This window comes from Gymnoscopelus microlampas (genome assembly GCF_963454915.1).
Source record: "Gymnoscopelus microlampas genome assembly, chromosome: 20".
Classification (NCBI taxonomy): domain Eukaryota; kingdom Metazoa; phylum Chordata; class Actinopteri; order Myctophiformes; family Myctophidae; genus Gymnoscopelus; species Gymnoscopelus microlampas.
Window position 1 is genome coordinate 13,351,081 of NC_139957.1, and position 144,179 is coordinate 13,495,259.

The window sequence follows — 144,179 nt, forward strand, 5'->3', positions numbered from 1 at the left end:
GTATATCTAGTCCCCGGATTAAATGAATAATAATACTGTATATTAAAGGTAGGGTATTATTACCCTACCTTTAATATAAATTAAAGTGATATTTTTTGTTTAAAAACATTTTTTTTTTGTTAAAGCAATATTGTGAGAGTAATCATTGCTAATTGATTCCAATCAGGAGAGAGTGCCCATATTTATCAGCTTCATCTTTATAGTGTTTCAGTTCCAATTTTGTCTGCTCATTTCTTTGTCATAACTTCCAATTACACTTGTTTATCCTGTATCCTGTGAGTTCTCTATCCTGATTGGATAAAATTGGTATCCCGGCCTGAAAATGTATGGAGACTCCTGTTATTGAACACACACTCTACAGCAATCTGTAGGCTACTATCAGGATATAGACCGTTTTAACACTTATATTAAACAACGAAAATCACTTACTCTACCTTTAATGGTTAACGATATCTTGACGTTACTTGCCTCTAATGCCCACTTTATAGGCTACTCCATTGTTTGCTGAAAATAGCCGATCGACCAGCTCACAATGCGTTATGAATGCAATGCATTGTGAGCTTGTAGATCAACTATTTTTTAAATAGACATTTAAAAAGATTTAATGTTAATTTAGCGAGATGTTTTTTGGTTGGCAAAAATGATTGTGTGTGTAGCGTACACACACACACACACACACACACACACACACACACACACACACACACACACACTGTTTGGACATTTTATTAAGCCATTATTTCATGAACTTCACATTACAAGGATAGGATAGAATACACTTTGTATATGTAGATTAGTCATATTATGCACTTTATGCCTGTCCTCTCTATGAGATGACTATCCTTTTAACTGCAATGATGAGCATGCACAATCAAGAATTTCATCCACCTTACGTAATGTGACAATAAAGACTGATTCTGGATTCTGACTTACATTATGCACTCAAATGACTGATTTCTTTGAGCGGAATAGGGTTGTATAAAATCTGTCATTGACTACATAGCCGTAACATTGACTAGGTGTTGAGATCTCTACTTACCTCTGGACCTGATGTTTTACTGTAACTATACAATACTGTAGCTAACTACTGAGCCACCCTGCTACAGTGTAGCATGATGGCACAGTAGTTTCACGATTGTTCTGTAATGCAAAGGTCTCCTTAATCACTATTACAGCGTCACTTTTAATTGCCTTTAAACAAGACACTGAACATCCTGCCTACTCACTCATTAGTGTAATGTATTCCTTAAGAGAATGACACCAGCAACAGAACATGTAACTTTATTTTAGTTTACAACATTCACTGTTGTGAACGTCCAAATAAACAAGTTGCTAGAGGTTGCAGCTCTGCACTGTTATATTATTTATGATATCAGGAAGCTTCAAACTAGTATTGAATATGATGAAACGTTGCATCATAACAAACCCACACTCCAATTTAGCAGTGCACACAAGTAACTTAAGAGAACAAGTCTCAGAATAGCAATGTCAGTTTCTTTTAGGGTTAGGCATCAACTCAATAAACAGACACAATATATAAATAGGCATAAACATGAGGTAACACAAGCAACATAAATAAAAGATAAGCATGAGTAAAATGCCGAAACCAAATCAATGAAGCACACACCCAACTTCCATTAAACATACCACACCGCAATAAAAAAATAAAAGAACAATCAAATAGAAACCCCTGCTCTATCACGTAACCAACTGTACTGTACCTGTTTTAGGTACCACCACATATCCTGCACCAAAACAGATACTGACTTGGTTTCACGTTTCGTCCCTCACTTGAAAACTACAGCTGGCGCTTTGCTCTTTCAAACTGTCCACTGGAAGGGAGCATTCGGAGTACAGCTTCTGTGCTGTGTGGGATTTCATGTGTCTCTTCAGCTGTCCACTCTCAACAAATCGTTGTCCACAATGCATGCAAACAAAAGGTCTCTCTGCTGAATGAATCGTCATGTGGTTCCTCAGAACGGACTCACGGACAAATCCTTTACCACAGACTGTACAGGTAAAGGGCTTTTCCCCAGTATGAGTTGCCATGTGTCTTTTCAGTGCTCCATTCTCAGTGAATTGTTTGCCACAAACACTGCACCCAAAGGGCTTCTCCCCTGTGTGATTTCTGATGTGTACATTTAGATTTGCCTTCTGGCCAAACCCTCTACCACAAAATGGACAAATAAAAGGTTTTTCCCCAGTATGACTTCTCATGTGTATTTTTAAAAGTCCTTTAGCATATATTCCCTTTCCACAAATTGTACAATTGAACGGCTTTTCGCCTGTATGTTTCCTCATATGTACTTTCATATATGCTTTCTCGCTAAATACTTTACCGCAAACTGTGCAGCTGAAGGGTTTTTCCCCAGTGTGACCCTTCATATGCCTTTGAAGACCAGAAACCCATGTAAATGTTTTACCACAAATATTACAGGTACTGTGAGCTTGAAGGTGAAGTTTCAAGTTCTCTGAAGCCTCTAAATGTTTTCCACACAAACCACAATCTCTTGAATGAATTCTAACATGTACCATTAAAGACAATTTACTTGGAAAAGATTTTTCACAGATTTTACAACAAAGAGGAGTTGGGATTTGGTTTGAAAATTCGACAGGTGTCTTGTTACTGACAGACAGATTTTGTCCTTTCATGAGCTGTGCATTCTTTGGTTTCAGCATGTGTAAACCTGACTTAAGTTCCCCAGTATCCTTCTGATCCTCATCCTCATCACTGTCTTCAGTATCAGTTTCAAAACAGTCTGAAGAGAGGAGCTTAATGTTGGTAGCTAGATTTCCATCAAATTTCCTCTGCGCAGTTGAGGTACCAACTGGTGATTCTGTCTCTCTGTTGTCCTCAGTTTTGCCTTGACTGACATGTGAAGACAAAGGTCTAACTTCATCAGTTTCACATTTCACTGACAGTAATGTCAACTCGGAGACGCCCGCCTCCTCTGGCCCTAGAAATACTTCCTCCCGTTCCTCTTTAATCAGCAGAGGCTCTGGTTGCTCCTGGCACAGACTGGGGCTCGTCTGCTGCTCAGGGGAAACCTCCTCTGGAAAGTACAAAACCTGGGTAGGATCTAGAGGGAAGAATGAAATACATTAATTTTGACATGCAGAAAAAAATAGTTCTCTTCTTTGGAGAGAACATTGAAACAAACACAACAGAGTAAAATGGATTTTTACATATATGAGGAACATATGGGTCTACCAATTAATTCAGCATAATGTCAAAAATCAACTAAGCAACTGCTCTATGAATAAAATGTAAACTTTATGACGATATTCTATTAAGTGAGTACTGGTGGACCAACTATTATTCACAGCACTAACCAGACCAGATGTTATTCACAGCACTAACCAGACCAGATGTTATTCACATCACTAATCAGACCAGATGTAATTCACATCACTAATCAGACCAGATGTTATTCACAGCACGAACCAGACCAGATGTTATTCACAGCACTAACCAGACCAGATGTTATTCACAGCACTAACCACAGCACTTAATATTCACAGTCACAGCACTAATCACATGTAAACTCCCTTCAATGAGCGCATACATTGAATACATTCAATATCAGCCATTCTAGGGCTAGGCTAGGGTTAACTAACTAGCCTTGGTTCAAGACTGCTAGGGTTAATTGATATCCAACTAAAAATGTGGAACTGGACACCATCCTTCGACTGTAAGTATGGAACAGGCTGAGGCACTTTAAAGTTAAAAACTGTAAAGTAACTAAGTACATGTACTCAAGTACAATTTTGAGGTATATTTACTTTACTGGAGTATTTCCAATTTTCAGTACTTTTACTTCTACTCCACTACATCTCAGGGGCAACTATTGTACTTTTACTACACTACAATTACTTGAAAACTTTTACTAGTTACTGTACATTTTGATTATTACAAAACATACATTAACCCTAAATACATTTCGGCCATTTGAAAAAAAGCCGATCCCAACACAGTGTGAGCTTGTAGATCTGCTATTTTCAAAAGATTTTGATACATTTGAAAACTTGTGAAATGGGACATTCTGCATAATGAGTACCTTCTACTTTTCGTACTTAATTAAGTATATTTTGATACCAATACTTTTGTACTTTTATCCAAGTACATTTTTAATTCCGGACTTTTACTTGTAACAGGGTATTTCTATATTGCAGTATTGATACTTTTACTTACGTAAATCATGTTTAGTACTTTTTCCACCACTGCTTAAATATAAGTGACTGTTCCCATGCGTGTCTTACGGAGATCATTTTAACATACACATTGCAGTGTGATTGCACACTAATGTACTGTATTGTTTTAAACTACCTTGAGTCTTCAAAATGGTGTCCAGTCGGGTCTGTTGTTGAACGTTCTCCGCCTTTAAACGACTAACTTCATCCTCGTAGTCTGTTATCGTTCTCTCAAACTCCACAAATATCTCTTGGACTGCCACAGTTAATCTCTCGTTGACGAACGCTCTCAGCATTCCTACTTTGGACATTTTCAGAAGACAAATTGTAAACCAAAACAAAAAAAAAGAGAGCCGAGCAGAGCTCTACCAAACTGCAACATGCAGCAACTGAACCAGTGTTGCGGCGTTGCCATGTTTAGCGAGAGAAACAAGCAACCAGGTCTATGAAAACAACCCCAAAAGAAGCGACATGAGACCTTTAAACATCAGCTATTTGAAAATAGCAGATCTACAAGCTCACAACGCGTCGCGCTGTGAGCTTGTAGATCTGCTATTTTCAAAAAACATCTTGAAGACAATGTAAAACATTTGGAATATTTTTTGAAACATTTTAACAACACAAATCTTGTATGGGGGGGGGAATATTGTCAGATGGGGGGGGGGTCCGCAGACAAATACATATTAATTTGGCGGTCCTTATCGTGAACATTTTTGAGAAACACTGGTTTAAACAACATTAGGAAACAAGCCCAAATAAGCAACTACACTTTAGAAACAAGCCCAAAAAACTGCAACCACCAGTATTTACAGAAAACGAGGCTAAATTCGCTTATAATAAGTGGACATGGCAACACTGAACTGAACGATAGCTTCCGCGCAGTATTGTGACGTCATTATTTACTAACGCCCACTGCCGCATGCCGCCCAGAAGGAAACAAAGGTCAGCCAAGCGGTCCAAGAGGTCAGCAGAGAACTTTACATGGAAAAATTGTAATAACCAGTGGTGGAAAAAGTACTCAAATGTTTTCTTTTTTTAAAGTAAAAGTATCAATACGACATTGTAAAAATACTAAACTGAAAGTAAAATTCCGGTATTCAAAATGTACTTGAGTAAAAGTACAATATATTTCTAATTAAAAAGTACTGAAAGTAAAAGCACTCATTTTGCAGAATGTCCCATTTCACACAAGTTTTAAAATGTATAAAAAATCAATGAAAATAGCCTATCTACAAGCTCACAATGTGTTGAATCGCGACGCGTTGTGAGCTTGAGAAATCATGTCCAACCCAGATTTGGCTCAAACAAGGGGTTAGATTTGTTCTACTGCTGCCACCAAAATGTGGAATGCCCTACCAACAGTCATAACAAAAATTGACTCCCCCCCCCCCCCCCCCCCCCCGAACTGTTTACTGTACATATTTTTATTTTTGATTACTACTCGTTTATATGATGTTTTTGCATTGCATAGTATTGTATACTTGTCTGTCATTAAATGTTTCGATGAATTGAATACACAGGACCCCAATGGAAACAAGCCCTAGTGCTTTCTTGGGTTTAATCCTTTTAAAATCCTTTTGTATAGTGTACAACTGTACTTTCTGTGTTTTGTTTTTTCGGAAACTGTTAATACATCAATCAATCAATCAAGTACCGCAATCTTACTGAATCTATCAGCTCATTGTATAACTATTGACGGTCTGTCAAACAGTGCCACCCATCGGTGCAAAAGTTAAACAGAAAATAGCAGATCTACAAGCTCACAACATCGTGAGGTATTGTGAGCGTGTATACAGTCTATGGTGTAGATGGGCCTTTTCACAGCAGCCATTTTGACATGAATTAGTAGGGTAATGTTACATCCTTCACATGCGATACCAATGACACTAATACCAATGATAACTAAGAAGAGCCTTTCCAGTGAGCCAACATGCACAATAGCAGCATCATGAATCTGTTTGACCTGAATGGAACACAACCTTAATTAGTATCATTGAGGATGTAACATAACCCTACCATTTCATGGCAATAAAAAAAGGTCTATTATATTATATATAGTACACCTGAATGGAAGCATCTGCATTTATTTTTGTGTCTCGCTCATTTAAACAGGGCTTCCCTTAAATATGTCTGTGTATACAAATACACAAAAACACAAATAACACTTATATGGGGTTTTAAGGATGCAGAATTTTAATATAACCTTATTCATTACATAGGGTCCATTTCAAGGGACAATCCATAGGGTCAAGGTAAAATATGACCTACTGTAAGTTAAGTTAAGTTTTGTTTTTATCTCAGATATGGTGTCAATTTGAGTATACCAGTTAATACATTCATATTTTGGGTCAGAAAATATGGGTCAGCACTTGATATATTTATTATTATCTCCCCCGTCAAATACCCAAAGGTCAAAGTCACAGCGCAAGGTCAAAGGTTATTCCTATGCATATTGTGAATCAGGGACCACCGCCCTGACAAGAATCAACCTGGGGACCACTGACTGTGGTGTCAGGTGGGCATATGGGCTATGATTAGGTTTTATCTTGAGTTGCACAGTCTGTCTATTCTTGGCAATAGTGGTGGCAGGTGGACAAAGACAGAGACTCATGTCATTTTCTGGCTCCAATCTAGGCCTGTACTTATTCTTCAGGTATGCCAGTGTGGGGGAAAAACTCACGAAAATATGTAGTTGCAAAAGGTAAAAAACACTTTGTTTTTACTGTAAGCTCTAGGGATTCTGCCTGACAACTCATCCAGAACTTCACAAGGGACTGTGTTTCATATGTGCCTCTTGACAGAGTCTGTGGACATGTCAACGAACAGATCCTCATGTGTAGTAGTTAAGTTTTAAGTAGTTTTGGAATTGAATAACAAGCCTCTTAAAATGACCACTGATAATTATCATGTTTAATTCCACTGTCCTCACATCAACAGCTGTGGTCTAAGTTTATCAAACCTTCCTAGACCACCAGTGGTCCAAGGTCCACCAGTTGATAACCCCTGATTTAGACTGATCCTATTGTAGCACAGGTATAGCATTTCTGCGCTTTTTTTTAATGACGTGTGTCAACTGATTTAGGGTATTTTGATATGATTTTGTTGTTGTGATTTTGTTAACCACAATATCTTCTTTCTTTTTTTCAAAATTGACAGCTGTATGCTTTTATTTTGAAGGCACTACTTCCATGCACATAGACATGGACATAGATACCTGGCCAAGAACACACCTACAGGGCCCTCCTGTTATAAGGAGCCAGCATGACTTCTAAAGTAATCGACTGTCCAAGACAAGACAGCAGCCTTTCCTCCATTCTACAGTTACAGATTTGGACCTTCAGTGAATATGGACCACCTGTTCTTTTTTATTTAGATTTGACCTTTATTTATACAGGTGAGTCCCATTGAGATACAAGATCTGTTTTACAAGGGAGCCCTGTTCAGCCCTCTTTTTAAATCATATATTTTCTTGTAATGGGGAGTGAGCACTCTTCTCCTATTTGCATATTTTCTTTGTACAGAGAGACAGTGGTGTAAAGTAACAAGTACATTTACTCAAGTACTGTGTATTTTTACTTTACTAGAGTACTTCCAATTTTCTTTTACTACATCTCAAAGGCAAATATTGTACTTGTACTTGATTATTTTTCAAAGGATTTTTATACATTTTGAAAACTTGTGAAACGGGACATTGTGCATAACGAGTACTTTTACTTTTGGTACTTTAAGTACATTTTCATGCCAATACTTTAGTACTTTTACTCTCTGTTGTACTTGTAACTCTAATCTCTACAATGGGGTATTGATATTTTTACTTAACTAAACAATTAGAGTACTTCTTCCATCACTGCAGACAAATGAGATGGAAACATCATAGGGGAGGCACAGGAAAGAGGGCTTGATCCTAGACCAGCTGGCAAATGTGTGCGTCCAGGGTCAGTGGGCTCGACCACCTGCTCATTGCAACGTCACCTCCTCCTGTCATGAAAAAGCAGGTGACGTTTTCAGAAAATCAGAAAATGAACAGGGAGCATCCGGTTAGCGTTTTGCCCAGGTAAAGTGATACTGTACCAGCCTTTTCCATTGTGAATAATGAACTGCTAATTGTTTCTTTTCATTTTCTGCTTATAATTATTTTATTAAAACAATTACCTTTTAACCTAGGTTCCCTAAATGAAAAAGGGATATAGTATTGTTCAATATACAGTAAATTGTGATTATACTAACTGAAACTTGTTTAAATTGCAGGTTAACAGGGATACCTGATTCAAATAGTGGTAAGTTCAGATCATGCTCCTGCTCTACTAGTAATATCAGTCCTGAATAACTCATACAACATTCAAATTTAAAATACACCTCCCTGATGAAGTCATAAGCAGATATACATAGTTTTGTTTCATAACATGTTCTAGCCCGTTAGGGCTTTATTAAATTCAAATCCCTCACAAGTGCCTGGTCTGGGATATTTCCCCCCTGTTCTTTAATAAAATTACTTTGTTTTTTAATGAATTTAGAAGAGAGAGTAGAGGCAAGCAGAGAACATGAGTTTAACTTTTCTTCTATGTCATCAACACACTCTCAGTCAACCCAGTCAGCATTTCGGACACATAGACACCATCTCCTTGCTGAATCAACAAAATACGTTAGTGTCTTGTTTGGTTTGAAACCCGAGAGACAGATTTTTCTAGCCGAGACCAAGCAGTGCACATTATCTGTGGAAACTAGAGGAAATACTACACCTGAGGTTGAATTTGGGTCATGCCTGCCTGAGCTGTAACAGGAAGAACGCTGGCTTGTGTCCTAATTAGGAATGCTTTGGTTTGACACATTAACTACAGCATGAGGGTTTCAAGGACATACTGTAAATGCTGAGTAGGTTTTCAATCCATTGGTCATATGTCAGTTCAACTCAATGCAACCAAGATCAATTAAATTAAATTCAAAACATCTCACAAGAGGGAGACTGTAGCGGAGACAAGAAACACTTGGCAATGGTGGTGGTGCGAATTAAAATCCTCAGTGTTAAATGAATTTACCCATTTGTACAAATGTAACCAAGTGGTTACGTGTCCATTTGGTTACATTTGTAAGTGATGACTGAAGATTTTTTATTGTGTGATTTTCAAGAGCTGAATTAGACAATGTCTCATTTGGTTGTGTTCTTGGTTGTGTGTTAACAGTGTTGCTCGATGTCAGTGTGAACTCGGACAGTGGTTTGAGGGTCAGGAGACCCCTGGCTAGACATTCTCCACAGCATGGACCCATCATTCACATTCGCAGAGCTATGACTTCAGCCCCATTTTTGAAGGTGAACGTCCACGTTATGTCACGGTATTGTGTTGTATTCAGGTGCATCCCAGAACTCAACCACTTACGTCGTATATGACAAATAGTGAAAATAGCCAATCTTCCAACACACAACATGAGCTTGTAGATTTGCTATTTTAGGTATTTTTGAACGTTTTTGAAATTATCTGTACATTTTTTTTGAAAGAATTTGAAAATGTCTTGCCTATATGACATGCCCTAAAATAGTTATGCCAGGTTGAAAGTGGTTTAAAGTTCAATCTAATTGAATGCGACAGTATAGAATCACCCAAAGCCAGAAGACTTTATTTGGGGCAGTTTTCTAACATGTTTAGGAAACCACTGAATGGCATGGAATGAAAAACACTAGTGAGCCAGTGACCCTGTCTCTCTCCTCTAGAACTCAGAGCTGACCCCTGCTCAGAAGGAGTATCTGTATACTATAGCTGAATCCTACAGTGCACAGCACGTGCGCAACCTTATTACCCAACATTACATGAATGTGCTCCACAGGTGCATAAGAACAGGTGAGAGAGATGCAGTTTGTATTTGATTTGTTTGTATTTTGCGTGGGACAATGTGCTGCTGACTTAAGGGAACAGGAAAAGCTTGCACATCTAAACCTGATCGCTGCAGATCCATTGCATATAGGATGAAACTTGACGGAAATGCACACTGCCTTTGCAATTCAGCATCATTTGATAACTTAACATTGAACCTTATTGATCTCCAAAGGTGGTTATTTCACTAGCCATATATAGAAACAAGCAGTCCTGGAAAAGTATAAGGATTTAAGGGAAGATAGGAGAGAAAATGCAATGTCAGACTCTTAAAACAATTTAGTGTTGAATAGTAAGAATGGTGCAGATTTGTTCATCTCATTTCACTGTGTGATTATGTAAATTCAAGTTAGGATGTGTCCTTTGTTTGTTGTTGTTTTTCATAGGCAACAGTCCAGAGAGGGACAGTTTTGTTGTGAATCCAGAGCCGGAGGTACAGTGTGCACCAGAAAATAATACAAGTGAAACATGTCAGCCAGAAGTTCCCAGCAGTTCAAAGCAACAGACACACAATGGTGCAAGGCATGCTGGGAAATCCAAGCTCCCCAAAATCCATGCCAAAAGCAGACAAGGAAGGTAGGAAACAATGTTTATTGGTTTAATTTAATTATTGTTGTTTTTTAAACAACTTAGATATCTTAAGGCCAAATAACACCATACAGATAATCTAATTCATTACTTATTGAGAAGAAAATATGTCATTTATTTACCTAGCATTATTGTACATACTACAGAGACAGGAATGTTTATTTAGTATAGTTGCATCTGTTGTCTGGTAGCTTTTATCAATAGATTTTTTTCTAATACCATTTATATTAATATAGTTAATTCTAGTAGTATTACTTTCTTTACATTATTGGCACTATATAAGAATTTAAGCCTTTTATTCTGCAGTCACTTAAAATCACTAAATTCTTTAATTCTTAAAAACTTGTCTGTTAAAAACCACAGATCTCCTGGTACACCAACATCAAAACATAGAAAGACCAAAAAACACACCGCAAAGGTGCCTGCCTTAAAGAAAAAGACAAGGCTGAAACGTAAGTTGATCAAATGCACACTCACTGTCATTATTACTATCATCTTTTTAATCTGTTCCTGAAAGTCTGGGGACCCACATACAGGGGTCCTTGGGTGGGTTCCAGGGTGTCCCCAGCATAAAAGATTGATAGTTAGGAATCAAATGGACCCTTACAGTTCTGTAACTCTGAGGGTGTACAAATGGAACCATTTGTCTCAGAATTAAATTATGACTTCGGATTTTACAGTGTAGATTGGGTTCCCAGATATAAAAATGATATCAAATGGGGACCTTGAAATGAGGTTGAGAATCACTGCTCTACTGAATGGATAGGTTTATACCTTTTTTAAATGACATCTCATTGGATTTGACTGATATTTTAGTAACTTGAGGGTGCGAAGAACAGCACAAATAACACTTTTTGTCATTTGGCATGAATCTGATCAGGATCCAGGAGCAGCAGTCTGTGGGACGACCTGGATCTGGACATTGAGGAAGGACCTGATGATTCTCTCAGTGAATGTCTGAGTTTACTGTCTATAGGGGTGGACGGTGACAGTCTCTCCGATGTGTGACACTTGAAACATTTTAAAAGTTCTGCTTCTGTGTTGTTCAGCGGATAGAGTATAGAGCCCGACCTATGCCCGATTTTTGAATCCATGCCGATCCTGATTTTCTAGTCTTAGACCACCGATTAATGGATGTTAATAATATCCTTTAAACATTTTCACGTATATGCCCAAAATAGGGATGCCAGGTTTAAAGTTGGGACACATGGACTTCATAACTGCCGATACCAATGTTGTCAAAAGTCAAATAATGGCTCTAGTATGCTCTAGTAAAGCATTCTGATTCTGATCAATATCTATGACTGGGTTGGGGGTTCCATTCCCTGTGTAGCTCAAAGGGTTGAGAATGGCACTCCTATTGCCAGGGTTAGGGCTTCCACCACATGGTGTTCAGTAGGTAGAGCATGTAATTATCTCATTTTGCTGTGTGCACATTTGATCCTCATTGGAGCATGAATGGAAGCTAATGTTACATACAGTACAACTCTAGCTAGATGACCTACTACACAACTGCACACAGGTCTCCTGACCTTGGTGTCAAAACTCTTGTCTGTGTCAGAGGTAGACAGCATTGGTAGACCCTAGCCTTCCAGGGTCCAGTCCTACTGTAATTCAGCAAGGGTACATGCAGTTAGACACAGGGGATGGAACCACATTATCTCTGGGCACAGGTTTAGCCAAATGCCACACCCAGTCTGGATCAGCATCAGAAAAACAACAATTCTCTCTCACGCTACTGCCAATGTGTTGGCCCAGTGTTTTTTCTATTTTTTAGGGCGACCGTGTACAGGAAAAGATTCCGCTGGGACAACAGCAAGGGGGTACAGGGGGTGTTTGCAGAGGATTTTGTGTGAACTACAACTCCATCAAATAGCACACCCTTTGCTTTCTCTTACTGGGCATGTGCTGCTTGTTATGTTCTTTAACCACTTAAGCACTATATACTTTGTCGTATGACAAATAGTGAAAATGGGACCGATTATGAACTTGTAGATCTGCTATTGCCAGAAAAAAGGTTTTTGCCTTGAATTGCATTTTTGGTATGAAGGTTTTGTTATGAAAACGGAGTAGTCTACGATTTCCTCCCCTTCCACAATGTCCACTTCCATGTTACATCTATGTTTCACAGTAAACTGAAAGGTTTGGATAACTAATGCAACAACTACTACAGATTAAATGAGTGAAATTAGATATTTATTGTGGGGGTGAAATGACAGTAAGAACACTTTCCCAGGGGTTACATGTACTAACAGGAGATCTGGAACTGCTAAGAGGTAAAAATTAAAATAAAAAAAATGGCACCAAATGACCCCCCTCCCCTTGAATACAAATACATGTGACGTTATTGCATCCTCTACAGATACCAAACGATAGCTTGGACACAAGCAAACGTTGATGACATATATAAACCTATATAATCATACATATTCTTTTCTTTTAGAGTTTAAGTTAGCAAACAGTTTGGTACAGCATTAACATTGTGGTGTAGCGGCCCAGGAGGCCGCAGGTGGAAAGGAATGAAACGATAAACACGTAGCCAACAAGTGCGCCCACCCCAAGCCTCACCCTCCTCCTCCCTCTTCTCTGCTGCAATCTCTCCCTCCATACTCCTTCACACCGGCCTTACGACTTCTTGTACTCAATTCTCTCCACCTTGACGTCGTCTCCGATGAGCTGGTAGACGTACGTGACCACTGTAGATGCCTGGATGTCCATTAACACGAAGGAGGGGATGATGTTGCTGCCGGGGGAAAGTTTTAAATGACACCTGTGATTTGGACAATCAGCTCATTTCTGCAATACAGTAACCTAGAGTAGCTCTAGGTTAACCTTCTGTGGCACGATAATGTAATGACTACAACCTAAACAGTATTTTCAAAGATAGAGAGGATAGGTCTTGTGCTCAAACTGATCAGACAACTATGCAACTGTAAAACAGCCTCTTGTTCCCTTACCTTTCCAGTGCGTTGTAGGCCCCTGTGGCCGAGCCGGGGTTGATGTAGAACTTGTTTTCATTCTCGAAGGCCTCAAACTTGTGTGTGTGTCCCGAGATGAGGATGTCGACATCCAACTGCCTCTGCAGTAGCGCCAGACTTGCCATATCCCCCCAGGGGATCACCTGGTGTCCGTGGATCAGCCCAATCTTAAACTGGCCCACCGTCACAACCTTCTGCTCAGGGTAGTTCAGGTTCTGTTCAATGAGATGGGTGAGGGTGAGGTATAAAGCACAGTGAGATTTTTGTGCTGCTATTCTGTCATTTATTTTATGTACATTCTTTTTTTTTTCTTCTCAAGCAGAGCAGGCAGTCTTTACTGAGATGAAATCTGACAGGAAATCAACAAGTAGAAGTCTAATTACATTTACATTTGTAGGCTTTTAGGTGATGCTCTTATTTAGAGCGATGTCCTGGGAGTGGGCAGGTTGTGTGTTCATGCATCCTTGAAAACTGACATGACATACAGCTGCAGAAAGCACTGAACTATACATGCATGTACTGAATATTTATTGCACTTTAAGATTAAAGTACTTCTGATTGTGATCTGATTGAGATTTGATAGGTGTATGTGTATTTTTACAGCTGTGCAACGTATACATCCTGTGACTGTGCACACGTACACTACTACTACACCCACCTCGTCAAAGTCTCCTCTGACAATGTGGACGTCTCCAGCTAGGGTCTTCAGGTAGTCATAGCTCTCCTTGGTACAGAGGTTGCCTGTACAGAGAATGTGTTGGATCTTGCCTGGGACCAAGAGCTTCTTGAACTTGGCTGGCAGGGTGTTGCACCGGTGGGGGATGTGCAGGTCACCTAACACCAGGACCAACTACCAGCACAGGACAGAGATGATTTAATAACCCATTAAGACCTGAGGCCGATTCTACAAATGCCTTCTAAATGAGTAGTTCTCACACTTTCAAGATTTTTCAAAATTGTTGAAAAATAGCAGATGTACAAGCTTGCAGCGTGGCATGAAGCGACGGGCTGTGAGTTTGTATATCTGCTCATTTTAAATAGCCAACGCTAAAATGACACCTGCTTTCCCTGTTTTAATGGGATAAGCTAGGACTAAAACCAGTGAGATTGAATCTGTACTTACAGAGAATGGAGAGTGAAAATGATGGAGCCTAAAATAGAACCCAGGTAATTCATTTTTTGTGGAGGATTTAAGATTATAGGTACTGTATCTCTTCCTGCTTCATATGTAGTACTATTAGGCTGGTCTTGACCACAAGATTAGCTGGTTTAGTGTCATAGACACACAAGCAATAACATGGACCAGATAATAGCAGTTCAATTGGTAAGAAATTTGTAATCCAGAATGCACCAGAAGAAAAACCTGGGGAATAAGTAAGGGATCAGAGTGCATATTCAAGACATGTACATCAATATATTGTCAGGCTAGCTCTGACAAAGCAAGAACGGTAACCAAAATGTATAAAACTGAATAAGTGAATACATTTTAGACACAAAGTATAGTAATACGCACTCACACACTACAGAATCCTATGTTCACACAACACACAGGGGTCAATCAATGATAGAAACATCCACAAGTCATATTCAATATAAAACCCATAATTGACCACACTATTCCTATGCTCGCTTCAACTCTGTATATCAGTGATCATTAGTTGGGGACCAGAGTGGAGTGCTCGCTGCAATAGTTAAAAGCATCAAATGCCTGCCTGCCAAGCACAACAACAATCCACTACTGTCAGTGAACTGGCAGACCTGGCAGTGGCTGTGAAACTCCACAGCTGTGTCCCTTTTAAATCCCTAATTCCCCTGTTAGTGTGCGAGGCAGGCCCCTCCACCCAGCAGAGATGAGAGAGATAGAGAACAGGGATCCAACACGGAGCAAGGGGCACTTACCCGGTGACCAGCCTGGTTGATTGGAGACAAGCAAGGTTGGGGAGGTGGGAGGAGGGGAGCGGGTGAGATAGGTGGGAAGGCAGGATGTGTGTGGAGAAAACAACATGAGGCATGATCAAAGATTGGAAGAAGAAAATAAACAAAAAACAAAAGCAAAATAATGTTTAAAACAGGACAACTGGGGTTAAAACTGATATTAGAAATTAAAAAAGTGAATGGATTACATAGATTGACATTACTCAAAACATTAGTTTTGTTAGTGGTTGCTGGTTAGTGATTTCAATGGGGTGCAAAATTAATCACTGAAGTTCCATGCTTATGAAAGATGAATGAATTACAATGAAAAACAGAAACGTAGTTTTAGCAGTGGTCACATTGATAGTCGCTACAATGGTATCTCTCCAAGCTGCTGGTCCTCAAAGAAATGTGGGCTTGGTTGTGTGTGTCAGAGAATGGTAGATATAGTAGTAGGAAAGATGGAGAGAAGTAAAGAGATAGGAGGAGGAATGAATGAAAGTTCTGATGTACAGTACGCCCGCTGGCAATGATGACCAAGCCTACTTCAAAATCTTATTTAAAAATACATAATGGCTGGATTTGGAGTCCTACATCAGAAAGTGACTTATCATGAGAAGATGAGATAAGAGAACATTAGTTGTTAGCCTGCTAGCCTACTAGCTTCAGCTGAACGGCTGACATAAAAGCAACACAAATTCACGATCTAACCAGGATTTATCATCAATATGACAATGAAAATGCTAACTGTAGGTAAAAATAGTAGCTGGAAATAAAAGCCAAACTAAAATCACACCGTGCAAACTAAAGAGATTGAAGGGAAGCTTGAATGCATTTATAGTGAATAGTGAAGCTGTCATGTGATCCGCTCCTTCACGGGGATGGGACTTATAACTAAAAACATGAAGGCTCTTATATGCCCCCCTTGAACCCCACTGGGTCCCCCCTCTCTCTTTCAACGAAACACCATCCTCAGTATCGTCACGCAGGCAACGTGTTCCAAACGCCGAAGTTTAAAAAAGGGGAGAATGTAGGTTTTCTTCTTTTCATACTTACCATTTTATTTTTGCTGCTTCTGCTAGTCGAGTTCAGGAAGCGTCTGCGCACGTACAGCGTCACCGACAACCAATCAGAAGGGACTTTACGTCGGTTTGCATCAATAGTAGTCTCGCGTCACCAGACTGTTGCCTCCCACAATTTACAAATGTTTCCGACATACAGTCTGGGACTCGGAAGCTCTGATCATGTGTAAGGGGAAAGCGGATGCCCCTCCCCTACCCACGTCCGTTTCAGCATTGTGCAGTGGCGCAAATGAGTCCGACTGGAATCAACGAATCTCATAAATATCGTTTATGTCTACTAGTGTCTTCTTTCACAGTTTTTTCGGCGTTAATTCCATGATACCTTTCTCAGTTTTCTGTGATAAACAATCCTCGCACAAATAACATGAATCTACCGCTCCTATGACTATGCTTCCGCCTCGGTTCTGTTTCCACTAGGACTACAGGTCCGCGGGCACCGCGTCGTGATTGGTCGAATGTTTTTCCGGTCTGAACAACTTCCGTTACACAGCTTTCGGGAAGTGTAGTCCCAGACTCTATTTTAGCATTCAGAGATTGTGGAATAGTTGTCTGGTGACGCGAGACTACATCAATAGTGAATGGTTTGTGTAAAGTCAGCGGATGCTAGCTAGCATGAATAATGATTTCCGGTTTAGTCAATTGCCGTCATAATAAAAGCATACTATGGGTGCAATACGTTAAAGTATGGGTCTTCAACAGGGGGTCCGGGACCCCAAGGCGGTCCTCATGGTTACTACAGGGGGGCTGCCAAATCTTTGTGTCATAGGAACTTTAAAATAAAAATAAAATACTTTCCACCATTACCAAATAATGTATTTTGCATCATAGCTCCTGAACCAAACATGATATGACAGAATAGGTGATGTCTACACCTACACCGATGGTCAATGATCACAATTATATCATGTACAACATCATAAACTGTTCAGGTGAATAGGTAATGTCAATTCAATAATGTTGTTTATGTCCAGGTAACTCAGTTAGTAGAGCACTCGCCTTAGGACCACAAGGTTCTGGGTTTGATCCCAAGATTGGGCCCAGAGCTTGCAGGACACAACTGGCCCCTTATGTTTCAAGGCAGCCATCATTGTCAACACCAATTTGCTTACTGGCCCCAGGTTTAAGCTGTGTTTCCCAAGTCCATGACAAATATCTCTAAAACACTTAAATGTCCCAGTTTTCAACATTCACTACCAAATTGTCCCATTAAAATAATACTTGTTTTGTGTGCTTACTGCTTACATAGATGTTTATCTTGTTCTAATATATCCTGTTGAAAGGTGCAGTCACTAAGTGCTAAAATAATTGTCCCCCATCCCGATGAAACACCAGGTATAAAAAAGTCAAATCAATTGTCATTGTAGTGAAAACAGCCAATCTGCAAGCTCACTGTCACATCAAGATGCATTATGAACTTATCACTGTAGAATTATCCAGGGCCTTCCAGCGCCTGACGTTTGTGGTTATTATTGTGATTATTATTATGTGTGTATTTCCTGCTCATTTAGGATCTCATACCGGAGTGATAGGCCGAGTTATTTTTCTAGGAGTTGATACAGTACATGCTTATATGAAGGTTAATACTGCTTATTTGGAGTTATAAACTGAAGTTATAATCCGAAGGTACAAATATATACACATTCTAAAAGCCACAGCACAGCAGAGGACTTTACACATGTCACTTAAGTGTCACATGAGGGCATGTTGATTGATTAGGTCAGATGAGGAGCTGGGCGACAACAGTGCTAAAGCCTGTGTTTCCACATGACAATACACAAGTCACATGATTAATCAACAGAAGGTTACACCCACTTGGGTAGACCAAACCGATATAAATGGAGTGTATGCTCACTATAAGGACAAAGTGTTCTACGCATGCACCAGTGTTACTAGTTACCAGGGTGTTATTGCTGCGTTTGTAATTTTCCATTGCGAGCTCCGAGAGACTGACGTTAAAATTGAGTGCGTGTTTACACAGCGATAATATATTTCTGATATGGTTTATAGTTTTGTGTGTATATTTCATGTCAGTAATTTGTTGTTACGTTGTTGTTTGTGTTTACTTTTTTAGGTTTATAACCTGACTCTTTACTTGACTACTGGCCTACTGGCTTACTGGCCATACTGGCCTAAAAGTACTAGACTGTGTTTATATTGTGTGTCAGTATAATAAAACCATCAAAGACACAGGTCTGAGTTGTGTCTGCTAACTCGGTTGCTGAAATACCCTCTACAAGGGGAGATCTATTTATATTAGTTGCATTGCTTGTGTGACTGGCTAGATAATTGTACAATCACAATGTATTCATTTCTGTGTTTTTCCATTGTAATTTTGGTGTTGATAAATTATTCTATATACTGATTTTATGTTGTTTTATCTCATATTATTATAGTCTATAGTATATAGCCTATATCTGTTGCCAGAACCATTATAATAATTGTATGCTTTTCAAAAACAAAATAAAAACAGATCCCACATATCCCTCGTATTCACTTTTTCAAATATCTGCAACTAAGGAACTTTATTAGAGCTATCCAGGATCACTCCATGCTGGCCCCTCTCTTATCTGTGTTGGAGAGAGTTTTGGTTAAAAATCCATTCGGAAGGGGAATAAATATCAGAATTTTATGACCTGTTACTGTCATTTTCTCCGGAATCCTCTGAGCATATAGGCTCAATGCCTGGAGAGAGGATTAACAGGAGGACCTAACAGTGGAGCAGTGGAGTACAGCATGTAAATTGGCTCAGTCTCAGACTGGAAATACACGCCTAAAACTCCTTCAATACAATTGGCTTATGAGAGTGTACATCACACCTGTGAAGCTTAATAAGTTTAATAACAATATTCCTGACTCATGCACCAGATGTGGGGAAGATAGAGGCACACTGTTCCATTGTTTATGGTCATGCCCAAGATTGGTGGACTTTTGGAGGGAGATTGGACAGGAAATACAAAGGATACTTTTAATTAATATTGTACCAGAACCTAAGTTCTTTCTGCTAGGCCTCTATCCAGTTTGACACAGAATAAAGTGCAATGAGAAATTATCATAAATATTTGTCTTTTACAAGCAAAAAGAGTAATTGCACTGACCTGGAAGAAGCCGGATATAGACCAAGCATTGCACAATGGTTCAGAGAACTGTCTTTATGCCTACCTCTAGAAAAAATCACGTATATACTTAAGGACAAACAAGAAATGTTTCTAGAGGTGTGGGGTTGTTTTATACGGTATATGGAAAACAATAATCTGCCACATTTAATGGAGGAATCTGGAGAGGAGTAGTGCTGATGCCATTGTATTGTATGTTTTTCTTTTGTTTTTTCTCATTGATTGTTTTGTATGGTTTATTGTAAATGTCTTTTGTCTTTTTATTGTATTTGTAATTGAATGTTGAAATACTTTGTGAAAAAAAGAAAAATAAATAAACATATTGTTGAAAAAAAACAACAACAAACAGATCCCACAGTTTGAAAACCTCTGTTTTAAATGGTATCACTGTACCATCAAAACATAGATGTACACCTATTCTGTATTATCATGTTTTGTTTAGGCGATATGATGCAAAATACATTATTTGGTAATGGCGGAAAGTAAAATGGCCGCCATGGCCACCAGGGGGCGTTTTTGCGATGGCTCCATTTCTGAAAATGTTCAGGGCCCCAAACTGTAAGTGTACCAAGTTTCACGCTTTTATGAAAAAGTGAACGATTCACCTAAAATTTCGTACCAAACTACCAATCCACCGGACTATGTGTCTTTCCCATGACATGTTACGTTCACTCACCTGCTAGCATTAATACAATATTATAGATCATGCTCTGAAAATAATTTAGGAAAAACATTGTTTTTCTTTTTAACCCCAAAAACTAATTTAAAAAAAATGCAGGAACCAGTGGTGTAAGTACATTAACCCAAGTACTGCTCCCTATTGCGACGCATTGAGCATGTAAATCTGCTATTTTCAAAATGTTTTAATATATTTTTTAAACATTTGAAAACTTGTGAAACGAGACTTTTACTTTGTAACAGAGTATTTCTATATTGAAGTATTGATACTTTTACTTAAGCAAAAAGTATTGTGGAGTAACTTTTTCCACCAGTGGTTTTTAACCCCAAAAAACGAATAAAAAAATGCAGGAACATAGTTTGTCATATTACAACTATTATTTTGAAAGTGCATCAGTCGGAAGTCGTGTCTGAGTTAGCGCCGACATGACGGTGGTCGCTGGTCAGTAACATCTACGCAGCAGGCACGGTATCCCGCAGAACATTCGAGAGGTAAGCACAGAGACGCGCTTCTTCTATACTCGTCTCATTTTTTTTTATCTCACTAAGTAGGTTAACTAGCCGTTTTATCATGTCATAAAAGATAACAAGTTGAGCCAGCTGATTTCAATTATACGTGACTTTTTGGGCAATATCTTGGATAACCAGCAACGTCGACGTCGTCGATGCTGCCGGCTAACGTTAGCCTGTGTGAGCTAACGGGACCGTAATGGCACGTCGTCACCGGGCTTCTTCCTGAAGCATCTGTGTGTTCAGGCTCCGTCTAAATCCTGGAGCTCAGTGAGAAAAAAAACCTACTTTTCCACTTAAAACTTATATTATATAAACAATAATATTGTGGCTCTATTGTGACTTTTTGTCGTTATTTGGTAACGTTAAAGTAGCTAATAGCCGTTAGTTGAATTGTCGTTATGTCCGTCTATCACTGTGAAACACGTGTGATTTGATCCAGGTAATGGTTGGTTGACGATACCTTCAACGTTCATTACTAAATTTAGTAAATAGCAGATGTACGTGACGCGCTGCGAGTTTGTACATCTGTTATTTCCAAAATTAGCTCGTCACCGAAAACGCCGAGGAGATTTGTTTCAATGTATTAATTTATCAATCGACGGTTCATTTAACACCTCGTCACACGACCCTTTACGCTCGATAAAACAATGACGTAACTTAGGGGGTAAAAACAACGATGCGTCACTTTATTCGGCTGAAAGTACGTCATTTTGTCAAGGGGAATGAAAGGCCGTGAACAACTGACACACCTGATTACAATGATGTAGCAACAACCTGCTGGATAACAATCATTTTCTCCCACAAGGTTTTCCAAACCCCGAGGACGTTCCAGATATTCCTGTTTCTTTGAGACGACATCGCATCCATTGTTGGGACATTTTCGCTGAACAACTGTGCGTCTCTTTGAAGCAAATAAAGCACCTTTGCTTGTTTAAATCGATATCATACCTAAAAACCACCAAGCGACAAGACAACCCTTCACTGCGCCTCTTGGGACGATCAGCGTTGTGTTTATGTCTTTGTTTTGTGAAAACGGTAAGTGTTATGTGAATTGATGCATGATCATTTACTGTCTCGGATTGTGTTAAGATTATGGGTGGGGTATTTTACAGCAAAACATAATGAATTTACGTTCAATGTGTCGTACAAATATGCCGTGTTTGAGCAAGTGGAATCAAAATGGCGTCTCCCAGCTCGATCACTCGTGTGCGGTGACTGTACAACCCAGATATGGTGACGCACTATGCACCAAGTAGCAGCCTGATCTAGACTTGGTCGTACCACTGCGTCGCTCACCGAAAATGGCAGATCCACAAAGTTTTGAGCTTGTAGATCGGCTATTTTTGGCATGCGACATACTCGTAAAGGTAAATTATGCGCAACTCTTTTCTGGAAATAGATAACACAATCTCCGCCCCCTCCATAGCAGCTTTTGACCAGCTACCACAGTGTCATTGAGAAAGCAGTTGGTAGTGAGTCATTTTGTCAGGGTGAATTTAATTATTACCATGGCTGCGAAATACCCCATGAGCTAGAACTCAACATTGTGCAATGTTAGCCGACACTCAGTGGGGAGAGGGGAGCAAAAGGGAGAAAATGCTTTGGCAGCAACTAGGCCCCTGTTTGTGACCTATTAACAGTAGCAGCCTTTATTTCACTAAACCCAGAGGCCTTCATTTTAAATAAAGGGCTCTCACAAAGCCAATTTAAATAGATGACTGCTCTATTTTCTTTACTTAGCACTTCAACATCACATGATCATTCTAGGTATCAGGGATATTTTGTTACGTTATGTTCCCAAGGCACTCAACCGTTTATCCATGCAGTCTTGAATTTTGGCTGGTTTTAATTTGGTAGATCCTGGAATGTAGGCTTACTGCATTGTTCCTCTCCTAGGTTGCTCTGGATAGTTGCCCATTACTGGATAATGGTGTCTGACAAATTCCTAAAATGCAGGGGGCCTTTGAGGACACACTGCTGACGTTTCTTTCCTTTTTACTTGACAGTTTATTGTGGACATTTGTTGAATGTACCGCTATAGAACATCCCACACAGATGCTATTATTGTCTGATCATTTTATAGATAATGGTTTAGAATCTGGTTAACAATCTGAATTCATTTATCTAACCAGCTCAGTGACTTTGTGGTTAGTTTGTCCACTCTGAGACTTGGAGGTTGGGGTTCAATCCCCAGCCGAGTCATACCAAAGTCTATAAAATGGTACCCAATGCCTCTTTGCTTGGCACTCTGCATCAAAGGTTGGATTGAGGATACGTCCCTGCTCCATAGCGTCATGTCCAGGCATGGTCTGTACATCAAGCTCTCATGCTACAGAAACGGGAGATAGGCTCCTGAACTATGAGCCATATGGCTCGGGAACCGTTGGTTCCCAAGCCTACTAAACAGGAATTTGTTTCAACTACATTGGTACAGAGATGGATCACTGAACCTAATGACACATACTGGCATACAGTAGACCAGTCGTACTCAAATCCTTTAATGTCAAAGACCCCCAAATGAATATGCATTTGTCTCCGGACCCCCATCTGAAAATCTTGTATCAGAGGGCCCCCATACAAGATTTGTGCACTATTTGAAAATATTTAAAAAATAAAAATCTTTTGAAAATGGCATCAACGCATCATGATCATGTGTTGTAGGCATGTATTGCCTATTTTCAAATGGCCAATGTGTATAGGGACAAAATTGCTAAACTGATTTTGATGCTATATTCACAAATTTAGATGGTGACCCCCTGAAACTGGTACTCTTACCATTTTGTAAATGTCAAATTTAAATTTTATTTACTCATGTCAAAAATATTGACTAGGGGTAGCCTCAGATGTATGTATTAATGGGGTCCGGAGTTTCCACTTTTTATTTGTATTTTATACCTCGGGGCATTGAGAACGGGTGATGTCGTGCCGAGCTAGACTTGTATTACATAACGTGGGCTGTGGACGTAGGTATTAGGTCTGATGGAGCAATCTAGGAACCCATGTGGTAAAAAAAAAAGCGAATGTTTGCCTCTGGGAATGCAATCTCCTTTTACGTGTTAAACAGGAACTCAGGTTTGGCTCTAGGCCTAGGGCAGTAAGGATTTTTCGGAACCGTGGTAAAGTCAGTTTACCGGCAGGTAACCACACCCCCAATAACCCTTGACTCCAGAGATAATGTGTAACGATTTGTGAGTTTTGGACAAAATGTGTAGGATTCGGGACAGTGTTTTGAAGAAAATCTGACAGATGGGCGTGGCCTACATGGGAAGTTTGCCATGTAATTGTTGTACGGTCTACAATTAAAAGAGTTCTAGGCCATAGGCCATACAATGTGGCCACCCGAGGCCAATTTGGAGTGGAGTTTCTTCCTGGTCCTGCTGGCAGTTTGCATGAAAAGATTAACTGATGTGTCCAGTGGTTCCTGAGATTAGCTGCTCACACACAAACCGATGAAAACATGATCTCCACCTCCTGGCTGTCCAGCCTGTGGAGATGGTGTAACTAATACTAATTGACGATAACTAACAAGTGAGTACATCCTAATATGAGTAATAAAAAAAAATATCTAAAATGTAAGGCTAGGCAGGTTTTGTGGGCTACTGTTGGTATCAGTGTGTGGATTTGATATAGACTTCACTGAGGTGTCTATTTGATAAAACATCTTTGAAAAACTCCCTCATCCTCAAGTTCAAAACATAGGTTTTTACATACTGTAGGTGCTCATGCAAAATGGCGCAATAAGCACAGTATGTACTGATAAATACAAGGTAGCCAATTGTGTTCAGAAGTGTTTTTTTTTTAATGCTATTGATAACTAGTCACGGCTTGCTATGCTAACGAGTGTCCACTTATCTCCTCCCTCTTGTCTTGCAGAGCTGTTGCGCAGCCGTTGGAACCTGTGTGGTGGAAACCTAGCCTTCAAGCGAGGAGCTTGCGGCCACAGCGGCACGACATTTTTCATGTCAGAGACCGAGCACGCTTGCAGTCGTTTATGTCATCCCCTCTTTTCCAGACAGAAGATCCCCAAAAATCGCCATTCAAGATCTGTTTATCTTACTGATAGTGCTCATAACATCCAGCCAACATGTCTGTCAACGTCAACCGCAGCGTGTTGGACCAGTTCTACCGCTACAAGATGCCCCGTTTGATTGCCAAGGTACCCAAGTAATTTCTGCTAAGCTGCAAGCTCAAACAGTGCATTTGAAAATTGTGTGAGATAAGTCTGTCTCTATAACTACACATCAATATATCAGTGATGTTGCTAGGTTTTCAATGTAATGGGTCCTGGGATGCAAGGGTGGTCTTTTAGATGGGTCCCAGGGACATTTTATGGGTCCCCAATTACACGTCCCCCCCCCTATCGTTTTCTTTGATCTCCAATCTCCATATCTTCTATGCGTGTGTGACTGTGTACATTATATCCTGATGCAGTGGATCTCAACCTTTTCAGGCAGCGACCCCCCAAAATTATCATATTTTAACTGGGGACCCCCCACCCTGAGGAATTAGGAGTTGAGGCACTTAATTTAGTTTGATTCAGTTCCACAGATACATATTGTGAAAATAGCAGATCTAGATCAGTGCGACCCGTTCCTGCTTTTCAAGACCGATACCGATATATATACATATATTAAAAAATCATAAATATATTTTTTCAAATGTATATGATTCTGTAGTATTAGCACACCTTATGGTAAGAAATACTAGTAGTGGGCAACAGGTGGATTTAACATACCTTTGACCAATAGAATACATTTAATCATAGAACCTTTTAATCATTATTATTATTTTATTTTGTATTATTTATGAATGTAGAATGTGTTTTTACTATTTATTGTGTAGACTGAAAACACTGGCTTACAGTGGAAGTATTGGCAAATAAAGAAATAGGAATTCAAGAAATAATGAAGACAAATACTGACAATGCCTATGAACATTGGCTTGCAGTTATTGCACATAGTCAACATGCAATAATACTATTAGGCTTGTCATTGAGAAAGGAAAATAAAGTTGTCTTTTTGAGGAGAAGTGGAACCTTATAAGTCACTTTAAGTTTAGCATGAGGGAGAGGGTCTACCCTCTTCAGGGAATTAATTGTTATGATATCTCTAAGCTACAGAAAACATCCAGTTGCCTATTAAACATACACAAGACACAGACGATAGACAACCGGTTACTTACAGCTGCCATTAATTAGTGCTTTTGTTTGCCTTTGTGGTCAAATCAGGGTCAAATGCATAGGATCAACGAGCCATCGTTAACCTGCTAATGTTACACAGCTGATTGGCAACATGCGTTAATCCACCACTCACTCTGATCTCCAAGCAAGTGGGAGAACAAAATCGGAGATATTACTTTGGCTGGTCAATTTAAGATGACAACAGCAACAAAGATTAGTAGTAGACCTGTATGTATGATGATCAGTTATTATTCCAGACAGTGGTCTATCCAAGACGTTTTAACACGTTTAAGAGCAGGTCCTCATGCCGTCTCTCTCTCTCTCTCTCTCTCTGTGTGTGTAGCGTAGACTAACAGCGAGGGGCTGTGCTGCTGCTTCTGCCACACAACGCCGTTTAACCGAGTTATACTTCTCCAGTACAACGGTGTCTAACCGGAGAGTTATACTTCTCCACCAACGGTGCCTAACCGAGAGAGTCCATGTAGATCACAGCTGACAAATATTATATATTATCGGAGCTAATCGGAGCTGCGTCCCATGGACGCACTAGAGTTGTCATGAATGCGTCCTTTCGCAATATGGTGCGTCAGCGACGCAGGACGCAGGCCTACGAGCATCTCTGATATATACAATTTGCATCATATTTGAGGAATTAATGAATTGAGAATGAGCATAATTTGTTACTTGTAAGCCAATGCAGTATACTAAGACTTCTTTGTTCTCCTGTTAAGGTTGAAGGCAAAGGGAATGGAATCAAGACGGTCATTGTCAACATGGTTGATGTTGCAAAGGCATTGAACAGGCCTCCAACATGTGAGTAAAACCTGGCTGACACATTTATTTGGGGTTAAAATAATAATGCACTTAATATGTATTACACTTTCTAGATCTAACCCACAGTGCCTCACGATATTGCTATACGGTATATTAAAAAAAGGCAAATGGATAAGAGAAGCTGTTTAACTTAAGCTTGCATCCACAACACTGTTTAACTACATCAGCTAATTTGACCTTTTCATCTGTCATTCTCCTGTCCATTTGGCCTCGCTCCCTGTAGTGTATACAACCACAATACAGCTTTTTGTGTTCATTGTTCACAAAGTGATGTAATGATTGAACAAAAGGACAGTGTCACAGGATAAAAACAAAGTAGTTTCATTAACGGAGCTTTATGAACACATTTTTCTGCTTCACCTGGAATCTCAGGTTTTAACTAGTCCCTGAATAAGAATAACAGAAACTTCAATTAACATGACGTCTTTGTCAGTGAACGTAATGGTAGGATAGAAAACCACTATACCAGGGGTCAGCGCCGACTAGTGTTGGAAACCCTGCTGTAGGGTCCTGAAACTCCATCTACTGGCTATCTACAGCAATGATATGCTATTTGTTGACTCACCCAGATGGGGTGTGTCTAGTCTCTTGAGACAGATGTGTTGCCTCCCATAATTTTCAAAAGCTTCCGCCTAACAGTCTTGTGGAAGCTCTGAAAATGTGTTGAAATGAGAGCGGATATCCCGCCCCACTTACATTTTACCTGTGCAGTCGCTTAAATAACTGCTATTAAAAACATTCACCAATACAGTTTAAAGATATTTTAAAAGGCATTTCCATGAACACTGTGATTGGTTGAATAGTCTGAAGAGCAGATGACAGCTTCCACTCAGATTTTACACGATGGAATTAAATACTCTGTAGCATTCGAAGATAAGGATGAAGATTGTGGAGGAGATTCAGATTAGGGTGTGTCCATATATAGTGGAAACATCACATCTTGACCATATCCTCATGACATACAGTTAGCAGGGTGTGACAATTAACTCGGCTCACAATACGATACACATTACACAATCATTATTGGGTTCACTATTTTGATAACTATTTGTAATTCTAAAAATACTAGTCCATACCTGGGAATGCACACCCCAACAACGTCCGAGAGTGGGTTGTTCATAGTTCTTGGTGTTTATATTAAAACATGGGAGGTTAAATAGAGAAGGCTGTGGTGGGATTGAGTCCCAACCAGAAGTGTTACTTACCTGTAACATCGTACACTGTACTATACCTGTGGCTCTGTGTAGGCTAGTGCCTATTAGGAATTATATTAGGACGGTATAAACTAAAGATTTAACTAGGCACTTCAACAGGCTGAGCCACCAGGGCATTCTGTGAGATGAAGAAAATGCATAATGAATGTATTTGTCTTGTCTTTTTTTCTCTCCCTCCGGCAGACCCAACCAAGTTTTTTGGTTGTGAACTCGGTGCTCAGACCCAGTTTGATGCGAAGAACGACCGCTACATTGTCAACGGCTCCCACGAGGCCAATAAGTTACAGGACATGCTTGATGGGTTCATCAGAAAATTTGTGCTGTGTCCCGAGTGTGACAACCCTGAAACTGACCTGGTAAATGTTTGAGAAGCATAGAGATTGGATGAACTGGTTTATAAGGATCAAAGTTAAACATCTGAGCATTGTACTGTAATGAGCTCCACATCAAGTTACTAGCCATAGTGGCTGATGTACATTTGTTAATGCACACCAAATGTACATCATATAGGATCTTTGAAAATGGCATGTACTGCATGTATCTGAACATAGTGCCATATAGAAATATTGTTATAGTATAATTTGGGGTAAATTAGTATTGATTTGTCCATCTTGCAATTCTCAGCATGTCAATCCCAAGAAACAAACCATTGGCAACTCCTGTAAGGCCTGTGGATACCGTGGCATGCTTGACACCAGACACAAACTCTGCACCTTCATCCTCAAAAACCCACCAGGTGAGACCTTTGGCTTTCGTTGCTGTCCGGCAGAAACCAGCTAACTCCATTTTGACACCTTTGCATTTTTTCCCATAAATCAGGGCCATTGAACACCCTTTACGTCTGTGTTTGTAAATCAAATATTGAACCTATGAAAAGCATTAAAAAGCGCTTCTGACAAAACCAGCTAACTCATTTGGATCTAAAGTCCACCGGAGTTAGCTGGTTTTGCTGAATCCAGGCTCAATCCCCCCCCCCCCCTTTTTTAAAAAAAGATATCCTTTGGGGCTTTTATGCCTTTATTTGGACAGGACAGTAGGCTGACAGGAAATGGGGGGGAGACATACAGCAAAGGTCGTCGTGAACGGGAGTCGAACCCGCGACACGCTGTCATGCTGGATTACCAGCTTATGTGGTATGCGCCTGGACTGCTAGGCCAGCGGACGCCCCGCTCCACCCCTTTTGACCGCCAACCTCATTGTGAGCTTGGCGGTCCATTCAGCTGGTCTTAACGATGAACAAAACCTCCTAACTCCACTTTTTTTCATTTCCTAAAAAATGAACATTTTGGACTGTGCTGGTTTCTGCCAGACAGCAGAGATATATATTTTAATAGCACCTTTCATACCAAGAATGTAGCTAAACTGCTTTACCTGAAGCACTCAAATACAAACTTGGCATGAACGCTTCTAGCTTTGCATGACAAATCCGTAGAATTTCTGTAGTTTCTTAGTGACTGAGAAGAAGCTTAAATTCCTAAAACTATAACATTGTACACCATTATGCGCACCAGTTAATGAACCATATGACAGATAATGTTTGTGTGACGCTACAAGATCTCATGAGGTGTCTGATGAAGAAGGGTAGTTAGTAGGGACAACATAATGTTAATTCTACCAGAGCAAAAGGCTTCCATTCCTACTGAGGCATGTTGCCTCAGATGTTTTCCAAGATCCTGGCAGTTAGTTCCATGCTCCATCCATTGCACTAGATTGGGACTTGGACCCATAATCCTGGTAGTGGTCTACAACCAGCATGTGGGGCTGCTTCTAAATCAGTTAAGGTTTCCATGCCCTGTATGAGAAATGTGACTTTATTGACTCGCCTGCTGTTCTTCACCACAGAGAAAGTTGACAGTGGATATGGAACAGCAGCTCCTGTCAAGAAGGAGAAAGACAAGAAGAACCGCAAGAAGGACAAAGAGAACGGTTCTGGTAGCGCAGACAATGACATTGATGCCCCGGATGCTGTGGTGTGTAACCTCTCTCCACACGTGTGTTGAAGGAATATATATGTGTGTGTATGCGTGTCAACCAGTCAGATTGAAAAAGGTGCACTCGGTTTCACCGTCGGGAGGTGCACTGCCTGAAGGTGACTTGCGCCACGAGTGAGCTCGAGTGAGTTGCCGAGCGTTGCGAAGTCACCTTCAGTCAACTCAGTGCCATCCGAGTTATGTACCGATAGGGACAGAATCGTAAATAATTGCATATATATATATATATATATATATATATATATATATATATATATATATATATATATATATAAAAAACTATTAAAAATCGTGTCTTATCTTGCTCCATTTTAGTCTGTTAGCTGTGGCATTTGTAGCTTGCATTATTTATTACAGTTAATGATATATATATATATATATATATATACACACGGCAAACCGAAAGGTCACTGAAGTCATTCCATCAATTGGCCTTTCTTAAAGAAGTCACTCTTCCTGAATATAGAAATCCTGCTATTTAGAGACACAGACCCCATTGATTTCTAATACAGATGCATAATCTTCAGTCTTCCTACGTAGTTTAAAAATACTTTTTGCTGATGTTGAAAGGTCAGTCCATAAGTTTATGTTTACAGCGCTTCCAAATGTAGAATTGTCTTGAACTTGGTAAGAAAACATAATCCTGATAAAAAAGCACTGTTGTGCATACTTGCTTCTATGTTACTGTGACCTTTACTCTTGCTATGTTTCATTTGTATACATGTATAGATCAAATGAATAACGGCACAAGAAAAAGTGACATTTGTGCAGGCAATCGTTTAAGGAAACACTACCGGGCCTTATGATCTAAAATAAATGATCAAATTGACAGGCAAGCATACTGCATTTAGTGTTTGTCTTGACACCTGCCCTTCTATCTGACCTGCGTATATATGTGTGTGTGTGACCTTTTAGGATGGCGATGACGACGATGAAGACTGGGTGGAGGAGACAACAGAGGAGGCACAGAGACGACGGATGGAGGAAATCAGTGACCACGCCAAGGTCCTCACCCTCAGTGAGGATCTGGAGAAACCCCTTGAGGAGAGGGTTAACTTGTTCTACAACTTTGTCAAAGTATGAATGGTCATAATACATTGTTATTTAACTTGTTTGTACTGAGTACTACATATCTGCAATATCTAAATGATTTTTGGAATAGTGTGGATTGCTTTTAGAACAAAAGCTTTATTTTATACTCACAAATGCTAGTCAGCTAATCGCATTAGCTCACAAATGCTAGTCACAAATGCAAGTAATCTAATCTAGCTATTAGTAGTTGCTGTAGTTGGCTTAATTATTTTTGTTTAGTCTTTCCACTTGTCAAAATATAAATCACCAAACAGCCTGCAAACAGCCCACATGTTCATGCTGCTATAATGTTCACTGTTATAAGATAAATTAAATGCATTCTGGTGTCTTTAGCAAAAGAAGGAGAGTGGAACCATAGATGCTGCTGATAAGGAGATCTTGGCTGAGGCAGAGCGTCTGGACGTGAAGGCCATGGGACCTCTCATCCTCAGCGAGCTGCTCTTCAACGAGAACATCAGAGACCAGATCAAGAAGTACACGCGCCACTTCCTGCGAGTAAGTTTGTGCTACCCTGAGGTGAGGTAGTGCTTGGCTGCAGCTCTGGAATCCCAGACAACTGCTCGCGCTTTGTAGTGAATTGTATTCAGCTGGTGTCCTAGGTCTAAATTTGAAACCAGCAGTATTCTGGGCCGAGAGGAAGTGACCCTTAAGCGCTACAATATGTCAAATTTGCCAAGTAACAGTAGTTTAAATGTCTTGACTTATGTGTTAGTGTTCTTTTTAATGTCTTGACTTATGTGTTACTGTAATCTGTGTAAAAAGAAAAGCTCTATGAATAGCAAATTATTTTTACTTGTGTGCCACATTAGATCTGACTAGATTCGGCCAAATGTAGATTTGGTTTGATATTCACTGAACTGCTGATATTCACTGCTGATATTGTCTTCCTATTGTCTCTTTCCACAGTTTAAGGGAAATTAATAAATAAATCAGTTTCTTGTTTTTTTTTACCTGTGTTAAAGATGAAAGAACAGATCTGATTTCAATGACTAATAAACACTAAAACATGAAAATATGGTGATGATACTTAAGTCATATTGCTCGCTTTGAAGCTGTCTGTGAAAATGTACTGTACTGGTCCAATAAAACTGGTTTCATATGTTACCCACAGTTCTGTCACAACAACAAGAAGGCTCAGAAGTATCTGCTGGGAGGGTTTGAATGCCTGGTGAAGCTGTACCAGGCTCAGCTACTGCCACGCGTTCCCATCATCCTCAAAGACCTGTACGACGCAGACCTGCTGGAAGAAGACGTTATCTTCGCCTGGGCAGAGAAGGTAGCTGGAGTTGTGTGTGTGTGTGTGTGTGTGTGTGTGTGTGAGAAGGCGGTTAATTTGTGTCTACAGGAGAGTGGGTGTTTTAAAGGACCATTACAGCATTGTTACATACTGTATCATTGTCTATTGAAAACTTTGGCCTCATATCGTATAAATGTCCGTCATTTTTCGGTAAATGGCTTTATTTTTTAGATTGCTCATATGCTTACATTTTGTCCTTAGTCACTAATTCACTGCCATGCATATTGAAAATGTGTAAGAAAAACACTGACTTGAAACTTGCTAGGTATAAGACATTTAATTTAGTCTTGTGGAAACCACAGTATAATCGTTTATTTTCACTCAAATGACTGCACTACGAGCCGATTGAAATAAACGGTGCTTAACAGCACAGTGTGGTTCAGCCAAGTTAAGTCAGTTATTCAGGTAAACTACGGAGATAATAATGAGACTGTCATATTGTGACCCCTATAATTGTTTTTATATATCTTCTTAAATAAATGGCTACCAGTCCATTTACAGAAATATGCAATGTAGGTCTGGATTATTACTACATTTATACTGATAATTGATGGATGTCAATGCCAAAAGGTGCTATAATGTTTGAAGAATTCACTTTAATTGGCCAATAAATAAATCATTTTAGAATTTCATCAAGCTGACAAGTGAATTAAGCCCAACTGTGGGGGTGTGCTTACAGTCTTTCCACTGCCTCCACTTAATTCTTTCTATTGTAAACATTTAAGCCGGTTTCTAGACTGTATAAAGTCTGACTTCCTGTGCTTTCCTCCACCAGGTTTCTAAGAAGTACATCTCTAAGGAACTTGCCAAAGAGATCCATTCCAAGGCTGCCCCGTTCGTCAAATGGCTGAAGGAGGCAGAGGTGGAGAGCGGGGGAAGCGAAGAAGAGGAAGATGAAGATGATGAGAACGTTGAGGTAATTTTGTAATGTCTTTACAGTTGAAACCAGCAAGCCAGACCTACACACGCTAATATACACACCCTACACACTATGAATGGCAGTCATCTCAGTTAGCTCAATTAGTGCAATATGTAGCACAAAAATGTGCTAAATATTTAAACCGTTTTGTTAAAGTACTGTATTGTTTTTCTGTTAAAAGTCATGGAGTTATAATGTCTGTAGGGTAGTCACAGATTTTATGTAATTTGAACATTTCATTTCTAGGCATAATTTCGGCATTTTTGCCAATGCCTTATCAAACTAAAAACTCGTAGCAGCAACTGGCCTCACTGTGGGTTGTAAAATTCTGGACAATGTCCCATTTGTACTCTGGTCAAGGCTGGTTTTGCACACATAACCATGGGTGTATTCAATTGTAGCTGGTTCTTTGGTAGGTGTTGCACCACAGCAATCCATAATGTTATGGGATATGCACATCAGGGGTGCAAAAGTTAATCAAACTAATTGATTTAATAGATTATGAAAAATAATAAAATGGGGCTTAAGTGGTTAATCAGACTAATCGATTTAATCAGTTGTAAAAAACATAGTATTTTTTTTGTTCATTTGTTGATGCATTTGTAACCATAACAGATTTAACTTTTAAAAAGAGTTTATTGATTATTCAATTAATCACATATAATCTGTAGAATAATTTCTCAGAAAAAATGTTTTGACATGTGCAGCCCTAAGCCAAATAACCCGATTCATGCCCTGAAATAGTTAACTAATGTCCTGCATTAAGCTGCAAGTTAGGCCGATGTGTTTAGCTCTCCATTCAACATTGTTTCAGAAGACAAGTGACAATGCTCACTTGACAGTAATTTTAAGCTTGGACAGTGACTAGAGTCGCAGCGCGACGTACTGTGAGCTTGTAGATCTTCTGTTTTCGGTGTGCAAGTATAAATAAGCCATCATAAGCAATAGTAGTGTTTGTCACTGCATGGTCAAAAAGGTTAATCTGTGTGGATGCACTCATGACACAAACGGCAGTTTAAATTTATACGAATTAATCTCACAAAATTAACACTGCAAGTGTGAATATTGAATATTCTCTGTATGGTGGATTTTCATCTGATTTCTGTCCCCAGGTGGTGTATTCATCCTCTGCCCGAGAGCTGAAGGTTGAGACTGTGAAGCCAGACAAACCTGAGAAAGAAGAGGAAGACATCGATATTGATGCAATTTAAAAAGACGAGAGACTTGGAAGAGATACTTTTCTTGCATTGTGGCTTTGACTCAAATCTTTACCTAAGTGGCTGGCCTTTTTCCTGCCCCCTGTCCCCTTAGTAACCTTCCCTCTCTCCATCCTCATCCAACAGCCCTGTCTCTGCTTTGTGGCATGAATAAACATAGTGCTTCACTTGCTGCACATGATGTACTCGAGACGATAAAAAAAAATTAAAAAGCTTTTGGGGATTTTAATCAAGGTGTTTTGGGGTGGGGGGTGGGTTCATTTGACTGCACATTTATTTTGTTTCTGTATGGATTTTCCAGTCAATAAAGAATGTTTTGCTATCCACCTAATTTAAATGTTGTGTAATAGGTATTCAGTAAGTTTTTTGGCCAATAATTACTAATAAACTATTCTGGGGCAGATTATGCCTGGAAGTGGGGCTTTATCTAAAAGCCTGGACTTTGTAGTGGTTCAGTCTTAATCAAACTAGTATAAAAAAATATATTTTGTATTTTCTGGATTTACCAAATTTGGACATAAAAAATGTGGTGACTGAAACACCCTAGCAGGAGGTTGACAATATGTGAAGCCATAAAGTTCTTCATAAAGGTTTTCCGATCGTGACATAATCTGAGTATCTAATCTTAAATGAGATGTTCCCCACTAAAAAGTGGTGTATTTTGTTTACTTCCTTGGTGCGGGGCGTATTTATATTTTATTCGTTACACAGATATGAGCTTTCAAATAAAGCCATTAAGTCTGCAGTGAATGTTTCCGACCGTCTCCAAAATGATACCAGTCAGTCTGTACTCTGCATTGTGCTCCAATGAGTGTTGAGGTCAGACCGTTTCCTCACTTCCTCCAGCGATCTGTTCAGCTGTCTGCAAGCAGAGGGGACTCTTTTGCCTTGAGAAAAAGTCCCAAGGCAGAACTTCCTAAAATAACGATTTCCCTGTTCAACATACTTTTACAATGGTTAACATCGTTTGAAATAAATGTAACCATAGATCTGACATCAAAGTAGGCTACATGTGTATTATCTGATCTTCCTCCCATAAATGTGACTAAGTTATTTTAAAGTTATAATTATAGTCTGATCAGATTACATGAGTATTTCTTGAATATAGCCTACCTTACAGGTGGGCAAACAACATATTGACCATCCAGTTAACAGTGGATAACATTATTTAGTTATATTAGCCTACAATTATGACAGGCGTATTGCTAATGTCTTTTAAACAATAATCTAGCTAATATCTTTTTTTAGGTACTTTTACTAAAAGTATGTCAATAAAATTAATTCTACTCTACTACATCTCGGATCCAAATATTGTACTTTTACTCCACTACAATCATTTGAAAACTTAAGTTACTAGTTACTTTGTCGACTTATTATTACAAAACGTACATTAACCACTTCAGCCAATTTCGGCCATTTGAAAATAGCCGATCTACAAGTTCCCAATGCATAGCGATATGATGCATTGTGAGCTTGTATATCTGCTATTTTCAAAAGATTTGTATACATTTGAAAACTAATGAAACGTGACATTCTGCAATCTGCATAATGAGTACTTTCTACTTTTAGTACTTTAAGTAAAACATTTTACCAATACTTTTCTACTTTTACTCATTTTGAATTCAGGAATTTACTTGTAACAGAGTATTTCTACATTGCAGTATTGATACTTTTACTTTATTTATTTTTTTACTTAAGTAAAACAAATAGTACTTTTTCCACCACTGTTTAAGACAGGTATAATGCCTCACTAGGGAGACAATGTGAACAATTGTATATAAATATTGTATTGTGAAGTATGATGCACTGCTATGCATAAATGTATTGTCTCTCCTGATAATAATAATAAAAATAATTTGCACCAAAAAAAAAGACAGGTATAATGCTAATATCTTTTAAACACACAAAAAGTAAAGGCAAAAAAAGTACCGTATGCGGAGTCGAGTTGACTCTAATCCAACTCCAGCCTCTGTCTGAGGAGCCATTTTGGTCCCACCTAAAACACCACCAACCAGCTTCAGTGTTCTGGGCCGGAGGAGATGGAGGAAACGGAGCCGACAGCGAGTCTTTTCTGGGTCTCCAAGCTTCTGAATCGCCGTTAAAACATCTACGGTTGACAGCGTGACAACCATGACGTGTCGTTACACATAGTTTCGATTGTAAAACCAGAGGAGATTGTCGGAAGCGGCCGAACGAACGCCGCCGTTACTATTTTTTTTGTTTTACTTGCAACCCCAACGGACAGTGATTTTTGTTCTGCTTGTGCTTTTGCCTTTAGTTGGAAACACAGGCCATGTACGGTATATCTACGCCATGTAAATATTGATCGTTAGGATATTTCAGTACAACTTTTAGGTCACAAACAATTAGAAAGGAGATCGGTCGGGGCTGATTATAACACGTCTAGTCCTGTTGGGGAGTTTTTTTTTGTACATCGATCAATGTGGAGACTCTTTCTTTGCGAGAAGCCTGGATGGTTTTTGGAGGAACATAGTTCATTAGTTGAAGGCGGTGGTGCGACATTTACAAGAAAAAAGACAGTAAAGTCTTTAACGGATTAAAAAACCCCAACGATGTCAACGAAACCGATCCTGCCGACGGTCAACGAAAAGTCGACGGAAAGCGTAAGTAGTGAAATAATGGTGTTATACTTATGCTTTATGCTGATGATCTAATGGTTATTATTAACTCTGGTGGCGATCAGTACTTGTGTTGTCTGATTTAAGGTGTTTCGATGTAGCCTTTGAGCAAGACTATCACATGTATTGTATCGAGTCTGACTACGATATCGTAGATACAAAATTCAAAATCGATCTAATACATGTATGATAGTGATAGTCTTGATCCAAGGCTAGGTTCACACGGGGGGTGAAACATTGTTACCAACTCGTAAACACTCATATCCTCTCTACGTCAAACACGCCCTGGCTGTGATCAGCCTGCCCTGCACGGCCAACTGGAAACTCAAATATCCAAAACACAATCCAATAACAAAGTCATTAACTTTGTATTCAATTGTTGAATGCGTGTGTAAGCCAGGATACACAGGATCGAGGCCCCAACCTTTTACAGAAACTACAATAATTTTGCCTGACTGAACTGTGACTGACTGTACTGGTCAGTGTTGCCAGGATAGGGAGAGAAATAAGCAACCAGGTCAAGGAAAACAAGCCCAAAAGAAGCAAGTAGGCCATATGAGCACTTTAAACCTAGCTCGTTGTGAGCTGTGAGTAGATCGGCTTTTTGAAAATAGCCGATCTACTATTTTCAAAAACTCTCGCAATAAAATGTGGAATGTTTGGATTTTTTTTGTGTGAAACATTAACACTAACAACACAAATGCTCCCCTGTTGCACAAAATAGTTTAATGAAAATATGAAAATATTTGAAATAAGCAAGTACACTTAAGAAACCGCAACTAACCAATATTTACAAGCAACTTTACAAAAGAAGGCCAAAGTCCCTTATAATAAGCCGACATGGCAACACTGCTGGGTGGCTAAACCTGGTTGGCAACAGGACTTAAAAAAAAGAAAAGAAAAAGGAATCGGGGCTCGGCTACTGGTTTTGCGATGTGTCAGTCTGGGGGTTTCAGTCGTTTCCACATATGGACTTTTTAGTTTGTCCCACCCACCCCTCTTTAGTCTTTACCAAGAAGACCCCCTCCCTCCTCCCTCCCATGTCAGATTTATTTCCCCAAGTCGTAGTTTCGGGCAGTAAAAGCTTTGGGAAATAAATCCAGGAGCATCTAGACTACAATAACGACCAGGCTGTTTCCTGAGTTGAATGGTGGACACCATGAGATCAGTGTTGCCAGATGTTGTGAGAGAAACAAGCAACTAGGTCTAGGAAAACAAGCCCAAAAGAAGCGACTGTGGCCCACATGAGCACTTTAAACATAGACATCGCCTATTTTCAAAAACTCTTGAAATAAAATGTGGAATATTTGTTATCCTTTTGAAACATTTTATAACACCCAGTATTTGTATTTTCGATTTCTACCCGTTTATATGATGATTAGGCCTACTGTACATATTTTTATTTTTGATTTCTTCTTAACAGACCTTGTATTGAACTGTACTTGTCTGTGCTTGTCTTTGCAAACTGTTAATAAAGTATTCAATCGATCAATCAGCAACACAAATCTGGTACGGGGCTGCCTGGCACAAAACATGTTCCGGTTGGCATGCGGGCGAGGGACAAATACATATTAATTTGGGGGTCCATGACATGAACATATTTGACACTGGCCACACTTTGGAAACAAGGCAAAAAAAAAAATGCAACCCGCAACTACCAATATTTAGAAGTAACTTTACTGAAAAACAAGCCCAAAGTCGCTTATAATAAGCAGACCTGGCAACACTCCATGAGACGAGCGTCCAAATGGTCAAACTGAAACACATTCATGGCTATCTTAAGACAATCAACATCCCGTCCCTTAAATCTTTCATTTAGGTGGTCCGTAGAGTCTTTGTCCACGAGTTTTGTTTGTTTTGTTTTTACTTAACAAAAGCTTATTTAGTGCAGGAGCTATTGATAGCTACAGCCTAGTAAAGTGCTTCTCAAACATTTTCATGCCAAGGACCCCTAAATTGATATGTATTTGACCGCCGTTTCAATAGAATGTATGCCAGGGGAACCCTATAAGAGAAGATTTGTCAACAATTTTTGAAAATGGCACATTTGCAAGCTCACCACGCCTTGCATTGTGTCCTATTTTCGAATAGCCAAAAAATAAAATAGGCCTGAAGTATTTGAACTGTTCGTCATTTTGCTGGGGAGCCCCTTGGGTGGAAACCCTTGGAGTTAACCCTGGGGGTCCCTGGACCCCACCTTAAGAACCTCGTCTAGCTTATCCCCTCCTTTTTGACCGAGAGGATTCCCACGGTCAGACCAGTGAGTGAGCCAGTTTCGATCAAGGAAGAAAGCTTCTACTCTACAGTAACAAGCCTATTGTTTCCTGGGATGAATGCAGTGGTGGAAAAAATACTCACATTTTGTATTTAAGTAAAAGTATCAATACTGCAATATAGAAATACTCTTTTACAAGTATAAGTCTGTAATAAAAAAAATACTTGAGTAAAAGTACAAAAGTATTGGCATCAAAATGTACTTAAATTACCAAAAGTAGAAAGTACTCACTATGCAGAAGGTCCTAAAAGATTTCAAATGCATAAAAATCTTTTGAAAATAGCCGCTCTACAAGCTCACAATGCGTCACATCAGGACACATCGTGAGCTGGTAGATCGGCTATTTTCAAATGGCCGAAATGTATGTAGGGCTGAATTGGTTAATGTATGTTTTGTAATAATAATCAAAATCTACAAAGTAACAAGTAAGTTTTCAAATAATTGTAGTGGAGTAAAGGTACAATATTTGCCTTTTGAGATGTAGTGGAGTAGAAATAAAAGTTCTGAAAACTGGAAATACTCCAGTAAAGTAAATATACCTCAAAATTGTACTTAAGTACAGTACTTGAGTATGTATACACTTAGTTACTTTACACCACTGCATGAATGCAGCTGTAGGAACATGACAGGCTCTCAGTCTGCATGGAGGCATCCCAGCTTTGTGAGTAAACCCACCGGGAATTCAGAGGAAGTGGTAGAGGGTGATGGAAGTCACCGGGAGAAATGGGAATTCATCTACACGTGAACAGTTTAAAGGCGATTTTTGCAGTTGCCTTGCAGTAGTGTAGTGGTCTTTTTTCTTTTTATCGGAAATGCCATGGGTGATGGATTAAGTGGGGTCTTGGTCGGACAAATTGACTCCTGTTAAAAGTCAAATGAATCTGCTCTAAAACAGTTGTTTATTCCTGTATTTCATTTAGCCTATCAATTTAGCCCATTAAACGTAAATTAACCCCGATATAACTACAGGATTATAATACCTGGTCAATCATTTCATATCTCTAACAGTTTATAAGATGAACCAGTCCTATGCAGTATCTGCATGGTAGGTAGGCTAGTCAGTGCTATGGCGGTTGGGGTGTTTGTCGGGAGGGTGGAGCAGGGCTGACCAGTGACCACCATTCACAAGGTAGTCGATACCTACCCCAAACAGTAGTGATTTGTGGGGTTTGGGTAGGGAGGGGAATGCTTTTAAACTCTGCTATGGGAATCAATCCCTGTTGCTGTGTTTGTAGTCAAGGGTATACACAATGTATCAAGCTAATGACTATTGAAAGCTGCAGGATCACAGTGTACTTACTGAGTAACCACTACACAGTTGCCCCCATGACTGGGAAAGTCACAATTTGAATGGTACATCTCTAGATACAGTCTTTAAGTCTTTGATTTGTATAAGGAAAATAATCTTTTTCTCAAATTCCATAATTTGCATAGTCTATAGGTTGGTTTTACTTTATTGTTTGCCAAAATGAACACAATTGTGATGAAATTATAAATGTAAACGGGACATTTTATGGCCTCATGAGACATGTTAAAGTCACATTTATTTGTCACATGATCAGTTCTCAAACACAATAACTTAAAGCTCAACCATTATCTTCAATCAGTTGGATCAAAATATGGACGGTGGTGGTGTGTGAACGGTGGGCTGAAAAAGTCTAGTAGTTACAGACACTGCAGACTTTAACCTTCAGAAATATTTCCATCGCGCTTCACGGTCATCTTATGCCCTAGTGCTGTACTGTACATCTTGTGCTGAGAAGATTCAGTCTACTATGGTTATGCCTTTTCTCTGGTTGCCATACTATAAATATCAGATGGTTTTGCTTGAATGAATGTTAAGAGATGTGTAACGTCCGGCATCATTATGAGTCAGCGTGGCCTATATGTTTGTGTGTGTAAACAAAATTATCTGTGTAATATTAGTGCATGTAGAGTGATTCGTATTATCTGTCTGCTGCTGTATTGCCCTCTCCTGATCCACACAGTGTGTAAGGTCCTGTTATCTCTATGTACTTATGCTAAGAGTGTGTCAATGTTACTAGTGTCAAATTCCATAAACTGATATTGAATGAAGTGAATAAAGTTTCCTTTACAGATAAGTGTAGTTGGTATTCCAGGTAATTTAGATGGTATTCTGGAGTCCTCAGTTGTCAATGAGGCTAACAGACTGAATGGCCAGTTGGCCACTGTTTCAGAGTATGTTAAACTTAAGTTAGTGCTATTTTGTTCAATCAGTGTTGATGTGCTGACCATTTTTCCATAAAAAAACAAGAAAACATGTCACTACTGTACCTTTTAAAGCATAATAGGTCATCTAAGTTCTTGATTGACAAGATGGCATTTTTATATACTGATAAACATTGTTGTGCTTCAGAAATATTGAACAAAAATCTAAGTAATGACCTTGTCCGCAAAATGGCTACATACTGTTTTTGGAGCCGATCTAGTCAACATCATGCCTCACCTCTCTAACCTCTTGTCTGTCCTCAGCACACGTCTCACAGCAATGGCCGCCAGGAGATCAGCACACGATCGGCTCGCTCCGGCGTTCGATCCCGGAGCTCGGGGGCGGACGAACCTCAACAGCCCCACGTCGGCAACTACCGGCTACTGAAAACCATCGGCAAGGGCAACTTTGCCAAGGTCAAATTGGCCCGACACATCCTCACAGGCCGAGAGGTGAGATGGAAGGCAGGGGGGAGCTCCGCTGCAGCACTATTTCTATGCTTTAAAATCCTGACCGAGTGTTAATTTAACTCTGAAAGTGTAAATGTTTAATGTTTCAAATTAACACTCTTTTTTTACTGTGTATTGCAAGATTCTGGGTTTGAGATGTTAACATTTATATGTTACTATCATGTTACCTTAGGGAACAGATAAGACAGTCTTCTTTTTGAATCAGAACTCCGAATACACATTTTTAAACTGGCCTATACCTCTTGAACTGTCACTTGTATGTACTCAAGTTTAGTCTGAATGTCAGTTTAGTTCTTTCTTTTTAATTGTCTCTTCTGCTTTTGTTAGATTTTAACTTCCCCTGACCGGAGTTTTCACTGGTGTTTACTTTGTTATATTGTTTGTTGGTATTTTTAGTTGGTGGTTTTTCATTCTCTTCATCAAACTTAAACGCAGATTTATTATGTATTTTTATAAATCATAGGGTATTAGATTTACATGGTAATGTTACAGACATAATGTAAACTCTATTATAAATATGAAATGTTAACATTTAAGGTGGAGAGATGGGCGACTTATGAGTCAGACAGTAGCTGAAGGTTGGTTGTTGTTGTCAGAGGGAGTTAGATTCTACAGAAGGTGTCCTAAACAGGGTAGGCAGTAAAAGTGTAAAGAATACTCCTGTATTCTTGGAATATTTTGTTGTGTGAGGCTGAACGTGAGTCATAGCGGATCAACGCAGGAGCACCCGTGATGGTCAATGGTTGTTTGTTCCTAATTACCACATAGAGCAACAGATTTGTTATTCTAGCAAAGGAGACTGATTTAGAGTTAGGCTAACAAAGCAGGTGATGATGCTTTTTTGACGCCAAATTCTCTCTTAATTCTGAGGTTAACAATTCATTTTGAGTGGATGCCTTTTATTTAAAAAAATGAATTATAAGGCACCGTGTACACACACTTCAGAGCAGCTACTTGCGTAGGCTTCCAATAGTTTGACGTCATGCCAGACTACTGGTGTGCCCTTGTCACAGTGAAGGCTCAATTTGGTGTGAAGGCTCAACTACAGTTTTGCTTTGAAAATAATCTATTCGTTTGGGCTGGCCCCGAATATTCAAATACTTGTTTGGCAGGTTCATATTGGGACATCATTTCAATATTTGGATGCTGCACAGTCACGTCATGTGTGCACACAGAGCTGATGAAGAGTGTATCTGCTTTCAATCCACTGTAATCTGCCAGTGGCTGCTTGTGGGTGTTTCAAGCTAGTGTTGTGTGGAAGTGAGTGTCTGGGGTAGTTGTCCCCTTTGGCCAAATGAACATAGCCATCTTTAGAAATACTTCTAGTACAAAAAGTACAAACTGCTTCACAAGATCAATGTTGGTGTAACTAAGAGATTGGCTGAATAACATATTCTTTTACATACAGTACATCAACCATGTCAACAGTACATGTTTCACACACTTCATGACTTCCTTTTATACTTGTCCAAAATAACTGAAAATAAAACTGAACTGAACTGAACGTTGACTTAAATTTCCTCGTCAGTGCAGCTACATAGATATTTAATGTATGTAAAAAGTTTTTACATAAACAAAAAGATTTACGTTCAAAATGACTTCACAAGAGCAATGTTTGTGTGACTAGGAGCTTCACAGAAGAACATATTTTACATCTTTTATAACTTCCGCTAGTTGCCATTTCATAGTCTTACACAGACGAGATGCCCAAACTGCCATGTGTTTTGGACAATGTGACTGGAGACATGGCTTACTGCATTTGCTATAAAGTGCTGGCCTCTGCAGAGACTAATATCAAACAATCTTACTGCAAAAAGCCTTGTTTTCATTGGCTATTTGATTTCGAATGCGTATTCAGATACTTCCTCGGAAGGTACAGGGAATATTGGGCTGTCCCGAATATATTTGGGACAGCCCTACTATTCTTTTCCTTTCTTTGTTTCTCCTAGTCTATTCCATTCTGAAGTGTCCTTGAACAAAACCATGTCCCTACTGTACTTGTCCTGTACACTCGAGCGTCAGCAAAATGCCTCAAATTCTTCTGTTCTGTTCCGTTCAGTTCCATCCTATTTTACTCTCTCCGTTTCAGTGTTCTGTTCTGAATGGTTCCGTTCAATTATCTCTGTTTCAAATGTATTTGTTCTCTCCACAGGTGGCGATTAAGATAATAGACAAGACACAACTGAACCCAAATAGTCTGCAAAAGGTAATTAACCCCCTCCCTCCCTTCCTGTTCATGCTGGGACAAAATTAACTTATAAATGCACAAACCGTCTAGCCTGTTTCCAAACCATAGACCCCGCCCACTCTCTGAGTGGACTGCCTCTTGGTCTGGTGTTCAAATGTGGGCCTAGGATATCTTCGATACAAAAAGTACCGTCCAATGAGAGTCGGAGGTGGGGGTGGGTCTAATGACAAGCCAATCAGCGAATATCTGCTAAAACAAGCTGTGCGATGACGTCAAATGTAGGCGGATCCGTGGATCTCTTGTGATTGGTTTAGGGAAATTTGAATCTCCTCCCCCTTGTAATTGCCGACACTGCAGCCAATTTCAGACTGAAGCTCCACGCAGCTTCAGGCTGATAACCAGGCTACAAACCGCCCTCACATTGTCCTCTGTCCTCATATTATGTGAGGACAGAATGTGTGCATGTGACATAGGGCATCTCTGAGAAAAGCCAGCTGTATACTTTGCCGTACAAGTCAACAGTGTCGCTCGCTGAAAATGGCACACATGTAGATCGGCTATTTTCGGCGGGTGGCATCGACAGAGTATAATTAAGCAAATGAGCACACATGCTTTGTGGACTTTGCTATATAAATACATTTTAGAAATTGCAGTAAGGGTATTTTGATAGGAAAAGATGATTAGATCAGCTGTGATTATAATAAATGTGATGTGTGTCAGAACCAGAGGGTCAGTTCAAGAAAGGCTTTTCTTTAACATTTCAAATTCAACAACTGAGAGAGAGAAGAAAGAGGGATTGTTGGGGTTGTCTTTTGGCTGTGTACCTTGCACTGGTCACAGAGCAGTCTGTGACTTGTCTGTTGGAGTTGGAGTCTGTGACTTGTCTTGCGCTGGAGGGGGCTTGTGTTCATCAGACGACTATAACATGGACCAGGACACACTGAGCCTGTTGCCTGCCTCTCTCTTTCGCTTTCTCTCTCTGTCTTGTACTCTGTCGTTTTTACTCCTTTCTCGCTGACTCGCTGTCTCTTTGACTCACTTTCTTTTCCTTAATACAGCTCGTCCCTCTGTCTGTTTCCCTGCAACGGAGTCTCCCCGCTAAGCACCTCGCTGCTTCTCTCTCTCTCTCTGTCCCTTGCTCTCTCTACTTCCCTCTCTCTTTCGCTCAGTGGTCGGTGGCAGTTTCCATCAGTTTTTCCAAAGCACCATTGATTGTGGGTTCTTTTGTGTGTGTGTGTGTGTGTGTGTGTGAGTGTGGTCCTGGGCCCTGTAGGGCTGGCCGTCACTGCTAAGCTGAGTCATGACAGGAGCCTGTTCACAAAAACAAAAGGCGTCAGGCTCTTTGTCGGCGGGCCTTGTTGTTCTGGGGGGGCGTCATTACTTTGTGACCTGCTCGGCTGAAATCAGTCCGTTGTTACTGAAACTCCCATAGAGAAAAACAAGATTCTTAGCTAAAGGTATTTGCCATTTTAAGTGAGAGAGATTCCATTTAGGAATTCAGAAGTTTAATCAACATTGCTTTTTGTCTAAATGTAGCCTCATGTCACATAATTGATTCCATTTGGTGAATTCAGTGTGCTCTACTGAAATCAGCCATGTTGTTGAAACACAGAATTAAATTGAATTAAATATGTCAAACTAAAGTCTTGTTGGCAATTCTGTGAGTTTGCTGGATTATGATGGTGTTTTCATAATTTGTGAATGTCATTCATAGCCCAATAAGTATATTTGTGATCAGAGATATTGTTGTGAAGTCTTCCAATACAAAGTGCAATGTTACCAGAGCTATTTAAAGACCCTTCACGCTTGGGCATTGTCATTTTTTATTTAGTCTTCAGTCTTTTCTCTTTGAGGACAGAATTTGTCAGCTACATGCTCTTTTACTTGTTATGGCTTTGAGATGTTTCAACAATTTTTGATAAAGTCAAAGGAACAGGTTTACAATGGAGTATGCTTTATTATTTAAAGTATTTTCACAACGGATATCTTTAAAGTTCCTCTGCCTTTCCAGTTCTTCTATATTTAGGCTTTCTATCTCTAAGTTCTTTGTAATGACAGAAAGTAGCTTGTCTTTAGAGTCAATCCACTGAGGCATGCAGGGAATAGAACCCCCGACCCTCATGCTATTTCCATTGCTACAATCCATTGAGCTACACAGACAACTCTGGCACTCTTGGGCGCTGATCACACTGGCAAGCAGTAGAGGAAACGGTAGAGTAATTTCCATTTTCTGCTGTGAATTTGAAGTGGTCTTGCATGAACTTGGTTCAACTTGAGACTGAAACACTATGCATGTCAAAGTCACTTCAGCGTAACCTGGCAACATTTTAGGCATTCTGACCAAACAGAATCTAATAGGGAGGTGCTTCCCGGAGCCACAAACCAAAGGAAGGACATTGGAGGATGCCATTTTATAGAAACTGATTATTGCTGTTTGCACTGTCCGGGCAAAGTGGTGCGCTTTGCAGCTGGTGGTTCATCCTTGCCAGTGTGATCGCAACCTTAGAGTCACGGTACACTCATTTAGCTATCCAATGAATTGAACCCCAAACTCTGTCAGTTGTAGTCAACACTCTGACTCACACAGGAAATGTGACCACTAGCCCTTGTAGTGTTGGCGCCATGCTTTACCCACTGAACATCGAGGGGGATTGAACCCCTACACAGTAAAAATGTGAGTGTTCATTTAAACCTGACTTGGCGTTGGTGGCGCCATGCTGTCCCTGTTTCGCAGGGCCACTGTTTAGCCTGTCAATCCCAGTGCAATGCTGCACTTTTGTTCAGGCTCAAATACGTCTCAAAGGATCAAATCTTGGACATTGTGTTTGTCTCCCTTCTCATCTGTCGGCTCTCTCTGCCGCTTCCTGCAGTGACTCTGGCTACCTGTGAGGTCCATCCGACACCATTGTGTGTTCACACTGTGCTGATGACATCGGACGATTGGTGAATCTGCAATGTTTATTTTCAGCCTCTTCTTAATAGTTTGAAGAGTTGATATCGATCCTCTCACATTCTTCTTTTACTCCCCCTTTCTTTTCTTCTCACTCGCAAAGTTCCCTCCTTCGTACTCTTCTTTTTACCGGCAGACCGTCTCTTTAGTCTATCAGGGTAAAGGTTGAAGAAATAGAGCATGCTGTTAAGTCTTGATTAAATGTAAACACAGTCGTTCCAAATATGCTTCAGAGTCCTGAAACTCCCTGCTTCATCTCCCCCTCCCTCTCACGCCTCTCCGCAACCATTTCCTGTTTCATAAACTGACCAGTGACCACAGTTCAGTTATTAAATACTGCCAGTGTCCACTGTCCAGTCTAGTATTTACAATGAAATCCATCTTTCTCTGAGTTACAAATGGATACACTGTCTAACACAGGATTTTACTATGTTGTTACGGCATAATGTTTATGGTCTGTCACTCTGTTGTATACTTCCCAGCAAACACGGCACAATTGATTGCAAAATATATTGTAATCATAATATTGATAAATGCAACATCCATCTAGAAAGAAGCTGTTTAGGAAGTGTGGTCAGAAATATATTTACTTCTTCTAGAAACATCAGAAATATATTTATTTCTACTAGAAAGATTACAAAGTGTTTTTGTACAGAATCTGATGTCTACAAATCAAAGGAGGAAGTCATTAGTAAATTCTAGCCACATCCTCTTTTCCATGTAATGTTGTTCTTCTTTTGAACATGGAGGGGGAAAAAGTTCTACAAAAAAGCCATGTTCACAATATATACGATTGTGAACAATTTCGCAATTATAATATTTAGGTGAAATTGCATGCAGGCCTGGTGAAGATCAAACACTATAAATCACCCCTAAATTAAAGAGAAACAATGTAATGTTGATGCTTTATAGATGTATATAGTATCTAATATATAATTATATTGAACCCATGTTCATTTCTATCTGCGATTGTATTGATTTGTCTGCGATTATTATTTATTTATTGTTCAGACTCATATCTTGGCTTGTTTATTTATCAGTCTACTTGGCGGACTGCGGTTAATAAAAACCTACGAGTCAACTCATTAAGAGTCGAGATGTAGTCTGATCTGTGATCTCCTAAACCACACTGACATTGTGTCATTTGGCCTGAAGGTGTCTTCGGCATGCTAATCAGCTGTGAGATGACGTGTTGGAGATCTGTGTTTCACTGCAGTGATATGACTAGGATGGTTTCATCACTGCTCCCCCGTAGCGTCAATTCACATCCTTGGCCTCCTGACAGTTGTGTTGGTGAATCACTCATCCTGTGTTTTTCCACTCGGATGGAGCTGAAAGTTTCAACATAAAAAAAAAAGCAGGCATCAGGTCTTGGTATTTGCCAGTTATTGGTGTTGTTTGATTGTGTTCTTGAACTGGTGTGTCAGGTGGGTAGACAGCCCAGGCCAGGGACACCATACAGGGACACTACAATAACTGCGGACAGTTTGTATAATGAATTGGGAATTTAAGATGATGTATTTACACCATCTGAATCCTCTTAATACAATTAATCCCACCTATCTAGTAGTACTTCAAGCAAGCAAGCCGTCCTCTCTAATATTTGCAACTAAGGTTGCTGCCATGGTAGTGATGGTGCCAAGCAGGGTTTGATTTACGGGGAGCCATGGGGGCGGAGGGAATCCACCCTACTGCTTTTGATATCCCCCTTCTGGTCATTATTTTTTTATGGCCGGTGGGGATATGTTTTGTCCCTGCTTTTGGTCAGACTGAATTAAAAACATTAACTTCCTTATTGAAATATGTAGACTGTCTAGTAATGAGTAAATAAAAAAAATGCCATTCTTATCCACATTTTTCCATTTTGTTTTAAAATTCAAAAATAGTGTAAATAGCAGATCTAACCTCACAACGCCTCGCCTCATGAAGGTGGAAGCCTCAGCCCGTAGATCAATTTATCACATGAAAAAGTATATAGGGGTTAAGAAAATGCCCCCCCCCCCCCCCCCCCCCACACACATACACACTCATTTTTATTTATTTTTTTCAAGTCGAACCCTAGTGCCAAGCGACCCCATAACTTAGACTGTTCCTCAATACTAGTATCCACAATGGATTTCCCCTCAAAGAACACAGAGAGGACAAAGATGAAACTGTCCTGTCCTGGTTAAGCAGCAATGATAGGGCTTCCACTGTCACAGTCAAAACAAGCTGCGATTTATTCCTCTATACTTTCTCTAACAGCAGGGAGAGTATTTAGATTATAATGATGGGCAGAGCTGTAGTACAGGCGCAGGGTAATGACAGTGAGGTAGACCTCAATCTCAGGCTAAAACATCTCCTCCTCTTCTTTTTCTTCCTCCCCCCTCCTCCTCCTGAGTAAGCAGACAGTCCTGGCCCCATTTGTTACCATGGTATCGCTCAAAGGTTGATTACATCAAAGGCCCCTGACGATGATGGCTATTTTAATTAACCCTTTAATTAACCAGACACTGTCTTGCTGATGATGGTAGATGAACTGTCATAGTTGACACATGGAGCTGGGTTTCTGAAGTGAATCATTGCATTTAAATGCTTTTTAAATGTAACGTACAGTATGACTGACAAACATTATTGATCCTAGAGTTTTTTTTATTTATTGATTTGCTTAAGTACAAAGCAGTGTATCATTTAATGATCTTAGGGTAAGTGATATTTTTGGGTAATTCTTTTTTTTTTTGTTAAAAGGTTAAAGTAGGCCATATTCTGATAGTAATCATTGCTACAGAGCGTTTGTTCGTCACAGTCTCTCCAGCTCCTTAGTAAACAGAATATAAGTACATTTTCAGGTAGGTGGCAAGACAACATTTTAGCCAATCAGGAGAGAGCACTGAAAATGCGTTTTCTGATTAATAAAGAGCTGGAGAGACATGGGAGACTCCTTTTACTGAACACTCTATAGCAATGAGTACTATCAGAATATAGAGCTATTTAACACTTATTTTAAACAAAGTAAATCACTTACCCTACCTTTTAATCTTCATTTCATGAATTTGGTTCTTATTTTTAATGTTTTATCACCATTTTAGGGTCTGTAATCTAGTTCTTAGTAGTGGTGGGCGTAGCCCTTACCTTCAATTGCTTGTATATACCCAAGACCTTTTCCCAATTATCGAATAACTTCCATTTGTCCAATCTCATTTGTTAGCCCTCAGCACTGTGGTCTAGTCCTAGAAATGGGGTCAGGGGTTAGACGGGACGGCATCCTTAAACATATAGTGCATTTATAATTTATCAGACGCAGGCGGTCACAAGCACAGAGAGAGGGTAGAGAGGATGACACGTGACAAAGGAATACAGGTTCTGGTGGTAAGGCGTGACTGAAGGCTGTTTACTCCAAGAGCCGTTATGTATGAAACATTGTGCATAAATCATATCTACTCCCAGTAGAGTATACATATCTGCATTTCTCAGTATGGACATTTTTTTTATCTCGGATTGATGAAAAAGCATATAGTCTATTAATCATAGTTCAGAGCTGTGCACATTAGAAGTAAGAAAAAAGTCCTCTAAGAGTGTCCAAAAAGCACGTGGTCATGTATAGCAGTGGTTCTCAACTTGTGGGTCCTCAGATGACAATTTATGTACTTTTAAGACCTTTTTAATACCAAAAGAAAAAGACCATTACTGGATCAAAAGTAATCAACAAGCTATACTATAAAAACTGGTCAAACATTGGCCAAATTGTCAAATAATATAAGAAAGAGGCAAGCATTTTGAAATTAGCCGATCTACAAGCTTGCGAGGCGTTGTGAGCTTGTAGATCTGCTATTTTAACTATTTATTTATCTGTGGAACTGAGTCAAACAAAATGTAATGCCTCAACTCCTACATTCCAAGTGCTTATCAGGGTGGGGGTTCCTTAGTTCAAATGTGATTATTTTGGGGGGTCACAGCCTGATATGTATAGAATCACTGCCACTGGATGGAGGTGGGACTCCCAACACATTTGGTGGAGCTGAGCTGACACAATGAATTTAAATTCCTAGAAATTCATCTTAATGTGAATTCAGTTGTTTTCACCTTTTTGGGGAAAATATTCAAGTTGGTTAACAGAAAACAGTTGTTAACTTTTACTCACACAGAGTATTGTCTACAATGTCGTGCAAAGATCAAATGCAATAAACAATAGTTTGGAAGAAAAAAGGGACAGTTTGATATTATTTGATATGAGGCTGTCTAACATGTTTTATTATAAAGCACTTCTGTGTATTTCATCACGTGGCAGGCTTTTTCTATATCGAAATATCCGTTTGTCTATCTGTCCGTGTTCTGCAGCTGCAGACCATCAGAAAGCCAACAAGCACGCAAGTAGCATCAGCCCCTATTCTCACTCCATAAAAGATTGATGCCTTTTATATTTTTATGGAGATGGGGGAAGGAAAAGCAGTGTAGAGTGGTGATGGGGGGGGGGGGGGTAAAGATGGTAAGAGAGGGAGCGAGAATTAGAGGGAATTGTAAAGATGCTGAGATGGAGAAATGAAGAGGGATCAGATGGAGGCAGATGGAGAGGTAGAGATAGAGAGTGGAGGAGGCAGGGAAGGACACATGGAGAGTGAACGAACGAACCAGCGAGCTGGCTGTAGTTAACCGGATCAATATTAAGTAGCACTTAGTTCCTTTCGTTCCCAGTTGGGCCAGAAGACAAAAGACAGTATTTTGGCCCTGACAGATCGGCCTGTCTGGACTTTAATGGGACCCCACCGCTGGCCTACTGATTACTCTGCACTCTTGGCGGGATGTAACAGCTAGCACACTTTAAAACTTTATTCACATCACCAGGTGGTCACAACAACGATGTGACAAGCAACTGCTCTCTCTTTTCAGAACAGGGTTTGCTGTAAAACATTCATTTCCCTTGTGGTGGGTGGTTGCTACTTGAAATTCTTCACTGTATGTTTTTAAAAGAGAGTGGGCAGTTCATAGATGGTAGGAAGGTTCGTAGGAGGTGGAGGTAGAGGAGATTGTGTAGGAGAGACAAACAAAAGGAAAGCTGAGAAGGAGACGGAGAGACAGACAGTAGAAAAGCTGAGAGGTAGTTTGGGAGAGAGACACATGGAGAGGGAGACTGTAAGAGAGACGGAATGAAAGCTGAGAGGCAGACAGTATAGGAGACAGACAATAGGACAGCTGAGGGGGAGACGGTGCAGGAAAGACAGACAGTAGAACAGCTGAGAGGGAAATGGTGTAGGGGAGAGACAGTAGGACAGCTGTGGGGGAGACGGACAGTAGGACAGCTGAGAGTAAGACGGTGTAGGAGAGTCATAAGAGAGAAGTCTTCAGGTGACATTTTGTAGGTCAGGAAGGAATGACATGTGGGTCTACACACCATTAACACACGACACTGAATATTTTATAATACCAACACACTCTTACCTTCATGTCTTGGTTTTGTAAGAGCAAGTGTCGGTTGTGCAAAATGGCAGATATGAGGTTTTGGAATGAGACTCAGTTGAGCGTTAAATCCATTGAAACGGGCACATAAGTCAATGGCACATTGTCAGTAGATGTGCTTTATTTTGACTATCTCTGGGAAATCATCAGAAGAGTTGCACAGAATGGAAGAAAAACAGAATGATGCAAGAAATGTAAAATTATCTCCTGTAGTGGTGTCATCCTGAGAAAAACACAGCATCATGAGGCCAATATCCCAATCAGTAAGTTATTAATCTGTTTTTTTCCCCTTCTTTCAGCTTTTCAGAGAAGTTAGAATAATGAAGATCTTGAATCACCCCAATATAGGTAAGTGGATGACATTTGCATGCATGCACGCACATAATCACGCACATACTGTACATTTGATTGCAACACATTAACATAGACACATGAACCCATAACACAAGCACAACAAACACACACAACACAGTGCATAAAAACGCATGCACTTGTCATGATCCCATGGCGCCTAGGCAGATCAGACCCGACTAGAGGGTGCGTTTGGTGTGAAGGGATTCCCTGATAATTACTTTTAAATTCCATCCAACGTACCATGGTTTCCTCTGCAGAAATATAATTACTGGGCCGATGGTCAACATGTTTCTCTCTCTGTCCTTCTCGCACTTTCACTCATTTTCTTTCTCTCCTTCCCAAAATGTCTATCTTCTCTCTCCTTCTGTCCCTCTATCTCTTTCTCACTCTCCCTCCCTCTTTCTCTCTCTCTCTACCTGGTCTATATTTAGCAGTGTTCAGCTGCTCATCATGCAGTCCTTAGCCCGATTTATACTTTGTGGTACGAGTGTCGCGTGCCGAAAATAGCCGATCTACAAGCTCAATACATGTCGGACAGTAGCGCGTGACACCGTCATACAACGAACTAGGAGTTAAGCATTTTAGATCAGTTGAAAATTCTGTAAAGAGGGAGCAGGTTTCTGATGGTGAACACTACATAGTAAACGCTGTTCCCTGAGACACGCACCGAAACAGGGGTGATCTTTTACTTTTGTCTCTGTCTCTCTAATAAAACACAGCAAGAATCTTTCGCTCTCTTTCCATCCTAAGTGTCCTCTGACAAATCTGTTCTTTCCCGTTTAACATTTTTTAGGTATTCATGTTCATGAAGTCATTACTGTTATACAATGTTGTAGATCAATGTAAATGTCAAACATTGATCACTGCCTTGAGATGTAATTGAATCTGCCTTTCTTTATCTCTCTACATCACTTGCTGTCTGTCTGTCTGTCTGTCTGTCTGTCTGTCTCTCTCAGTCAAACTGTTTGAGGTGATTGAGACAGAGAGGACGTTGTACTTGGTGATGGAGTATGCCAGTGGAGGTGAGTGACAGTCACAAACACCCTGACCTGATCTGTCTTATATCTATAAATTCCATGAATCTCTGTGTGTGTGTGTGTCTCGCTTCATGCCCAAATATGGAGATGACTGACGTCATAGACTGGCCTCCAAGTAACTGTAACGAATAGCACTAGTGCATTTATACAGTGACAATACTGATGTAAAACCCACATCCACATCCATTCCTGTTGTTACTTTTCTCTCAACTATAACTGTCTTTTTCATCTGACCTATTTTGGTCTTTCTTTTACTTCTAAATTATTTCTAACATCTAATTATTACTCTCCGCCAGGAGAGTATTGTTATCACTGCGTTTTCACTTTCTAAACATGACACACCGATTGGTCAAGCCTCACGTGACACGTGAAATACTGTGATCTGATTGGCTAGTGACGCCACCGGGCCTATATATACATGGCATCACTCTGACAGTGTCTCTGCCACTGTCAGAGTGAGGTAAGACGGGAACCATGAAATGGCTGCATGGCTGATACATAATTGGCAGATAGGACAGATAGGACATTTATATAGACAGGAGGGATATGACATAGGACACTTATACAGACAGGAGGGATAGGACACTCACACAGACAGAACGGAAGAGGACACTTACCCAGACAGGTTGGATAGGACACTTACATATACAAGAGGGATAGCGACCTATAAATACATGTGTCACTGTGATAAGCCAGATTCCAATACCGAAAATCCGGCCACTAGCTCACTCCCAGACCTTCGAACCGGAAGTAGTCAAGTAGTCGCGGTCCAATTGTTCCTATCTGTCTTATTGGACAGATAGGACAGATAGGACACTTATATAGACAGGAGGGATATGACACTTACATAGACAGGACGGATAGGACAGGAGGGATAGGACACTTACACAGAATGAACGGAAGAGGACACTTACCCAGACAGGATGGATAGGACACTTACATATACAAGAGGGATAGCGACCTTCGCGACCTTCGAACCAACACAAGTCTTCTGGCGGAGAGTTGTGCTCCGAGGAGCACTTTTTCTAGTTATTTTTGTTCTGGTATGTGCTATTTTCCTATTAATCTGTAATAGGGATTTTAGCTCTTATTTTATTTGTCAGACTTTTTACCATTTAAAATTTTATCCCCAACTTGGTCATTAGGCCAGTTCCCACACATACTATCTGTCAATGATGACCCTTAAGGTAGTTGCATCCTGCATAGAAGGTCACCGGTTCACCTCGTGACCGGCCCAGGTCTATGTGCCAAAGTATCCCTGAGCAAGACACTTAACCCTAGTTCCTCCCCCAAAACGCTAAACGGGTGAAGCTAAAGCGAATTGTCACCCACAGGATTAACCAACACATTTTGCTCTGTTTTTATGATTCTCCATTCCTAGTTATATCCCTATGTCAACGCAGCTCCTCCACAGTGGCCTGTGAGCTGTGAGACACAGGTTGGATGTGGAGAGTGTGTCTTTTAGGGATTTAGTGTTAGCGAGCAGGGATGGCTCTGTCTTCTGCTTCAGAAACCGAAAGCGGTTCCATCCTACAGATCTGCAGCACACAGCAGGGCAGGACTGTTTAGGTTGTGATTGGTCAGCACACAGCCAGCAAGACTGTTGAGAGGCTGTGATTGGTCAGCACCCAGCCAGCGGGAATGTTGAGAGGCTGTGATTCGTCAGCACAGAGCCAGCAGGGCTGGTTGCCTGTTTTCCTCATGTTATTTCTGAATACACAAGAAACATGTAGCTACACACACAAATACACGTTATCATAAGTCTCACTTAAGCACGCATGCCTGCACACACGTCACACTCTTAGCACATACTCGATGCACAATTTACACACACTTCTCAACCATCATCGCCATTTGACACGCCACTTGACACGCACTTGACGGACTTCACACAAAGGCATCGATACATGCACAGACACACGTAAAAAGTGTACACACACGCGCACAAAAGACACACTTAACACAGAGCCGCAAGCACCCCCACACTTCAACCACTCTGCTTCCGTTAGCACACAAGAGAGTAGAGTCACGTTTGGGCTGGAGGGGATGTATGAGCTTGAAGGCGAGAGACAGAGTAGGCTGAGGGAAGTAAACAGTCTGATGTTGGGAGTCATGTTTAGAATAAGCAGCATTATTAGCTTCTCTCTCAAGACCAACACAGCTTCACTGCCAATAAGTTCAAATGTTGCATAGAGGGAATCATTAGGTCCTGGGTTCTAATCCAACACATGAGAAGGGATATCATGTGTTTTCTCTGGGTGGCCAGCTTGCTTAGTCTTTTCATATCAATGTCCCTAGGACAGAATCACTTGATATGGGGATCCACGGCCTAATGAAAGTCAATTTGAGGATCCATGACATTAAAAAGTTTGAAAACCCCTGGTCTATTTGGTAGAGAGACTGCCCTGTAAATAGAAGGTCTCAGGTTGAATTTCCACCCCTGTCACCATCCATACTGTGTCTTTGAGCAAGACGCTAACTCCCTCAGTTGTAAGTTCTTGTACTGCAGTACCTCAGTGCAGTCAGGAAACACCATGTGTTGGGTTGCTGCTTTGGGAAGTTGAGGTCGATAAAGTTATTATAATGTTTGGGGTTTGTACATGTTAAGTGTGAAAAGTTTCCTCTCTCCCCCTTACATCCATTCTCTCACTTTTATTGCCTCTCTGTTCTTCTGCCTGTTCCTCTAATTATCGTCCCCTTTTCTCTCTCTTCTCTCTACTCTTTTTCTCTGTCTTGCAGGAGAGGTGTTCGACTACCTGGTCGCCCATGGAAGGATGAAGGAAAAAGAGGCCAGGGCTAAATTTAGACAGGTACCCAGTATTTTCCCCTGCAGTGCTCTGGTTTCATCCCTCTGTTCTGCCTTGTGGTTGTTCTCTCCAGACAGCCCAGAGACCTGACCTGAGAACAGCTCTGTCACCACTGACATCCTGAGTAATGAAAAATGTCCAAACTAAACCACTTCCGCATCACTTAATCTATGTCTTGTCACGCGTAGCACTAATTTGGTTGGGAGAGATAAAAAAAAAGCAAACGAAAAACCTCACCAACAAAATGATAAAAATTGAAACTGAAAGGTGAATGTAAAGATGAGTCAGATGAGTGTAAATGTGCTGAAGTCATCACACAAAGTTGTGACATGTGACAACCTTCTGAAACGGTTCCCTTAATGCCTCATCAATCTGTGTCTGAAACCACACCACCACCACACACTGGTAACTGTTGTACAAGGAGAAGTGACCTATAACCCTCTGACTTAGTTTAGTTGAATCACTATAAAGAAGAACTAAAGTGATAGAAAACTCAGGAATAAGTCTATTTAAAACTAAAATAAATTGCTCATTTGTGCAGGTGAGATAAAATAAAATGAAGCTTACCCTAACCTTAACAAAGAGAACTGTGCCTAACCTTGATGTCAGAATTGTGCATTGAGTCGACGAGGTCCGCATTCCTTTGGCGTCAACATGGTACGCAAAGCTTACCCTCTGCATCTGAACACCTATGTAGTTATTATTTAGTCACAAGTTCTTGGTAATACTTTTTGTTGGTTAAATATTAATAAAAACGACAGACAGACTTAACTACTTTCTACCTGGCATCCCTGTTTTGGGCATGTCATTTTAGGGAAAGACTTTGTTGCATCATGACACATTGTGAGCTTGACTATTTTCACTACTCTCATACAACAAAGGATAAATTAGGGCATTAATGTATGAAAAAGCACAAGATGAAATATGGAGATTTATCTTTTGTCCGACAGTGATATACTAATCCCAGCCCTAGTATTTTGCCAGTGCTCTTATCTACCCTCTCTCTGTCTTGACTACAACTGTTAACCTACTGTACCATCACTTGATCCTTTGTCAATGTGTACAGAGTGGGAGACATTAGACTAACCGTCTCCTCTGTGTGTTTGTCTTTGTGTTGTTTGTCCAGATTGTATCAGCAGTGCAGTACTGCCACCAGAAGCACATTGTTCACAGAGACCTTAAGGTGAGTAGAAGACTCTCCACTGACTGTACTTTGATTAATCACTTTAACCTTGGTGTCCCTATTTCAGGAATGTCATGGGTGAAAATTTCTAAATAGTTTTTGGAAATGGATCAGCGATGCAACAAGTTGCGAGCTTAAGCAATGAAATATATCGGCTATTTATTATTATTATAAAAAAATGTGTTTTTTTTTGGCAGAAGTAATGTTGTCGATACTAAGGCAAGAGGGTAACATCTATAATACTACCCCAAGAAGAAAACCAAACAAGAAAAATACAAAGACATTTTATATTAAATTCTCAGTGGACCCTCAAAGCACATGTGAGCTTTGCCATTCTGCTTCCACACACTAAGTAACTTGAGTGGGCAGCTGTGCGCGTCAACGGTGGTCATACCCTCTCTGAACACTGCCGTTTTGATCACAAATTAATATATATATATCTCTGCTGTCTGCAGAAACCAGCTAACTCCAAAATGTTCATTTTTCAGGAAATGAAAAAAACAAAACAAAAAGTGGAGTTAAGAGCTTTTGTTCATCATTGATAAGAACGGCTGAATAGACCAAGCTCACAGTGAGGTTGGAGGTCAAAAGGGGGTGGAGCCTGGAGTCAGAAAAAACAGCTAACTCCACCCCCCTTTGATGGAGTTAGCTGGTTTAGCAGAAAGTTTGAGGATCCAATGGAGTTAGCTGGTTTTGTCAGAAGCGCTTTTTAATACTTTTCATTGGTTCAATATGTTTTTTACCAACACAGACGTAAAGGGTGTTCAATAGCACTGATTTTGTGATTTATGGAAAAAAATGCAAAAGCTCCATAATGGAGTTAGCTGGTTTCTACCCGACAGCAACTATATATATATATGCAATATATATATGTCTGTCTGTCTGTTTCCTGTATACATTTGACCCTGATCACATATGACACTAGAAAACAAAATATTTCCCCTTGCGTCAGAAAGCGATACGATAGACAGACAATCCGACAAATCCTGCTAGCAATGAAGAGTCTCCAGTCGGTATGAATGCCTGCTTAGCGACAGCCTTGCAGACGTTCCTCACTGTGATAATGATAATACTTAGATGCCGCACAATAAAACCCACAGTGTCGTATCCATTTGTAACTCCCGAAAGTGTACAAATGGAACCACATGGACCCGTAAGGGTTTGTTTGATAAACGCTGAGGATTTTACTGTGCACCGATGGCACAAGGCTCTGCATTATACCTTTTTTTTGCGTCACTATCTGACTCATAATCACAGTGAAGGATGACCTCTCGGGTATTAACCGCTATAATAAACCTCCATAAAGCCCACTGGTGGAGCTGGAGGGGCGCTGGTGGGCGGGGGTGGCGTTTGTGAGTCACACGTGTAAGGGCGTAAGTGGATCCTCTTTCCTTTTCACCTGCTCACATGTTTCCCCCTGCTCTCTCCCACACCAGCTATTGTCGTTTTAATGGTACCAGCGGTACACACCAAGCTTCTCTGCATATTAATATTGATGGTCCCAGTATTTTTATCTGGGCCTCTGTGGGTTAGGGGCCTCCACGTCAGTGGGAGTAGTGGTGGAGAATCTGTACAGTATATATATCTCCATTTGCCGGCAGCTGCTTGTCCAAAGCCTGTTTCCTTCTCTGTGTGAGCGAACACACACACACACACACACACACACACACACACACACACACACACACACACACACACACACACACACACACACACACACACACACATACATGAAAGAAACATGAGCCAAAGATTTGAGAGTAGCATGTGTACTCACTGTTCACAGTAAAACCTAGAGTCTGAAAGCAACGGACCCATAAGAATCCATTTTTATACTTTTGGAATGAAATGACCGCTCTGGATATTACTGTGTACACTGTGTATTTTGTATGTGTGTGTATGTCTGTGCTTTTGTGTGTGTGTTCCTATACATTTGTGCTTCTGTGTGCGAGAGTCCTTGTGTGTGTGTGTGCGTGTGTCCTGGTCACATGGGAAAAGGAGAAGTGGAAATGGAACATAGTTAAAATTTTAACAGTACAGCGGCTCAGGCTTGTCGGGCACTTTGTTGTTCTCAAGCAGCTCCACGTGACTTCGTCAGTGACGTCCACGTGACGACATCACTGAGGTCCACGTGACGACGTCACTGAGGATGCTTCTGGAACCTGACTCCATCATAGCAAAATCCTTTTAAGCTCTCAACGTGGCACGACACATTGTGAACTTGTAGATCTTGTATAGCTTGTAGATCTGCCATTTTTGGCAAATGTTCCCCTCAGAAAATGGATGCTGGAGTTCAAGTTAACACTGAGGATTTTGTGTTGACATAATATGAGACTTTTAGCTGATGATGGTTCTAATCTAGATCAGTACAGTGAACAAGCAGTATCTTGCTCAAGGACTTTTATAGGATGCACTGCAAAATGTGGCCCATTTTAAACAAGCATTGTTTAAGTGTTTAAGTAAGCATGTGTCCTCCACCAATAATGCAGCAACCCTCCTACGCACTGCAATATATTTCATTGCTTAAGTATATTTATAGGATAATGAATAAGCTAGGTGGTCATTACTGAGATATAAACCCCGACAGGGTGATGCAGGGTGATCTTGAATCACCCTGAAAATGTTTATTTCTCAATAAAGACCGCCTCGCTGTTAATTATTCCACTTATTGCACAGCTACTTACTGAAGAAATCAATCAATCGTTTGACATAAAATTATTTATAACACAACTTATTGAATTGATTGTATTGATTTTAGCCATACTGCCCTGCTAGTGGTCAACGTTATTAGTTGACAAATGAACAAACACACAGAGACCAATTCATAGCGTGTCCCCACCATGTGTGAACGCATTATCAACATATTTGTTCTGGCTTTTGTTACCTGTGAGATTGTTATATTATGTTTCTTGAAACATGGAATGGCATAGTTGACAGTACTGTTGAATTACCTATAGTATGCTGCTGTAACACTACGATTTCCCTCTGAGATGAATTGAAGTGTAATCTCATGTACACTATTTAATGTAACCTTGACCTCCTCTGTGTGTCTCCAGGCAGAGAACCTGCTGCTGGACGCAGACATGAACATAAAGATAGCAGACTTTGGCTTCAGTAACGAATTCACTATGGGAAATAAGTTGGACACATTCTGTGGTTCCCCTCCCTACGCCGCCCCAGAGCTGTTCCAGGGTAAGAAATACGATGGGCCAGAGGTGGACGTCTGGAGTCTGGGAGTCATCCTTTACACGCTCGTCAGTGGCTCGCTGCCTTTCGATGGACAGAACCTCAAGGTGAGTGTAGATCTGCACTCACACTACAGGAGTTTTAAAATCCTAGCTGATTTTGAAAGCGGGTGCACACACTACGAGTTCTGTAGTAATAATAATAATAATAATGGCGCATCACACACTACAGGATATTATTAAGATGTCTGCCTGGGGGAACATGATCTCATCTGACGTGATCATAGCTGTTAAAACTTGCAGTGGTAATGCTTTGCATTGGGAATTGTGGGAAAATAAATCGAAATGAGTCTGACTGAACAACATTTCATCTTTTCTTTGTTTTTTGCGGTCGCCATGTCAAAAATCCTCTCATTGGCCCCGATTCATAACGAGGGTCCTAAATATGGTGTAAATGAAGTTCCTAAAGGAGGTCGTATTTTTGGTACTCACAAACGAACGTGCAATTCAAAAGGGGTGTCGTATATGACAGAGACGTGCGTATGACCAGTGCGTATGACCAGGTGTGATGATTACTCTCTGGAAGGCTGCATCCAACAGCATCCAACTTCAACGTCACCGGGCTGAACCGTGCTAAACAGTGTTGCCATGTCCGCTCATTATAAGCGAATTTGGGCTTATTTTTCTGTAAAGTTGCTTGTAAATATTGGTAGCTGTGGGATGAGGTTTTTGGGGCTTGTTTCTAAAGTGTAGTTGGTTATTTGGGCTTGTTTCACAATTGTTTAATTGTTTTAACCGGTGGTTCTCAAATATTTTTATATTATATACCCCAAGTTAATATGTATGCTAATATATCTATAAGCCCCATCTGAAAATGTTTTGTGCCAGCTGGAGGCAGATTTGTGTTGTCAGAATGTTTAAAAAATCTTCCAAATCTTCCAAATTTTATTACACGATATAAAAAATAAATAGCAGATCTACAAGCTCACAACGGTTTAATTAAAGTGCTTATAATGGCCTAAGTGCCAGTTGCTTCTTTTGGGCTTGTTTTCCTAGACCTGGTTGCTTATTTCTCTCACAACATCTGGCAACGCTGATGCAGTTCAACTCTGCCGTCTCTCGTCTAAGATAACAGATGCGGTGTCGCATCGCCTTGACAACTTACTGTTCTGTCTGGAAGCGGATCACGTAATAAATGCTCTCATGTGTAATGAGAATAAAGAAGTTTACAAGGTTTAACCCCATTACCAAATAAAAGGCTAATAAAACGTGGAAAGGATATTATAAGCATTTTCAAATGAACATTGCGCACCTAAATATGATGTTGAAAATAAATCCAGGGCATACAAGTGGAACGCTTCTATCCGATTATGGACCAGAGCTTATTGATTAAATTAGTTCATTTTGGATATCACTGTCCTACGTCGGAATGGGGAATGGTTCTGGACACAGCTTTCATCCACTTTATTTTTCCTCATCAGATGGTAATATTTATTAGGCTGTTGTGTGTGCCGTTCGTGTGATCAATATACAGTAGCCTACAGTAGGCTTTACAAATTAATACCGCGACACGGACACTGATGCAGTCAGTCCCTCCGCAGTTTCATTAAGGCATCATAGCCGATTTTCATTATTACGTGACACTTTGGCTGAGATGGAAAATAAATAAAAAGCGGTGGAATCTACATCATGTCTATATTATGCATAGGCTACAAGCAATATATCGTTGACATTTATTTTTAATGTTTTATATATATATATGTGTGTTGACAAATGTTGGGCACATATATATTTTATTTGAGGTTTGCCACTGTTGTAATTGATTTTGACATGAAGAATAAAGCATTCTAAAGACATACGCACATTTCAGCCCTGGTACGCCAGCCTCGGGGCTGACCTGAGAACGTGCGCACCTGACGCACAAAACACAGACCAAAAAATCTTTATGCATCAGGTGGATATGTACGACTTGTCCTAAATGCCGGTACGTACAAAATATGGTCGCAAATCCCTTTATGAATCAGGGCCATTCACTTCACATCTGTCTCCTTGTAGACTGGTCTCTTGGCTATTGTGGTCACCTGTGACTCCTGTCTTTCCACTCAGACAATAGTGATGTAATCATCCAGACTTTAAATCCTAAATATCAAACATGTTTGATATTATCATGGCGGCCAATGTGTCTCTGAGCAAATCAGGAGGTCAGAACTGTAAACTTCATCCTCACACTACAGGATCATTTGGGCAGATAATCAGTTCCGACCAGCCTAAATCAGGAATGTTCCCGCAAAGGTTGGGAGTTGCATATCGGGCATACACCAAAATCTGCCCAATTATCCTATAGTGTGAGCCCAGCTTTAGAGAGTGAAAGAGAGTTTGACAAACTCTGTTAAAAAATGAGTTTGTCAAATGAAGCTTTGCGTTTGTTCAGGCAATGCACTGAAGCCCAGCTGACTTGTGCATCCGCAAATCACATTCAAACAAATCAATGACCGCTGACCGCTCATACTCTCACTTTGCTATTCATTCAAAACACTGATGCATTTCAACTCGGATCACTGCAGATTCCGTCCACAGTTCCCCACCTCTTTGTATTTATATCTGGTTATGTGCTATTGTTTCATATTTATAGAATGGTGTTGATTTTTATTGCACTCCCTGTTGAATCTCTTGCCTGCTGTTTTGATTCATTGGTTAGCATCCTCAGAGATGAGCCTTTTTCACCTAATAATCCGTATAATCTTATAGTGCAGCAAATAGTCCTAAATCCTTCAACATAAGTGTCTTGGGGTTAACAAACCTATTGTTTTGAGCAGTTGTTAAAGCAAAAAATATTAAAACACTTTTTCACGAAAGCACTGCGAGAGTGCGGATTAGCCAACACCAACACTGCAGTGGTGTGGCTCCGCTCTCACACCGCACTGTCTAGTGTGGCTCTTTTCCCTCCTAGCTGCGCCTTAGGTTTGACTCCCACAGTGTCAGTTTGCTCACTACCAGTACTGGGTGCCATCCCTCTCTCTTTGACCTTGTCCGTGACCCACGTTTCTGATCTGGTTCTCCAATGCTACATCAAGTGCCTTTTGTAGTATTCTTGTGTAGACGCCATCCAGGGCCTTTTCCTGCTGTAGTGTGAGCGTCCACGTCTCGTCCCTGTACAGCAGTACCGATTTCACTGTAGCCGCAAACGGCTGCCTCTTGAGATTATCTCCCATGTCAGATTTCCACACACTCCTCATACCATACAAAAGCACAACAATATTTCATCACAGACACTTTCTCTCATCTTTTTATCAATAAGACCATGTAACAGTTCTTTCCCCCCCTTTTTTCTGCCAACTTGGTCGTTATGCCAATTCCCAAATTACTCGCACCCTTGTGTTGAAAGTCTTGTTCTAACTTGTGTAGTCTCGTCACTAAGCTAACGATCCTGTTCGCCAAACTGCCCCTGTCCTCTCCTCCATGGGAGTTCAGGGAGAGAGGGTTCTCTTTCAACATGTCCACCATAACACAATTACTTCCACAGTTGGAGATTAACGATGAACTAACGCAACAATCATTTTTGCTAAACATTGAGGAATACACAGAAATGTATTATATCGCTGACTCCTTCTTGTCCTTGTATCTGCCTACAGGAGTTGAGGGAGAGGGTTCTCAGAGGAAAGTACCGCATCCCGTTCTACATGTCCACAGACTGCGAGAACCTCCTCAAACGCTTCCTGGTGCTCAACCCGGCCAAGAGGGGCACTCTGGAGGTGAGGGAGGACCTACAGAATGTAAATATGACATATTTTAAATATGAACCACATCAGAATGCCCACAGCCATCCGGAGAATGCCTTCACCTCTCCTGTATCTACCATCAACTCCTCCACCACTTCCTGACCCCTGCATCCACCCTGCATCTCCTCCAGTTCTCTCACACACAAGTCATCTTTGTCTGAGTGTGTTGAGGCCTCTCTCTCTCTCTCTCTCTCTCTCTCTCTCTCTCTCTCTCTCTCTGTCTCTCTGTCTCTCTGTCTGTCTGTCTGTCTGTCTGTCTCTCTCTCTCTGTCTCTCTCTCTCTCTGTCTGCATCATCAGTCTTCCATTCAGTTCCTTACTGATTTTGCTTCCTCCTCTTTGTGCATTGGTACATGGTCTATTGTCAGTTTCGAATTTGTGGTAATAATAAATAAATACAGTGATACAATTGTGAAAACATGGAAAACGGATTCATAGTTTGTGCTGCTGAGATTGGGTATGATGTGATAAAGGCACATATTTGGCTATGCAGCTTTCGTTGGGAGCAAAATCTAAAAATGTTTCTTTCTAGTTTGTAGTCCATCACATTTTTTTTCTTTTTCTTTTTTTACGTGCTTACCCATGCTAACACCACCTCCTCTGCTCTGCCACGCCCCGTGATGCAATAAAGTGTAATGCACAATTTGATGCCCAGCTTTATTATGGCACATCATTTGTATTAACTTCCAACATGAGCACTTAACTTGATTAGACTCAAAGGCAGAGTCCCTGCCCTTATAGCGTAAGACCCCTCTATCAAAGGCATAGCAATGTTCCCATTCTGTCTGTTTGAAGGGAACAGTCGATACATAAGCGAATTAAGTTTAATGTGTCTGACTTGAATATAAAGACTGAGTTATACTTGGTTGCTCGTCGTGCACCAGATCTATAAGCTCACGTTGTGAGCTTATAGATCTATTCTGTGTGTGCGGAACCGGCGCGCAACTAGGTTGAATTTGGGCTTAAGAGGACCATGTGTGAGTGAAATGTCTCCACACCAGCTGCCACATGACCGGCCTAGTTCACGCTGTAAAGGGGTGGTCTTGCTAATCAATTCAACCCTTACTCTGATTCATTAGAATGCAGCAAAGGGATCATCTGATTAAACGCTGTGAACTGATGTCTTATCTCAGTTCTGATGTCTTTATGAGGACCTAGTAGGCAGGTGATGGACAGCCAAACAAAAACCATCAGTGCATGCTGATACACGTTCTATTACACAAAAGACTGTAATAAAAACCCACAACGTTTAGGGAAGAAAATGTAATGCTCCTTTTAATTAACCCATTAAGACCTAAGGCCGATTCTACACATGCCTTTTAAATCGGTAGTTCAAGATATTTCAAAATTGTTCAAAAATAGCAGATGTACAAGCTCGCAGCTCTGCATGAAGTGACGTGCTGAGAGCTTGCATATCTGCTATTTTTGAATAGCCACGCGAAAATCTAAAATGACACGCTTGCTTTCCCGGTTTTGATGGGTTAATGTAACACTAAGTTTGAGTTGCGTGCATCGTGTATCTGTTTCGATGTCCCTCGACCTTGTAAACTCCCGCACGGAAGTACTTGAATCCACCAAAATGACAACTGGGAGATGTGAAACTCAAAGAGGTCAATCTTTCTCCACTGATGGGATTTGAAGCGCACTCCATGTTTATTACAGAAGCACAGGACAACGCAACACTTGCAGTCCCAAGAATATTGTTGTGAGCAGTTAACTGGTGCCCTAATGTCCAGCTGTATCATGGTCTGAATGTCTCATTCTCTCATTTCCAGCAAATTATGAAGGACCGCTGGATCAACGCAGGCTTTGATGAAGATGAGCTCAAGCCCTTCACAGAACCAGAATTGGACATCACAGACCAGAAAAGAATAGGTAATGGAAATAATGATGTGTGGGTGTGTGATAGATTTTAAAGGATAGTTTGCAACATGGATTCATGTATGTGACCCTAGATTGTATATAGGGGAAAAAGGATTGCAAGCACGATCAAGTACATTTCTTTTTTTAATACCCTGAATATACGCCATTTTGGAAGTGAGCTATTGACATTTGTCAAAGCTTATTATTAATTCAAGCTTATTATATGCTCAATACGTCCTGATGCGTGCTGGCCTGTGGGCTGCAACAACAAAATGGCTGAACTGCTCCCAATATTTCAACAAGAACTTTTAAAGAGAGAGATGAAACATGCTGATTAATAAAGAGAAAGAATGGGGACACAGAGAGAGAGATGAGCAGAGAGCGATGAGAGGAAGCGGATAAAGTCAAGAGGGAGGTATGAACAAGGATGAAGAGAGACTGATTTAGAAGGACGAAATGGAAAGAGTGAAGGAGATGCAGGCTGAAAAAAGAGAAGAAAGGGATGAGATGATACTTGTGAAGTAGAGAGAGAACAGAGGGGATGAAGACAAATTTATGAGAAGGAAGTCAAATAAAGAGAAACAAATGAAGCCGATAGATATAAGATGAGAGAAAGGAAAAAAAGGAGGGATGGGTGAATGACCGATAGGAAGAGGAGAGAAAGGAAAAAGAGAAATGGAGGCAGAGAGAGAGAGGGAGGGAGGGTCGTGAAGAGATAAATTAATGAGAGGGAGAGGGGGGGCCGAGAGACGGCCTCACATGTTCTTCCTAATCAGAGAGTCAGAGCACGTTCCAGGGAGCTCCCCATCTCTCTCTCTTTCTCTTGCTCTCTCTTCAGTAAAAGTGAATTCCCTGCTGCTTTGATAAAGCTGCTATGTAGGGCTGTGACGCTATGGAGTTTTTCTTAGCACTCTGGAACAGCAATGTATCCCGGCAGTTTACCGCACTCAGCACTAGCCTCATGTACTCCATGCTAGAACACGCTTGCTTGAGGAGACCGTTGCATGGTTGAATCCCTCACACTGCACTTAACCACATGAACCCTAGCGTCCCCATTCTGGGGGCGAACATTTGGTGGAAATAGCAGATCTTCAAGCTCACACTGTGTTCTGTGCAATGTCATGTGGTCTGGCCTTGTAGATGGGGTATTTTCGGTGACGAGATTTGGTGAGGGAAAGAAGGAGTGGGCACTTTCCTGTGTCAAATTTTGTATGTAAAACGGAGGACGAATATGATACAAAAATACAATAAAATATATATATACTTTGATAGAACACAGATTCAAACAGTCCTAATGATTCCTGCCCACTGCTTGACGGTATTGTAATCACTAGTTTAGTCTGTGTATCTGTCTGTCAGTCTGTGAACAAAATGACTCCAATGGATTTTCATGAAACTTAAAAAGTAGGAATGGTTTGTTGGCTGCCCTGAAGAGATGATTCACTTTTGGCTCGTCAAGGTCATAATCCAGGTTGAAGTAGAAGTTACATAATCAGTTATATTCCTCATCGATTTTTGTGTGGGCAGAGTTTGTCCACCCCAGGTGCAAGTTTTAAGTTATGATGCCGAAACGCGTTAGCAGACTGAAAAAGTACAATAAAAATGTGAACCTGTGCTAAAAGTCTAGCATTTAATGTATTTATTTACCCTCATTGTTTTTTTCTTCTTAAAAAGAAATATTGACTATAGCTGAGCACCTACAGATATGGAGACAATCAGAGGAAGCATAGATACCGGCTGTGCCTCTCGATGCAAAACATTTATTGTTCAGTGAAGGATAGTTGTACAAATACATGGTGTGATGGCTGGATGAAGGAAGGATAGGTAGGTAGATGGATAACAAAGCATATGTGTCTGTCACAGTTGCCCTTCTCATCCTCGCAGGGAGGGAGGGAGGGGAGAGAGAGATCTGTCGAGGGATAGGTGGAGCGAGCTAATGTGGAGCGCTCACTTAGACAGATAACTGTTCCAAGACCAGTGCGTAGCTCCACCTGGCATGCTCGGCTCAACGTGAGCTCCCGTTTCTGGCTGACTGGGGGTGGCAACCAGCGCACGTCAGAGGAGCGTGTGCAAGTACATATTTGCGCACGCACACATGAACTTGCATGCATATGTACATTATACTGTACATGCATAATTAAGTGTGTGCACTTGCGTGCATAATTCTACACTTGTGTGGTGCACATGTTTTTGTGTGTGCATACAGTTTGTGTATGTGTGTATGCGTGGATACTTAAACACAACAGGCGAGTGTGTGTGCACTCGTGTGTGTTTGTGCCTGTGCAGCCTTGTGCTTATTGTCAGCACCTGTCTTCTGCTGACTGATGGAGCCACAGGGCAGAGAGGGGGTCGAGTGTGTGTGTGTGTGTGTGTGTGTGTGTGTGTGTGTGTGTGTGTGTGTGTGCGTGTGCACATGCATGCAGTGGGAGAGTAATATCACCTGAGCTCCACTGAGTCATTCTGAAGCCCAGAAGAGTTTGCTTCATTTAATAAACCATGACCTCCCTCTGGGATCCCATTTCTACATTTGCATAAAGCATTTACTGGACAGGAAATCCACAGCCGAAAAGATGCACAAAACACCACACTGGAAATGGAATATGCACAACGCGTCATCAGCCATATGGTCATGGATATGACTGTTATTATAAGCTATATTATCGCTCCGGGGTCCTGAGGAGGGAGTGCAGCATTTCAACATGGCAATATGAAGACACAAAGCTAGTCGATGGAACAGTAAAACTAATATATTTGGAGTCCCAGCTAAGGGTGGGCTGTAGCACAACACTCATTAGTTTAACAGCATCCACACACTTGTGGTTTCATTAACCATCAACTCTTTTTAGAAAATATGCACAACGCACTGAGCAGACGGCCAACGGCATTCGTTTAATTGGATGCTTGCGGTTCCTTTCTTCAAACGTAGAGGAAACATTAGTTAAAAAGCCTGCATAGAGAGAATTGCACAGCAATGGATAACATATTCATTCACTAGTTAATTACTTATATGGCTTTTACAACATCCTTGATTGTGGTTTTGTCTGACCAGACCAGATGATGGGGAATTTGGCTAGTAATCACAGGTTTTGGTTAGTATGCATACAGTCGCTTTTGGTCAATAAGCAGAATGTTTTTCTTTATAATTGAGAAGGTCGGGTCTATTCTTGTTGTGGTGAATCTGGAAAAAAAAACATGATTTTTATATTGGCGTCTGTAGGGTACCTTGCAGCTGTCTGGATCTTAGTTATTCTGTTCGAAGTCGCATAATGAGATACTAAGAAGTTCAAAGTCTGAAGTATCAGCTTGACAGAAAATAAATAATGGATCCATGAGTCCAAATAAATAAACTGCATGGAAAATGGCATGAATTCGTTTTAACAGAACCCATGCTTGTGGCCTTTCTGCAGATGGGATGGTGTGGTTACACTTTTCTTTTTTTTTTACGAGTAAATGCAAGTGTTTTTCAGAAAGTAGGTTTTACACGCTACCCCATGAATGGATGGCATATAAAAAGCATTATAAACTGTTTCAGTGTGCAGATGTGATGGTGGGGATGGGTTAAGTATAACCTGTGTGTTTTCTGTGTGCAGATGTGATGGTGGGGATGGGTTATAATCTGGAGGAGATCCAGGAATCTCTGGCCAAGATGAAGTACGATGAGATCACAGCCACGTACTTGCTCCTGGGCAGGAAGGCTTCCGAGGTACAAACAACTTCACTTTCTCTGTTGTTGGTATTTTGTATTTAAATACAATATGCATAATAATGTGAATGTGTGTCCATCTGTATATTTCTCTGATCCCTGTCTCTGCATGCCCATCTGTCTGTGTGTTTATTTGTTCTGTCTGGCTGTCCCTCCCCAGCTGGAGCCCGGTGAGTCAGCCTCCAGCAGTAACCTGTCTCTAGCCAAGCCTAGGCCCAACAGTGAGCTCAATGGCCAGTCTCCCTCTCACCTCAAAGTCCAGAGGACCGTTTCTTCCAACCAGAAACAAAGGCGCTACAGCGAACAAGGTGAGATAACCTGGAACTTAACTATTTATATAAATATTATGTGATGTTATATGAGCCTCTAAATACATTTTCACAATATATTTTTGACATATTAGGTCCACTTAAAATGTATTTTCTCGTATAGATAACGTATTTCATTGCCCCATTCTTTGGTGTATTTATAACATGTTGGGGATATAAACATGACTAAAAAGCTAAAATGTACATAAACGTGGGAAGCCCAAAACGTGTTTCTTATCTTTGTTTTTAAACAATTTTGCACACGCACAGTATCTTACACACACACACACACACACACACACACACACACACACACACACACACACACACACACACACACACACACACACACGTAATACATATGTCTGTTACATTTTATATTTAGCCAGTTAATTAGGATAATTTTGGCCACATAGGCTAGCCAAAGAAAATGACTTGTGGTACTCTGCTAAAGAGCGAGGCAAACCATAGCCGTGCTAAATCCACTCTCTGCTCCAAAACGTTTGATGCTCAGACAATTCACTTCCGCATGCCGCATCCAATGATCTGCTGTTGGCTGAAGTGTTCGGAAAGAGAAGTGACGCTGTGGCCTCACGTGATATACTACGTCCACGCAATCTCAAGAGGAGAATTACAAGAGCCAAAAATCAAATCTTTCTAGGAGGTCAAAATAGCCTTTGTAGATCCACTATTTCCAGTGAGATCATCAATATTTCAGAGCAAAGCCAAGCAAGTCACCCCCCTCTTGTCCTATACCAAACCGATAAGCCACCAATGCTACCATACTTGAGTGAGGAAGGAGCTCATCACATGTAATTATTTAATCCAGAAATAATGGCATCTTTAAAATGAGTATAAGATATCTTGAGTGGCCACATATTAGACATCTTTATTATTGGTTTTGAGCTCAGGAGCCCTCTACTGGCCTTAAAATGTAATCCCAAAAGAAAGATTTCTGGCAATAATATCCTATTTTGCAGTGTTTGTAAACAATGCACTTTGAAAACAGTGACATTTGTATGGTGTTCTTGTGGATCCAAAATGTATTTGATACCACCCAGTGTTCTGCACAGCTCCCTGTGTAGAGTGCAATTGCTATTCACATGCTAAAGAGAGCTTGGTCGCCTCCTTCAGGCACCATTATACCTCTCTCCATTAATATGTATAATTTCATGATTTTTTCTTAATTGGAAAGAACAGATTGTTCAGAGGACATAATGTGGAGACCACTAGCAAACTTGCCTACATCATAAATTCTAATGGCCTCCACTGTTCAGAAAAAGAAAATAAATCTGCTGGACATTGAAAATCAACAAAGTGAAATGAAAGAGTGACAACTTCTTAAGTCACACCTGGCCTGAGTAAAACTAGACTCTTGGCTGGATGTTACTGCGTAAATCAGCCACCATCCACACAAAACCCACTCAAAACAGAAGGCAAGGCACACTACACTGCTTTAAATTAGTTAATTAGTTAACTATTAGTTAAATAGTTTATTGCTATAAATAAACATAGCCCTTCTCCTCCAATCATTACTTGAACAAAAATTCTCCATGGGAATGACCTGAAGCATTGACTGCTGCTGTTTATCTTGTGGTGCTCCTGTACCAGACAAATGGGGCAATTTCACTAATTTGGCCTATTATTTTACCTTTCTTTTAGATATCACTGTAGGATTAAACACATTTATCTATTTTATTGATTTCTCATTTAAGCAGTGGAAGCCTACAATTAATGTGAACCACAGTACTACTTGAAGGCAAACATAATTCACTGGTTAATTGCTCAGTGAATTAAATTTAAAAATTAAATTCTGATTAAAACTATAAATTGGAAATGTAGTAATTCAGTATGTGGTTAATATCTGTCTCAAAATAATTATTATAATAATTATCTAAAACATTTATTTTGCTTTCTTGGAGCATTCAAATATTGTATCATTATTTATTTTTTTTAAACCTGTTTGAAAAATCTGTATGCTCTTATCAGTGGAGTGGTGGCTCCAAACAGCCACGTGCTCCGCTGAACACATGATCATGTGCTGTCAAGGGGCAACCCCCCCAGCCATACCGTGAGCCAAGGCACTGAAGACTAGTCGATAAATTACAGGAATCTCTGTATGTATGTATGTCTGTCTATCCTTTCCATATCTATAGAACTGTTCATCTGATGGACTTCACACTAGACAGGTGTATTGCTGAGGACCCATGGGAGAGCAGTGTCAGATGTGAAGTTGATTGGATGAGCTGTTCTCTAGAAAGACATGTCATGTGTCATATGCCATCAGTTCACTCTGTTCCTGTTTCCCTTCACTGAATGAAGAAAAGCCACAAAATAAATGTCACCTCTCCCTTCCTCTCCAGTTGGTCAGAACGTCACTGGCGGGGCAGGCCACCCCAAGCGGAGTCAGACCAGTACAGCGGAGAACAGCGTGAAGGAGGAGACTGGCGGTGTTCAGCTCCGTAAGCCTGGCACCCCCGGGAGTCGCGGAGTTCCCCCTGCCAGCCCGCTGCTGGGGAATGCTAACAATCCCAACAAGGCTGACATCCCAGACCGCAAGAAAGGAGCCACCACTGGCCCCAGTGTAAGATACTGAGTGAATATATATATGTATATGTGTGTGTATGTGAGGTTAAATCTAATATCCTGATATGATTTAGTTATTTTCTCAATCACTTGGAAATTTTTATTTTTAATCATGAATTTGTGTATGAACTAACCGATTGCCTCTCCTCTTCTGTTGTGTGTAGAATAACACTGCGTCAGCAGGCATGACCAGGAGGAACACGTATGTCTGTAGCGACAGAAACAACGCAGACCGTCTGTCCGTTATTCCTAATGGGAAGGAGAACAGGTACGTTTCAGTTTTGTGTCCGGGTTTTTTCAGTACAGTCTCGCCATCCCAAACCGTTTGGCTTCAGGTCTAAAGGGGTTTCTGCTGGTTTAAGGGAAAACACATGATCCTGTCTAGAGGACCCCGTTTGTTTTCTTCTTTTTCTTGTGTTTCTATTATGTTACTTTTCCCCCCTCTTCTTCCGTTTGTCTTTTCTTACTTACTTTTCAATTCTGCCTGTTTGGGTTTTTCTGTTGTTGTTGTTTGCTGTTGATCAAGCAGCATGACTGAGATGGCTTGTGCGACTACTAGCCCCTCGTCTGCCTTTGCGCCCGGCGCGTTCGGTGCCTCGTCCAGTTCGGTGCGGATGAGGTATCAAAACGTTGGCCCCCTGTACGCTTGCCAGGCAGGGTGGGCCACTCTGCCACACTCCTACTACGAGCTGGACTACTATACGCCCAAGTAAGACGGCAGGGACTGCAGATCTCGCCCCTCGTCTGTCTCTCCCCTCTCTCGTGTTTCTCAAACACCCCTACATCCCCACTCCCCTCGCTAATCCACACAGTCAACCCCAACATCCAGCTGCTTTACGCTGCTCGTCTTAACCTCCTAACTAAACCATGGACTTCACCGCTTGGCTGAGGAGAATAGAGGCAAACGCTTCTAATGTGGTATTTCAACCAAGGGTTGGGTGAAAGGAGACTTGAAGGGCAAATGGACTGTAGTCGCATTCTGGATTTAAGGTGTCTGATTCATACTTGTTGAAACCATTTGTTGAACAAGAATGTCCTGAATCCAGTTTGCTGGTGTGTTTTTGAGGCTGTCAGTCATCTGTCACCAACCACAAAACGGAGAATCTCTCAGCTGCTCTGTCAAAGCTCTACAGCAGAAACACTGCGATAACCGCTATGATCCTGGTCTCTCCTCAGTCCTCTGCTCTGAACTTTGAGCTCTGAGCCCCCCCCCCCCCCCCCAGCTGGACCCTTCATCACTTGTCCCTGTCACAAAAGTCCAGATCTGTCTGTCACTCACTCATTCCTCTGTAGTTCTACCGTCCAGCCCCCTCAGTCAGCCTTGTTTTTGTTTAGTTTCTAACTGAATAGGTATACCACAACTCACATCGTTTAAGATAACGCCTAGGATGGTAAATTAAAGGTGCTGTAAGTGGTATTTCTTTGGTTGTTTTTTAATTAAGAGAGAACCAATTTATCAGCTTCGATTTTAATATTGTTCTAATTCTGTCTGCTCATTTCTTTGTTTCATCACTTCCAATTTCACTTTCAGGACATCTCTCTCCTGATTGGATGAAACTGGTATCCTGACTTGAAAATGAGTTTTCTGCTTACTAAAGAGCTGGGGATGGAACCCCTGTTACTGAGCACTCTATGATTAACGCAATGATTACTATAAGAATATAGAGATATTTAACCCTTACTTTAACAAAAAAAAAATCACTTACACCCCCTTTTAATGTTGGATACATCTTTTTTACATCATTTTCCCACCCTCGGTTTAACATCTAGCTGGCCAGATTCACTTAACCTAGAAGTCAGTGGAATGAAGAGACACCAGAAATCCATGTTCTCAGTCATAAATCTGAAGACACAAAGGGAGTGTGACGGCAGCCAGAGGTTTTCCTCTGCACCAAGATACTGTTCCGTACCTATATACAGTACTGGTCCTAGTGTGGTTATGGTACAGCACAGTAGACTGTAACCACCTAAAAACCTACTTCATCATATGACGAATAACAAAAAATGTTCACTACAAGCTCAGTAAAAATAAGAGAAAAAATGTTAACGACCAAAAAAGAATTTGGCCAAAATAGGGATGCCAGAGCAATGTGGTTAACCTGGCCATCCATGACTTCTACTCCACAATGTGATTTTGCCATTTTCCACTCTGACCTCTGACCCCCCTCCCGTCTCTACCTTAGCAGCGTAGCGGTGTCTCCCGGCGGCACCCAGAGGAACCCGGGTACGTCCACCCACAGCATCTCCAATGCCACCACGCCCGACAGGCTACGCTTCCCACGAAGCACTGCCACCCGCAGCACCTTCCACGGGGGCCAGCTGAGGGACCGACGCACGGCCACCTACAACGGACCCCCGGCATCGCCCACGCTCTCCCACGACGCCACGCCCCTCTCCCAGGGACGCAGCCGCGGCACCAGCAACCTCTTCACCAAACTCACGTCCAAGCTCACGCGCAGGTAAGATAGATTGAGGTGCTGATGGAATGTTTGTCATTACAAGGCTTGGTGGAGTAGCTCAGTTATTACTCAGGTTGTAAACAGGAAGGCTAACGGTGTGCGCTGCTTTGTCTATGTGCCTTTATGACAGGGTTGGGGTTTAGGGCTCTTTCTGCTCATGTATGACAATGGATGAATTCAAACTCAAATGATATATATATTTTGTATTCCAGTGGTTCTCAAATATTTTTATGTCAAGACCCCCAGAATTGATATATTATATCACGACACATTGTGAGCTTCTAGATTAGCTATTTTTTAAGAGCCGAAGTATAAAATAGGGTGGTTAAACTGATTTTGAGAACCACAATCACAAGTTGGTTATTTACTTTAGTTGGATAAAAAGACTATAGTTTGCTGAATTAGTGGACTGAGTAGGAAGTGAATAGACCCCAACCCTTCTGTTCACAGTAGAATCCCCTGTGACTCCCTCTGTACCAATTAAAAACCAATCATAGAATTAGCGTCATTAATTACATGCTTTGGGAGGGGTCGCTCATTGTGCTGTAGAATGTGATTGATTCCTAAACTGTATCTGTCCTATCCTGGCTGCCTGTTGAAGACATTGACCTATTTTACATTGGACTGAATTGAACCCTGTGTAAAGTGCACAATTATTACTATTATTATTATTAGGGAGAATTTATGCCCTGAAGTTGACTTGTAAAATAAATATAATAGAATTATTGGTAACTCTTTACTGAATGATTTCTGTGAATGAGGTTATGGAAAGCTTTAAGTCCTCTGTAACACTGTAATTTTGTTCTTAGAGCAATGTCTTTTTATTTTATCTATATGGAGGACAAAGACTAAATGTAAACCATTGCTACGTAATCTAGTGTACAGAGCAGGCAGCCAGGCTAGTGACAACTGTTCTGCAATGACTGATCTAAAATGAGGAATTGAAATCAACACCTTTGATAGTTGTACGAAACTGCCCCCCTTTTCACTGTTGCTGATTCCAATCACTCCATTTTTGTTCACTCATTCAGATTTCTCATAATCTTTTCCCCTTCACTTCCTCCTTCACCATTTTCACTGTTCCTTTGTCTGGTTTCTGTTGTAGAAACATGTCATTCAGGTTTACCAAAAGGTAGGACCTTTGTCCTTTGCCTTGGCTCTGTGCACAAGTGAAAACAAATAACTTTACTCGATTCAACTCTTAACTCCAACTCTTAAAGCCGTGGGCTGCTAACTGCTTCACCTACTAACACGCACGCACGCACGCACGCACACACACACACACACACACACACACACACACACACACACACACACACACACACACACACACACACACACACACACACACACACACACACACAGCTTTGTAGTCGGTAGGCAGCAGGTGCAGTCATGTGCCAACAGAGTAGTGCTTCATAGCGCTGGTCCTTGGAGATTGCTTATAGACATATCCTTCTAGTAGAGTCAAATCAGAGAATACTTGGACCAGGTGAATCCAGTTATTACCTGGTAGGATAGAAAACCAGCAATGCCAGTGATCCCTTAGGACCAGGGTTAGGAATCCCTGCTAGAGGGGGCTGGAGCCAAATGTATTCTTTGTCGTATAAGCGTGTCACTCAATGTAAATAACAGGTTTTCAGTTTACTCTCACAGTGAGATTCAGTTATTTTCGGTGAGTGACACCTTCTTGCCACAAATAAAATATAAATCAGGCTCGAGTGTCTGCAGGATTTAATTTCAAAGAAACACTACACCAGCTGAATTCATTACTACCTCTCTGGTTGAAGGTGTTCTGATTAGTGGAGACACTCTGGTGTAGTGTTTGGTTGAACTGAAAGACTGCATTCAAGCTGCCCTCCGTTGTACATGACCAGTTCAGCAGAAACTGAGTTGTGTCAAGTTAGCTGTTATTGGCGAGAGACGGCTTTCAATAAAGAGACAACTGATTTGGGAGGCGAGACCTGTTAGCCTTCTCCAATGAGCTAGGTGTCATCCATCTACAACCACGCAGAACAAATAAAACTAGCCTGCCACTAATCAATCGCCAATGCATGCATGGGGTTTTGCTTCTGCAGCTGCTGTGGTCTGTTTTACTTTTCACCACATTAATGATTTAAGTATTGAATTGTGTGTGTGTGTGTGTGTGTGTGTGTGTGTGGAGTGAGTTTACTGTTGTAAATACACACTGGAGACTGTGACATGATGTTAAAAAGGGTTCTGTGTTGCAGCCTTGATACTAGCAGTACGTCTGTGGTTTTGGTTGCGGCAGCGTGTTGCTCTCTGTCATCTGTACAGAGCAAAGTATGTTCTCTTTGTCATCATGTAGCCGCCATGATTTTAGCACAAAATGTACACTCAAGACAATAGACTATTTAGATTTGCTGACATTTGATTAACTTGACTCATCCCCAAATGGAAATTCAACTGAGTAACCTTTCGTAAAGCAAAAAGTAATACAAAAAAATCATCCTTTATTTTCATTTTTTTAAAGACATGAATTAAAGAGATTATCTGGAGTAACAGTGAATCATATACAACCATTTATTTTTAAAGTTGAGTGTGTACTGCTCTCCTATTAAGAGATTTGTCTTATTGACAGACAGGAAAGCTTAGGGGAAGACTAGAGTAGTCAAAGGAGGAAGGCTCTAATGTGGTTCCATCTCAGGCAACATGTATTTCTGAACCACTGCATCATCAACAGGAACAAATATTTTGCTCAGGATTTATTCTCAAGTGGTCAAAGAAGAGATGTTTTTGCCACAGATCCTGAACAAAGGTCAGATTTTTACGACACTGATGATTCGTGGCTCAACTTGTGCTTTTGGATTTTCACTTCAGTACATGTGAAAAACAGGAAAGCGGGTGTAGACAGGGGAGATGATGTCACACTTGGGTCTGTGCCTACATGGTATGTTTGGTGTCTGGCTGAGCAAACCTGGATGCCTCCTAGATGAGGTTTATTAAATCCCTGAGGCCGCATTGAATATGGATAAGGTTACAAGACAAGGAAGCGGAAATTGTCCCCGATCTCAATATAATCTGCAATGGAAAAGGCACAATCTAAACTCTGGGTATGAGTACAATAGATGTCGCACCTGAGGAGGAGTGAGGCAGGGGACCGAGCTTATTGTCATGACAAGGTATATAGCAGTGGTTCTCAAAGTTGGGTCAAGGGACCCGCAGGGTTCTTTGGGGGGCTTCTAAATGGACCCTTATAGGTCTGTAACTCTGAGAGTGTGCAAATGGATCCAAATGGACCTTTTATGGGTCCATTTGGTTCTATTCGCACACTTCATGGGGGTTCTCGAAATGTAAATGTTTGAGAACCAATGGTGTATATTTTTTTCCTGTATGCACTGAAGAGGATCACCTGGTATATTTGCTCCTATCTCAGTTTTGTGGGCCATGTCTCCAGACACTGCAGTGCCCTCTAGTGGCTGGCTGAAGGGTAAACTGGCTCCATCATCCTGCCAGTGCCATCTATCAACTATCATTAGTCTTATCTGTTTCAGACAGGAGGCTCTGGTGTCATCTATCACGCCATCATCACTGCGTCCCGTCTCATTCCTTTCACCTCATCTTCCTCACTTGATTTATCTGCTGTCTGTCATCCTCCCATCCATTCGGCAAATTGGTCATCAGTCACAGCGCACCGTTGATCCCACCTCCTCATTTCTCCTCTCTGGCGTTAGCTAGCTTCCCTCACTCCTCTCGTCACTACCTCCTCCTCCTCCTCCTCTTCTTCCTCCTCTTCCTCTTCTGCCTTTGATGTGTGTCTTCCTAACCTTCCTGTGCCCTGTAACCTTTGACCTGTCACTGCTCTTCCTTCCTACCGTGTGTCTTAGGGTCAGTATTGACCCAGCCAAAAGGCAGACAGGCAAATCAGGGCCTGCCGTCCCCTCTGCCCAGGGAGCAAAGACCCTTAGTAAGTCTTCTGTCCAGCTATCTGGCCTGTTTGTTTTCTTTCTTCTCCGCTCCATCGCTCGATCAATCCTTCCGTCCTCCTCCCCGCCATCTCTCCATTCGTGGCAAATCACGAGTACATGACATTTCATTCTTTCCCATTTCAAGTCTTTCTTTGGCTTCCCATGTCCATTCTTTATCACTCTTCAGTTTTTCTTTGTTGGTTTTTCACACTTGATACCCTTCAATCATTCTTTCTTGCGCTTTCTGTGTCACAATTCATTTTTCTTCTTTTTTCTCTTACTCTTTATTACCCTTTCATTCTTTCTTCCTCACTCTTCCTTTCAATTTTTTTCTTTTCCTTCTCACTCTTTACTTATTAATCTTTGTTTCTCATTTTCTTCTTGCTATTTCTTTTTCTCTCACTCTCATGTATCCGTTTATTTTTCAAAATCATGCTCTTTTTCAGAATCCATCTTTTCTTCCAGATTCAGGAGCAGCAGATATAGAGAGTTGTAGGAAGTCGCAGAAGGAGATCTAGAGTAAGGGACCGCTTGAAACCTGTCCCCTCTCCCTCCACCACACACACACACCAGTCAGTCAGCTCTGTCACGGTTACGTAGAGGGAACACAAACACACATGACCTGCAGCGTCCCTTGTCTTTGTGTACACGTGTGTGTGTCACGCATTCCACAGTTCCTTGTTCCTTCCTTCCTTCCTTGCCCCAAGATTCAGTCTCAGCCCTTATCTTGACCCTCTGCTATTGCCGTAGAACACAGAATCCCACAGGATCTTTGAAACCCATGCCGCCATCCTCCTCCCTGCTCAAGGCTGGTCTGCATGCAGCCTTTCACAACTCTAAAACCAAGTGCTATTGGAGGTGGGGGTGGGGGGGTAGCTAGCTCTATTCTCGGCTAGTTTTGGGTTTTTAGGGAGTTCTTTTCATTTTAAAAAATGGCTTGTAGTTGGAAGAACTGGTTACAAATTCACTTAACAGTCGCTCTGCATTGTCTCTCCGTTTCTAGGACAAATCTCGTTAGGTATATTTTAGCCAGTAACAGGAGGGGACACACAGAGGACAGAAGACAAAATGGGCACACAACTGCTCTGCTTTCGTTTTCCTTCCAATAATCAATGAATTTACAGAGGACAACTTTTTGGGGATTTGTCTCAGGAATGTCACCTTAATCAGACAGGAACATCTTGTTACCAGGAGATATTTGGTTAGATGTTTGACCTTACTGTATTTGTCAACATCACCCTGAAAATGTCTGAAGTGGATCAAAATTCAGATGTCTCTTCTATGCCAGCACCTAAACCTCTGTGTACATGCACCGTAACACACTACATTGTATTATCAGTGTCCCAACAAACACTACATTATATCAGGGCTTCACAATTTGGCCAAAAATAATTATATTGCAAATATGAATTGAGATTACAATGAAGGCAAATCAATATGAATACGTCACCTGAAGTTTTCAACCTTTTAAAAAAAAACATACAGAAAAAATATATATTTATACTATAAGATGACAATACTTGGGGTTTGGCCACTTTGAATAAGATGTCCAGAATACATTATGAAACGCCTCATACCTTTGCCTTGTTCTTTGGAAATTGCAGTAGGCAGTATTGGGATTTTAAAGTCTCTTTGTCCCGCTACATTGTAGACCATCTTACATTGTATCATAAATCACATCTATGTTCTGGTGAATGTGAAACTGTACCAGTGCCAGTGCTTTAACACATCGCTCCATCAGCTGCATCTCCGTCTCACTCTCTGTTGAATGTTCTGTACATCATTTCTTATATCTGTCTGCTTTAAAAAAAAACAATTATTCTCCTTCACAAAACACATGAAGATGTTTATTTGCCACTGATCATCAATGGGTTTTCTTTCTTTCTTTCATTCCCATTGATCCTAATGGAAGGAGAAATGTCTTCCATTGTCGCTGTGTCTGGTAGAGGCTCTTATTACACAACTCAGCTTCACTATTCTTTTCCTCTCCCTCTTCTGTGTCAACACATTGCTCCATATCAATTCACTGTTTACTAAAATAAATTCACTATTTACATTAAGTAAAATGCATATCTGTTGTGCACAAACCACAACTTTGCTTTTTGTTTTTCTTCCCTCCCTCATCGACTTTTGCTCCCAGAGTCTCAACCGAGTTTGAGAGAAACGGGAGACCTGAGGGCTCAAGGTGAGGTTGTCTGTTTACATTCCCACTCCAGTGACCAGTAGGCCAAGTTTTCATGTTCTCTGTGTACAATCTGTCGGTCAAAACATAAGCTGCCTGGTTCCTCCCTGCACTGTCTCTTCTGGGTTGTTGTACTGTGTCACAGGTTTCAAGAATTTGCTCCAGTTCTTTTTCTTGTCATGTGTGTTGTTTCTAGTTTTGCATGGTGCTGCATTTGTGTTAATGCATTTGTTAACTAATGTTGCATGTTTTGGTATTGTAAACTAAAAGCTAGCCAAAATACCCTACTTACCTTTTAATTCAGCATGGGTTTATCTACTGGGTGAGAAATCACCATCAACCATAATGAATCAAATGCTTATACATTTTGTCTGTGGCTGTTAAATTTGTCCAATCTGTCCGTGACTTTGGCAGATAGCCAGCCAGTCTCTTCTCTGTACTAATTATAAAATTGTCTACTAAATTAATTCAAGTTGCTGGTTTATTTTGGAATCGACTGGCAGCTAAGAACGTAATGTAATCATTACAAAATGACCTAAATACATTTCCTACACTCTTCGTGTCTGTTCATGTTGCCCCAATGGCAACATTTTGATTAGGGCTGCAACTGTTGATTATTTTCTTTGCAATTATTGTATTGATTACTTCCTACACAGTTATTTTATACTTCATCGCACAACAGTGGTTATTTTCACAATAGTGAAAATAACCACTATTTTTTATTTTTTTTTCACAATAGTGAAAATAACCAATCTACAAGCACACAACGCATCGCGTTTTGAGCTTATAATGACATGCACAAAATAAGGCTCCGTTCAATATAGCTTGAATATTGTTTCCAAATGATTGAATCTATTACCGTAGTTTGATTAACTGTTATACCCCTAATCTTGATGCTGTTCGTGCTACTGTTAATTACAAATACACAGTGGAGAAGAGAACTGAACCCAAAGTAATTAGTGCTAATCCTGTTCTTTGTCTCCCCTGACAGTCGCCATGTACCTGGGGATCAGAAGGGGGAAATTAAAGACAGTGGTAAACCCCGCTCCCTCAGATTCACTTGGAGTATGAGGACCACCAGCTCCATGGAGCCCTGCGACATCATGCGGGAGATTCGCAAGGTGCTCGACGCCAACAACTGCGACTACGAGCAGCAGGAGAGCTTCCTGCTGCTGTGCGTGCACGGCGACGGGCACGCAGAGAACCTGGTGCAGTGGGAGATGGAGGTGTGCAAGCTGCCACGACTGTCACTCAACGGCGTCAGGTTTAAACGGATATCTGGCTCATCCATCGCTTTCAAAAACATCGCTTCCAAAGTTGCCAACGAGTTAAAGCTATGAACAAAAGGGTTTAAAACGACAACAAAAAAAGTATAAATATATATATATCTAGAAGTATTTAAGCTGTACAATCATCCAAGTAGCAGTTTCCAAATGTCTTTCTTTTTTTTTTTCTAAACAAAATACAGCAGAGTATGTATTGAATATTATAATGTATAGAGTAAGGCTTTTTGGCAATAATCACTGAGTTACTTACTAATATCTTGTCAAGTCTGTACCGACCACACGGGGGCTCCACCATTGAGTTGAATATGATTTGTCATGCTGTGAACGTGGACAAAATGAGCATTTCTAGTCTTATTTATTTCATAATTTTCTTTCCCCCTTGAACATCAACGATAACAAATGGAAATGAACGTAGTTTTTGTTTTGTTTTCAGTGTAAATAGTGTATCTTACTTTCAAGACGGCTTCACCGCAATACGGCTTTTTTTCCTTCTTCTTTTGTATCGTTTTAAAGTAGAGATGAGGGGAAGTCCATAGAAATGCCCACATGGTTAATAAGGTTCACTCACGTCTCAATTAAAGTGTCTGTCAACTTGATTATTTGTCTCCCAATATTCATTTAGTTTTTTTCCTCTTTTTTTTACATGTTTGAAATGAACATGATTTGTGATGTAGAAATCAAATGTATAATTTATGCTTTGTTGTACGACGGTGTTGTGCACCAAAATAGCATATTAATAGCATCTGTCGGGTGGAAACCTCATATGTCCTAAACTGTTACTTTTCAGGATTCAAATAAAAAAATAACAAAAGTAGTAAAAGTGTTTCGCTTAGCGTTTCGAGCTTGCAAATACTTTTGATGATTTTGTGTAGGGCTTTAATTTACGAAAGAAAACAGTAAAAATATGGAGAGGAGAGCTTTCTGCCCGACAGTGACGATATCTTGCATCCGCAGCACATTGTGAGTGGAGGGGTAAGGGATGGGTTTGATCTGTGAGAGCAGGTGGTGCTGGGGTACAGATGTACTGTTGAGCCTCTTGGAGGTGAATATTGTTTAAAGTGGTAGGTTAAAGGGATAGTTCACCCCCCAAATTACCTTCTTTCTATCGATTACTCACCCCATGGATGACCGGCGGAGTCCCTGGTAGGAAACTAAATGGAGACTCCTACACCGGTCATCAAATTGTCTTAAAAATGCAACAAAAACAAAACTTTCCATGAATTCGAGGCTTAATTGGGTGTGTAATTGATAGACAATAAGTCATTTTTTGGGTGAACTATCCCTTTAACAGAACATCTGCGATATGAGGTGCCTACTTAACCCCAATCCCACATCTACTCTCACAAGGCCCCCACCCTTTACTTCCTCTAACATACAATCTAGGTTTCTGCAAATGTGCTCAACAGAAGTAGCAAGGCAAGATTATTTGTATGGCACATTTCGACAAGGCAATCCAAAGTGCTTTACACAGCACTAAGACAAAATAAACACATTGAAATAATAGAATTACAGTGTAGCATATCCTCAGTAAAATGCATGTGGCAAAAAGAAAGGTTTTCAACTTTTAAACGAACAACAGTTGCAGCAGACATGCAGTTTTCTAAAAACTAAACAGTTCTGTGAACAGAAAGCAGACCTGTCCTAGACTACTTGAAGGGTCTGGATGGTTCATCATCAGAAATGTATCCTGGCCTTATTTTGAAGGCAATTCTATGACGTAGCCAGTGTAAAGATACTGGAACTGATTCACTTTCTTGGTATTTGTATGGACTTGCAGCCTTCTGAATCAACTGCAGCTACAGTATGATGCACTATAAGATGGTCACTTTCTGGGTATTACAATAGCATGTTTATAGTTTTACTGTGAAATATACCCCATTCAATATAAACTGGGTTTAACTAAGAAATGGTTTGGTTACCTTCTCCAATGCGGAGTTCTAATGCTTTAAAAGCATTAGAACTCAGGCTAATGACCAAATACACAAAATGCCACTGATGCTCCACTTTGTTTGCCAGTATAATGTTAGGGCAGTCATGAGGATTCTATTGCCTGGTGCACAGGGTCAGGGAAAACCATATCTAAAAGTGGGCTGAGGCCCATAGGGCAGGAACCTATCTCCTGGACATGACGCTAGTATGTCGCAGGGACTTACCTCTATAAGACCTTGTAACTCTGAAACCACCTGCACGCACTCTGATGTGCTAGCAGAAACACCCATACAAGATAACAAAGAGGCGAGCGAAGGGGGAAGCCAGAAACGCTAGTGTGAGAGCAGAAGTGGCCAATTGCATTTTAGGGAAGAAAAATTAAAACCCAGCCTAAAAGTACTACTTCCTAGAATTGTACTAGAGTAAACGTAAAATATTTGTCTTGGAAAGGTATTCAAGTAAGCGTAATAAGTATTTTTTTTAAATCTAATACTTGAAGTACATATCCAGTCACTCACCATTTTAAACACAGGTTAACCGGTTTGCAAGGATAAAACAACAACTCAGTGATCAGAACAATTTTTATTCCCTGCTCAAATCCACCCTCACATTCAAACCACTATGTGAGAGTTAGTGCCATTTAATACAGAGTGCATTCCAGGACAGTTGAACATTCATTGACGAACAAACGGAGGAGAGGAACAGTAACGGGGAGGTACAAGAGGTTGGGCTTATTTCTGGGTGGGCATTATATCATCGATGGACTGTCCCTTCTCCAACTTCTTCTCCATCTCAACCATTAGCTTGACTCCATCCACCACCATCTGCACCAAATCCACCTCAGAGAAGCCCAGCCTGTCAGCATTGGAGATGTCAAACGTTCCGCCCACAGCAGCCGTGTCAACGCCACCTGAAAGAGAGAGAACAGAGTGGATGTTAAATAGATTGACAAGCATGTGGTTATCTACATAAACATTGGACATTGTGTGGCATTGTTTAGACAGACTGCTAAAAAGAAAACATGCAGCGAAGTAGCGATGAAGTTTGAGTTGCATGGAGAATGTGTCCTCACCAGTTCCACGTTTCTGGAGCCTTAGCCTCTTGAGAATCTCCTCAAATTTAGCGTTTTTGCTCAGGTTAGGCAGTTTGACATGCACTCCTGCACGCAGGCCAGTTCCCAGGTTAGAGGGGCAGGTAAGCACGTAGCCCAGATGCTCGTTCCACATTAATGCATGTCCCCTTTCTTTGAGCAGGTTCTCGATCTGTAGAATAAACAATGATAAGTTAGGTCTTAAACCCTATATGTTCGATGACCCCCAGGGGTCTATCATTAGCCACCTCATTTACCCCCCTCTACCCAAGGGGTAGAGGGTCCCTATTCTGAAATGCCCAGAATAGGGACCCTATGGTTCATGTGGTTAAAACCTGATCACCCGATTTGTTTTCACTACCAACCTTGGTGAGGCCAGTGCAGAAGCGGTTGAAGACTTCCTTCATGTTTCCTCCCTTCTCCATGGAGATGACACGAAGATGGTCCTCCTCGTTGACCCACACCAGGAAGGTCTTGGTGTCATTATGCCTGTCATACACAACAAAAGCAAAGCTTGTTTCATCTACAAATTGAAAAAGTGACACCTGTACTATTGTATTGAACTGTACTCTGTGCTTTTTTGCAAACTGTTAAGTATTCAATCAATCCATAGCACAATTACCAATAGAAGATAACCATTAATCAACCGACTGCATCATGTATACTTAAAATGTATGCATGTTGACTCCCAATGTATGCATGTTGTATACTTAAAATGTATGCATGTTGACTCCCTCTGACTTCCCTCTGACATATTCAAACAGAGGAAACCAACTCTAAATGGTCAAAGGCCCCTACCAGATGCCCCTGGCATCAGGCCAGTCGCGGCCCATCCCAGACGCTAGCAGCAGAGGAGAGACTGGCTTGTCGAACAGGAAGTGGTCGTCAATGAGCTGCGTTTGCTCGGCGTCTGTCATGTCCTTGAGGGCGTAGTACTTCCCCTTCAGGTCTCCTGACAGAGCTGCCAGAGCTGCAAGGGAGGACAAACGAGTTCAGAGAATATTGAGTAGACTTCACTGGTAATACAGAAATGTTATAACATCCACCACTAGAGGGCACTCTGTGCCAACTTAACAGCGGTCAGCATTCTAGACATATTGATGTCCATACCATAAGTAACTGTAATCTTAATAACACATTCTATCACAGCACTGTTGATTTTGTCACAACATTGCTTCACTCAACTCCTACTAGCAGTGAAACAGTGGCTGTTGCACACAACAGAGTAGGCAATTCTTTTTACCCATTTTCTGCTAATTTAGTTGTTATGCTAATGAATTCCTCTACACTGCTCTTGTATTCTACCAGCTCACCTGCCAGTGAGGAGCCCCCAAATGGAGGACTAGTGCCTTCGTCCAATCCTCCCATTTAACACCCCCCACTGACAGGCGCCGGCCCAGCCTGTAGGAGCACGTGCAGCGACAAACTTCCCCCTCTCTAACACGGGCCAATTCTCTGTATAGAGGTCAAGATGGAGGACATCCTCTATTCTATTGTACCTTCAATGGAGAGTTTCTCCACAGCCCGCCTCTCTCCACGGCTGCAGTGTGGCGGCAAGGAGATACCGCGGATACTCCTGCCTGTTCGGACGCGGGAGCTCAGGACGTAGTTGGGGTCAAGGTCATCTCCACCCTGAGGAAGGAAGGAAGAACACAGAGTAAATTAGGTTAGGATGTCCTTGTGTTGGGAGCACTGTGTTTTTAATCGTAGACTGCTTCATTCTGCCAGGTTGAGGCTAGTGTACACATGCAAATGTGGAAAGCATTCTAATCTCCCATCAGTATGAGTATTGTGTTCGACTAGAGGTTTGAGCCATGTAATGCTGTATTGCAGCAGTACCTTCAGGTTGGCAGGGTTGAGGTCGGTCTTGTGCTTGTCTGAGGGCTTGTAGCCTCCATGTCGGTCCTCAATCACGGGGTCCAGCAGCTCCTTGAAGACCTCGTATGTCTCCTCGTCTCCAGCCACGCAGCCCACAGTCATAATGAAGGGATGGCCTGGATAGACGGAATACAGTCAACACCATCACAGGAATATAATATTTTAGTCCCCTTTAGTCGTTTCAGGGCATTTGTGACTGTACATCTGCATGAAATGTACCCATCCTAACTATTAGGAGTAGGGGTGTCACAATTCTGGAAATATGGATTACATTTAGTGATTTCAAGGTCACAACTCAATTCAATGTATGATTACATTTTGCACTGTTGGATAGAATTATGCAATTGAAATCCTGGTGGCTTTTGCACATTAGGGAACAATCTGTACTCTACTGCCATGTAGAGGCTCTTCTATTATGCAACTGCAGTGTGCGCGCCAGTCTTCCCATCTAACAGCAGGTGCCGTTAGCTCTTGATGGCAATATGACCTCCATTTTAAAGTCATGGATTCAATTCTTGCTCATTTCAAGTTTTTTTTTTATTGCTACCATACCCCCTACTGTAGGAGCTGTGGGTGCCATTAATGCAGTGCCTGGGGAGCAGTTAGGGGTAAGTGTCTTGCTCAAGGACACTTCCGGCACAGACTGAGCAGACTAGGGGGGGGGGGCAAACCAAGGACCTTCTGATTCCCAGACAGCCTCTCCATTCAGCTATGGCCGCCCTAAAAACCCTAGCCTCACATGCATGTTGAATTTGAACATGACTTATTTTGAACTCAGTGAGAGCCCTTATGGGTCAATCCTTGTCTGAATGACACCATCTATGATGAAGCCTTAGTGGGCGACACGCTTTCACAGTTTCTTGCACATCTCCAGGGTGAGGAACTTGTGGTTCTAGTGCCGAATTAGATCTGTTAACTCATCCTCAGCCGACAGTCCCTTGATGTTCATTTTGACCATCTCTGAACGAAATGGCAAAAGACTCATTCGACTACAGGGTGGAGGCAAATTACCTGTTATGCTACACAGGGCTGCAGTAGCCCATCATATTTGGCTTAAATTCTCCTTAAAAAGGTTTGAATATGAGCATGCTTGTCAACACAAACACTACCAACCTAGTATTCATAATTTGGAGCCTCTGCACTGAAAATATGCATTACTTTACATTTAAATGGTTAAAGTGTCCATTTAACTTTTTATTTTAACCAAAAATCTATCCTGGCCTATGCAACAGTGAGTCTGTTAAAATGTATAAAATTCCTAAATTGGGCCTTTTGGAGGAGAAATGTTGTGGGCTACTATAAATATAGGCTAATCTAGCACTTCAGGTTTTTTTTTAAACCATGTTTTATAAGTGGACAAGGTCACAGTGAAAAGCCTCTCCCTTTCTGGTGCATGATGCATTAACACTAATACCAAGGCACAGAGGCTGATTCTCCTCATGAAACGCCATTGATCAGAAGCTTAAAAGCAGCTTGGAGGGTTAGGGTGGGGTGGAGCCTTTTCCTTGTTCTTACCTGGGTTGTCGATCCCGGTCTGAATGACATCATCCAGAGTAAATCCACTGGGCGTCTGTTTGCTCCTCAGCCTCTCATACATGGCAGGAGTCAGGACCTTGGCCATATGGTTGTTGTGTTTGGTCAGGTCTGGAAACTCCTGCTCGGAGGTGTACTTCATCTTCAGCTGGTTGTGGGTGTTACCGAAAGGCATGATTGATCCCTACAGACGCCAGTGGGGGTGGAATGGTGGATGGAAGACATGGATGCATTAATAAAAAGGCACCAAAAAAAAAGCCCCAGAAAAAATCTTTGGGGGAAAAAAAAGGAAAAAACCGGGGCAGCAAAGTAAATACCGAGAGACCACAGATCGGATTATTTCTTCATAATAAATCTAAAAATGTAATGCACCAGGATCTACGGAGATTAAGGCGAGGGTTGGATTGGAAGACATTGACGGCTACAATTTTAGAGTGGAAAAAATAAACATTTTAAATTATACGTTAGAAAAATGCATGTAATGTCCCAGTTTAAAAATGATATTTAGGCTATTTTCACCATAATCCGTCGACATGACTGACGACATAAATCCTGACAATAAAATATAATAAAAATGCAGCCTTGAAAATTAAAACTAATGCATTTTGACAACATAAAAATGGTCAAATCCGAGGGAAAAAACAGATAATCCTACCTGTTGTCGTCGAACGTCACTACTACTACTACCAGTAGATACAAAGATCCCTATTGTTACAGCCGAGGAACAGAACGATCACCAGCAGCAGCGTTGTAGCAGCTCTGAACTACTCAGGACAATGAGCTGCTTGCCTGTTTTATAGAAGACGCTGTCGCCTCCCATTGGCCAGTATTTGTAGTCCATTCATTCCATTGGAGGCGCTGGGTTGTCTTTTCGAGTTAATTGGACTGCATTCTCCAATGGTATGATATAAAATGTGCTTAATATGCAGTGGTAGAAAAAGTAATCAATTTTTTTTACTCAAGTAAAGGTATCAATACTGCAATGGAGAAATACTCTGTTACAAGTAAAAGTCCGGAATTACAAATGTACTTGAGCAAAAGTACAAAAGTATTGGTATCGAAATGTACTTAAAGCACCAAAAGTAGAAAGTACTCATTATGCAAATGTATACAAATGTATACAAATCTTTTGAAAATAGCAGCTCTACAAGCTCACAATGTGTCGCGAATGCCACGCACTGTGAGCTTGTAGATCTGCTATTTTCAAATGGCCTAATAGGGCTTAAGTGGGTAATATATGTTTTTCAAATAATTGTAGTGGAGTAAAAGTACAGCAAATTGGAAATACTCCAGTAAAGTAAAAAATACCTCAAAATTGTACTTGAGTAAATGTACTTAGTTACTTTACACCACTTAATATGATTAAAATGGATGGAATTCCTTGTTCTTGTGCTTTCCACAAGAACAAAAGGTTTGGGGGTTTGGGGGAGAGGGGGTGGTGGTGGGGGGGATGATTTCCCAATATGGAGGTTTAGCAGCTCGCCAGGAGAAATGATCACAAAACAGCCAGGAGAGGAGACTCCTGGCCAAAACAGGAGTCTGGATTTCCTTAGATTTGAACTATTTAAAAATAAATAATACAATTATTTTATATGTATATATATATATTTTAATATATATATAAATATCAGATCTATAAGCTCACAACATGACGCAATGCGTTGTAAGCTTGTAGATAGGCTATTGTTTGCTATTTGTATGCGACACATTTGCACAAGGAATGATAAATGCAGCTTTTCACGGGACTCCCTACGTCATCATTTGGAGCCACGAACTTACAACACATCTGCGCACGCCATGCTCTCATGGAGATGAGAGTATGATGCTTTGTAGATCAGTGCGTCCCTCGTCCGCCATATGAACGTCCTGTGACAACAAGACCACGTTTTGTGAGTGAGTGCAGGATGAATGGTTAGCTGCTACAACTTTATACAGTACAAACAATTACATTTGAGCATTCATTTGTCCTCGCCGAGGACCGTGAGAGTAACGTTACTTTGGAGAAGGTATTGTATAGGCTTCTGTCACTCCTTTCAAACTCCTTTTAACGACCAAACTCAGGCTAGCCTACGCTAACTATGCTAGCTTTGCTAACACTACCAAAAAGTTCATTTAAGACATGGTACAAGCGAGACGTGTGTGTAAAGGACAGTGGTGGAAGAAATACTCAGATATTTTACTTAATTAAAAGCAATACCACTATATGAAAATACTCTGTTACAAGTAAAAGGCCTGTGTTTAAAATGTTGCTTGAGTAAAAGTACAAAAGTATTGGCATCAAAATGTACTTAAAGTACCAAAAATAAAAATAGTCATTATGCAGAATGTCCCATTTCACGTTTTCAAAATGTATACAAATCTTCTCCTAAGTATAAGATGGGGCTAAAGTTCTATAATTGAATAATCTGCAAAGTAACTAGTAAGTTAACTTTTCAAATAATTGTAGTGTAGTAAAAGTACAATATTTGTCTCTGAATTGTAGTGGAGTAGAAGTAAAAGTATTGAAAATTGGAAATGCTCCAGTAAAGTAAAAATTATACCTCAAATTGTACTTAAGTACAGTACTTGAGTAAATGTAGTTAGTAACTTTACACCATTGATAAAGGAAAAAACAAAATATATAATATATATTTAAACATAAGTGTTGCAACTATAATGTTACATTAGTCCCAGAATGGCTTATATTAAATCTTTTGCATGTACATGCATGAACTGATCATCCATGCTATTCTAGAGCGACGGGTATCCAAATAAAATAATATTTGTCGCATTGTTAACTTATTTTACACTGTGCAACCCTGCAGTAAGTTTTACAAAGTGCAGAGCTTTACGAATGTATTAAATGTCCTGCGTTATCATGGCATGGTCTGACAAGAACATATTCGATATTCTAAAAAGTAAACATGAAAAAAATCATCTACTTAATAGTAAAAGTAAAATGACCATAATTGGAGTTTGAATGCTGTTTCTTTCATGAGCACTTTATACATAGAGACATGTGGACTGATTTTGAATACAATGCTTGGGGATCGGACCAGGATTAAACTTAGTTTACAGCATAAAAACAACACGAATGTCATCAGGACTTTCACAGAGAATCATTCTGTTATTACTATTGCACTGTTTGTGGTGGGTATTCAGTGATCCAAGGTGTGTTTCAGTAGTGTAAAGAACATTCAGGGTATATTTGCCAGTATTGGCCCTAGATGGACAACACCGCTAGGTGGACCAGGGCAGGAGGCCCAGAAACCTGAATGACTTACACAGTCCTGACCTCTAGTGACCTATGTGATTCTAACCTTCCCATATATGGAGATCCCCATAGATGGAGACAACCAACCTCCCCAAGTCTGACATCATAGAATCTCCTAGACGGTTATACATGGAGATACCTGGCCTACCTAGCTCTGACATCAGAGAACCCCTCCCAGAACTCCATATATGGAGATAACCGAAACGTCCAGGACTGACGTCATAGTCCCAGATTTGGGCATAACTGACATAGGCCGCTCCATATATGGAGATAATACTACCTGACATCACCGTAGTGACATTAGGGCCGCAGCCAACGGTATAAAAAGGCTCGACATGCCTTGGTAGAGTTCGACCCAGAGAGACATTATCTCCTTCCAGAGAGATAAGCATCAAAGAGAATCCAGCAATAGTTGATTCCCACAGCCTAAAGCATTACATATTAGTTTCCCTACTTCGATCAGTTTTATAAGTAGCTTTGACCTGTTTCACCCCCTTCTTTCACAGACCCTTGCAGTTGGAGAGAACCGACACTCAGCATGAGTTTTGTGGAGTACTCGGATCGTATTCAGGACGGGGATGTTGCCATCATCTACGTGAGCTATGAGAACATGATGCCAGTGAAGGTACAGCAAGGTGCCCAGACACAGACACGCTATGGTGCCATCCGCCATTCCACAGATCTGATAGGCCAGCGCTATGGGTCAAAGGTCACGTGCAGTAAGGGTGGCTGGGTGCACGTGCTGCACCCCACCCCGGAGCTGTGGACCCTCAACCTGCCCCATCGCACACAGATCCTCTACACCACCGACATCGCCAACATTACCATGATGCTTGAGCTGAAACCTGGCTCTGTCGTCTGTGAGTCAGGTGAGCTGCAACCTTCCACCCGCATCCTTTGTTTTTGTTGCACTTCATGTTACACTGTAAAATCCTCAGACTGAGGTCATTTATTGTGATGCGACGCGTTGTGAGCGTGTAGATCATCTATTTTTGTTATTTTTATATGACACCTAAATATAAAATAGGGCTTAAGTGGTTAATCAGACTAGTCAATTAAGTGTTTAATCAGACTAATATAGTCGATTAAAAAAGTTACTATTTTTATACGTCAGTTTGTTGATATATGCAAATTAGAAATATGAAAATATTGCTTAAGATTATTCAATTAAATGACAAAGTAATCGATAAAATAATTGCTAATGAAATAATTGATAGTTGCAGCCCTAAGAGGACATCAGCCTGAACTGAAATTATGATGTTGCTGTTAGCTTAGTGCCCTTATAGTACACAACTGGCTCAGCCTGTTTGTGCACATACTGCTATCTGTGAGATGTGGTCCAGTGTTTACCAACCAACAGGTCACAAGATGTTGTCATATTGTCTTGGCTGATTGTGGATATAGCTTTCTCACAAGTATTTTTTTGTTTTATTAAGAGTATTTATTTTCACCTATTTTCCTCCCTATTTTGTCATTATGTCAATTAATGTTCCCCACACACAGCCACTGTGTTGCCACTGATATTGTACCCTATTGGCTCACCTGCCAGTAAGGAGCCCGGACCGGAAGGGTGTAGCGCCTCTATCCTACTCCTCCCGTTCAACACCACACTTCCTCACTTCGAACATACAACAAAGCTGCCCCCACCCTCTATTAAAACTGCCCTTGTAGACATAACAAGATACTGATCAGCAGGTAGGTCACCCAGTAGAACGAATGCCATAATTGTAATCTTAGCAATTATTCTCATATTCCATAGATAATATGCTCTCCCGTAACTTTCACCACAAAATTCGTTTTTAAATAATGTATAATTTACCCCCAAATTATTATTAAAATCTATGTTTTTCTAATCGATTAAATTGATTCGCTTGATTCATTATTGCAGCCCCAACTAAGTTTAGAGAACATGACAAATGAGGCATATTATTATTGAATTGATGTGTGGTCCACAAATATCGCGATATCACGAAGTTGACATATTAGGGCGGAAGTGCTCAAGGGTACAGCAGCCGGATGGGAACTGCGAGGTTCCCAGTTCGATCCCGGGTTCCCCCATAGTTAATGTCGAAGTGTCCTTGAGCAAGACGCTGAACCCCTAATTGCCCCTGATGTGCAGCTTTGTGCCTTGCGTGGTTTCCTCTGCCATCGGTGTGTGTGAATGGGTGAATGTAATGCATGTAATGCACAATCTATGTAAAGCGCTTTGGATAAAAGCACTATAGAAATGCACCATTTACCATTTATTACCTAATACTCGGCATCAACTTTTCTTAATGTCGGTAAAGGCCTTTGGACTGTTTGCTGCTTCCTTCTCCATGTGCCTTGCCCTCCTAATCCATCTGATTAACTGGAACCACCCATAGGGTGTGGAGAATGTTATTATGGATGCGTGTTGCAGGCTCCCTTGCCCCCAAGGCAGACTGAGGGTCCTGCCGCAGTGCTTCATCATGCTTAACTGCTGTGCTGTTGTTCCTCCAATGGCCGTCACACTATCGATGGAACTGGGGAAATGTATTTGTGTGCTGCATACACGACCGACCGATTGATCGTGCCTATGTTTGCACTTGTGTGTATGTACTTGCACTCCACAATTGTGTGTGTGTGTGTGTGTGTGTGTGTGTGTGTGTGTGTGTGTGTGTGTGCGCAGGCGTCTGTGTTGTCTCCTGACTACGCATCAATTGAATTGGAAATCCGCCTAGTCAGCTGGGCATGTATATTAACCCATTCAATCCTGGGACGCGTCTCTGTCATTTTAGATTTCCTTGGCTATTCAAAAATAGCAGATCTACAAGCTCACCGAGTGCTGCGCTATGAGCTTGTAGATCTGCTATTTTTGAAAAATCGTGAAAATGATTGCAAATCTTTGAATATATAATTGTTTAAAGCGAACATTTGTCGCTTTAAACACAGCTCATAGCGCGGCACTGAGTGCCGCGCTATGAGCGGTGTTCTCGGATTGACTGGGTTAATCACACACACCCTGGAAACCACTCCCTAGCCATATGGAGGGAGCCGCAACATGTCTGCAGTGATGCAGCGATGTCAGGCTCCTCACAGATGTATTGTACAGGTCAGGGAGGAGAACGCTGGCTCACTCGTATCATGTATGCAGACCGTCAGCCAAAGACTGCAGGCTGACTCAGCAGACGCAGTGCACCGTCACACTGCTTCTCCATGCTTTGCTTGAAGTAAAGTACACACTAATGGCTTTAGTTAGTTTAGGCCTGTATTCTGCAGTTTTTAATCACATTTAACCCTGGCATTGCCCAAAATATGAATTTCATAGATTTTGCTGTTTTGAAAAGAAAAAAAATAGCAGATGTACAAGAGTTATATACAGAATATACACTTAAACACAGAAGTAACATTTGACAATAATGATGCGCTGCAATGCTCGTTTTCCATAGTTTGTGTGTAATAAACAATGTCATCAATGGTTGGATGGTTGGATTTCAGTTCAGCTAGATTGTGTTAATTCTACTGTTTTGGTATGCAACTCTTTATTAACTGGAAAACAGGCGTTTCCTCTCCTCAGAACAGAAGCCAGACAGACACTAGATGACTCAGTATGTTTCATTTCCCCCAACAGGTTTTGATTCCAGATGAATATCCATTTGAATTGCTTTAAACCACATGGCTTATCCAATTACATATTAAATGGAGAGTATTTTAATAGCAACACGTTTCTCGTTGTGTATTTAATTAGTGTTGCATTCACACACTCAGTATGGTTAATTCGTCACTGACACACACACACACACACACACACACACACACACACACACACACACACACACACACACACACACACACACACACACACACAAAAAAACACATACAAACTCGACATCATGGATTATTAAAGCCTGTAGATAGATACTGTAGTGTGCCCTGCAGGGTGACTTTGCAAGTGAGCCGTGTCAACACACTGATGATTACTGTTGATAATGATATTGGCTGTTCTCTGAGAAGGCCTTCAGTACGCACCATGTGTGCTGAGGGGCACACGGTCATGTAGTGGAGAGCTCACGTGTGTCTGAGTGCTATGGGTTTGACCTTGTGCTACTTCATTTGGTTGCAACCTAGGTGATGTATAAACTGAAGCTTGTTCAACATGGACTTGAAAGTGTAAGTCCTCTAAATACCTTGCACACATTTGTAGGACAAATACCACTAGTATTAAGTACAGTACATGTTTATTATTTACATATTTATTAGATCCCCCACATGAAATGCTGGAGCCATATAGTAATAGCTCTGTCTGGATCTCTGTCTGCCTGTCTGTCAACAATGTTTATTATATTATCATTATTGTGACCACTATGGCAGGGCCTTTATTGACCTTGCAGAATTCTATCTTATTGGAAAACAAAGACTAATGATAGAGACGGAGACTAATGATGCATTAACTTGCAACACAACGCACAACCTTGTTCCATCGTATCCCTTCGGCCACTCGCACAACCAGCCGCCCACTGACTTGGCGTCCTGTTCCCTGAATAGATCAGAGTCCTTGATATGAGTCACGCGGGTTCTCTGGATCATTTGCATCGACGCAGAGCTGCTCTTGAAGGGCTCAGAAGAAGAGATAATGAAATAGTTCAGTTGGCTATCTGCCAATGTAGAATCCTCCTCATTGAATTTGTGTTTTAGCTGTGGTTGAATTAAAAGTCTTAACAGCCAGTCTGTGTGGAAATCAACCAGGCGGCTCTGAATTCCACAGCCCAGACTCGTCTCTGATAGATTGTGTGTTTGTGAGAGTTGGGCTCACAGAGATGTTGGCCTCTGCTCTCCATCACTCTCACACACTGTGGGCACTCTTAACAGCCGAGCAGCCATTTCCTCTGGGCCGTAAACACTCCTTTACAAATGAAATTCTCTCTCTCCCCACTTTTCCCCCTCCTCTCCTCTTTTCAATGAATAACTCTTCTCTCTCAACCACTCTCTACATCCTTCTCCCTTCCTAGCAGTGGCTATCTGTCTCTCTCTCTCTTGCTCTTCCTTCCTCTCTCTCTATCTTACACTCAAGCACACATCTTTTTTTCATTGTCTCATTCATTCTGAATGAGCTCTAGTAGCATTGAAGAGAGGAGTTCTAGTGGAAAATCTTCTGCTCGTTGATGTAAAACATCCCGGTCCCGCAATCACTAGGAAGGGAACATGATATCTTTGCTCGTTTAACTATTGTTATCATGAAAGACTAAGGACTAGTACAGTCCTGTCACCAGCCAAACCATGGATGCTCTGGATGGAAGACGGTTATTTCTCTGAATAACACAACATTCCCCACACCCTTTGGATGGTAACAGTTAATCAGATGGATTAGGAGGGCGAGGCACATGGAGAAGGAAGCGCCATACTTTTTTCATTTTCTTACATGAGCTGCAACACCATTGCAAAACTATTGTATATTAATGATTGAAGGATGAGACTGATTACGTTTAAAATCTTGACTCAGGCCATTTCACTTACCTGCTTTAAGTTTCCTAGATGGTGTAAGTCAGATAATGGTATAAATTGACATCAAAGTCGTACTATACACCACTCTAGGTTGTCCTTGTTTATTTTGTTTTGCTAGAATATGAGAATGTGCTGCAGCTTGCAGTCTAAATGGTTTGTTGTTGTTGTGGTTTTTTTGGGAGCCCGTATATGGGAGGTACATGAGGAAGGCTGTGTTAGGATTCATAACATGAGGATCCGGAGCTGGATGCTTTACATAATCAATACCACTACTTTGTCACCCATTCCTCTTCAGTACACAATCCTTCTTTTTTTGTTGTTGTTCCACTTTGTCTCTGAGATTTGCTGCCACCCTAAAAGCAAGTCTAAATATTACTTTCTCTCCTCCAGTCAGAGACACTGATGATCAGAGTCCCCCAGGTCCCCTGGGGCCCCTCTCTTGTGGCCCCTGTCTCTGACCTCCCTCAGTCGTCCGCTTCGACGGCGTGCCGTTTAGCAAGTCAATGTGCCGCTGTGAAGTAAACATTGCCTCCATTGTCGCCACGGGAACAAAGGCAGCAGTGACGCAGTGCCGTCTGGAGGGGGTGTTGGTTTTTTTTTTGTAGCCATGGTGCGTAGCCATGTCCCCAATTCCATGCCAACTCGCTCCTTCAAATTGACCACAAGTCACATGGCTGTTTTACGCGTACACTCTCGCACTCACTTGCCTTTTGTCTCCCTAACGTGCACACATACACATCCACAGGTGCGTGGCACTGCATGCGCACAGACACACACACACACTCTACCAGGCTGTCACAATCCGTACACTAATGGCCATTGTTTACAACAGGAAGTCAGACCATGTTCTGGGACGCGGCTGTAGTGTAATCACGGCCCACTCAAAAATGCAGCCAGTCGCCGTGTTGACCAGTCTGACTAAGCTGGCAGAAATCTCTCCCAAATATGTGTGCTTTGAAATAGTTTCACTGTGCTGTTTTTTAACGCTATTTTTAGCAAATGAATGGTAGAAAATGCAAAAAAAATAAAAATAAATCTATATCAGTAATGTATCACTATCTTCAATATGATATATATTTTCACAAACAATTTAAAAATGATATAGCAATGTACTAAAATGTATGTAATTCAAGAGTGTCAGCGAAAATCAATGGTCCATAAATACCATTAAGTCTCTTGTAATGTCCAGTACAGCACCACATTCACAACCATGCTCTAGCTTCCCTGCTGATTATGGAGCCCCCTCTGTGGCCTAATGTGTTGCAGGTACAGGCAGTGGGTCTCTGTCCCATGCCATCCTACGGACCATCGCTCCAACGGGCCACCTCCACACGGTGGAGTTCCACCAGCAGCGGTCGGAGAAGGCCGCCGAGGAGTTCAGGGAGCACCGCGTGGGTCACCTGGTCACCGTCAGGAACCAGGACGTGTGTAAAGAGGGGTTTGGTGTCACTGGTGTGGCTGATGCCGTCTTCCTGGACATCCCCAGTCCCTGGGAGGCCATAGGACATGCAAAGGCTTCTCTGAAGAGACAAGGTAAGATGCTGATCAATAGACAGAAACGTAACATTTTAGTAATCGAATGATGGTTTAGTGATGATGCGTGACGTAAACATTTCTAATATTTGCTACTTGGAACAACACGAACATGTGAAGGCTTGTCTTTGTTCCATATTATGAAATGAATAAAAGTTGTTTATTACTCCTGGGTAAAACATGACATTATTTACGTCCTTTCTGTGTCCTATTTTAGATTGTTATGTTTTATTTCAGAGGTCAGTGTAGAAAGACTGGAAACCCAGGGACCATATGGACTCACAAGGACCATATGGTCTGTGCACTAATTGGCTGAATCACCAGGCACCGCTCATCATTTCATTGTCTAAATTAATCCCATCATTTAATTGATTAAAAAAAGAGAAATTACGGATTAGTAAATTATGAAATAGCCATTAGTTGCAGCCTTAGTCTACATCTATGTTAAGAAAAAAGTAAATATAAAAATAGTAAAAGGTAAAGTGAGCAGTGCAATAGTAAAGTGAAGTGTGTCAATGTGTTGTGTGTGTGAAAGGGAGACAGACAGTCTATGTGTGTGCGCGGGCATGCACGGGCAGGGATTGTACAGTATGTGTGTGTGGGTGTATGGGGTTGGAATGTGAGTTCAGGAGCTCTTATGGGTAGTTAAGCTGTAATTGACCAAATGATCTGGCACTGTTTACTAGAGTGTAGTAGAGTGAACTGTCCGTTTCTGATTTCTTCTATCTGGGACTTCACCTTACTCCTCTGGGTGTAGACACATGGCTAGCAAGTTATTCCTCGTGATATACTGTGCTGTTGGGTGGAGCAGCTTCCGTACCAGCCTGTGATGCAACAATCAGGATACACTTATCATAAAGTTGTGCGTGATCAGGGAGTACAGGAGACGGATGAGCACACAGCCCTGGGGGGCTCCATTGCTAAGAGTCAGTATGGATTGGCACCGGCAGCTGCCAATCCGCACCACCTGGGTGCTGTCTCTCACTTCCAGATGGGAGAGGGTGAAGGTGATGGCATCAGCTGTTGCCCTATTTTGTCTGTAGGCAAATTAGTGGGTTGAACGTGTCGGGCAGTGAGGAGGTGGTGTGGGTTTTGACTAGCCTATCAAAGCACTTCACAATGTCATGTGTAGGCGCTACAGGGCAGTAGTAGTAATTCAGACAAGTACTTTTGGTTTCTTGTGCACAGGGACAATAGTTGTCTTTTTGAAACAGACTGGAGCAGAGAGACACTGAGATCTGCCAGCTTGTCTGTACATGCCTTGAAGACTCGCCCAGGGATACGATCTTGGCCAGGTGCCTTGTGTAGATTCATCTATTTGAAAGATTACACACAACTGCCCTAGATATTTAAAGTGGGTAGGATTCCTGTCTCATTTGCATATCCATGGCACACTTGTTATCCTCATGGGTGCATAAAGTATTCAATTAATCTAGGAGAGAGATGCAGACACTTTCACTATTGCTGGTTTCCCCTTTATAATAGGTGAAGGTTATTAGTCCATTCAATTCCACCACATAGTTCTTGGTTTTTGGTATATGACCACACTTTGGCCCTGTATTGTCTCTTTGCAGCAATCTAACAATTTAATTGAATGGTAAAATATTTAGAGTGGATGGTGAATTGTGTTATCTATCTTGAAGATAAGAGAACCTTTGTAGTAATCTCGGTCTCTCCTTCCTTGTCTATTTTAACGTTTATGATGACTGTGCTGAAACACATCCGTTTGTTTGTGTGTATCACTCTGCTGTTCATGCATTAAAGGTTGTTTTCGATATTATTGAAGAGTGAAGGTATTTTCTACAGTAGACCCTGCAAGAGATGTTTTGAAAATAAATGCATAGTTAGGTTGTCAACCCTACCACATACCCTGAAAGATAACCTACCATTAGTTGGCGGTCCTCTTGTAGTATAATAATCTAATTGGCTGCTAAAATTGTGGAGTATGTGTGGGATTTTGTGATGTATCATTATAAAGGTCTTTGATTCGAAAATGTTGATGAGTTGAGGTTAGATTTATGGTTTGGAATGTAGTGGTTAAGGGATGAATGTAAGGTGACATGTATAGTTATATAATTTAAATGTGTACACATAGGTTTGAATCCGTCCTGGTTTATGCAAGTTTTTGTGTGCATTTCATTTCTAATGATGTGCATGTGTGTGGGTTACTGGGAATAGGAGACCTTATGAAGCGTGCATGCATGCATCTGTGTGTGTGTTCTGTAAAACACACTCAGTGTCACTTGATAATGATTCTCCTATGACTCGTCCTGGCGTGTCAGAGAACATGAGTGTGACCCAGGCGAGCACCCCTCCCATCTACTGCTGTCCGCTGGTCACACGGTTCATCTTCTCTGGCCCCTACTGACCATCTAACCAAGTCTTTAAGAACTCATTAACTTTTGTGTTGGTGTGTCTAATTCTTCAGTGTGTACTTCCTGTCACAGGAAAAGAGTAATATTGGGACTAGAAAGGATTCCACGGTTTCTGTGGCGACATGGACCCACAATGCACTGGGGTGGGCAGGCCCAGGCAGGTTGGCTGCTCAGTGGGATGCTCAATGGACGTCAAGTTTTGTGTGTGAAGGATTATGGGTCAAATCGGTTTAAGTATGTTTAGCCAGAATGCTCAGCAACCATCCTTTCTGTAGTCCACTGGGTACCTGTCATGCCATATTCCTGGTGTGTTCTGTGATTAGGTGATTAGGGACATAATGTTAACTTTGACCCTAGCATACCTATTCTGGGGTAAACGTTTGGCGAAAATAGATGATCTACAAGCTCACAACTTGTCGTGACACAAAATCGGCATGGGATCCTCCAACAACTACTGTTAAAGTGCTTTAGATCAGGTCACATTTGCTCCAGTAGAGCTGCTAAGACGCCAAATGTGCCGTCATGGGGTAATGATTGATTAATTGATTGAGGTATTTATTGAAAGAATAATGGCATAAAATGATTCATGATGGTACCAAGCCGCTCTCAGTGGCCCCCAGCAGAATCTTTGGTTGTATTGGGCACCTCCCTGGACCCTGGTATGAATGTGAGGTAGGGTGTTGCAGTGCTCCATGCTCTGTCACAAAAGTCCCCATGTTAAATAAAGCTTGAAATAAAATGTAACCTCTAATGGAAAGAACAGATTTCACAGATACAGTAAGATATGCACAGTTTTTCCTGAATGTAATGTTCTTCATTTAAGATATTTTTGGGGGTTATTTCTTAGCCTTTAATAGCAACAGTGGAGAGAGACAGGAAATTGCAGGAGAGAGAGTTGGGAAAGGATATGCAGCAAAGGGCCTCGGGTTGGATTTTAACCTGGGTCAACTGTGGACTGAGCCTTAATGGTATGCGCTCCACCAGGTGAGTGCATACCACACATACCAAGCTCACCTGATTTAAGAACATAAGTTATATAAAATGTGATTTTGTTAGCTCTTTCAATTTTTATTTTTATTGAACAAAGATGTAACTGTGGCTATTGTAGTCCATATTAGTGGTTGCTGCTTATTTTGTTGTGCACTACTGTAGTTGCTGGAGTTTGATGTCGTTCTACTTGCTATACATCATTCTACCGTAGATCGTTGGCTAAATAGCTAGCAAGCTAATAAACTGCACAGGGAGCATGCTAATATGTCCAAGGCCAAATTGAAACATCAGTATGTAATGGAATACAGGCCCTGGAGAAGCAGCGATGCTCCTTAACCCTGCCTTCCCTTCATCTTCTACCTCCTCTCTCTACCTTTTATGGTGCCTTTGCTATTCCTTTCCTGAGCTACCATTTGACGTCCTGCCTTATGCACACACGCACGCACGCACGCACGCACGCACGCACGCACGCACGCACGCACGCACGCACGCACGCACGCACGCACGCACGCACGCACGCACGCACGCACGCACGCACGCACGCACACACACACACACACACACACACACACACACACACACACACACACACACACACACACACACACAGACAATCTTTCACATGCAAACACACTAAACACACTACGTACCACACACGCACACAAACATTTTCACACACATTAACCAGGCATGTACTGATAAACACCATACACACACATGCGCACATGCACAGATAAATAAAAGCATGCAGCCAGTTCTCCATGGTAGAAGCCGTCCCATGCCCATACAGGGTCATGTAGCAAAGGAGAGAGAGGTTGTGTCTCCATAAGGAAATGGTTAATTTGCTTCCTCCTGTATTCTGTTGGGAGAAGGTTTTGTTTGTCTCCAGAGAGCTGGGCTAAACCGAACATGGTTGCGTTGCACTGCTTCAGTCCAGGGCACATTTTTGGCTGCACTTTACTGAGAGCTTTCAGATCTCTGAAACCACTGAGGCCTGTCTTGTGCAGACCACAGCATCAAACACTGCTCACTGCACAGGGTTAGAGCTTCTATTCACTGAAGTTGTGGCACTTAATGTTCCAGCCAGGCAGAGCTCCGTCAGTGTGTTGTTGAGTCGAGGTTAGGTGTTCCATTCCCTGTTTATGTGGGTATAATTTGTCAACACTGGTAGCATTCTGATTTTGGATAGATGTGTATTAACAAAGCCCACTTGTTACTTGAGAAAACGTCAATAACATTCTGTTTTCTGTCATCGTTCTACCATCTGAGCTGATCGCTTGATGCCTTGAGAACTAAAGTCACTAGAAAGAGAATGTTGAGGCACAGGCCTGTGGAAATTGCATTTTTTCCCCCTGTTGTAATTCTTGTCATTTCTTGGCTTATAGCCTGCCCGCTATTTAGAGGAGCTGCATTCTGAGAGAACCAGGATACTGGCAGAGCCATCCATAACCCTCCCCTCCCCTGGCAGAGTTAAGACACTTATTATGCAAGACTCAAGCTTGTGTGTCCCATATGCACACACTGCAATGAATGCTACACAGATACTCTAACATACAAATTAGCTAGCTTCATAATACTGTTTCTCTCTGTAATCATCCACAGATTACATTACTGTATATACGTTCCCAGACTCCCTAATGCTTTAAAGCATATTAGTAATAATAAAGTTATACAAGAGAAGTGCCTATTCAGACACAGAATAGAAAAAAGGTCTGACACATATACATAATTAATTAGATTTGAATTAATTAAACATAACATAAAATGGACTGCAACAAACTAAAAGAAAAACCTACTTCCCTGTTTTCCAGACTTCTTCAATCTATGACTTGGCCCCTCCCCCCTGCTGTATTAGCTGGTTGCTAGGACACATTGGAGCTGTGTTTACAGCTGCACAGAGTTAGAGAATGAATGCTGGTCGTATTTGTCAAAGGAACGCACACCATCTGAAACATCCCAAATGTCTCAAACTGCACAGCTTTAGTACAATGCTCTCTTCAGTAGGCCTGCTACTCCAGACACACAGTTTAAACTGGCATTTGCTCCGTTTATGCAATGGAAGTCTCAAAACAATTCCAAGCGGAATGGAGAGTCCACTCCCCATGTGTTTTTATCTTCATTTAAACAGTGAGTTTGGAAAGATGAGAAGGCCATAGTTGTAGGGGAGACACAGGGGCATAGGCATTAGCTGGATCTGATAGAAGGCCAGATGGGTGTATATACAGGCCTAGAGACGGTGGCTCAGTTGGGAGCACTGTTGCCTCACAGCGAGAAGGTCCTGGGTTCAAAACCAACTAAGGATAAACTGGAATCCTTATTTGTGGTGTTTGCATGTTCTCCCTTGGTTCACATGGGTTTTGTCCCACACCAACAGACATGCATATTAGGGACATATTCCTTCCAGTGCACTTGACCAAGGTACTGGCCTTAGAGCTGGAGCTGGACTATGGTCGCTGCTCAGTGGCTGCCCACTGCTCCCAGTAGTTGGGATGGGTTTAATTTCTCCATGGAAATGTGAGCAAACTGTGTGCAAGCACTGTGCAACACATATGGCTTGCTAGCGGCATTACTTCCAATATGATGACCCATTTACAAAGACATCACCCCAGTGTGTCCGTTGACAGCGCAAGGAGGAGAGATTCGAGTGGGAAAGAGCAACACCCCCCCGCAGCATTTAAACAGATTCTCCTGGCAGATTCAGACAGGGCAAAGTCTATAACTAACGAAGGTTATGCTAGCCTGGCTATGCTGTCATGGAGGAGGCAGGATTTCAGCATATTGATTGATGTCCTTGAGCCGCACTATAATACCCCCTCTCACTGATACTTCAACAACACTATTATGACAACAGATAAATTATAACTTTATGAACAGACATAACTAGGAGTTGTCAAAGAACTCTCCAACACTGATGGACATACTACATACTGTATATACACCTATCTAGGTATCAATACCTAGATCTACAGCAGAATCTTAAAAAACACACACAAAAACAACAACAAATCAGTAAATGCCTCCAACACTTGACATCTCTATCACTAATAATGCCAGGGTTAGGGGTTCCATTCCCTGTGTTGCCGAATGGATAGCTCACAATAATTCCCACTGGAGCCAACCTAAAAAAAATTGATGTCCTGTAAGCTACTTTGGATAAGAGTCCTCTAACTACTGACATATTTATTATGTAACTTGACACATTGCACTGTATAGTAAACCCCTGCTGTACTGTACTTCTTGGTACAGCTGTAGTGGTAGGAGTGTCATTCTGTACTCCCAAGGGTCAACTAGTGAAGATTTCTTTGCAAGATTCTCCAGCCTCCTGCTGTGATCTCCTCAGGGTTTCATTTAGCAATAAGAGAGCAAATCAGTAGGTGATATCTCTCCCTCTCTCTTTCTCTCCATTCATTCATTCTTAACGACTTGACCTATATACTTTGTGGTATGACAAATAGTGAAACTAGGTGATCTACAAGCTCCCAAGGCGTCACATCAACAGTTGAAAGTAGTTAATGAGAGGAATATTGTGTTGGATAATAATACTGGGTCCTGACTCCTGACTGCATGTTATGTTGAGGAAAAAAGCCACTGCATTCAAAACCCGTCCAACCTATGATTTGGAGGTCAGACTATGGATGGGAACACAAAATGGGCCACAGATATTATCAATAATAATGGCAGATGGAATAGATGTATAATATAGATATTGATTGTTTTTAAGAGCATAGCTTTTGAATGCCGTCAACCTGTTTGGAAAGGGAGAATAGATTAGCATCGAGTGAGGGTTTTGACTGTGGAATCATCCTACAACAGGTGCTACTTTGTCCATTTATACCTAGCCGCTCTATTGTTGTTGGGGTATTTGTCATGTACGTTTGCACAGACCTGAAATTCGTCCTGTGCATTTACCCATCCTAACTATTAGGACCAGTGGGTGCTATTAATACTGCACCTGTGATGCAGTTAGGTGTCTTGACTTAGAGACGTAGACTAGGCGAGCTGAGAGTCAAACCCGGCGACACAGTAGAATCCGGAGTGTTCATTTCCTGCAAAGCCCAAATGTACACACAAGCCAAGCATACATTAATTAACTTAATAGTGAAATAAAGTGTTTGTCTTTTCCTGTTTCAATACTGCTATACATATTGCAATACTGCTAGCCCTGCAGGGTCTCAAACAGTACATTTTTGTGTCCAGAGATCGTGTAGGAGTTGAGGTCTCTCCCTGGAACCAATGTACCCCTGCTGCTCTGGGGGATATAACCCCCCCACACACCACCACCACCACCACCTCTCTCATCTGTCCTGCTGTCTGAAACAGAACATTAAAGGGGGGGGGGGATAACATTCTTCTCCCACAAGAGTTGTGTGTGTGTGTGGGATGTACAAGGAGGCGTAGATGAAGGAAAGGAAGAAGTGGACGGAGGTAGAGGGAGAAAGAGGGGAATCCTGGGTTTGAATGGATCTGTAGTGATCGTGTCTGATGCACGAAACCCACAGGACACGCAAGTATAAGCACACGGACGCTGCTTTTCTTTCGCTCCATGTTCATGGATGCGGCCGTTGTTATTGGCCACGCACAGACGCTCCGCTCGCGCACTTAAATATATTTTTTCCGCTCTGGGTGGGAAAAAAAGGTGTCCTCACGAGTATTCTCATAGAAATACATTGTATATAGGGTGACCAGACGTCCCGGTTTGGCCGGGATTAGCGAGAACAGTCACGCACATACACACTCTTTTTTTGGTGCGTTCGTGCGTAATGGTGCTCACCACGTGTCCACCCTATTTTTTTCCCTTTTTCCTGAAAAAGTACCTGCAGGTACTTTTTCAAGTACAGCTGTGTCAACACAGAGACGCAACAATGTCCCGGACATGGTTTTCAACTTGCGAATCGCGGTTGCTATAGCCGCCCGTTATTGTTTTATATTTTTGTATCTGTGCGCAGGATTTCCTGCAGGAAAAAAAGACGTAGCTACTGGACGGGGGGTGCATCATTAGTTATGCCAAATATCTCAATAGTAATACAATATACAATTTCACACTTATATTTTAAGTGTAGCAACAGTGAAAACGTCTATGTAGCCTAATTGCTGGTGTAGAAAATCAAGAGTAAACTACGCCTGTTAGTAGTAGTTCTTCATTGTGTCCTCTGTGTCTATCTCTGGTCTGACTCTGTTCCAACAAGGGCACAGATGCAGTACCAGGGCAATAAATACACACAGTTTACTTTGGTACATGTAGCATTCACTAGCCATTGTAACGGTCTCTCTGAATGCATGTTGGCTGTACAAAGCCGGCTCTGAGATAATCTACAATATGCGGAAAATATTCAGGGATTTACTTCCTTGGCCTACTAGCAGCTTGCATAAGACATTTGGCACTGATTGGCCCAGTGGTTTGCCAGATTAGCTGCAGACACACACACAGCTACACAGACACACAGAGCACTTTTCGAGAAGGCTCGCCCCATTGGTGCAATGCCATAAAAGAAATAGTAAAAAATGAGTTCACTGACAAACTAAGACAAATAATTGGGAATGTATGAAAGACGGTGTGTATCCTCTTAACAGTCATTTCTGTCCCTATAACTACCCACCCCGTCCTGGCCAATATTCTAGTCTCTTATTATAGGCCAATTACCTTGGGGTTTTTTTGTACATAAATTAAAGTCAGCTAGTTCTACATCAACTACCACCTTTTACTGACAACTGTGTGCTCACAGAGTCATCAACCTGCTCCTACTATCTGTGCATAATGCCTGTTTGGGTCTAATGGATTGTAAGCTGTAGCAGCACTCATGTTGCAAATTAGACAGCAACACACCTGTATGTGAACAAGCAGCCTAATGCACTGGACAATTTACTTGTTTTAGTCATTTCGTGACAAATTCTTGACCGTCAGTGTTACTCAAGATATTCAGCTGCAGATGAACAAGGAGAGCATCGTTAATGTTGGCTGAGACTACACAGAATGAAAGGACGTTAAGTGACTAGTTCCTCAATTTGCTGTCGGTTGGATCGCGTGACTTGACAAAATAACTGCTATTGACACTACTTCCTCTCTTTCCTGCCCTCCCCCTGGCTCTCTTTTGTCTCCCTCTTTCTCTTCCCCTTTTTTTTCTGTTCCCTGTCTTTTCTTGCCTCTCTGTCTCTGTCTGTCTCTCTCTCTCTCTTCTGACATTCTGGCTCTCATTCTCTCCTCTCTCCCTCCACCTCTCCATCCTTCCCTCCTTCTCTTTATCTCCTCCCTTCATCCTCCCACTCTCCAGGAGGTCGTGTGTGCTCCTTCTCTCCATGTATCGAGCAGGTCCAGAAGACATGTCTGGCTCTGTACAAGCTGGGCTTTGAGGAGGTCAGCACCATGGAGGTCCTGCTGCGCGTCCATGACGTGCGCACCGTCACCCTGCCGCTCCCCGACTTCGGGCCCAACCCCTCCGTCTCGGCGGAGACCCGGTCCCCATCAGAACCCCAAAAGGAGGAAGCCCCAACGTCCTCATCTGGCCCCAACTTTCCCTCAGTCACCTGTAAGACCACCACACCCGCCAGGGAAATGCCAGGCCACACCGGGTACCTGACCTTTGCTACAAAACCACGGACATAAGGTGTATTACCCTCTTAGGTTGTATTTGTTGATGAGATACATGGGAGATACTTTGAGACAGTGAATATTTATGGGTCACATAGTGGTTGACATTATAGGCGACCCCCTCCCCCCTAATCCTGCATCTGTCCTCCAGACCTGCAGTTGTGCGTTGTGTATTCTTAGGTTAGTAGAGACTCCAGACCCAATAAAATATTTTAAAAAGATATATAATAGTTGTTTTCTTAATATAGACATGCAAAGTGAGATAAACGGAAAAAGGAAATACAAAAACAAAACAAAAATAAAACAAACAAAACAATTCAATGCTAGTGTGTGTCTCCACAAGATATAGGCTGCACGGTGTGGGTTCAATCCACAATCAACTCCAGCCACAACAGTTATTTAGAAGTTGCGTAAGTTGACCTTATTTTGTCATGAATATTCAGATTTTGTTTTATTTTGTTGTACAGATAGTGACTATGTGGACATCTCTGCCTTCCACTGACAGTGTTAGGGGGGAAAGGGCCCTCTCAGCCGATGGATGTTTTGACACAGTGGAGATTTTGAGTTCTAATCGTGGTAGCCATAAGAGTCTTTTGATCGGTCCTCTAGCATTAGCATGGCCTGAGTTAGTTAACCACTGAAGCCTTTTATATACTTTTTTGTATGACAAATAGTGAAAATAGTCAATCTACACACTCACAACGCTATGCATCACGATGCGTTGTGAGCTATTCCCTCAGAGAGATGGCGGGTGCAGCAGCTGTGCAGCAGCTGTGCAACGTTCTTGCAGTTCAAACGTGTGACTTCTGAGATGGCTCCATGTGTAGTCATTACCATGCACTGGATCAAAATGTTTCCCATGCATTATTGACTTACAAAATAGTGAGGGGAAACCTCTGCACTGTACAAGTGCAAAAGTATTTTCATGCCAAGATCATCTTTGTTCAGTTGTAAGCCAATGGAATAAGGATGATGATCATTCGAGTTGCATATGGCAAACCTGGTCATAACATTTTCATCTGCTGCCTTTGGACTTCAAACTAAAATCACAATTCTAAATGGGGGGGAAAACTTCCTACTGATGTAATTTAAAGCTTTGTCCTTTCCTCCACTTATGTAATCTGCTCTGATCCAGCTTCAGTTCAGCTTTTCTCCCTTTTCACATACTTTTATTTAATCACTGAGGGAGATGATGTGGTTTTAAACATCTACTCAATCTCAGCCTCTCTCTGTTTTCCAAAGCCTTTAATAAAATGGAACAACCAGCTTACATTGCAGTGTTCAGTACTGTTGGTGTAATGCTGGTGGATTTGGTGTTTTTCGTTACAGCTGTCACCTGGTGCTGGTTTTTTGCTTGCATCAAGCAAAAATGAAAATGTCCGCAGCCAAGTCATTTTATAAGTCTGTTTTGTCCAAAAATGGACACTTAAGAGAACAAGTGACAAAAGTTACTCCCTTTTTTGTTTTTTTTAGTTTGTGCTTTTTGAATTCAAACAAATACAATAAATGTGTGAAAACACCTCTTGTTCCTTTGTCCTTACCTCTACCAGGTGAATTAACCTGCACCCTGACATTTCTGCCTACAGATCCATTTCTTTAGCAAACCGGTTCAGTTGAATAAACTGCATCACACAGGGTGTCTGTTCAGAAAACATGGCAGTTAAGAAAACATGCAGTCAGGAAAAGTGAATCTTGCACACAAGCGTAAAGCGAAACCATTCCTTTGCTTGTTGACAGATACAGTATTTACGATGTGGCTCTGCAGGAGGCTAGCCATCTACAAGAGGGTCGGTCTGTGTGTGTGTGTGTGTGTGTGTGTGTGTGTGCGTGTGTGTGCGTTTTTCTGGAGCTAATCTTGCAAACCGCTGGACCGATCAGCGCCAAATTCCTTGTGCACGCTGCCAGTAGTCTAACTTAGTACTTCCACTTTATACATGTGTTTTTATACTTAAAAAAAAAGAAGGTAAGATGACTAACGTCACATGCTGGCCACATGAAGTCCAAGATCCACATTGGAGCCACACTGTACCCTTGTGGATCCCGAGGTGCACGTGATTAAAAATAAACTTTGTTGAACTTGTAACCTCACTGGTGTTCTACTGTGGCTCCAAACCAAAAAAGGTAGAGACAAGGTGCTTGCTCCATAAAGAGGAGGGAGGTACTGAAGAAGTCTTTTCCCTTCCTTTCTTGTCCTCTCGCCTACCCTCCTCCCCCTTCCTCCCCTCTCCTTCCCCCTGCTTTATCTTCACTCCACTGCTCTCCTCGTCCTATTCTCTCCCTCCTTTCCACTCCGTTGCCCCTGTTCTCCTATACTTTGCTCTGCTCTTCTTCAATGTCTCTCCTCTCCCAACTTCCACATACAGAGACATGATCTTTCATATATGCGTGATATATGATATGGATTACATAAAGTAACTCCAGGCTCCACTCTCCATTAATGGGGAACAGATCCGGTGTGGTGCGGATCACCGGAAAAATCGTTACTGGTGTATTTAATTCCTGCAGTGGGTGGCCTCTACATTCATCTTCTAACACAAACATTTTACAGGCATCGTTACGAAACATATATCCATTTGGAAATGCTATACGTTGTAATGGTGCATTACATTTTGAAAAGCAAAAGAAATACTGCTGTTTTTTAGACTAGATCTCACCGGAGATCGCGTAGACAGTGCCTTGTTGATGGGGATTGAACACAAAAACTCCCACCGTCATAAGATGACCAATGACTTCAGTAATAATACATAGTAGTTTCACTTTGTAGGGAATACTCAGGATAGGTGTCACATATTTCAACTGCCAGATTACATTTCTCTAAGGTATTTATAATTCCTCAGTGATGTAACGCCTTCCTGTGGATGCATTAGTCAAACAAAGCCCCCTGCTGTATTTAGTGTGCGTGTGTATTTATACACTGTAGGACAGTAGGCCTGGTTAATGGCGTTACTCCAGGCTTTGCATGGGTTATAAAAAGACTAGCAGTTTGTTTCAGTGTTTTGTATTGGACTGCGTAATGTGTGTATCAGCTTGCTGTTTGTTTGTGTGTGTACAGGTATGCTAGGAAGGCAGTGTGACCACACAGTGAGAAACGAGAGCCAGCTTTCCACTATCAGGCCAAGAGGGGCCTTGCCAAGCCGAAGGTTCATTCAAACAGTGTGTGACTGGAAAAAATATTCTCATGTCCTTTTAACTATAGCTTAACTGACTCTTTTTGCAACCAGATGCACATTTGCAACAAAAAAATCAAAACGTTCTGTTTTGTTGGTTATAATGATGGCAAGCAAATGCTGTTCACAATCGATGACAAACCCTCAGCTCACCCTGTTTGACCCTATAGTGGAAACCTAGTTTAACTCTACCTCTATTTGTCCCTGTTAGTGAGATGGGGTAGCTTAACATTTTAAGAGGATCGTGGTTTTATTCGGAAGGTTGCAGGGTTGAATCCCTGAACCAGCATGTCAGAAATGGGTAGGGGTCACTCCCCTCAAGGTGCCCTTGAGCAAAGTGTTCAACCAACAAATTCTCAGTAAGGCATTCTCATTGGTCAACTGTAGAAGACCATGGCAGAAGCATTATGTGAAGATGGGTGAATTAATGAGAAATGGAAAAACAGTTCTGGATGCTAAATTGCATACATGCTGATCAGATCAGTGTAAATAAAATTACCCTGCCACCCAGAGGTAACTGTTTTTACCCCTGGCCGTAACTACAGTGTAATCTGGACAGGAGCAGTGCTGGGAATAGCAGCTCTGAGCCCCTGGAAATCCTGCTGCTAATGAGCTTTACGCCTGCTCTCCTGAGCTGTGGTGAGCTCTGGTCTGTGGAGACTATAGTATACCAGCAAGACTGGAGTGACCACTCTGTCACTGACCCTGCACGGAACAGAATGGCACGCGATGCGACCCCTCTCGGATGGTTCACAGAGCAGGAGCGGGCATGTTCGGAGTCACAGGTTACTGAATTCAGTGTTTGAAGTTAGTTATATTAGCCTGGCAGTAAAAATAAATCATTGTGGATCAATGGTGTGGAAGGGCATGTTAGCTGTGATGTTTTCAGTGAGAAAAGTGTGAGACCAAAATAAGACGCATGCAGCAGTGTATCCTCAACCAACTGTCATGTTTGAGGATAAAACTGCCTTACTGTGTGACGTTAGTAGTAGTAGTAAATGGGGTTGGAAGGCTCTCGAGGAGGAGAGGATATGTTGTTGGGTTGCATTGTCTTCTGTGCTCTGTAATGATTATTGATCTTTGGCTTTCTACCTCATTATGCGACATTAGAGATGAACGAGAGAAAGACTTAATCGATCCATCAGCTTGACATGACTCTGCAACATCCTCCATGACTTGCTATTATTCTGTCTTAATAGTAACAAGTTGAGCCACAAAGTAATTGTGATCAGTGTTGCATTGGTCATTGCACACGGTAACACGCCGTCCCACCAGTCTTTTGAGCAGGAGCATGCGCACTCACATGCATCGATTAAAAACAACCCATAAGTTCACACCTCAACAAAGTTTACAAAGGCTGCCAACTGCCGGGTGTCACAGCAGGTGAATTAACATAGGAATGAGCCTAGATTCATATCAATTGTCCATTGTGTGACCTGTAGTAATAATAATAATAGTGTAGGTGTTAAAACGACGTGCGTCTATTTCTGGCGTCCCACCAGAAATAGATTCACCAATGCAACACTGATTGTAATACTGTTGTAATGAGGTGTATCAGCATTTAACCCATCCTAACTATTAGGAGCAATTCCATGTCCATCTGTTTCCCAGGCGATCTCCACCCATTCAGCTTCGGCATCATTGTCGCAACACGAGGCCATGAAATATGATGTATTGGATCTCTAATTCATTATCTGACATATGGTCAGATGGAGGTCAAAGATCAAAGGCCAAGAAGGTCAATTATTGATTAACATTTTGGCGTACATAAATTCTACTTCATCCTTCTACTTCAACTATTCATTGTTGAAGAATAAAACCAGGGCACAGAGGAATATTCTGCACCAATTTCAAACCCACAATATTATCATTATCATTTACCATATCATCATATTTACCATACACTCCCCAGAGCATTTAAAAAGACAAAATTTTGCAACAGCCGCCAACAAACGGATGCTTGTCTTTTAACCCCTTAATCCTGGTGGGATGGAAAGAGAAAAAGGCAGAGAGGAGAAAAGTAGCATTGATGGGATTAGAACTAGCAAAGCGACTCAGGGCAAAGCTGTGTCTTCTTCTGTGGCGCTTGTGACCAGTAAACCTCTTACATAAGTCCCTCTCTGCCTTGGGCAGGACGGCTAGCGCTATATCAGTAGAAAGGTGGTGATACTCCCTCAGGGCTGAGAAACCCTGTATGTTCGAACATTGTGTACCCCATAATCAATGACCTATCAACACCTCCACCGGTGAACCCACCCCACAAGCCTACCACCACCTTTGTCTTTCACCTGGATCCAGGCTTCAGTGGCTTTACTGGTTGAGTACGTTTTAAATGAATGAAGACCGGAAGGATGTGCAATTGTTGTCCCCTCCCCTCTTGGCAACATCGACTCTTTTGATTTACAACACTGACTTTTGTCCGTGTCAGAGAGGCTACAGTATGTATGTAAATATCTAGCAGAGAAGGGCAAGGGGAGGAGTAGCTGGTTTGAAGCTGAGTTGTGGATTTGGACGGTAGGGGAGAAAGGTGACCCAAACAGTTCTGCTGAGCTCTCAGGGGTGAGAATTGAAAATTGGCATATTCTAAAGATGTAATAAAAATAAGTTATCAAGCTTCATCGACAAATATAACTAATTACATATTTTACAAATATAATCTGGGCTGATTATACTTGAATACATATTTTTCATAATCTGATTACGTAATCCCGATGACATGTTGTCATTTACTACCCAACCCTGATCATAGGACAGTGTGAAACATAACTAAGTGTACAATAGCGTGAAAACACATGGTAGCACCTTTTCACTGGCAGTTATCAACTGCACATTGTGATCAAACAGAAACTCAGCCAGGTCATATTGACTCTCCAAACCAGAATGAGAGAGGGAACCTGATTGGATCAGTAACTGGTGCAGTGTCAGAGTGACAGATACTAAGCCTGATTTATACTTCATTGCGCGCCAGTTTCCCAGGCTGAAAGTAGCAGATTTACAAGCTCACACCGCGCCACGCCGCGACCTGAGTGTGAGCTTGTAGATCGGCTATTTTGGACCAGGGACACCATCGTACGACAAAGTATAAAGAGCTTAAGAGTTGGCATTGTGACCTGGTAGTACAAGAGGCTGTCCTGAGAGTGTAAGGTCACAGATGTCATTCTGGCCGTCAATCCTTATCAAACAGGACAGGGAATGGGAATGAATAATGTTTCCCCTTCCCTTGGTAACAGAATAAAACTCAAGGTGACCATGAGCAATGCATGACACTTAAGCCCCATGTGCTCTCTAGGGTCAGTAAAAACACAGTAATAGTGATAACATGGTGACAGTTATTATTTCAAAAGGACAGAATGAGGATAACATTTACAATTAGCATAATATGAGTTTAAAAAAATTACATTAACATTTTTTCTTTTTTTTTAAGGAATACAGTTGTCATTGATAATCAACACAAACAACGGGAAAACCGAATACAAATTGCTATACGCAGTGACCTCACATTGATTTACGGTCTCTACTGTAGGAGATGTGCAGTTTGTGAGACTGCATATCTGCTCCTGATCTCAGCTAGGTTTGGCTAACACACTGTATCTGCTAGCCTGGAGGTAATGTACATCACAGATCCATCTGATGTTAGACACAGGAAGAGACAATAACGCCTGGAGATGAGGGCAGAGAATGTGTGCACAAACAAGCTTGTGTTAGTCAATTTGTGTGTACTAGTGTATGTGTGTTGTCTGCCAGCCTAGTTGTGTGTGTGTGTGTGTGTGTGCCAGCCTAGTTGTGTGTGTGTGTGTGTGTGTGTGTGTGTGTGTGTGTGTGTGTGTGTGTGTGTGTGTGTGTGTGTGTGTGCGTGCGTGCGTGCGTGCGTGCGTGCGCAAATCTACACATGCATCAGTCTATGCATACATATCTATATGGCATGTGTGACTTGTTATGTTATATCTTTATGCATGTGTGTGTGCGCATATATATGTGGCTACTCATTTGGATTTGTAGACCTTAAAGTCCAGTCCAGTCCAATTCAGCTTCACACAGCTGATGGCTGCTCAAATGTGAGAGGGCGGGTTAAGTGTCTTGCTCAGGGACACTTCAACATAGACCGGGGGGCGAACCAGTGACCTTCTGATTACCAGACGGCTCTCTACCCACTAAGCTACGGCCGCCCCCAGTTTGTCTGTGACTGTGTAAGATTAAGTATATCTATTATTTCTCTATCTACGCAGCTGTGTTGTGTGTGTGTTTGTGTTTGTGTGTGTGTGTGTGTGTGTGTGTGTGAGTCAGTGAAGTCGTCAGTATTTCCCAGGGTCAGAGCTGAAGCTTTGTTCTCCTCGCACATACGTCATCACTCTGTCAGCTGAGTCTTTGTTATCTCCAGCTCTCTCCAAATGTCACTCCTATTCTCTACAGTCCAACTGTACCCAGAACAGTACTCAAGAAACTCTAGTAGATACCAATCAATGTATGTCTACATTGAAACGAGACTAGCACTCCCTAGAGGTTATGCTGCTCCTAACACACCTGGTAGTTTTGAGATATCTTGTTTTGGACCAAATGTTGCATGGGAATGTTTCATGGCAGTTCACTGATTAGATTTTTAGATATCCTGTTTGCAAGTGCAAGGCCATGTGGTCACTGTGTAGCTCACTGGGCAGAGCGTAGTACAGTATTAACACTGCTAGGGTTATGGGGTGCAAATCCCAGTGTGGCTAAATAGTCGGAGCATCAGCATGGCACTAACACCATTTACTGTGTGTAGCATAAGCCCCTAATACTGCTAGGCCTATAGGTTCAATTCCCACTGAGCCCAATGCTAAAAGTGTGTCCTTCGTGGCACTGTGAGACATTCTGAATAAAACATCTACTCGATGTTGTAAATTTTCCTCTCTCATTTTTGCTGCAGACTGTTTTTTAAAAGAAGACATACCTTAGTTCCATATAAATAGTTACATTTCCTGAGATCCATACAAACAGTGAATTGAGACACTTTTCAGAAATGTATTTTCAGACTTTTATACATATAGTAATAGTAATGTTGAACTTTGTAGCTCTGCAGTAGAGGTTACCTCTATAAAGGATTTACAGGAGGAGGAGGGCACATCCCCTCTGGTTTGAAGATAGTGTGGCTCCACGTTCAGGCCTATCTGTTGTCATTATGTACTCTGGCTGATGTACAGGCATCACTTTATATAGATAAGATATTACTGGCATGCAGTACTTTTCCTTTGGTTCATACTAGGTCACTGTTTTACATGTCTGGTTGAACTGACGCGCAGGTTATCAGGCCAGATGAGCAGTGCTGTATAAAGTGACAGTGTGGACTGAACACTAACTGAGGCTTCATTGTATTTTGTGTAAATGGAGAGGCTGTGTGCTAGTATGTCACCTGTGTTCTCTCGAATACCCAAGACAAATGTATCCTAAGGGAGACAACAAAGGCTAACCTACTTGCGTCGATGACAGTGATGTCATAAGCGATTGAGTTCTGAGCAATGGGGAAAGAGAGATAGTGAAATTCTAAATAGTATACTGTGACTCTAGACCAACGTAATCGCTACCCAGATACATACTAATATGAAAGTGGACCTTTTTTGTTTGTTTGAATGTGTCTAACCTTGTGATAACAGTAGAGTGCCAACTGCTGCCTCTTTAAAGGGCAACTGACAAACATGTAACGGTCTCACCTTCATAGCTTTTTAACAGTCCAAATAATTTTGAAATAATTGATTGTTAAATGGGTTTGGCTTAGTTCAGCAATACAGGAGACATGGACAGCAAATAGTGGTCAGATGATTAGAGGACTAATATGGCCATGAGAAAGTTTACATTTTTACATTGACATTTTAGCTGACACTGATCCAAGATTACGTGTGGAATGGTTAAAGCCACAGTGACCAGACAAGATGTCTGACCATTATTTCTAGGAATAATAATATGATAATATGAGTATGAGTTTTAAGTCCTCCAGTATATCTGTAAGTCTACAGTATATGTAATGCCTCTTTAACACAACCAACTTTGTGATAGGATTGCATGGTCCCTCTGTACCATTTGTATGCAAAAGCTGTTTCAGCCTGGTCCCATGTGTTCTCCACTTTCAGCACAGATTCATAATATTATCCAGGTGGCTCAAGGGTACAGTACCTGCCCACCACCGTGGAGACTGAATTAAAATTCCTCTACGGTGCCTCTGGCTTGGCCGGGTGCTCCAACAAATAGCCTACGATTGCCAAGAACACTAGTGACTCCTACAGGTAGGTCAGGGACGTATGTTCAGCAGAGAGTGGAACTAGGAAGGATAGCATGTTCCTCTGCAGGCGTTACACCCTCCAGGTGAAACTCCTCACTGTCTAGTGAAAAGAAGCGGCTGGCGATTAGATGTGAATCGAAGGAGATATGGTTGTCAGTACACTCGGCCTAACTATGTGTGTTAGGCTGAGTGTACAGTAGTCAACTGACCTCCCCGGGGACGAGGTGAGACCAAGAGCTGATTACAAAGTTTGTCCTTGGCCTGTGTTTCAGGTGAGAGTTAGGAAGCATCTCATGGTTCTGTCTACTTATAATTGTTTATCTACATGTTTCTTTGCTGTTTAACACATAAGACAAACCTTTATTGATCCACATGGGGAAATGTGTTTATTGTTGATGAGGCCAGTGACCAACAGTATAAGACAATATATTAAGCTCCCAGCTGTGACGTGTGTAACTGTATGAGTATGAAGCATGGTGCAGCTCAAAAAGAGCTTTCGTACTCGGTGAACCTTCCCTATAAATACAAAGTTGTCCCCCAGGGATGGAAAAAAAAACATTTCATGGTTACTGTTGTATGAAATTATTTAATGGAATGCTTTTATCGGAGGCGCTGTACTGTATCATGAGTGCACATTTTTTTTGTGGGTGGCCCCAGTGGGAATGGTGTGACCGAGTTATCGCCATGTTCTACCAAATTAACTGACGAGGAAATTAAACTTCTCACCCTGGCAGCATTGGTGCCAGTTGCTACTCACAGGAGTGGATCCTTTAACTGGCAGTTTAATTGTGTCACGCAAAACTGTTATGTTTATGGTTATATTATAGGTTTATGGTAGGGGTGTGCCGATATATCGTCCCGCGATATATCGCGATACGTTTTCGCGACGATATGTATCGTTTTGGGGAAAAAAATATCGTTTTTGACAATCATAATAATCAGACATGCAAACGGCCCCGAAGTGAAAAGAGTGACAACATGTTTTTTTTTCGGGTCAGGTGTCATACTATTTGGATTCAAAACGGCTATTGTAGCTGAAAAGCTACAAGTTTGCATGTCTGAATAATGCAAAAACAGAATTATTTGTTTGCATTTTCTTTTTTTCTCCTCCATATATTTTCATAATAAGAAAAGTGCGTATCGTATCGTATCGAAATCGTATCGAAATCGTATCGAAGTTGTGAGCCAAATATCGTATCGTATCGTTTCGTGAAATTAGTGTATCGGCACACCCCTAGTTTATGGTTGTGGTTATGTTGTGAGAGAGTGCTCTAAGTGCATGTGGTAAAGAGACGAAGAGAGTGGTTTTATGTGTAATGATTGTACATTGCTGTGGGTACAGTGGAGAGTTTATCAGGTGTTGCTTAGGGTGGGAATAATTATTCATGCAATGGTGAATATTTGATACTGTCTTACTCACTGAAGGCCTTCATACGCTTTCTGTCATGAGTTTTATATTTCTTCTGAGCAACAGTCGATTTGGAGTGAACAAATGGAAGTTGGAAATGAAAGGGCCAATTGAGTTGACCCAAAATACAAAAAACAACATATTTTTTCCCGGGAGTGCTAGAGCCATCCACATGTGATTTGAGGTTTGGAGATGTCTGTCGTCACCTCAATACAGTGACGTTCAATGGTTTGTGGCGTGCAAAGTGCCAAATAATTTAATCAGAAAAAACCCACAGCAACATCTTTTTCCATAAATCATTTCACACAATCAATGTGTGGTACGCACCAGTACCACTGATCTATATAGATCATTATTACTGGTGTGATTCCTTCTGTACAGAGATAAACAGTTGATGGGCATACTTCAGGAGAAAACAGTTCTCAATGAAACTGTTCACAATAAGGTATGTAGATTATCACGAGTCAACGCATTGTGATTTCTGGAAAAAGTTGTTGATGATTTTTTTTTTAAATATATTTACTTTGTGCTTCACAAACCAAACGCCATTGAGCTGGGGGAGATAGCAAGTATCTCTGTGACAAATCTCCACCCCTCGGCAAATCCCACAACTCGATGGATCGATAGCACTCCGGAAGAAGTATTGTATTTTGGGTGAACTGTCCCTTTAATATATCAGTTCTAGTCAGTGTTAAAATAGATGTTAGAACAGGAGACTATTTCACTCACTTCATTGAGACAGACAGTTGGGAAATTGAGTATGAGACGGAACTGGGGAGTCACAGGAGAGATCAGCAGGGCTATATATGCCTCCAGTGAGGGGGGGGGGGATTTCAGACAGCCACTACATTCTCACTAGACAAGGTGTCAGAATAGATTAAATTGCAAACTGTTCTACTTCAGTTGCAGTACAATAGGTTTCTATAAGTAGCTCAAAGTTGGCCTCCATAAAGGGTTGCCATGCCAACCTTCTCTACACCTTCAGGTCTGCAAGTAGACAGAAGGATAGATAAGCACAGCCTTTTATACTCTGGACTTTGTTCAGGCCCAGCTTTAACATGACCATTCCCAGCTCACACCTCCCTAAATCACAAGAAATATGATGAAATAACTTAAGCCAGAGCAAGCCACTCCCCCAGACACGTATTTCAGTCACAATGCATTTCATAGGAATTGCCCTTGATTGTTGCACTTAGCTTCTAATTGCTCCAGTGGAGCTGCCCACTGGCCAGCAATGATGCTGTGGTTGCCCTGGACAGCTCCCAGATGTCAGCACTGGCATATTATGTTCTGACGAAGAGCCCTTGAGTACAATGTAGATGGCCTCAATAGGTCCAGGCCACAAAGAGTTAAAATTCCCATATTCCTGGTGTGTAAATAAATCCTCAGTGACTCAGTGTGTCATGCGATGCAGAAAGCTTCCAGTCGCTGTGCCCTGGCCTGCTCATAAAATGGAAACATGGAGACAGGCTCTGGCTCCATGAACAGACGGCTGACTAACAATAGAAACTATAAGAAGAAGGTTTGGAAAAGGTTTGCCAAAATGGCACTGCTCTCACTAGATTTCTAAATTGAAATCAATCTAGAGATCATCAACATGTCCGTACACATTTTTTAAAAGTCAACGGCATGCGAGGGACCACAGTGAGAAAATGGTGCAGGAAAAGAGCAAAACAGAAGGCATGTCATCTGTTCAGAAGGAGCTATTTGCTACCAAGGCAAAGGAGGGCAGAAATGGACAAGTAAAGCTGGTTGTCGTTAGTTGAGAGAGTGTTTCAAAGTGTCCACTAATCACAACTATAAAAAGTGCTCCTCGGAGCACAGGTCTCCGCCAGGTCAGGTACGTTATTCTGGCCTCCTGGTGGCGCTATAATAGGCCAATGTGAAAAGGGTGCCATTTATTCTTAGGTCTTTCACGGCAATCAGACACTGCATTCATGTTTGGGGCATTTTGTAACTTTGCAAACTTGCAAACTTTGGAAGCCAACCATAGGCAATGAGGATGGAATATGGGAAATCGGACAGATCCTTGTTGATCACATGACTATAGAGATACTGTGTACCGATTTGCATGACGTTTGGATAAAATCTGTAGGAGTAATGTAAAAATGCACAAATCGGCCTCCTGGTGGCGCTATAACAGGCCCATGTGAAAACATTGGGGCAGAGGTTCTGAATTGGCATCCAGGGAGTGTGTGTGCACAGTTTTGGAGCGAACGGGCCAACGGTGCCGGAGATTAGCTGCTAACACACAGACAGGAGGGACACATGGACGGACGGACGGACACACACACGGACGGACGGACGGAGGGTAAAACATACTCTCTCGCCATGCTTTCGGCCTGGCGGAGACAATAACACTCAGACTGGTTCCTTCTCCAACCTAAAAGTTAGCTGCCTTCCCATTAAACTATTGTGACACTGCATTCAGTTAAAGTCCTGGCATGCCCTTCATAAATCACTCATCATGTAGGCCTACATATCTTTTTTGTCAGTGTTTCATTGGAATTTTATCCTTGACGTTTCTGTGAGAAGCATTTAACATGTAATTATTACGTCTAATAAATCAAGTGTTTGTAGTGTGTCTTTTAGAATACCTGATCACCTTAATGGAAACTACAACTAGCTACTGTACCTTGCCAAACCAAACTAACCGTTTTGCTGGTAGAACTTGATTTAATCTCCTTCTGTCCAAGTAACACTGTCCTTTGAAATGCCAGCAATCTCTATAAAAGTCATATGATGTATAATTTACACACACAAGTGGCCTTTTTGCGATGGATGATGGATGTACTGATGAGACTCAATTATTATTATCCAGAATAATTAGGATTTAGGTTTTGGTGGTTAAGTGGCTCAGTAATTAATGCAGACATACTATTGTCTTAAAATGTGCAGCACATTGGAATAGAACCTATGACACATTAGGAGGCCATTAGTATACATTTAGGGCTAGGCTAATGTGTTTTTGGTAAGACGATTCTTTTGCATATCTGTGGCAAAAATGAAATATTAATGAAAATGTCCGTCACAAGCTGCCACGGTGATGACCCCTGAATCAATCTGGTTGCTGTTAATTGTTTGCTAAATAAAATAAAATGAACAGAAATAAAAATGTGACAGTGACATTAATCAGCAGATAGGCGGTTCAGTGCCTTGCCTAAGGATACAAGACTGTAATGGTGAATGAACCAGGGATCTTTAAAGGACCAGACCGGTATCAGTGCATGGTTTTATTTATTCACAGCTTGGGCCATATATCATACATAAACATAGACCATTTTTTGACCGTTTCTTTTAATGGCTTTATTTTTAGATTGTGCATTTCCTTGACATTTTATCCAAACATAATTTGCTTGGTTAATAAGTAATGGACATTAACATTTTGTTGGTAAATACGGGTACATCCTTTTTCCACAGACTATTTTCAGCGTAACTTGTCAGCGTAACTATTGATCCATGCATTAAAAATGTATTAAAACTCAACGATTAACATAACTTTGACAAGACTAACTGTACAATATTGTGTTGGATTCCCTATCACAAGAAAGTTTCAAGTCTCAAGTCTCTGCAAGTAGATTTTCATACCATTTCATACCACTGATATGAATGGAATCCAGTGTCTTTCTTGAAAATCAAACGAACCACAGTATGCTTTGCAAAATGGTCAACACTGAGCTGTAATGTTAAGTATACTGTGAGTCATAGTCAATAAACTAAACCTGCCAGACCACTGGTATGGGCTTTTAAGAGGCAATCATACTTGTGGTTTTGTTAGACTGGAGCATCATTTTAGAGACTAGCTCTTCCATCGGACTCCCTCCATTGCCCCATTAGGTTTGTACTTACAAGCAATATGATTTGGTGGATGTTGACATCCTCTACATTAGATAATTTATTCAGGGAAAATCATCTTTACAGCAACATATGTTAGGACACATAAAGGGATGTACACTGTCATGTATTAACCACGGGATGAACTGTAAGTACATAGAGTGAGTGTGAGTTATTAGTCCTGTGCTTATGAGATTAATTATCTAGTACGCATATAGTGCATAATCAGTAATATATGGTAGTGAATTCAAGTGACTGAAAAGAATACATTTAGAAGGATTAAAAATAGAAAGGGGAAACTATCCAAAACACAAGACAGGAATAGTGTCACTTTGATCACTTAGGCATGGACTGTCCATAAAAACCTGATTTTGGCTACAAGTTCAAATGGCTACGAATGCTTTTATACCCCTATGTACTGTCAAAGGATCAAAGTATTTAACTTAATACTGTGTATAAACACTGCAGAGGGGGCAAGCAGTGGTGCACTGTACAATAGGTGTGACACACACACACACACACACACACACACACACACACACACACACACACACACACACACACACACACACAGTAGCCACCCTGTAAATGACATTTAAATCAAACACAGCTTTTATACATAGTTACATGAACTGTGATCTTCATATAATGAACACATTTCAACATGAATACAGTACTGTCGAGCATTCCAGTGGTGGGTTAGCTCTTGAGCGCTGCACCATGTTTAGTGTTATGTTAATGTGTCATTCAGTGTTTGCAGTGAAACACTGGGAGGTGTGTCACAGTCCCTGTGGTACTTGGTCAGGGTGTGTCTGGAGTTACGTGCAGCGAGGCAGGTGGACAGAGCCGAGTCTCTCCCTGGACTGAGGCACCCGTGGTTATGGTCATGATATGGTTGTATTATTGTGTAGTATAACATTTGCCACATAAGATCATATCAATAATATGTTATCATTTTACCAGTATAATCAGCACCAAACAACAATAATGGTTCTTTATTATAGTATATATGTGCTGGACTGTTGACCATATGAGAAAGTGTGAAAACTCATCCATCATGGTTACGGTATATTACTGTTATTATAACTACTACTGCTACTACTACTATAATAATAATAATAATTTAAAAAAAAGATAAACCCAGCAGCAGTGCAGAGGAGGAGGGACAATCTTACACCCATTGTTATAAATAATCTATTAATGTATTCACCACCTTCTATCATGAAGGGGAGGTGTAGAGGAAGAAGAAGCATTATGTTCCAGAAGAGACAACAGAGTATGACTTAACGTTCGTAGTATATTATTAGTAAATTAGTAGTGTTGTGATCTCTTTTAAGTGTGGGCCTTTATTCACTTTGAATCGCTCAGAGAACAAGTTGACGACCAGGTAGTGTCCGACGGCATGTTGTGAAGTTGATTAAACACTTAAACCCAATATACTTTGTTGACCAGGGTCTACTTTGTTGACCTCTGTGGGTCTGCACTTGGTCCCCTCCTTTTTTCAGTATACAATCGTCGTGAAAAATAGCCAATACAAGCTCATAACTTGTGGGCTTGTAGATTTTTTTTTTAATTATTATTATTATTTTTGGCGATTGTTAACAGAATGTTCACCTATTATGACATGCCCTAGAGAGGGATGCTAATGTTCATGTGGTTAAGCACATACAGAATATATATATACATCCAGTAACCCATTGTGTCCCCAGAGGCTCTGTGCTGGCTCCCTCTTCATCCTCTATGCTTCTACTTGGTTACATCATCCATCATTATGGCCATTCCACTGCTCTATATCCCCACCAAATTGATCACGTCTGCAACCCACTTCACCCTCTCACACTGCAATTCTCTCAGTTCAAGTACCTCACCAAATCCACCCAAAATGTCCCTCTGCATTGATGGCTCCACTGTGTTCACCTCCCCTCACATCCCTTTGCAGCTGAAATCTCAGCAGTATATTCAACCCCACCCTCTCTTTTGAACCCCACATCAACTAGGCCAAAAACAAAATTATAGCGCCACCAGGAGGCAGATTTTAGCAAAACATTTGTTTTTATATTACTCCTACAGATTGTGTCCAAACATCATGCAAATCGGACACATTATCTCTATAGTCATGTGATCAAGACTGATCCATCTGAATTTTTCATAATCCTGATTTGCTAAGATTGGCTCGCAGAGTGGCCCGTTTTGAACATAATGCCTCAAATCATAAACGCATCGTCCTATTGCTGTGAAATGTTTGCACATTCCCACTAGGGCCTAGTGGAAAGAAATGCCACCCTACATTTTTCAAATCCAAATAAGCCACGCCCATTTCCATCTGACAAGTTTCTCGCTAAACTTTGCTGGCCCACTATAAGCTACCTGGCCTGGCGGAGACCTGTGCTCCGAGGAGCACATTTTTCTAATTATTATTATTAGGATGATGATGGAGTGCCCCCTGCAGCATACATTTTATCTGCAGTGTTCCAGCCTAAAATAGCTTGCCCCCTATGACTGATGTGCATTAGGCATTCAGGGGCAGGGGCTCATTCAGCTTTTTTCTGTGCCAGCGAAGGCAACTTATGTTAGAACTCGTGTCTCTGAATAATACATGACAGCGCCTGTCGATGGCAAAGAAAGAACATAAATTCCTCTCTTACAGAACCACACATGTCCCTGCTGGTCTTGGATCAAAACCCCCTTATCTTCTGTGTCTCAGTTAGACTCTCTCCCTCTCAGCTTTCCTACTATCTGACTCATCTACACTGTCTCCCTCTCAGCTTTCCTCCCATCTCTCCCTCCTACACTGTCTCTCTCTAGGCTTTCCTACTTTCCGCCTCTCCTACTTAGCATTCCTTCTGTCTCTCCTATGTTGACATGTCTCCATCTCAGCTTAACTACTGGCGGTCTCTGCTACGCTCTCAGTCTCTCACCCTCTCCGCTTACAAACTTGTCTGTCTCTCCTACACTGTCTCCCTCTAAGCTTGCCTACCGTCTGTTTCAAATAAAAAATTAAAAAGGGGAGTGCTCACTCTCTTTTAAATAAATAATTATATCCTTTATACTCCAACATTCGTGCTAGTTTCAATGAATGTTCTTCCTCTTGTTTACCAACCAGCACAAGGAATCGTTTCATCACATAACTGGTGGTATGGTGTTTACAAAGTGTTTCAAACATGGATCCCTTCCAACCGCTAAGCAACAAACTTGAGACACATGAGAGTCTTTTTTAAAAGAGGCACTGTTCCGTTTAGAGGTGCTTTCAACAAATCCCACCCCACTGACTAAGAGGAATACTATGCTAGAATGACTAATACCTCTTTCTTTCTGTTGGCCAAAACTGTGGCTTTGGGAACCAGTGTGTACAGTACAGCCTACTATAAATAACACTCAATACTGTACATTGAAGATATACAGTATATAATTTATATATACACACACTTATACGTATGTATGTATTGCATACTGTGTGTGTGTGTGTGTGTGTGTGTGTGTGTGTGTGTGTGTGTGTGTGTGTGTGTGTGTGTGTGTGTGTGTGTGTGTGTGTGTGTGTGTGTGTGTGTGTGTGTGTGTGTGTGTGTGTGTGTGTACACACACATACACATACACACATAATAGAATTTTTCATGGTAGCCATTTTGACATTAAATAGGGTAAACACTGTTATCAAAGATGCTAATTAAGTTTCCATTGCATTTAGCTTAGCAGAGCCTTTTCAGTAAGACAACATGCACAATAGCATCATCCTTACTCTGTTTAATCAAAATGGAACTGGTAAGGATCATTGGTAACGCCTATGTTTATCCTATTATTCCATCCATGTCAAAATGGCTTCCTTGGGAGAGGAGGGACCAAACAACGACAGAAGAATTGTAGACCTGAGGACGATTCTAAAAATGCCTTCTAAATCCTGACCTAAGTTTTCTGAAAAACTTCAAATATTTATTCAAAAATTACAAAAATGTATGTTGCTATATACAACCCGTGGGGTACGGTGGTGCAGTCGGTAACACTGTCGCCTCACAGCTAGAAGGTCCTGGGCCTTTCTGTGTGGAGTTTGCATGTTCTCCCCGTGTCCTCTAGGGTAGGTACCCTCACAAAAAAACATGCAGTAATCCAGTCTCCCCCTGGTCAGCAGGGGCGCCTGAGGGAGGGGAAAGGAACTGGTTGGAATAACATGTTCTTTCCACGCGCTACGTCCTACCGGGGAAACTTCCTCCTGTCAGGTGATAAGAAGCAGCCTGCTCACTCATGCGTTGAAGGAAGCAGGAGCTCAGTTCAGGGCTCTCCCCAGGCTGGCAGATTACAGTTTAAGCAATTGGCACTGGGTGAAAAAATGGGTTCCAAAAATAGCGGGATAACAAAATAAATAGATAGCAACAACAACCCCAAAAGGGATTACCGGATTGAAAGGTATAGTTACGTATAGGGGTTCCCGGTCTAAATGGGTTAACAGATAAGTAGCTGCTTGCCATCCGTTGTGTAGCCTACAAAGTAATCCGCACTTATTAGGGGTATCTTTTTGTCACTGTACATTTGCAAATATGTGAAATGTGTTCTCTCATTTACCCATCCGCATCCTAACTATTAGGAGCAGGGGTGCTATTACTACAGTGCCCAGGGAGCAGTTAGGGGTTAAGTGTCTTGCTCAGGGACAATTTGACACACAGACTGGGTGGGCCGGGGGGGCGAACTGGGGACCCTCTGATTCCCCGACCGTCTCTCTAGTCTTCTATCAGGCTGGCCCTGGTCATTGTTGACCACAGAACAAAAGACGTTATAAAAGGATTGACCTTTAAGACTGGCAGCCGATCAGCTCAATTACCCACAGGTACACTAGCCTGGTTCCAGATGAATCTGCCATTGCAAAAGAAAATAGCCCTTGGCAGATTAGGTCTGGCCCCTCTCAATAGAGATTGGATTTCTCTCCCTCCGAAGTTGTGAGGGACCAATCAGGGCCCAGTATGCAAATATGGGCCGGGTTTATCACCAGAGGCATTTTTTTTATTTGCCCCTCGGAAATGCAGGTTCCACACAGAGATTCCAGACTAATATCTACGCAGTGATATTTGATATTTGCCATGCCAGGCTACAGGTACACCGTGTTCCTGCTAATGAAGCCTACTGCCCCAGAATGAGAATGCCACTCCTGCAGCAAAGCTGTTTTCTCTCTCTCTCTCTCTCTCTCTCTCTCTCTCTCTCTCTCTCTCTCTCTGGAGCTAAATAAAGCTCTCAGTGAAATGCATTAGGTTATATAACTCCATCTAAGTACTTGTATTCATGCTGCAGTTGATGCTCTTTATCTTGGTGTGATGCGGGCTGTGAGTGAATTGCACATCATGTAACATGGGAGTGGAGAGATGGTAACATCCACGGGGCAAACGCAGGGCAGCTGCTGCTACCATGGAGGAGGCAGGTATTACATCCTGCTGTTGCCATGGCAACGGGCCAAATGTGGAACTCTCTCCATCATAGTCAGTTCAGCAAGTTAAAGAAGAAAAGGGTTTATAGAGGACGTGGATGCACGGTCTGGTATAGTGGTGCTCCAGGAGTGGATGTGACATATTTTTCTTTATTTAGTATGTTTATTAATTAGATAAAATGTGTTTAACTTTGACAGTGTACAAATGCAACCCCTCTGGGTGGTTGCACATTATTTTGAACAATTTGTGCAATTTACTTTTACTTGAAAACATACTCCAACCCAGTAAGAGACCATACAATACCATTGTTCTTTCTGCTCAAGCTGGTAACACATGACCTGGATTGGATGGGTTATGTAAACTATTTCAATTAGAACAGAATGTCTTTTCACATACTGGGTCTCTTTCTTTCTTATTCAGGCTAAATATCAAGCAAGTCTGCATCTCTAGGGCTTAGAGAAGCAGACTAAAATGTTGGTGGTTTGAGTCCCCACACTAATAGCTATTCCTTTGGTGCCACGTACTGTACACAGTAAAAAGCTCAGTGTTCATTTATCCATTTGTAACTCCAAATGTTTGCGGGTCCATTTGGTTACATTGTGTACACTCTCAGAGTTAAATTAACCCTCACGATTTTACTGTGAGCTGCTCTGTGGTCAGAAGTAAACGACTGTGGTTGTACTGGACAGCTCCCTGTGAATGTGTCTCACTGTAAGAATGTGAAGCAGGGTGTTGCTGGAATGGAACAAATGTGTTCAGCAAAACACTTCCTCTCATGAGCAAAGGTTTAAAACTCATCACAGCACCCCACTCCCCCTTCTCACTCATAGCTGAGACGGTTAGCTAACTGACTGTATCAACTGTTGGACGCTGACCGAAAATCTCATTATGGGAAATAGGAGGGGTGAATCCCCAAGCCTGTCATCCAAGGAGTTGCGTGATTATTTGGCCGTCATACTCGTAACCCAGTTACAGACAGGCAGATGGACACTCGGAGGCCGTCCAACAACAACTGCAGTTCATTGAAACCTCCCTCGGACTCTCACTTTTACCCCAGATACCCTCACCATGACCCCACTGACAGAGCTGATGTCAAAACTCAGCACACAGCCAGACACACAAGAACATGTCAAGAGTATGTTCTTATAGAATATCACGTACATGGCTGTATGTATGGCTTTGTTTTGAACTAAAACCTTTGTATAAGGCCATTTGAATGTTGTTTAGTCAACTTTGCAGATAAATAAGTTGTTGATGTGAGCCATCTGTTTCTTGCTTGTGGCAGCTAATCCCAAACTGAGAGTTTGTTTGTAAACAGAGAGCTGATGTACTGTACAAATAGCCCACACACATTACTACAATGGCCAAACATGTTGACACTTGTCCTTTATCTAGGACCACGCGAATATTAGGGTTCTGACCTGTGCACTCATGATTTTTATTAAAATGTTTTTCCAAAATATTGGAAATAGACGATCCACAAGCTCATAATGCGTTGCGTCGTGATGCAGTGTGAGCTTGTAGATCTGCTTCTTTGGCTATTTCTTAAGAACATCCTAGAATAAATAAATACAAATTACCTTTACTCATAGTCAGTGAGAGAGACAGGAAAGAGGGAGAGAGAGTAGGGGAGTGACATGCAGCAAATGGTGCGCCCGGCTCGGGAATCGAAGTGGGGACTCACTGTCAGACATTAGAGAACCATTTGGTCGGGTCGCCCATTTTTGACCAATTTTAACAAATTTTGATTTTTTTTAAACAAATTTTGAAATAAATTGCCGATATAGCCTAATGGCAGGTTTAGGGATGCCAGGTTTAAATTGTTTAATTGCAATAGCAATGTAGTAGGCCTAATAGAAGCTTAATGCACTTTGATGGATAGCTATAGCCTAAGATAAATGCCTAAAATGTGAAATGTAAAATGAAGATGCATGGATAAGAAAGGAGAAATGAGTTACCACCTTAAACATATTGAGGGACTGCACTGGGTAATTGATGTAATACATGGACTAGCTGCAGTCTAATTTATGTAGCTTGTCACTTCAAATGCTGGATCCCCTGAGAACTAGGCTACAGCCTAGAACGGTTGAATGAACACAAATTGAGGCTACCCTCCCCCACTATCGTCCAAAAGGAGACGAGTTGAGTTTAGCCTAAAACATACAGCTGAACACATGCAGTATGTCCACACACACAGATGCTCCCATTCAGAGTCACACAGAACATAATGTAATATCGGGTTGGAGGGAGACAGAGGGGAGATTTAGGCCTCTATTTGTCTATTCATATTTTGTGGTTGCTGCTGTTGTGTGACTGAACATGTGAGAATCATCTGCTAGTACAATCAGCACTGAATATGAGAGAGAGAGAGAGAGAGAGGCTAGTGCAATAGAGGGAAGGACGGTTGGAGGGACATAAGCCACATTAACACAGATAGAGGTCATTATATTTAATATGTGGTTATGTCATGCAGCATGGAGTGGGTTGCCGACTTTGTATAAGCTGTGTAATGGCGCAGAAGGAAGGACAGAAGTTACATAACATTCATAGAAGAGCTTTACTCTAAAATAGGAGGGGAGGGGGAGAGGAGCTGTTGAACCCGTAGGGAATTAGAACAGGGAGCTGAATGGATGTTTAACCCGGGTTAAACACCAGGACTGCAATCCAGTAATGCATCCTGCAATTTTCCTACCAAATGTGACAAATCTATTTATATATCTATTCATGGGTTTGTCTGACAACTAAGTGAAGTGGGTTTGTTTTCTATGACTGCTTGATGTTTTTAAAATGAATCTGGGAATGCAATCATTGGCGTAATGCGGGAAACAACTGTGATAGAGAAATGTCTGCTATTCCTGTTCTCATCTAGGCCTACCCATTGTCTCAGACCCATTCTGTCAACCCAGAGTAACATGCATACAGTGGAATCTACGGTCTATCTATGCATTGAAGGGCCATTCTCCTAGAGACTCGCTAGACATTGGAGACTAGTGGTGATTTGTGCTATGAATGCGGTAAATTGCTCGGAGGGTTTATCACCTCCGTGTGACAGCTTATGCAATGACCACGGCCTCGCTCCGGCATAATCACGTTATTGGGTGCAGCCATCAATATGTGAAGGGACTAGGGAGAGCCTCGCCCTGTACTGTTCTTTCCACCCCCCTCTTTGTCAAGACTAGGTCATAGGAAACCTGCAGAGCTTGTTATATGGCACCCTCTGTTGGCCAAATGGAAGGTTTACTATCTGTCTTCCTGGTGAAACCAGAACAACTTGGGGCTCAAGTTTTAAAGACTGTTGAGATGGCACCGTTTAGGAGGAGTCTGGTCCAACCTCCACCCTCGTTCTGTTTACAATGAAGAGTCATTAAAATTCATCTCACTAGACCTCCAGTGGGAAAGCACCCCCCCCATCACTTATACCACACACACACACACACACACACACACACACACACACACACACACACACACACACACACACACACACACACACACACACACACACACACAGTGTTTCTCTTTTATACATTATACTTTCACAACTTGGTGTGTAAAAACGTTTCACGTGTGTGCGCTTGTAGATCTGATATTTCCAGTGAAGAAAATTGGTATAGGGCTCTGGGGGAGTCCGATCAACGTCGTACAGTATATCGGGATTAAGTGGTTAAAGTAACTTCATATTGCAAATCCTTCCACAGCACAACCACTGCAGTAAAAGTGTGTCACTGTAAAAATGCAGCCCCACATGCAGTGTGTCTAGAAAAACTCAGCAGAGAAAAAAAAATCACAGAGTCTGACATGAATTCCCAATAGGGAGAAGCATACCGCTGACAAAGAGGTAAAAATGTAAATATCCATTTCTTCACTATATGTAAATATCCATTCTTCACTATATAGTATATGTCCTAGTTCCAAAGAATCTATGTTTTGGCCAGAGAAAGAGAGAGGTATTAGTAAATTAGTCATTCTAGTATAATATTCATCTTGGTCATATACTGTATAATGTCAGCCTTACAACAAATATCCTTGTGGGAAATGGGATCTGGACTCTATACACTTTTGGAAGGAGTTCACAACGTCTTCAAAGTGACTCATTGATGGTGACCTCAGAGTGAGAAAGGTCATCTGACCTCACACGCGGGCCATCCCTCTGTGAGCTACCCTTCCTCATAGGGTCCCCTGGAGAAATGTGAAACGTGACTGCAGTCTTGTCCCAGGCCAGGGGTATTGAACCAAATGTTATTCACCCATTTATTTGCTCTCCCAGCTATACTTGATCCCTTAACAAAAGTTGCGATGAAAACATGTGTCTGTCTATATATATATATATATATATATATATATATATGTATGTATACATACACAAAGAAGTTATGAAATTTGTGTTTGTTAAATTATTTCTTTGTTGCAACAATGCTTCTTGGCAATCATTTTTATACAAAGCCTGTTCATTTCTCTTTTAAATTTGTAACACAAATGACACTCTTCACACTGAGTATATGGGTTGCAACCAAGACAAATTGAATAGACTTGATTCGTCTGAATCATGTCACTGAATAACACTTAAGTCGTATTTTATACTTTGTTGTTGTGAGCTTGTAGATCAGCTATTTTTGAAAATCTATAATTTTTATTTTGTTGCTTGTCCCTTTCTGAGTAAATGACAAATAAAGCCTTCTTTTTTATAATCAATTAACTCGATTAGTTCAATTAGATCAGCCATAAATGGGTGACCTATCAACAAGTTTCCAGTGTTCCATGAGGCACTATGGGCATCACTTCCTGTTGTCATTCAATTCAATCATTTGAGTGATCTGTGTCAGTTGAAATCGCTAAACAATAGGCTTAATTTACGGTCTGTAGAAACCAGGGCCGTGACGATGTCCATATTTTTTTTACATCTATGGCTGTGACACCTGAATCTCTGCATGGGGATTAAATGATGCTTGTTAAGCGAATTCAGCGTTTGATAATAAGTATTGATCGTTAACTCATTCAGTAAACTCAAGTAAATAAATAAATAATTGCCAATTGTGCCAGCGATTTTGAATTTTTCTTACCTTTTCAAGTAGTCACAGAATATTTATCTCCAGTATGATCATATGAAAACATTTTATTACGACCCCCCGTTCGCTTGTTATAGGCCGTTGAAAATAGCACGTCTCGAAATGCCAGAAATGCAGGGGGAAAAAAGGAACTCAACATACAGCCGTTTCCTCAAATACGCTAACCAGGAAGTAAATGGAGGAGGAAATCTTGGGATCACGTGATCTCCTGGATCTGTGTGTCTGAGCATGAAATGGTCACTCATGTGTCAGCGAACAGCGCCATCTAGTGGAAAAACACTGAAAACACGGTTTGGACGTGTACACGCCTTTAGCACTGAATGAGTTAAATATAATTGAATCAATATAATTGGTATAAATGTGGTATACATTTTTACAAAACCTGTATATCCAATCATTTGGAACATAAAGAAGTTGAAGGGTATAGTACATTTAAGTCCGATAATGATGTACTGTGCATGTTCAAATCATGTAGGCATTTACATTACATTTCATTTACAAACTTAAGAACATTTTTCAATAATTTTTTTTTTTTACAATTTGGATAAAATTGCACATTTTACATCAAGGTGCCCACTCTTCCTTAGACTCTTCTTGTATCCTGAGGCGTACTCCTCAGAGTCAATTGAGGAGAAGAAGCGGTGGGAGGGAGGGCGAGTAAAGAGTAACGTGGAGCAACTTTTGATCGAGCGCGATCATCAGGCAGACAGATAAGAACTATGTGGGTTACGAATGTAACACCAGTTATTTGAGTAATACGAGCAAGATCTTTCTTACGTCGCACGGACCACATGAGCAGGTGGGCTCCGCCCCTTTCCTCAAAAAGCTGCTGCTCTGGTCTGTACTCACCAGTCAAGATAAGCAATGTCCCTTCTCGGTGAGCATGCAAGAAGGGTGTTTTGACGAGACATCTCGCTCGTATTACTCAAATAACAGGGGTAACATCTGTAACCTATAGTTATTCATCATAATACTCGCTCAATGTCTTATGGAAGATGTTATAAACTCCCGCACTGCAACATTTATCTCGAAGTCCCAATCAGTCAGTCTATGGAGTTTAACCCCTGCCTAGAACTTACACTGAGGGACTGCATGCGCCAAAGGCTGTGCAGTCACATCCAGTCTGTAGAATCTGGCGAAGGTCAAAGGTGAAGACCAAGTTTCCGCAGCACAGACATCCTGGGTAGAATCGCCTTTGACAAGGGCCCAGGATGCAGACATCCCTCCAGTACAATGTGCACGCAGACCCTCTGGGGGCTGCAGACCCCTACTAGAATAGGACAATTGTATGGCCTCCACTATGCAGTGATAAAGCCTCTGCTTTGTCGCAGGCTTTCCAGTGGCAATGACCCTGGGAGGAAGACCCACAGTGCTCAAATTCATCCTCTCACGGGCCAGGCCCAAAGAGCCAGATGCTCCGGCTGAGGATGAAATAGCTCTCCCCCCGCTTGCGACAGTAGGTCCCTGCGCAACGGGAGAAGCCATGCCTGGTCGTATAGGAGTGTGTGTTATTTCCAACACCCAGTGCCCCCACCCTGGGCCAATCAGTATCACCGCTAAGCCCTGGTCCATCACTCTCATGAGCGTGGGAACTATCAGGGATAGGCATACAGTAGGACTCTGGGCCATTCGTGTGCCAGGGCCTCCAAGCCGAGAGGCGCAGTCCCCTGTTGGCGAGTACAGACCAGAGCAGCAGCTTTTTGAGGAAAGGGGCGGAGCCCAACTGCTCATGTGGTCTGTACGACATCAGGTCGACGTCAGGTCCAGTCAATAAATTGCCTGGAAGTGTATAAATGCTTCTGTGATCACGCCAGGGGGCGCTCTCCCATAAGCTAGATATTGAGCGAGTATTTTTTTTGAATAACCACCTTCTGTCAGACACACATTATCATGCTGACAGAAAGCTTACAGTACACTCTCACCCAGACCTGGAATGTCACCCTATCACTAACATTGATTCCAGTGGTGGCTACTCTTACTTAGACGACCATGGCGTTCTTTGTTTGGGGTGGCATTCCAAGAGATATAGTAAATCCTAGCAAAAAGGCCTCAGCGTTACCCAGTATTTACACTAAATCTCTGTTGCCCAGATTTGGTCTCCTTGTGCTAGTCTGAACTATTTCAGATTCTGTGTGGTTCTCACTGTCTGGACAGGTTTTGGGGTGAAGATGAGCAAATAATGCTCTTAAAGGGAGTTAAGTCTTTATTTTGTTAAAAATAAGTGTGAAATAGCTCTATATTCCAATAGCAAGAATCTTTGATCTAGACTAGAGTGTCTATCCAGCCCTTAGTAAACAGATACATTTTGAGGACAGGATACCAATTTTATCCAGTCAGGGGAGAGAATTCATACAGGATAAACGAGTGCAATTGGAAGTGATGGGACAAAAAAAACAATGGACAAAATTGTAACTGGAACACTACAAAATTTAAGCTCATGCGCATAAATGATCTTTGTGGGGTTCTCTTGTCTGATTGGATAAAATTGGTATTCCAACCTGAAAATGTACAGCGTTTTCTGTATACTAAAGAGCTGGAGAGATGGGGAGACATGTTACTGAACAAACACTGATTATTTAACCTTTTAACAAAAACATATAACTTACATTCCCTTTAACTCCTTCAACAGCAATACCTGCCTCTCTGGAGTTCCACAGTGGTTAACAAAGTAGAAGACTGTGATTGTACTGTAGTTCTGTGAACGCTGAACATGTTCTGGATCAGAGCATCAGTTAAATCTAAAGGAGAGGTTTTCTTTGCCAGCGCTGCCCAGCACTTGCTCATGGGGGAATTGTTAGGTCTCTGTAAATTAAATCAAATTAAGTGTCTAGAGATGGGAAGGAACTTTTGTTGTGATATGGCGCTATATACCGTGTCTGTGTTCTTCTGTGTGTGTTCAATGTATCCTGTACATTGATCAGATTTAGACAACAGGTGTGTTAGTCAGTATAGTCACACACCTAGCTAGAGTCCAATTAGTTTGACTCGATCAGGCCAGGTGCAATGTTGTGATGATAGCACCGGAGGCTTAAAATTATCGCATTTTTAAGAAAACTATGATACAAAGCAAAAAAAAACAAAGATAAATCACAGGTGTTAATGTCTTTTCACAAAAATAACATCTTTATTGTAAGGAACCACCTTCATTGATTGCTTAATTGAGAAAATGCACCATATATGTGCGTGGAAGCAGGCAACTTCCTGGACCTTACTAAAATAAAACCCTGGAACTGGACTGGAAAGATTTTTTTTTGACTGCCTCCAAAAACAGATCTAGGGTCAGATTTACTGATTGTGAAAATTGGATCTCTAATCAGCAGCCAGGAAATGTAGTTAATTCATGCATCTTTTTGTGATAAGCCGAAATGATTGTACATATCGGCATTTTGGGCATTATTGATCGTACATCGTAAAATAATTATCTTACATTTGGCAACACTGGCCAGGTGTACGTGCTTAAATCAGCCACTACTCACACTAACTATGATTATTCCTTGAGCAGTTTTGATTTGGATCCAGGATCCAGGAATAAAACACAAATGATTTCAAGACACGCTGTATTTATTTCGGAATGAGAAATACAAATTCAAACAAACCCAATCGTCAGAAGCATTCACACAGCAGTTGTTTTTGTAGTTTCAGTGAGCTTTTTATACAAGCAAATCATCTCCAACTGGAAACAGCAGAAAGCCAGTCACAATCAATGTAGTCAAAAGGCGACTCAGGAAATCTTTGATTTCTTAAAAAAAAAGAAAAAAGAAGAGCTGCAACACCTTTTCCATCAGATAACACATTCCTGTTTTTACATAAATATATATATAAAGGCAAACCAATATTTTACAACCCTTTAGAAGATTCCAGGAAAGTGTTGCTTTAAAGAAATCAACTTTGGTACTTGGAAATAAACATACATAACATTCATTCATTTAAATGAATACATTCAACCAGAACATTAACTTTTTTGTCAGTCAGCTGTAGTGGCAGATGACAGACAAGCTTTAATTGTTTTAGAGTTTGAGAATAGAGTGAAGAGCTCCCAAATTTTCTGTCGAATAAGTTGGTACAGTAAACTGTAAGTTGACTTGGTTTGTAGAATAGAACCCACCAATGGCCCAGACCACTGGCGTAGCGGTCCGGGCACCTAGTCTCCAAAGTAGCCTGACAGCGCTTTGCGGGTTCGAATCCCGGTCCCGGCGGCCTTTTCTGCATGTCACTTCCCATCTCTCTCCCCATTTCTTGTCAACCTACTATCCTATCAATAAAGGCATAAAAAAGCCCACATTTAAAAAATAATAGAATCACCAAATGATGGTTTGTGAGCTGCCTAAGTGGCTAGTAGAGTAGAACAACTTTAAACAGTAGCATTTAGCTGGTTGTTTTAAGTTCCCTATCTCTTCTCTATCTATGAATCCAGGAAATCTGTGTGTCTCTGTCCCCATTATGCCCATATATTGAGATCATCAAACTCTTCCAAGTTAATGTGTTATACATGACTGGCCTGCAAGTGCTCTGATAACGGGTACTGACGTATTGTCATTAGTTGTTGTCCTGTCAGAGTTAAACAACAAATCACTTACAAAAAAAACAAGGGCCTCAATTACACAGAATGTAACCATATATTGTGTATAATTGAATTCTTAAAATGTATATGAGTTGCAAAACAGAAACATCATTTTAAAATGTGAAAGATGGAAACTAATTGTCTTCGGATTGTATTGGGGTCGCAAATTAGCCTTGGCTATAAACCCCATATACAATGCAACGGTCTCATGTTTTATAACTTGATTCATTGTTTTTTGTATTGTCCCTGCCAAATAAACAAATCAATAAAATTCAATAACCTTGTACCAAAATCGTTTTAACTTTAGCCCTATACTGGTGCAGCTCTACATACATGAGACTTAAGGAATGTCTCCATGGTCTGGTACTGGACCTTGGCCTACTTTTAACAAGTCTGTTCTAGGTTTTTTTCCTGAACGTTGTATTACCTGTGAGTGGGGTGAACAAGATGATGACTAACATGTCTTGGATTAGAGTTGGGTGTTTTGATTTGATTAATTCCAATTCTATTCCATAGTTTGATTCCAGATAAATTCTCCAATTGTTATCATAGCAATTCTGCAAAAAAGTGTATACATTGTTATGTTAATATAACAATTAGACCTATAATCAGATATGATAGGCCTACACCTGTAATGCTAAACTGCATAGAACCTTCATGTATAATAACTCCGCTGTCTAATCAAGTGACCTTTAATGGGTGATCAATCACCAACTCACAAACCCTTTATACAGGCATAGCTATACAATGCACTACAATGGCAGAACAAAACAAATGTATTATACTTTTGAATATAACGACTGGTGATAAATAATAAACACTATGGATATGTTCATAAAGGAAGCAACGTATATATACTGTACATGCCATTCATACAAAAGAGTCAGCAATCATATGTGTCTGGCTTTGTTTGGTTTCAGACCATGGGGAAGCGGAAATAATTGTTGGATCATTTGTGTTTTCACTATCGATACAATAGAATTAGAAACATTTCCTTTCATTTACAAGACCCATTGTAGCTGAAAATGTTGATATAATATGCAAAAGGTTCCCCAAATCTTAGACAGTAATTATTGTCATCAGTTTCTAGCAAAATTATCAGGCTGTAACCGTAACTGTCCAGTCTTAAGGTAATGGTCCGGCTTGAGAAAACATCCGTTATATAATTGCCATGGTTACCATGTCATGTGTCCAGTCTGACTCAGCCTAGGCATTTGATCAATAAAACTACTCAGTTTACTTTTAAGCACTGCTCTTTTGAATGTGTGTATTTATTTATTCTTACACATGTTTATTACTATTCCTTGATTTTATGTGTTTGTAAAGCCCTTCGTAAACTCTGTTTCCAGAGTAGTACCATGTGAAGATTATTAGTTGTGTTATCCAACAGCAGTTTAGGGCCAGGGAACTTAACAAAGCTGCAGTGACACACACGGATGCTGTGTCAAAGCAGTTGCCATACAATTGCTGCTTTATTTACATAGGAAGAATTAGTTATAAGGACATCATCAGATACATTTTTTATGTGCTGAGACTGTTAGCCAATATCCATGTTATCCATTTCCCCCAAATACTGACCAGTATATGACTACCTTAATTATTAAGGGTTTAACTACCAATAACTGGGAGTAAACACTGTAATTTCAATTATCTTTTGGAATTTTAGAAAAGCAACGATACTATCAACTAGTGCAAATCTCTTATGGTGGTAATAGAGTGGCTCACCACACATATTTAGTGCTTTCTCCTCATTCTTGTGCATTAAGACGACAAGGGTTTGTTTTTTAAATGAAAAGGTCAAAGGGGAATTTGGAAAATAAAGGCACAGAGATTAGGAACGCATTTCTCTCTATCATTCCCTTCTCTCCCTCCTTTCCCTTTTCACTCCTCCCTCCACTTGTGCTCCGTCAACAGAGATCATCGTCACCGCTGGCTACTGTCGCTTATCGACTACTTCTGCCTCGCTGACGGAGCCTACGTACGTGTTTGGTTGGCCTTAATCTGTCAATCCAACACAAACCCAGGTCTTCCCTCTTAGCGGCCTCGGAATCTACAACATGAAAAGCAGCGACGGCCAAAAATCTAAAAACTACACTTCCATTTTCACTTCTATCCTGACTGATTACAGCCAAGCAGAAACACACAAAGTTGCAACAAACAACACCGGAAACGTACACAAACTGACAACTATACAAGCAGCAAGGGCAATGGTCCTTTTCACTCTCATACGCCAAGGGAAGCATATTTCATACACAGGAGTGAGATGTAGTGTCTCTGAATCACTGGCTCGGTGGAGGTCACCCTGTCCTTGAATTCAATTCAATGTTAACAAGCAACACCTCGCTGTCACAGTTCAGAGGAAAAAAGCTGTATTAAAAAAGCTTTTTTTCCTGCCATTGACAGCTGTGTGCAGCGCTTGGACTGTAGTGAGGACAGAAGCACTTCCAGAACAATCACTGTCATGCAGGAACAGATAGCGACTGTACTTCAATACTGTGTATATATATTAATGTTATGGATATAGATTTGTTTCATCTTTATGGGAACTTATTTTATATTTGACTTTTTTTAACCCTATACTTAGTTGACCCAGGGCTCTATACCAGGCCCCCTCCTGTTTTCGCTCTGCACTAAATATCTTCACCGAAAATAGCCAATGTATAAGCTTGTAGATGTGCAATTTTTTTGAATGTTTGTCCCAGAATTGGGACGCTAGGGTTCAGGTGGTTAATCTATCGCTTTACTATTTTATCTTTTACTTTACATTGCTGAGGAAAGCTTGGAATACAAGCATCTCACTGCCTGCAATGACTGCTACTGTTGACAACCTTACTCCCACTGTCGTGTCCCTAATTGTTTTTCTATATTTAAAATGTGCTTTGGAAGAGGCCAGGTCTGGATATCACTGGAAATTGTGATATTGAGTTTAGAATTTTGAGTAAATTCTTCCTCCGAAGCTATAGTTTTGCCTTTTAATGTCTTTTTTTGCATTTACTGTATATTTGCCGAAAGTAATTGTGCCAGAGTGCATTATATTTGATTTTCCAGAGAATCATAACATTCTTAAGTGATATCTTCAAATTCTGTTATGAACGAAACAAATCATGTCATGGTATCAAATTATTTTTATAGCATCCACCCAGCCTTACTACTCTATATGGTAATTAACTTTACATCAACAATGCAAAAGTGCATCATTCTCTTCTTAAACTTTTGTATTTAACAACGTTAACTGACTTCACTAGAAACTGATATCTGAAAAGTAACTGCACTGTAAAATCCATTTGTACACTCTCAGTTAAATTCACACTGAGGATTTTTCTGTGTTGGCTACCGGACAGGTGCCATCAACGCGCAATCACTATTGCGTTAAGTTATCAACAGGTGTCTGAAGGAGATGTGAAACGGATTGAATGCTTAGTGGTTTGGCAGCAGGCTTTTCAACCACACACACACCAAGACAATGACGTGACAATGGCAACAAACTCACATACACATACTTCAAGAGTTTCCAAAAAACTATTCTGAGTAAACCTGTTCAAAAAGCACACAAAAATGTTACAAAGAACATTTGTTTCCAAAGTGTATTTCAGAAAAATGTTGTTCCTTGTTGATGACGTCTTTGCAGGGTAGGGTGGGGGGTGTCAGCTACAAACAACAACCAAGGAAGATGAAAAGCGCTGCTGCATTGCATTCTGGGATTTTTTAAATCTATATATACAGAAACAACCCGTGCGGAGTGATAATATGACGCATTATATATATATATATATATATATATATATATATATATATATATATATATATATATATATATATATATATATATATATATATATATATATATATATATATATAAATAAAACTCCATTATAAACTCCTGACGATCCAGCGTTTTATTTTGCCAAGATGGCTCCTGCAACCCAGAACAGTACTCCTCATTTCGGTGATCAACATGAAACTTCTGAAAGGCTCCGACAAAAGCAGGAGTTACTTAGATTACCAATGTCCTTATAAATAGGTACTGCCCTCTTCAGTGACCAATGTTAAAACTTTGTAACGTCCCATGTTCAGTACTCCCACTGATCTGTCTTCATGTCCAAGTAGCTAAGAATGTTTTGGGCAAATTTCACTGCCTGCTTCCGTGCAGCCTTGGTGGGCTCATCTCCTTGCGGGTCCACTGCATCCAGTGCCAGCAGCTGTTTGGTCAGCATCTCTTCCAGCATCATGTAGCTCTTGTCCCGCTTGCCATCGAATCCCAAGACTTGAGCCTGGAGGTCTGACAGGCTGCCCAGCACCCGCCACACGGCCCGGTATGAGGGGAGCTCTGTGGGGCTTGGTTG

The 144,179-nt window shown here is 41.2% G+C and overlaps 7 protein-coding genes across 22 annotated transcripts in view; 4 read left to right on the forward strand and 3 right to left on the reverse strand.

Annotated features, from left to right (window-relative positions):
- Positions 1 to 5,110: 5,110 nt before the first annotated feature.
- fam216a (family with sequence similarity 216 member A) lies at positions 5,111 to 12,669 on the forward strand (the record flags this gene model as incomplete). Its single annotated transcript, XM_084044539.1, has 7 exons — positions 5,111 to 5,154; positions 6,993 to 7,027; positions 9,372 to 9,499; positions 9,899 to 10,025; positions 10,445 to 10,635; positions 11,010 to 11,017; positions 11,534 to 12,669. The coding sequence occupies 7 exons, from the start codon at positions 5,111 to 5,113 to the stop codon at positions 11,652 to 11,654; spliced, it is 654 nt and encodes a 217-aa protein (XP_083900665.1). The 3' UTR covers positions 11,655 to 12,669.
- Positions 12,670 to 12,820: 151 nt separating this feature from the next.
- Positions 12,821 to 16,653, reverse strand: vps29 (VPS29 retromer complex component). The gene is made up of 4 exons (XM_084043920.1): positions 16,595 to 16,653; positions 14,283 to 14,474; positions 13,604 to 13,839; positions 12,821 to 13,389 (listed from the first exon to the last, which is right to left on the reverse strand). Exons 1-4 carry the CDS (start codon positions 16,595 to 16,597, stop codon positions 13,272 to 13,274), a joined length of 549 nt encoding a protein of 182 aa, XP_083900046.1. The 5' UTR covers positions 16,598 to 16,653; the 3' UTR covers positions 12,821 to 13,271.
- A 4,151-nt stretch (positions 16,654 to 20,804) lies between these two features.
- eif5 (eukaryotic translation initiation factor 5) lies at positions 20,805 to 34,998 on the forward strand. 2 transcript variants are annotated; one of them, XM_084044850.1, is made up of 12 exons: positions 20,805 to 20,903; positions 21,730 to 21,959; positions 24,798 to 25,080; positions 26,835 to 26,916; positions 28,335 to 28,507; positions 28,776 to 28,887; positions 29,994 to 30,121; positions 31,058 to 31,219; positions 31,568 to 31,729; positions 32,346 to 32,510; positions 33,307 to 33,447; positions 34,563 to 34,998. In XM_084044850.1, exons 3-12 carry the CDS (start codon positions 25,009 to 25,011, stop codon positions 34,659 to 34,661), a joined length of 1,296 nt encoding a protein of 431 aa, XP_083900976.1. In that variant the 5' UTR covers positions 20,805 to 20,903; positions 21,730 to 21,959; positions 24,798 to 25,008; the 3' UTR covers positions 34,662 to 34,998. The 2 variants fall into 2 exon arrangements, with proteins under 2 accessions (XP_083900976.1, XP_083900977.1); XM_084044851.1 differs by lacking the exon at positions 20,805 to 20,903 and adding an exon at positions 20,926 to 21,191.
- Positions 34,999 to 36,664: 1,666 nt separating this feature from the next.
- Positions 36,665 to 84,108, forward strand: mark3a (MAP/microtubule affinity-regulating kinase 3a). 10 transcript variants are annotated; one of them, XM_084043930.1, is made up of 20 exons: positions 36,665 to 37,291; positions 42,075 to 42,263; positions 44,434 to 44,487; positions 53,152 to 53,200; positions 54,163 to 54,228; positions 56,983 to 57,053; positions 58,177 to 58,233; positions 61,290 to 61,526; positions 65,051 to 65,191; positions 66,972 to 67,071; positions 70,650 to 70,762; positions 70,923 to 71,070; positions 73,434 to 73,654; positions 73,821 to 73,924; positions 75,840 to 76,115; positions 77,221 to 77,247; positions 79,964 to 80,043; positions 80,510 to 80,563; positions 82,185 to 82,229; positions 83,218 to 83,313. In XM_084043930.1, exons 1-18 carry the CDS (start codon positions 37,241 to 37,243, stop codon positions 80,560 to 80,562), a joined length of 2,037 nt encoding a protein of 678 aa, XP_083900056.1. In that variant the 5' UTR covers positions 36,665 to 37,240; the 3' UTR covers position 80,563; positions 82,185 to 82,229; positions 83,218 to 83,313. The 10 variants fall into 10 exon arrangements, 8 of the variants coding, with proteins under 8 accessions (XP_083900056.1, XP_083900054.1, XP_083900057.1 ...); XR_014599753.1 differs by lacking the exon at positions 79,964 to 80,043; XM_084043928.1 differs by lacking the exon at positions 80,510 to 80,563 and having other exon boundaries at positions 83,218 to 83,435.
- Positions 84,109 to 86,008: 1,900 nt separating this feature from the next.
- ckba (creatine kinase, brain a) lies at positions 86,009 to 90,727 on the reverse strand. Its single transcript, XM_084043987.1, has 8 exons — positions 90,598 to 90,727; positions 89,925 to 90,126; positions 88,371 to 88,525; positions 88,031 to 88,163; positions 87,330 to 87,501; positions 86,897 to 87,020; positions 86,514 to 86,703; positions 86,009 to 86,351 (listed from the first exon to the last, which is right to left on the reverse strand). Exons 2-8 carry the CDS (start codon positions 90,115 to 90,117, stop codon positions 86,173 to 86,175), a joined length of 1,146 nt encoding a protein of 381 aa, XP_083900113.1. The 5' UTR covers positions 90,118 to 90,126; positions 90,598 to 90,727; the 3' UTR covers positions 86,009 to 86,172.
- A 1,060-nt stretch (positions 90,728 to 91,787) lies between these two features.
- Positions 91,788 to 111,661, forward strand: trmt61a (tRNA methyltransferase 61A). 4 transcript variants are annotated; one of them, XM_084045041.1, is made up of 4 exons: positions 91,788 to 91,831; positions 93,702 to 94,064; positions 99,925 to 100,191; positions 109,826 to 111,661. In XM_084045041.1, the coding sequence occupies exons 2-4, from the start codon at positions 93,734 to 93,736 to the stop codon at positions 110,155 to 110,157; spliced, it is 930 nt and encodes a 309-aa protein (XP_083901167.1). In that variant the 5' UTR covers positions 91,788 to 91,831; positions 93,702 to 93,733; the 3' UTR covers positions 110,158 to 111,661. The 4 variants fall into 4 exon arrangements, with proteins under 4 accessions (XP_083901167.1, XP_083901166.1, XP_083901168.1 ...); XM_084045040.1 differs by having other exon boundaries at positions 91,808 to 91,948; XM_084045042.1 differs by having other exon boundaries at positions 91,816 to 91,835.
- A 32,035-nt stretch (positions 111,662 to 143,696) lies between these two features.
- Positions 143,697 to 144,179, reverse strand: part of bag5 (BCL2 associated athanogene 5) — an 8,351-nt gene continuing 7,868 nt past the window's right edge. For all 3 annotated transcript variants that reach the window (XM_084044899.1, XM_084044897.1, XM_084044898.1), the window contains one exon: positions 143,697 to 144,179. This exon is cut by the window's right edge and continues 265 nt beyond it. In XM_084044899.1, the coding sequence (XP_083901025.1) occupies positions 143,907 to 144,179 (273 nt within the window). In that variant the 3' untranslated portion in view covers positions 143,697 to 143,906.

Coding starts and splice junctions, on each gene's coding strand:
- mark3a (XM_084043924.1), top strand. CDS start 37,241: ATGTCAACGAAACCGATCCTGCCGACGGTCAACGAAAAGTCGACGGAA. Junction 65,192..66,971: donor TGAGGGAGGACCTACAGAAT/GTAAATATGACA, acceptor TCTCATTTCCAG/CAAATTATGAAGGACCGCTG. Junction 77,248..82,184: donor TCATTCAGGTTTACCAAAAG/GTAGGACCTTTG, acceptor TTTTGCTCCCAG/AGTCTCAACCGAGTTTGAGA.
- ckba (XM_084043987.1), bottom strand. CDS start 90,117: ATGCCTTTCGGTAACACCCACAACCAGCTGAAGATGAAGTACACCTCC. Junction 88,164..88,370: donor TCAACCCTGCCAACCTGAAG/GTACTGCTGCAA, acceptor TTCCTTCCTCAG/GGTGGAGATGACCTTGACCC. Junction 86,704..86,896: donor TCTGCACTGGCCTCACCAAG/GTTGGTAGTGAA, acceptor TTTATTCTACAG/ATCGAGAACCTGCTCAAAGA.
- eif5 (XM_084044850.1), top strand. CDS start 25,009: ATGTCTGTCAACGTCAACCGCAGCGTGTTGGACCAGTTCTACCGCTAC. Junction 31,220..31,567: donor TGTTCTACAACTTTGTCAAA/GTATGAATGGTC, acceptor TGGTGTCTTTAG/CAAAAGAAGGAGAGTGGAAC. Junction 31,730..32,345: donor ACACGCGCCACTTCCTGCGA/GTAAGTTTGTGC, acceptor TGTTACCCACAG/TTCTGTCACAACAACAAGAA.
- vps29 (XM_084043920.1), bottom strand. Junction 13,840..14,282: donor TCAGAGGAGACTTTGACGAG/GTGGGTGTAGTA, acceptor CTCATTGAACAG/AACCTGAACTACCCTGAGCA. Junction 13,390..13,603: donor GCCTACAACGCACTGGAAAG/GTAAGGGAACAA, acceptor TTCCCCCGGCAG/CAACATCATCCCCTCCTTCG.
- trmt61a (XM_084045039.1), top strand. Junction 94,065..99,924: donor CTCTGTCGTCTGTGAGTCAG/GTGAGCTGCAAC, acceptor AATGTGTTGCAG/GTACAGGCAGTGGGTCTCTG. Junction 100,192..109,825: donor GGCTTCTCTGAAGAGACAAG/GTAAGATGCTGA, acceptor CCCACTCTCCAG/GAGGTCGTGTGTGCTCCTTC.